General features: G+C 47.0%; 2 protein-coding genes across 4 annotated transcripts; both read left to right on the top strand.

Moving 5' to 3' along the window:
• The first annotated feature begins 13,973 nt into the window (after positions 1-13,973).
• LOC308694782 (mitochondrial coenzyme A diphosphatase NUDT8-like) lies at positions 13,974-92,355 on the top strand. 3 transcript variants are annotated; one of them, XM_081372519.1, is made up of 5 exons: positions 14,036-14,109; positions 18,644-20,842; positions 20,944-21,076; positions 91,534-91,611; positions 91,738-92,348. In XM_081372519.1, exons 3-5 carry the CDS (start codon positions 21,056-21,058, stop codon positions 91,966-91,968), a joined length of 330 nt encoding a protein of 109 aa, XP_081228645.1. In that variant the 5' UTR covers positions 14,036-14,109; positions 18,644-20,842; positions 20,944-21,055; the 3' UTR covers positions 91,969-92,348. The 3 variants fall into 3 exon arrangements, with proteins under 3 accessions (XP_081228644.1, XP_081228646.1, XP_081228645.1); XM_081372518.1 differs by lacking the exon at positions 18,644-20,842 and having other exon boundaries at positions 13,974-14,109; positions 91,738-92,355; XM_081372520.1 differs by lacking the exon at positions 18,644-20,842 and having other exon boundaries at positions 14,034-14,109; positions 20,952-21,076.
• Positions 92,356-101,237: 8,882 nt separating this feature from the next.
• On the top strand, positions 101,238-103,955 carry LOC308691739 (uncharacterized protein). Its single transcript, XM_081367271.1, has 2 exons — positions 101,238-101,546; positions 102,240-103,955. The coding sequence occupies exons 1-2, from the start codon at positions 101,262-101,264 to the stop codon at positions 103,743-103,745; spliced, it is 1,791 nt and encodes a 596-aa protein (XP_081223397.1). The 5' UTR covers positions 101,238-101,261; the 3' UTR covers positions 103,746-103,955.
• The last annotated feature ends 40,224 nt before the right edge of the window (positions 103,956-144,179 follow it).

Below are 144,179 nucleotides of genomic sequence, written 5' to 3' on the forward strand. Positions count from 1 at the left end.
GACACTATACTGTCAAAGAGCACCGTCCTTCGGATGAGACGTAAAACCGAGGTCCTGACTCTCTGTGGTCATTAAAAATCCCAGGATGTCCTTCGAAAAAGAGTAGGGGTGTAACCCCGGCATCCTGGCCAAATTTGCCCAGTGGCCTCTGTCCATCATGGCCTCCTAATCATCCCCATATACTGATTGGCTTCATCACTGTCTCCTCTCCACCAGTAAGCTGGTGTGTGGTGGGCGTTCTGGCGCAATATGGCTGCCGTCGCATCATCCAAGTGGATGCTGCACATTGGTGGTGGTTGAGGAGATTCCCCCTTCTATGTAAAGCGCTTTGAGTGCCGAGAAAAGCGCTATATAAATGTAATGAATTATTATTATTATTATTATTATATCATTATCGTCATAATCAAGTAGCTGACATCATCTGATCAATTCTTTTCTTACTGTTGTTGTCACAACAAATAGATACAGCAGCCAGAGAAAAACTAACATTAAAACATCATAATGGTGACATCAAACCAAACCATTAATTTAAATAAATCATCAACATCTAAACCTCTGTTAATCTCAATAAGGACTTTTGTCCACATATGACAGAAGTAAATCTGGCTAGTGAAGCTGGTAATGCTGTTTGTGGAGTTGTTTAATGTAGTTGGAGCCTGAGATCCGATGTTTACACGTCAACCCGATTTTCATTTTCAACCAAAATTTGATGTCTGAGTGCTGTTGGAGTCCATGTCCAATTACATTTCTAGCTGGGTTGAGTCACATTGTGGCCATAATATGAGCACACAGCGAGTGCACAGTGCGGTTACACTTTTAGCTCACTGTGAACTCACATTGTGGTCATATGGAGAGATCACTGTGAGATCAATGTGTTGACTGGGGAACCATTGAAGCGGACATGAGAAAAGAGAACGCGCTTATGAATGTCCTAACGCACACACACACACACACACACACACGCTCACACACACACTCAGAACGCACAGAACGCTTGAACGAATAATAACACACATAATTATGCCAAAATGTCCGTGTTGTTGAGTATCCCCATAAGAGCAGTCTTACATGAGTTAAAGTCTTAGATGAAAGAGTGAGAGCATGAGACAGCAGAACATCACTCACTGCTCTCGACTAAAGGACGCTTAGCTTATAAAGATTAATATTTCAGATTCAGATTCATTTTATTTAAACAGGGACAATGCACAAAATAACATTAACCTCGTATCAAAACAAGGAGAGATGCATTGTGCCAGGTTATAGCACAAGTGCTATTTTGCGCCCGTAGTCCCTTGACAGATCAATAAGACAAAATTTCATAAAAGTAAAATACAAAACATTAAAATATAAAATTTTACAACTACAGTCACACTTAATTTTCAATTAAAACTATCATATGCTCAATTGTTTCCCCTTCCTTAAACCAAAACACACACACACACACACACACACCCACACACACACACACACTTCATAAATGTGTACAATTTTGTTGTGACAATAACCATGCCTTTGTCAAACTCGAAAAGGTTAGAGGATTTGTACATGTAATAAGGTGTGTGCGGAGAGTATTCCACTGAGTTATGGCCACAAAAGAAAAAGTTGATTTGCCAAAAGAAGTTTTGGATTGGGAATATTGCACTCTCCTCTAGTGGCTGACCCAGTAGCTCTTTTTTTTTCTGAGTTGAGCGTAATAAAAAATTTTAAAGGAGGAGCGACAGCATTATTAATGATTTTAAAAAGTAAGCAAACATTTGAATGCATTATCAAATTTCCAAAATTTAAAATATTGTACTTAGTAATTATTTTGCAGTGCTGATATTGACGTGTTTTTTTATCATGGATCTTAAGTGCTGTTTTATATAATGATTCAAGTGGTCTTAAGACTGTCTTACCCGCTTGTAACCAACTTGTCATGCAATACAAAAAATGTGGAACAATCATTGCACTTAAGTAAGTATTTGATGCCTCAATGGTAAGAGAGTTTCTTATATGTCTGTAATTTATAAGATTAAATTTTAGTGTACTACTCAATCTTTTAACATGTTTTTTAAAACTAAGAGTTGGGTCCAGGGTAACACCCAAATATTTGAATTCATCCACATTTTTAATTGCATGCCCATTTACTAAAACCTCAGGACATTCCTTAAGTTTACATCTATTTTTAAAAAACATGGTTACCGTCTTTTCAGTATTCAAAGTGAGACATGAATTATGTAACCATTCAACAACCTTATGCATTACATTCGTTAATTTTAAAGCAACCTCTGTAGCATTCTTCCCATGAGTGTACAGCACAGTATCATCCGCATACATTATTATATCAATATCATTACATACTAGTGGAAGGTCATTTATATATATACTAAAAAGCAGTGGCCCTAAGATTGACCCTTGCGGGACCCCCATGGTACAGCTTTTCAAGGGGGATAATGTGTTGTTTATTCGCACGCACTGATGTCGTCCACTCAGGTAAGATTTGAACCAGTTTTGTGTATTTATTGAAATATTGTAATGTGCCAATTTGCTTAATAGTATCTCATGATTAACCGTATCGAAAGCCTTGGTTAAATCAAGAAAAACTGCTCCAACCACTCCACCTTGATCCAAATTTGTTTTAATTTGTTCAAGGAAGTAGCAGCATGCTGTTTCAGTTGAGTGTTTTTTCCTGAAACCAAATTGCATTGGGTGTAAAAAGGCATTAGAGTCAAGGTGAGCAATTAGTTGTTCTACTACCAACTTTTCAATGACTTTTGAGATGACCGGAAGGATGCTAATAGGTCGGTAATTGCTAACTTCTTGTTTGTCACCAGATTTATACACCGGGGTCACAATAGCAAGCTTTAAGGCACTAGGAAAGATGCTTTCTTTAATAGATTTATTTAATACTTTAGTTAAAGGAACGGTCAAAGATTCTTTATGAGTTTTTAAGAAAGCAGTATCAATACCATAAATGTCCTTTGCTTTGCTATTAGTTAGTGTTGAAAGTATTTTACTAACCTTTATATCGTTTGTGGGTGTCATAATAAAACCAGCATCACAGACTAAGGAATAATTAAATGTTTTTTTAGTAAAATTTTGACCCAGTGTTTCCACGGAATTAAAAAAATAATCGTTAAATTCTGTTGCAATAGCTAAGCTATCATTTTGATTATCATTATTTATTTTGAGCTGTATGCTTTCATACTTGGGATTATCCTTGCCAGTTAATTTGTCAATGGTCTTCCATAGTTGTTTACTATTCCCTTTTGCTTCTCTAATGATTTCAAGAAAAAAGGATGCTTTAGCCTTTCTAAGCTGCATTATAACCTTATTTCTCAGACTTTTATAAATTAAATGATCAGTAATTAAACCCAATTTTAAAAACCTTTTTAAAGAGGCATCTCTTTTTTTCATTAGTTGCCAGAGATTACTATTAAACCAAGGCAATCTATGTTTAGCTCTAGGTTTTCTAGTTTTTGTTTCTGTATATCTTGCTATTATATCTTTAAGGGCTGACATTATTTCATTGCATGCTTGCTCACAAGATTTATTTTCAACAGTGTCCCTCCAATTTGTTTGCTTTATTTCATTCTCAATTTGTATTAACTCTTTCTTTGGAATAAATGACATAGTGAGATTACCTTTCATTGTGATTTGGTCCCTGTACCTTGATTTAGTCAGTTTCCTAGCAGCTAAAGTAAGATTATGATCTGACAGGCCAGTAACAAGGTTATATATTTTAGTTATCCTTTCTGGTGTATTTGTAAATATTAAATCCAATAATGTTTGGGAAGATTTAGTTATTCGTGTAGGTTTATTTATCTTTTGTACCATATTAAATGTTTTTGCAACATCCTTAAGCTTTTTTCTGCGTGATTTGTCAAGCCAATTTAAATTGAAGTCACCCATAAGTATAACTTCTTTTCTTTCATGTTGTTTAAGGATTGCAGATAAACAGTTAAAAAAAATCATTATTTATTATATTTATTATATATTTATATTTATATTTATTATTTATTATTTAACTTATCACTTATGCAGTGAAGACTGTAAGTGTTCCACAACTCTATTCAGTTGCTGTGTTCCTGTTAGACAGGGCATATACTGTATGACATTACCATGGGCTTATGTGGAGATTGTTTAAGTTTACTGAAATTAAAAGTTGTCATATTTTGTGGGGCGTAAAATTGACAGCTTTCAATTACACAATGTTGAATGGTGATAATTAATGTCTAAAATTGAAAAAAATAAATAATCATGAAGACATCAGTAGCTTTCTACTTCATTCATAAAAAGATGACATTAAACAATTATTTAAAATATACTGTCTTTGTTATTTCTATAATTTGGAGACTGTGAAATTATTACATTATAACATATATTAAAAACTTAAAAAGTTATATTGTGCAATTACAACAAACTGATCTCAATATAAAAACACAAATATGAGCAAAACATTTAGGTGAGATTTGCAATGGTAATTGAGCAATGTTTAAATATGAATAAAAGCCTTAATTAAATATGCCATCATATAAAGTGATCTCTTCAGAAGAAATTACTGATTCCTAGACTTTCATTGGATAAAAAAAAAAAAAAAAGTGATAATATTAAAAATATCCATATGACATTCTTCCTGTGGGATTGAACATCGAAACATTATGAGTGAATAGACCAACTTTCAGTTGGTAAACATGGTGATGTTTTTGTGTGGGCGGAGCTTAGGTGGTGGCAGAACGATCCCTCTGGCCGCTTTACTAACGTTGGTTTGCAAGTTTTGTAAGCTTGTTTTTTTTAATAATGACTGGAGAAAATCCGATTTTATCTTAATGTGCAAGGTCACTCACTGTCCAGGGCCGCGATTGTTATTTGGAAAATTTTATTTTAACGTACATCCCAGATTGGCTGACCTGTACGCGCTCAGTCAATGAATGGACGATCTGACAGGATTAACGTCAACGCTTCCTCCGGTTGAGTGGCCTGACTTCGACACCTACCCGATAGAGAAACTGAGTGTAAAGAGAAACTGAGGGCATATAAATCTTTAGATGCCTATAACTGTAATGGTCACGTACAATTTAAGACTTGTGTGGTAACGTTAGCCTACGATCCGCAGTTCTGCCTAGCCAGCGCCACGGCCAGACACAAAGACGATGTAAGTGACATTACGGTGCAATTTTAACGATGTGATTAAATAAAAATTCCAGATACAGCATATTCATTTTTTAACTATGTATTTGATTACCCTTTTTTACCAGGTTCTTCAAAAAGTATAGTCACAATCAATCAAAACTATGTATAAAATCATATTCACAAATAATCACAATCATTTAGAAAACATTATGCGATAAAATTTCATATTAGAGCCTGTACTCCGTTGATTCTTGCACCCAACAACACAACAAGATGACATATAATAACAATAATAATAATTTAAGCTCCTTATTATGTAGCCGAATCTGTGCTGGTTTGATATTGGCCGCCTTCAGTTTTCCCTTCCTTTTGCCACCAGCTAGCGCCGTGACGTAACTGTGACGTCGGCTCGAAATTGGCCTATCCACGACTTTCCCGAACTCTGACAAAGCTTCTTGTCTGGAAAGCATCTTCACACGCTTTAATGCTGTGGACTTGCCGCGCTCTTATCGTTATTGTAAACTTGCTTCAAAGGCGCAGTTGTTTGGAGAAAATAGCAAGTCCACTGCACTCTAGGTAACAGCCAGCGAGTGTACTGGCACCTAGCGATTCGAAAATATACCAGCACCATATTGTCTCTGAAGCAAGATTTTTCCAAACTAAACGGGAGCGTTTCATTTTCAGTCTTTTCTGTAAGGGTTCAAACCTGAGAGCTCGTGCTCTCAAGAAAAAAAGAAAGAAAGTGAGCGCTCGTGCTCTCAAAGAAGGTCCCAGTGGCAATTCACTCAAACATCAATGGCGCACCGTGCAAAAAAAAAGAAAAGAAAAAGAAAAAGAAAGTGGTCTGAAGGACGGGGTGAGGAGAGGTGGTAACGTGGAGCTCAATTTCAAAACCACCCGGAAATTTTTGCCGTGACCCGGATTCGAACCGGGGTTGCTGCGGCCACAACGCAGAGTACTAACCACTATACGATCACGGCGAGCTACCGGTCTCCCCGATGTGTCACAGAGGACAAAACCGTTTCTTACCAGCCTAACTCTTTTCAAGGTAATATTCATGCTCTCATTCGTGGTAATATTCTTCGTGCTCGCATACTCATGCAATGCATTTGAAAAGACGCATGGTATTGTATGGTAACCGTTGTCCCACTGACAAAGCAGCCTATCCACGACTTTCCCGAACTCTGACCTTTCCCGTGATCGCTATGGCAACGTAGAACAAGCCGGTAACGAACTTCCGGTTTACGTTAGCCTGAAGATACAGCTATCAGAGAGAGCCTCTACAAGCCCAAACAATTTGCTTGGATAATGAGGAGTAGAGCTTAGATCGGGCCCAAAAAATCAAGCCCGACCCTACCTGAGCCCTACTGGGCTGTGTCCGACTCCGAGCCCGACCCGACATATTAACTGTAATTATGAGCCCAAGCCCAATTTAGACCCAATCATTTTTAATACATGGGCCGTTATAACCAGGGGCGGCGCCAGATAATTTTTTAACGTCTGCTGAGGGGGTGCTATATATATTATATTTATAAATACTTTTAATAAATGAGCAAAAATTGGCCACTTAATATTTAATATTCAATTATTTTAATGATCACAATTAAAGTATTAATTTTATTAAATTGAACAAGCACAACATTCAGCATTCAATCAAATATTATTAAAGATTTATTATTATTAATAATGTTATTTCAACACAATATCTCGTTATTTTTCGACATCATATGTGTGCCGAGTGTGCGTGCAATAAGCAAGATGTGCATTTGTAAATCCAGTGACACGCCTGCATTGATTTTTATTAATAAACGTACTCGGTTACTAACGTAACCTCGGTTCTCTCTAGAAGAGTACTCTCGTACTGCGTTTGAAAAAACGCATTGGGAAAAACTCTTTTTTCACGAAATACTGAAGCAAAAAATTATCCTTAATTTCTTATTATTGTAAAACGCGTTGCAGCAGCAACAGCATAGGCAAAACGACTCGCTTGCCCATTGGCTGTTCTGCGGCAACTGCATAAGCCTATCGAGCGAGGCCTGGAGTGACGTCAGGCCAATGAGAGCGCTTCGCGCTCTCCTTGCCACTTCCCGCCGAAACGGGCGTGGCTTATCCCTATATAAGGAGCTCGAAAAGGCTGATTCATTTGATTTTTATCGCCGAAGCGAACCAAGTGAACCATACACACGGCAGGGAACGCAGTACTCGTTCCCTCTTCTAGAGAGAACCGAGGTTACGTTAGTAACCGAGTACGTTCTCTTACGAGAGTACTCTCGTACTGCGTTTGAAAAAACGCATTGGGAACGCATTGTAAAACGCCGTGTGTGCTGGGTGAAAAACACCGATACTGGAAGCAAAGTCCAGATAAACAGTGCTCAACCACCATATAGACTCACAGAGAGTCTGGGAATGAAAAGGGGGGGGAATCCCTTCATTCTTATATTATTGCGTTCGTAGACGCAACACAACATCACATATAAAGGCGGATAGCCTGAATTAATGTGGGAAAAAGTGGGTCTTACACAATTCTGCCCATATGACAGCCGGTAGCGCTCTGCGCTTGAGATGTCAGTGTTCTGATGGAACAGCTGACTCCGTTACACCGACAAAAGCTTAGCCTGCAAAGCGGGGACCTCTAGGTTGTAAAACCTAATAAACGTAGACGGCGAGGCCCAGCCTGCCGCCATACATATATCCTGCAAGGAGATCCCGCTAGACCAAGCCCACGATGAGGCAACGCCTCTCGTGGAATGCGCTCTAACACCCAACGGACACTGGAGGCCCTTGGCAGAGTATGCTAGCGCTATAGCATCAACTATCCATCTGGATAAGCTTTGTTTCGAAACAGCCATTCCCTTGGAACGTCCACTGAACGAGACAAAGAGCTGCTCAGTCTGTCTGAAAACAGCAGAGCGAGACACATAAGCTCTTAAAGCCCTAATGGGGCAAAGAAAGCTTGAGTCCCCTTCCTCAGTTGACCCCGGCAGGGCAGACAGGGAGATAACCTGAGCCCGAAACGGTGTGTTGAGGGATTTCGGCACATAACCATGCCTAGGTTTGAGTATAACTTTAGAGTCGTTAGGCCCAAACTCTAAGCACGCCGCGCTCTCGCAGGTCACCTATGCGCTTCACCGAAGCGAGAGCCAGTAAAAACACTGTTTTAAAAGACAGATGTTTAAGGCTAGCGGATTGGATAGGCTCGAAAGGGGGACCTTTCATGGCCTCCAAAACCGTGGAAAGGTCCCACATAGGGACTGAAGGTGGTCTGGGAGGATTCAGCCTCCTAGCTCCCCTGAGGAAGCGGATGACTAAATCATTCCTTCCTAGTGACCGGCTTAGCGCTGTTTCAGAACACGCCGCAATAGCCGCCACATAAACCTTGAGCGTGGAAGGGGTTCTGCCCTTATCCAGCAGCTCTTGAAGGAAGGAAAGAACCTCCGTCACGTCGGTATCGAGGGGTGATCGACCCCGAGCTGTACACCAGCTGGAGAAAACCGACCACTTCGAGGCATAAAGCCGCCTAGTCGACGGTGCTCTAGCCTGCGTGATAGTATTTATCACTCCCTCTGTGAGATCAACGGATACCCGTTGAGCGCCCATACGTGAAGGGACCACAATTCTGGGTGAGGATGCCAAATCGAGCCCCTGGCCTGCGACAGGAGATCCCTCCTCAATGGCACTGGCCACGGAGCGATGTCTGCTAGTTGCATTAGGACTGAGAACCACGCTTGGTTCGTCCAAAACGGTGCTACAAGCAGTAACGAGCATCTCGTTTCCTTGACCCGCTCTATCACCTGAGGAAGGAGGGAGACGGGGGGAAACGCGTAAAGCGGGCAGCGCGGCCACGTTCGGGACAGCGCGCTCTCTTCTTTGGAAAAGAACACGGGGCAGTGAGCGTTTTCGCGGGACGCGAATAGGTCCACCTCCGCTCTGCCGAATCTCTCCCACAACAGCAGGACTGTTTGTGGGTTTAGAGACCATTCGCTCATGGGAATGTTGTTCCTGGACAGTCTGTCTGGACCCAAATTTTGGAGTCCGGGCACATGCACTGCTCTCAGCGAGCGCAAATTGTGCTGAGCCCATGACAGGAGGCGCTTTGCCAGATAGTACAGGTCTTTGGACCTGAGACCGCCTTGGCGATTTATGTAGGACACCACAGACATATTGTCCGACCGGACTAAGACGTGTTGGTCCTTGATTCGGGGACAAAAGCGTGTCAGCGCTTTGTTCACTGCCATCATTTCCAGGCAGTTGATATGTTGGAGCTTCTCTTGTTCTGACCACAGGCCGAAGCACGAGCTGCCCTCGAGCAGAGCTCCCCATCCCGAGGTGGAGGCGTCTGTCGACACCACTTTCACCCTCGAGGAAGTCCCCAGGCTTACACCTGACTGGTACCAGCCGTTCGATATCCAAGGCTTCAGAGCTGTAATACATTTCTGATCGACCTTGAGACGCCGTCGGCCGGACACCGCTCCGCGCGGTAACCGTGCTCTCAGCCAAAACTGTAGAGGACGCATGCGGAGCAAACCCAGCTGAAGGACTGATGATGCTGAGGCCATGAGACCTAGCATCCTCTGAAATTCCTTTAGTGGGGCGGTCGCGCCGCAGCGGAAAGAGCTCGCTGCGCGCTGAATGCTTAGCACGCGCTGTGGCGACAGCCGTGTCATCATAGACTGTGAGTTCAGAACTGTGCCCAGAAACAAGGTTACTTGACTGGGATTCAGTGAACTCTTCGGCCAGTCGTCCAAATAGTTCAGTACTCGCATGCCCCTGAGTCTGAGGGGGGCGAGCGCCTCATCCATGCACTTCGTAGGTGCCAGGGATAAACCGAACGGAAGGACTGTATACTGGTATGTCTGACCCTCGAAGGCGAATCTCAAGAATCGCCTGTGACATGACGCTATCTGTATCTGAAAATATGCGTCCTTTAGATCTATCAAGACGAACCAGAACCTTCTCGCTTTGAGCTTGAGATACAGGCTCTATAGCCCCTTTGCTCAACAGTTTTGATATTTCGGCGCGAAGTAGATGTGCTACTTCCGAGTTCACCGTAGATTCGACGCGCGGTGTAAAGCGGGGAGGGCGTCGGAAAAACTGTAGCGAGTAGCCTCTCTTTATAATGTTCAGCACCCAATCCGAAACCCCTGGAAGCGCTGCCCATGCTTCTGCATGGATGGCTAAGGGTTGGATGCGAAGCGCGCTCTGGTCGCCGGGCGACAGAGGCGCTTCGGTGTGCAATAGTGCAGGCGTTATGCCTGTGACATTCGAGGCAGGGAGCGCGCTTGTTACGGCGGGCAGAGCGCTCGTCCTCGACCCCACTACAGTGTTTAACCGAGCGAGGGAGGGCTGAGCGAGTTTCGTTAGACTTATGTTGTCTGTGAGCAGATGTGGGCGTGGAGCGGGCACATTTACTGCTTTGAACGCGCTGTCTGCTTGAGCAGAGCGAGCGTGCACAGGTCTCGTTTTTACAGAGAACCCGTGATCTGTGTGACATAGTGTTTGTGGGCACATCGAAGTGGGCACTTTTACTATGTTGGGCGCGCAATCGACCTGAATCGAGTTTATGTGCGCGAGCCCTGACTGGAGGGCTGTGCTTGTGTGTAGGGATGGGCACTGGGCAGCATCAGCACTACATTTATAGCACCATCGGCCGTGGCCGGGACTAGCTGTAAAAACGGCTTTTGTGTGCAGCCAAACAGGCACGGGTAGTACCACGTGATCGTCGGCTGTAAAATACATGTAAAATACAGTCGCCTCTCAAGGCACTGGCAGAGCGATGTATTCGGTGGCATAAAATTTTTTACCGTCATACCTGGGAATCGAACCCGGGTCGCCAGCGTGAAAGCCTTAGAATCTACCACTGGACCACAGTGGAAGACACATTAACTTTCAGTTAACGCGAGTATTTGTTTGCAAGCATGCGGGTAGCATAACATGCAATATCGACATTTCAGACGCACTCGACCTCGCCGCGGTGACAAACCGAGTGAGGGAGGGCTGGGCGAGTCCCGTAGGACATGTAATGTCTGTGAGTGAATGTGGGCTCGGAAGAGCGGACACATTTACTGCATTGAGCGCACTGTCTGCCTGAGCAGAGCGAATGCGGACAGGCTTCTTTTATAGAAACCCCATGAGGCATGCAGAACATAGTGTTTGTGGGCGTCAGCAACGGGCACGTTACTATGTTGTAAGCGCGATCGACCTGAGTCGATTCTATGAGTGCGGGCCATGCATGAAGGGCTGTGCTTGTGTGTATGGATGTGCACAGACAGTGGGCATCTTCTCTACACACATAGCACCATCGGCAGTGGCCGGAACACCGGAAATACATCCCAATGGGATCTTTCTGGGTAGCCGTAGAACGGCTTTCGTGTGCAGACAAGCGGGCACGGGTTGTACCACGTGCTCGTCGGCTGCAAAAATTCACATCTGCAGTCGCCTTTCAGGGAACTGATAGAGCGAATTGTATGTGACGGCATAAATTTCTCTGCCGTCGGACCTGGGAATTGAACCCGGGTCGATTGCGCGAAAGGCTATGAATCTACCACTGGACCACAGGGGGAGACAAATAGGCTTTCAGTTACCGCAAATATTAACCGCACTAGCGTTTGTTGCAGGCATGCGTGCAGCACAACATGCAGTACTGACATTTTCAGACGCCTGAAAAGTGTCAGAATGTGAGAAGAGTGGATATCGCCCGGTTTCAACGGGGCATTTCTCTTTTCGCCAGTGACGCACGGGAACCGTAGAAACGGTGTTCAGTTGCAGGCAAGCGGGTACTACGCGCTTGCTGGCTGCAAAAAATGCACCTCTGCAGTCGCCCCCGGGGGACTGACAGAGCGGAGCATTGGCGGCATAAATATATGCCGCAAGACCGGGAAACGAACTCCGATCTCCCATGCGGAAAAACCTATAATTCCACCACTGAGCCACAGGGGGATACAGGCTTTTGGTATGCGTGAGCGTCATGTATTCTTCGGCGTTTGCTGGCAGGCGTGCGCTTGCTGCAAATGACATTTCCAGTCGCCGACAGGGGACTGGGAAATGTAAGAGAAAAGAGGCTAGTAACTACGAACACACTTTTCTCCTTTCGCCGGTGAATGACGCACAGAGGCAGGGTAGTTTTTTCTTGTAACGTAAAGAAAAAACTAACCCCGACCGTCCGCTTCCAGGAGGAGCAGCCTCGGAGAAGGATGGCAGGTGAGTCCTCAGAGTCACCATAGGCCATCGGCTCGGAGTGAGGGCGGTCGCCGTCAGCGAGCGTGAGAGCTGCGAGATCCTCTAGGAAAAAGGGGGCGTCTTGAAAAAGACGCCGGCTCTTTTAGTGTAAAGGTACATAATAATACACATTATACACAGAATAAATAATATAAGGATATAGGCGCCGGACCAGCGCAGCAGGTACGGCAGCAGAAGGCGGCATTGGCCAGCGGCTTCGATGGCTCGTCCCGCTGAAAAGCTTCTCAGACGACGCTTGCTTCCTCGTGAGTCAACAATGCGAGAGCTTCGCTGAAGAGATGAAAATCAAATGAATCAGCCTTTTCGAGCTCCTTATATAGGGATAAGCCAAGCCCGTTTCGGCGGGAAGTGGCAAGGAGAGCGCGAAGCGCTCTCATTGGCCTGACGTCACTCCAGGCCTCGCTCGATAGGCTTATGCAGTTGCCGCAGAACAGCCAATGGGCAAGCGAGCCGTTTTGCCTATGCTGTTGCTGCTGCAACGCGTTTTACAATAATAAGAAATTAAGGATAATTTTTTGCTTCAGTATTTCGTGAAAAAAGAGTTTTTCCCAATGCGTTTTTTCAAACGCAGTACGAGAGTACTCTCGTAAGAGAACTAGTGTTTTCTGTCAGTGTCTGCTGCAAAGATGAAGATGATCATGGTGTTCACTTTTTAAAATCAACATAGATGGAAAAAATTACATATAATATTTGAACAAATATGAAACTAAATGCTCTTATTTAATGGCTACAACAAATATAGTAGGTCAACATACTCTCTAGGCTATTTGTACAAATTGCTGCACATTCAAGTTAATTCTCGAATTAATTTTCAAATTATTGAAAACAATAAACATACCACTTAAAATACAGTTGTACTGCAGTTTTTTCTAAGTAGCGTTACATGAAACACTCTTTCTGCGTAGAGGGTCCGTTTATGTTGGAAACAACTCCCATTCATAAAATCCTTCAGTTTTCGCTTGTTGTTTGTGCACCTGACAACGGTACACGTTGAGCCACAAGGAGCCATTGCTTATCTGTCAGCATTATTACTTGTCAGTAATCAGTTTCACCCATTTGTACCGCGACGCGAGAATCCCTTGTGTGCAAGCTTCATTGAGCGTTACGCTAAACCGGAACTGAGATACCGGCAACAGGAAGTATCGAGTGTCATCGACGCCCATTAAGACCCAGGAAAGTTGTGGATAGGGTGCCTCCATAGACAGTAAAAGTGCCACACATGTCTGACTGAGCATCTCCAGAGGGTCCGTGACAGGAAACAGGAAACACTGAACTACACACTTTAAACACGCTAAAAGCGAACAGTAATTACAAATAAAACATATGAATACATAAAAAAATGTAAATAAAAAAAGCTAAATAAATAGATTTGTATTTAAAAACCCCGATTTAAATATGTTTAAATCACAGTAAAATAAAGAACGGATTTTACTTATAAATATAATGTTATTTTCGTCATGTAAGCTTTAGCCTTAGGCTAGGCTACACAAGTCTTGCTTTATGTGAACGTTTGCTGTGAGTCAAACACTATGGTCAAACATCACAAACATGCTCTTTTGAATAATTTACCGTAATATAATTAATGAATGTGTTTGTTTATTCGCTGCGTGTGTGTGTGTGTGTGTGTGTGTGTGTGTGTGTGTGTCCACCAGGTGGCGAAATGCGCCTGTTCAGCGACATGTTAAACACACACCGAAGAAGAAGTTGTCTCTGTCACAACATCGGTTCAGCGTCCTAGTACTGATTTAGGGTTATTTTGAGGTGAGTTTTTAAATGTGTTTTATTATCATTTATTCCAGTTAAAACAGATGTTTGGTTATATCGCTGTGGATTATAATGATTCAGTTCCCACGTATATCTAAACGCATATAAATGACTGATTATTGTTCAACACTTCTCTGAGAACTGGCTTAACTTAGTGGTGTTTTCCCTCTTTATGTTCTCAACTAACGCCTTATCATAAAGGGTGTTAATCTGTGCCAATACATAAATCATTTTGAAGTATTTGGATCACATGCCTCAAGGTCTCAGTTAGGGTTTTTAAAGAGTTTTAGTCTAATAATAGTATTTGGATCACATGCCTCAAGGTCTCAGTTAGGGTTTTTAAAGAGTTTTAGTCTAATAATAATGCAGAATGGTGAATAACTCTTAAACACCTGAGGCACAGTATTGAGCTGTCTCTCCTCACCAGCATTAGTGCTCCAGTGATTAACTGTGCATCTGATGGGTTAGTTCTGGCTCTACACAGCTCGATGAAGATGAACCGGCTCATTTGTGGCTCTTCATCGGTTCAGACACACTAATAATGAATAATGACCATGAATGACTAGAGTCCATGATTTAAGCTTAACGCCTCACATCAGCTACTGTGAGGACATATCCCTGTTATCCCTGTTATTTACTGTTATCCCTGTTAATTACTGTTATCCCTTTTATTACTGGTATTACTGGTATATGGCATGAGTCACGGACCACGGTCACTTATTCAGTTTATTCAGTCAGAAAGATCAAGACTCTTGTGTCATTTATTAGTTGACTTCACATAGATATGTGTAAAGCCAATCAAACATCAAACTTACTGTCACCTTCTACTTTTTCTGAACTCTAACTAAATGGTGTATAGACATTAAATACAGATATTGTTGCAGAAGATTATTGACGTTCTCAAATAAACCCAAAGACCCAAAACACACTGTTGAACTACAGAAGGGTATTTCATTTACAAATGAACTAGTTTCACTCGCATTAATATAGATGGGTGTTTTCTTTTAAAGGAGAACTCCGGTCAATTTTAACATTGAGCTAATTTTTTTGTACATTTGGAGTGCTGTCAATACAGAGAACAACGACAAAAATCGGTGTTGCCTACACCGAGTTATTCTATTTTTAAAATGTGCACCCTGTTGACTATAGCGAATACGACTTTGGGTAAATTTGAATTAGCTCAAGAATATAGGGAATTTTGGAAATATTAATAATTATGACTCATGGTCATAATTCATAAGTCGCATGTACATTTATTTTATCAATTATAGAGATTAACTGGTTCTGTAACTGATCTAATCGTTATTCGTCCAGCGAGTAAAGGTGAGATTATCACAGTTAAGAAGGGTTATCTCTTTACAAACTCCAAGAAAGTTTAGGTTCTGGCCACGAACAGTAAACTTTATGAGTTTATTAATTAAAACTACTGAATGTAGTCTAATATCGAGCTTGTAGCTGGATCTTTTGTTTCATTGACTTTAGAATGGTGGGTTTTCAAACACAGAGACAGTGAAAAGTATAAATGGATTTTAATAAATGTGACTAAAGATTATATGAGCTACGAATAGAAACGTACGTAAAAATGCAAACAATAAACACAAACAAACATTTAAACAATAATAACATACGTGATAAGAATAAAATGAAATGAAAGAAAGAAAGAGAGAAATAGAGAGAAGGGAAAAGCTAGTAATTGTTACATACAGAAACCTAAACGACGGACCCCAGAAAAGCAGCTTTCATCAGATAAATATACTTGCACGTCTGTTCTCTGTTTGGTTGATGCTGAAAGCGCGGACGAGGTCCTGTTTCGACTGCGTCTTCCGGTGTCGCGGGAAGCTTGAAAAGGCTCACTGAAATGTAACGTTACCGAGAAAGTTCGTCTTCATCTTCCGTGAAGGAAGAGGCAAATATAACTTAGTTGCAAAGGAACGGCTGCTACGACTCGAACATGTGTTTGTCCGAGGCCTTCCGGGATGTTCCTCGGGGAAGCGTCGCGCCGGTAGAAGAGGAGGAAGGATGAGAGCGAGGAGAGAGAGAGAGAGGTGAGAGAGCCCGCTGTGTTTTGAAGGAGCTCAAGTCACGCCCCCTTGCGTGCGTGAACCAAACGCCTGGGAGGACGTATTGTGGTCATGTCCTTTCATTTGGAAAGGTACACGCCTCTTCTAACTAATGCTGGCGGAATAAACTTCGTTCATAAACATTTATAAAACTGGTATTAATCAAATAATGCATCCTCTAATATTCTGTGCTAAATATTCAACACCGTTGTGTTCTTCTGAACAAAACAATACCGCGAATGACAATTCTGTTAGTCAACAACACAAAGAAACAGGATTTCTCGTGATTACATGCATATTAAACTGATTACATATCAATAAAGCTTATAGATATCGTATTTCGGGTATAAGGATCATAAGCACAGCAAGAATTACATTTTAAACATTTTAAAAAGGTAATTTTGACCACAAGTGGTCGGGCATGATAAGGAGTCTGTGTTTTGTGTGTGTGTATGCAGAGTCGTGCACACGTGGAACCGCGTGGCGAACTTTGTCCTTCCTTTTCAGGGTGAATATCTTCTTGAGTTGATGAGATTAACTCAGGGGACCTGACCGAGCATCTGCTAACACTGTTGTTTTGTTTTGAGGGGTTAATCAGTACCTTTTGTTTGTTGATTAGATTTGATTAATCAACACAAAGGCAGACCTGATCATCTGCTTTCCGTTACATGACTTCAATAGGGCAGTATTTAAACCTGCTTTTAGCCTCTTAACATCCTTGATGTGTCATTACAAGTGCACAGGTCATGTGAGTGATTCCTTCAGAGTGAACACGAGTGAATCTGACTGCAGTAGATGTAAAAGAAATGTATAAAAATGATGTTATTTAAGCCAGCGCAAATACCTGTGTTTACATCCTGTTTTTCGGTTGAAGTCCAAAGTAGTCAATTGTCGAGTTCACGCGCGTGATCATAGGTAACTAAACCAATGCGCGTGAACTCGACAATCGACTACTTTGGACTTCAACCGAAAACAGGATGTAAACACAGGTATTTGCGCTGGCTTAAATAACATAATTTTTATACATATCTTTCACATCTACTGCAGTCAGATCCACTCGTGTTCACTCAGAAGGAATCACTCACATTTTCTGTGCACTTGTAATGACACATCAAGGATGTTAAGAGGCTAAAAGCAGGTTTAAATACTGCCCTATTAAAGTCAACAGGGTGCACATTTTAAAAATAGAATAACTCGGTGTAGGCAACACCGATTTTTGTCGTTGTTCTCTGTATTGACAGCACTCCAAATGTACAAAAAAATTAGCTCAATGTTAAAATTGACCGGAGTTCTCCTTTAATAGTCCCCTTTTGATGACAACTCTTATGTTTTTGCTGTTTAAATGTGTTTTAAATGTGGGGATTTAGAGCTGCAATGTCACAGACACATTCTGGGGACACCATAGATTTATATCACATCTCGTGAAAATGGACATGCTATGTCACCTTTAAGCTAGCTTCATGGTACGGGCCCGGGCCTCCACCGTTTAGGCTTCAGATAAAACCAGAGGAATCTGCTCTGTTGTGAAAGGGATAGTTCACCCTAAAATGAAAATTACCTCATGATTTGCATTTATGCATTTGGCAAACTCACCCTCAAGCAATCCTAGGTATACATGACATTCTTCTTTAAGACGAATACAATCGGAGTTACATTAAATAATGTCCTGGCTAATCCAGACTTTATAATAGGAGTGAATGGCAAATGAAAATTTGAAGCCCAAAACAGTGCATCTATCCATTATAATAATACTCCACACTGCTCCGGGGGGTTAATAAAGGCCTTCTGAAGAGAAGCCATACGTTTGTGTAAGACAAATACCCATATTTAACTTTATAATCTAAAATAACTATCCAGACGACCGTACGCATACTACGCAAGTCGACTCACAAGAGTAACCTGTGACACATGTATGATGTAGGAGTATCGTAAGCTTAGATGCATCTCGTGGTTTAAATAGGTCTGTGCAACAAACTGAAGCTCCTCTTCTATTATAGATATCCTCCAACATTTCTCTTCAAAATTTCTAATTTACGACCAGTGTTGTTTTGACCAGTTTCCACGATCGTCATTGCGCTGTGCGTCGGGTCAGGGGTCAGTCTTCCACCGTAAATCAATGCGTACGGTCGTCTGTTGGAAGCCAGTATTTATAGTTTATGAAGTTTTAAATATGGGTATTTTCCTTACACAAGCGCATGGCCTCACTTCAGAAGGCCTTTATTAACTCCCTGGAGCCGTATGGATTACTTTTATAATGGATGAATGCACTTTTATGGACTTCAAAACAGAAATGGCCATTCACTGCCATTATAAAGCTTGGAAGAGGCAGGACATTTGTTTTAATATAACTCCGGTTTTATTCGTCTGGAAAAAAGTGTGTCATATACACCTTGGATGGCTTTAGGGTGAGTAAATCATGGGCTAATCTTCATTTTTGGATGAACTATCCCTTTAATGTTGTGTTATCACAGGATGTTCAGGAGCCCACACATGAAGACTTGTATAAATCAGCTGAGGTTTCCCAGACTGCAGTTGATGCTCGGAGATGCTCGTGTCCAACATGAACACGTCCGCGCTTCTCATGTCCTGCGGGAAAAACACTCCCGCTGCTCCATTTCTAGAGGATTCTCTGTCGTCCTGGACTCTTCCGAACACGTGTGTCCACGTATGTGCATCAGCTCTCATGTTCTGTAACCGCACAGGGACTTTAGCAGGATTAACGGGGTACACACACCACAGACTCTTGTCCTGTGTTTACACGCCTCTCTGAATGGATCTCCATCCCAGTGCTCCACTAACCGGAGCAAGTGCCTTCTGACCTACAGCAAACTGGAGAAATGCCATATTAAAAGACCAGCATGCAGCACACACAGCACAGGCAGCTCCCGGGGGTCGGCCGACATTGGCTCAGGCCTGTGGACGAGGCGTTTTAAACCCTCGGGCCGCCCTGCAGTGCGAACGGGTCAGACCCGCGGGCTGCACAGAGACGGCCAGCAGCGCAGTGTTACGGGCCGGTGTCTGTCCGCGGGGAGCGAGGCTAGCGGTGTTACGGGCCGGTGTCTGTCCGCGGGGAGCGAGGCTGGCGGTGTTACGGGCCGGTGTCTGTTCGCGGGGAACGAGGCTAGCGGTGTTACGGGCCGGTGTCTGTCCGCGGGGAGCGAGGCTAGCGGTGTTACGGGCCGGTGTCTGTCCGCGGGGAGCGAGGCTGGCGGTGTTACGGGCCGGTGTCTGTCCGCGGGGAACGAGGCTAGCGGTGTTACGGGCCGGTGTCTGTCCGCGGGGAGCGAGGCTAGCGGTGTTACGGGCCGGTGTCTGTCCGCGGGGAGCGAGGCTGGCGGTGTTACGGGCCGGTGTCTGTCCGCGGGGAGCGAGGCTGGCGGTGTTACGGGCCGGTGTCTGTCCGCGGGGAACGAGGCTAGCGGTGTTACGGGCCGGTGTCTGTCCGCGGGGAGCGAGGCTAGCGGTGTTACGGGCCGGTGTCTGTCCGCGGGGAGCGAGGCTGGCGGTGTTACGGGCCGGTGTCTGTCCGCGGGGAGCGAGGCTGGCGGTGTTACGGGCCGGTGTCTGTCCGCGGGGAACGAGGCTAGCGGTGTTACGGGCCGGTGTCTGTCCGCGGGGAGCGAGGCTAGCGGTGTTACGGGCCGGTGTCTGTCCGCGGGGAGCGAGGCTAGCGGTGTTACGGGCCGGTGTCTGTCCGCGGGGAGCGAGGCTGGCGGTGTTACGGGCCGGTGTCTGTCCGCGGGGAACGAGGCTGGCGGTGTTACGGGCCGGTGTCTGTCCGCGGGGAGCGAGGCTGGCGGTGTTACGGGCCGGTGTCTGTCCGCGGGGAACGAGGCTAGCGGTGTTACGGGCCGGTGTCTGTCCGCGGGGAGCGAGGCTAGCGGTGTTACGGGCCGGTGTCTGTCCGCGGGGAGCGAGGCTGGCGGTGTTACGGGCCGGTGTCTGTCCGCGGGGAGCGAGGCTGGCGGTGTTACGGGCCGGTGTCTGTCCGCGGGGAGCGAGGCTAGCGGTGTTACGGGCCGGTGTCTGTCCGCGGGGAGCGAGGCTAGCGGTGTTACGGGCCGGTGTCTGTCCGCGGGGAGCGAGGCTAGCGGTGTTACGGGCCGGTGTCTGTCCGCGGGGAGCGAGGCTAGCGGTGTTACGGGCCGGTGTCTGTCCGCGGGGAGCGAGGCTAGCGGTGTTACGGGCCGGTGTCTGTCCGCGGGGAGCGAGGCTGGCGGTGTTACGGGCCGGTGTCTGTCCGCGGGGAACGAGGCTGGCGGTGTTACGGGCCGGTGTCTGTCCGCGGGGAGCGAGGCTAGCGGTGTTACGGGCCGGTGTCTGTCCGCGGGGAGCGAGGCTGGCGGTGTTACGGGCCGGTGTCTGTCCGCGGGGAACGAGGCTAGCGGTGTTACGGGCCGGTGTCTGTCCGCGGGGAGCGAGGCTAGCGGTGTTACGGGCCGGTGTCTGTCCGCGGGGAGCGAGGCTAGCGGTGTTACGGGCCGGTGTCTGTCTGCGGGGAACGAGGCCCGCTGCCGGCGCTCGCTGCAGGACAGCGCTGCATTGTACGAGCGGCAGGGGAAGAGCTGGGCAGCAGTGCTGGTGTGTCTGTGTGCTGTGAGCGGGGATCCCGCACTACTGTTCACCCTCAGATCGGCCCAGCTGAAGGGGCGGCACAAAGGGGATGTCAGGTAAAAGGTCACCGAAAGCTCGTTTCTAATGCTGAAAGCTGTATAATGTGGCTCACGTGTCGACCCTCTGCTGAATGTCCTCCTCATCCCTGTTGTGTCAGTTTTGCAGGGGGAAAGAAAGACCCTTCGGACAGATCTGTGGTAGAGACGGCTCTCAGAGAAGCTGGCGAGGAGCTGGGGATCCACGTCACAGAAGATAAAGTGTGGGGTGTGATGAAGCCTCTGCGGGATATGGTGAGTTCATAAATGTGCTGTTCAGTATAAGGTTAGATAGGACCCTATTATGCTAATGTAAAGATTCCTAATGTTGTTTTGGAGTCTCCTACAATAGATTTACATGCATCCAAGATCAAAAATCACTGTAATTTTCTCATAATATCCACTGCAGCATCAGCTCTTTCCTCACAGTGTCTGAAACGTTTTTTTTTCTCAGATTCAGTCTCTCTAAACCCCTCCTTCCCGAGAACTGCTCTGCTCTAATAGGTCAGATGGCCCAGTCTGCTGGGATTGGTCAGAAACCAAACGCTCATTATCATATCTCAATCTCATCACTTGATACACTGATACGAACGGTAACGATGGCGTGGGTTTTACCGTATCGATCTCATCAGTGGATTTGCTTTGAAATTTGCAGAATTTTTGCAGGATTTGCAGAAAACAGCGTCTCCCCGACATGAACAACACGAACCAAACTCTTCCTGTCTCAGGTAAACTACAGTGTTTGAGGGCGGGGCTAAGAGACACCGCTCAGCCAATGGTGGCTGCTAGTATGCAAATGTGTTAAAAATCTACATATCTTTGTGCAGGAAGTGAGACTGGAAATACTGACGACTTGTTTCAAGCAGTCCATAATCTATTCTTTCTTTTAGGAGACAATAACATTCACAAACTGCTATATTACACACTACATGAAAGGTCATATCTGAAAAAGCACAATAGGGATGCTTTGAATGTATAAGGTATTGGGCTAGAAACATGCTTTGTTCAGATATGTGAATACAGCACAAGTTTGGCCTGCCACCCTGTGGTCTGATTGAATATGCACTATATTGCCAAAGGTTTTGGGATGTCTGCCTTTACATGCACATGAACATTGCTCTTCTGGGAAGGCTTTCCACAAGGTTTAGAGAATTTTTTACCATTCTTCTAGAAGCGCATTTGTGAGGTCATGCATTGATGTTGGACGAGAAGCTCTGGCTCTCAGTCTCTAATTCTTCCCAGTAAAAATTCCCATAAACACACTAAGCCTTGTGGAAAGCCTTCCCAGAAGAGTGGGATGCAGTGGTGTAAAGCGCGCCACCACTGGACTCTAGAGCAGTGGAGACGTGTTCTCTGGAGTGACGAATGACACTTCTCTGTCGGGCAGTGATGGACGAGTCTTGGTTTGGCGGTTGCCAGGAGAACGGTGCTTGCCTGACTGCATTGTGCCGAGTGTAAAGTTTGGTGGAGGGGGGTTATGGTGTGGGGTTGTTTTCAGGCGTTGGGCTTGGCCCCTTAGCTCCAGTGAAAGGAACCAATACATTTTTGGACAATTCTCCAAATGCTCCCAACATTGTGGGAAGAGTTTGGGGATGTTCCTGTTCCAACATGACTGCGCACCAGTGCACAAAGCAGGACCATAAAGATATGGATGAGGAGTTTGGTGTGGAGGAACTGGACTGGCCACTGCATCCGAAGATTTGCATTGCACTTGATGATGTACTGTAAGGCTTGGATGCAGCGGCTCGGCCATTGAAACCCACTTCCATGAGGGTCTCTACGCACTGTTCTTGAGCTAATCTGAAGGCCACATGAAGTTTGTAAGTCTGTAGCTATTGACTCAGAAAAGTTGGCGACTTCTGCGCACTGTGCGCCTCAGCATCCGCTGACTGTGATTTGTACATGGCCTACCACTTCCTGGCTGAGTTGCTGTTGCTCCCAATCGCTTCCAGTTTGTTATAATAGGTTCAAGGTTCTTTATTATGTCACATACGATGCAATGTAGTGAAATAGTTTTCCCCTAGTTCCTCGTCCCACAATGCAGAAATAGTGTCCTCATTTATAGCCGGATTGCCTGACGGTAAAAACTCCTCAGTCTCTCTGTATTAGTTCTCAGGATCCGGTAACGCTTCCCTAATGGGAGCAACGGCAATAAGTTATGTCCAGCAGGATGAACGTCTTTAATAACTCTTTTGGCTCTTGTCCTGCATCCCTGAAGGTAAATGTTTTTGATGCCAGGAAGTCCTGATGGCTTTCTGTGCTGACCTTACCACTCTGGACAACGCTTTCTGATCTTGGTCCATTGTATTTCCAAACCAGAAAATAATACTTCCAGTAAGTAGACTCTACACAGCTCCTGTATAGAGAGTCCTCAGCACTTTTTGATGAGTGTAGAGGAGGTGTAGTTTCCCAGTTTAACCACCTGGGGGCGCCCCGTCAAAAAAATCCACTAGCAGTTGACCGTGGAGTATTTAGCAATGAGGACATTTCAGACTGGACTTATTGCACAGGTGGCAACCAATTACGGTACTACGCTTAAGTTCACTGAGCTCCTGAGAGCGACCCATCCTTCAGTGACTCAAATCCACTCCAAAGGGAGTTATTTTATTTAACAGAATCCACTTTCCAAGAACTACAACGAACAGCTCGTTTGGACTGCAACACAATTTTTCTCAGCTTTATGAAGTCACAATGTTACTCATTTGAATAATCCCAGCCCACTGAATACGTGGAAAAGCTGACGAGCCCTGGATAAGCTGCTGCTGTGTCAAAGAGACGCTGTTAAAATTCGTTATAAAAAGGAATAGTTCACTTAAAAATTAAAATTCTGTCATCATTTATTCACCTTCAAGTTGTTTAGTCAATGTGGTCCATTAGCTGTCTGGTTACCTACACTCTTCTTTTGTGTTCAGCAGAACGAAGAAATTCATACAGGGAGGGTGAGCAAACTATGACCACATTTTCATTTTTAAGTGAACTATTCCTTTAACTCATTTGTTTGACATTCCTAAAGCTGACAGACTTAGAATGAGTAAAATTTATTTAAAATACTGTTCATGAACATTATAATCCCAACATTTATCTGTGCTCTGCACATTTTATGGAAAACAGCTTCCAGAACCTAAGATGAGTACAATGCTTCCCACTTTGTCGGGACAATCTGTCGGGATCACAACTTGTCTTGTTGAATCACAACAAGAGCGATTACTGTTTGTATAACCATAGTTTTCTGAAAAATATCATTATTAAATGGTGGATAACATTGTACTTATAATGTAAAAGAAAAACATACCACTCTGAATCGTCCTGTGAAGTCCGTGCTTGCAAAGTCCAAGCATGAAATCCGTTCTGGATGATCCTTCTGTTTGTTAACAACAACACTGTCAGGGTCTGAATCGGGCTTGAATTGGTTTGAAATTGCCGCCATCCTTTATTTACACTAGAGCAGAACTCACGATTATGAAGGGCCGGGACATTTCCCGAACACACGCTAAGCGCTGCCAATCACAACACATTGGGCCAGCTGACCAATCACAGCACATTATATGTTTCGGAACCAGACTGGGGAGAGAGGAGCTGTAATAATATAGAATATGTCAAAAATAATGCGTTTTTTTTAACAATCAAGCATGAAAACATTCTAGTACACCCCAAAAATAAATCAAGGCTTAAAAGAGCACAGTAGGAACCCTTTAATTTACTAATGCATAAAACAGCAATAAAGTAATTAATAATTTAGCTTGTTTTGTATAGAAGCACATGGGTAGCAATATTCAATTTGAAATGTAATGTGCAAACTGACAGTGCAATATGTAAAATGGCAATGCATTTCTGTATTTAAATTGACATTTTCCATTACATTTGTGTAACGTTTAGTGCAAAATGAAAATTCACTAACATACACTAGTTTGTGTAATGTGTAACATGTTCAAGCAAAAACTGTAGCAAAATGATAATTTTAATGTTATTTTTCTTAATTGCATTTACACTCATAGTTAAGACACTTGCGATTGCATTTTCATTAAGTGTCCCGCAATGAATGTAGCAAGATTCAATGTGCATCCTGAGCCAGTCGTGCCCCCGCCCCCTCCCACCCTGTCAATCACTGCGTGGAGTTTGTTTTCTTCACATTTTTTATTTATTTTTATTAATTGATTCAATTGAAGTATGTTGTTGGTTTACATAATCAAAATTGTGTAATTATTGTCTCAGAAACATACTGACTTACAAAAACTTCCTTTATGAGTCTGTTAGCTGCTATATCTAGAGTGTTGTAGCCCAGAAGAAAAAAGTCTGATTTAATCCCTGAGCTCGTACTGACGATACTGATGTAACGAGATGGAAATGGATAGATGTTATAGTGTTCAGTTCACACAGCATACTCATGTTTGAAATAGGGTTTTTCGAATATTCCCTTTCATGCCATGTGTAATAAAGCTGTTTGTGTAAAAGTTCTGCAAAGTTGTAAAGTCGATAGTGCACGATAAATAAAGTTATTGTCTCCCAAAAGAAAGAGTCGACTCCAGATATACTGGATACTGACCCATCTTTCAAGAGAGTGTGTTTTGCATATCCTCCGTTCAACTCCAAGATTTGAAAGGCAGTCGTGAGTAAAGCCACATGTAAGGGCTGGTCCAGTCGTTCAAAGGCATTGGGCATCTTCTAGTGACGTAGACTGGAAAGCAGAAGGATTTTAAATACAAACGACTCGTAAAGGTGCTTCGGACTAAATTGCTCCTCAGAATCACAACCTGTAAGTGTGATTAATTATTGATGTACAGTACTGTGCAGAAGTCTTAGGCATGTTAATAATCAAAATACTGCATGTAGTTCTGTGTTTTATATTGTGTAGGTCTCCTGCTAACTGGCTCACTCACGTTATCACTAGCTGCGTTTACATGGACACTTCTAGTCGGATTGACGGCTCAATCGGACTAAAAAACCTTCATGTAAACACCTCAATCGATCCGATTGAGCTCGATCCGAATGAAATTTCGATCGGATTGAAAGGGGTGGTTTATCCCTTTTGTAATCCGATCGAGAGAACATGTAAACACTCGATCGGATTGAAAACCGAAAGGACTGCGCATGTGCAATGACGTTAAATAGAAACCTGTTCCTCCATAGTTTATGGTCATACGGATAAAGCAAGACATTATTCAAAACTGTAAAGCTTGTTTAAAGTACAGAAAACAAGCAGGATGCCGTTTCCTGCCGTCTGTTTCCTTTCGGTGAACTTTGGACCCCGCCACAATGAACCGAAACTCAGCGAAAAATTCCTTTCATTTTGTTAAAGCTGCAGTCGGCAAGTCTGGCAGATTGGGTCGACTTAGCCAAAATTTTGAATGTGTACAACTGACCAATCAGAGCAGAGTAGACCAATCACAGCAGACTGAGCCATCTGACCAATCAGAGCACAGTAGACCAATCACAGCAGACTGAGCCATCTGACCAATCAGAGCACAGTAGACCAACCACAGCAGACTGAGCCATCTGACCAATCAGAGCAGAGTAGACCAATCACAGCAGACTGAGCCATCTGACCAATCAGAGCAGAGTAGACCAATCACAGCAGACTGAGCCATCTGACCAATCAGAGCAGAGTAGACCAATCACAGCAGACTGAGCCATCTGACCAATCAGAGCAGAGTAGACCAATCACAGCAGACTGAGCCATCTGACCAATCAGAGCAGAGTAGACCAATCACAACAGACTGAGCCATCTGACCAATCAGAGCAGAGTAGACCAACCACAGCAGACTGAGCCATCTGACCAATCAGAGCAGAGTAGACCAACCACAGCAGACTGAGCCATCTGACCAATCAGAGCAGAGTAGACCAATCACAGCAGACTGAGCCATCTGACCAATCAGAGCAGAGTAGACCAATCACAGCAGACTGAGCCATCTGACCAATCAGAGCAGAGTAGACCAATCACAGCAGACTGAGCCATCTGACCAATCAGAGCAGAGTAGACCAATCACAGCAGACTGAGCCATCTGACCAATCAGAGCAGAGTAGACCAATCACAGCAGACTGAGCCATCTGACCAATCAGAGCAGAGTAGACCAATCACAGCAGACTGAGCCATCTGACCAATCAGAGCAGAGTAGACCAATCACAGCAGACTGAGCCATCTGACCAATCAGAGCAGAGTAGACCAATCACAGCAGACTGAGCCATCTGACCAATCAGAGCACAGTAGACCAATCACAGCAGACTGAGCCATCTGACCAATCAGAGCAGAGTAGACCAACCACAGCAGACTGAGCCATCTGACCAATCAGAGCAGAGTAGACCAACCACAGCAGACTGAGCCATCTGACCAATCAGAGCAGAGTAGACCAATCACAACAGACTGAGCCATCTGACCAATCAGAGCAGAGTAGACCAACCACAGCAGACTGAGCCATCTGACCAATCAGAGCAGAGTAGACCAACCACAACAGACTGAGCCATCTGACCCATCAGAGCACAGTAGACCAATCACAGCAGACTGAGCCATCTGACCAATCAGAGCAGAGTAGACCAACCACAACAGACTGAGCCATCTGACCAATCAGAGCAGTGTAGACCAATCACAGCAGACTGAGCCATCTGACCAATCAGAGCAGTGTAGACCAATCACAGCAGACTGAGCCATCTGACCAATCAGAGCAGAGTAGACCAATCACAGCAGACTGAGCCATCTGACCAATCAGAGCAGAGTAGACCAACCACAGCAGACTGAGCCATCTGACCAATCAGAGCACAGTAGACCAATCACAGCAGACTGAGCCATCTGACCAATCAGAGAAGAGTAGACCAATCACAGCAGACTGAGCCATCTGACCAATCAGAGCAGAGTAGACCAACCACAGCAGACTGAGCCATCTGACCAATCAGAGCACAATAGACCAATCACAGCAGACTGAGCCATCTGACCAATCAGAGCAGAGTAGACCAATCACAACAGACTGAGCCATCTGACCAATCAGAGCAGAGTAGACCAACCACAGCAGACTGAGCCATCTGACCAATCAGAGCAGAGTAGACCAATCACAGCATACTGAGCCATCTGACCAATCAGAGCAGTGTAGACCAATCCCAGCAGACTGAGCCATCTGACCAATCAGAGCAGTGTAAACCAATTACAGCAGACTGAGCCATCTGACCAATCAGAGCAGTGTAGACCAATCACAGCAGACTGAGCCATCCGACCAATCAGAGCAGTGTAGACCAATCACAGCAGACTGAGCCATCCGACCAATCAGAGCACAGTAGACCAATCACAGCAGACTGAGCCATCTGACCAATCAGAGAAGAGTAGACCAATCACAGCAGACTGAGCCATCTGACCAATCAGAGCAGAGTAGACCAACCACAGCAGACTGAGCCATCTGACCAATCAGAGCACAATAGACCAATCACAGCAGACTGAGCCATCTGACCAATCAGAGCACAGTAGACCAATCACAGCAGACTGAGCCATCTGACCAATCAGAGCAGAGTAGACCAACCACAGCAGACTGAGCCATCTGACCAATCAGAGCAGTGTAGACCAATCACAGCAGACTGAGCCATCTGACCAATCAGAGCAGAGTAGACCAACCACATCAGACTGAGCCATCTGACCAATCAGAGCACAGTAGACCAATCACAGCAGACTGAGCCATCTGACCAATCAGAGCAGAGTAGACCAACCACAACAGACTGAGCCATCTGACCAATCAGAGCACATTAGACCAATCACAGCAGACTGAGCCATCTGACCAATCAAAGCAGAGTAGACCAACCACAACAGACTGAGCCATCTGACCAATCAGAGCAGTGTAGACCAATCACAGCAGACTGAGCCATCTGACCAATCAGAGCAGTGTAGACCAATCACAGCAGACTGAGCCATCTGACCAATCAGAGCAGAGTAGACCAATCACAGCAGACTGAGCCATCTGACCAATCAGAGCAGAGTAGACCAACCACAGCAGACTGAGCCATCTGACCAATCAGAGCACAGTAGACCAATCACAGCAGACTGAGCCATCTGACCAATCAGAGAAGAGTAGACCAATCACAGCAGACTGAGCCATCTGACCAATCAGAGCAGAGTAGACCAACCACAGCAGACTGAGCCATCTGACCAATCAGAGCACAATAGACCAATCACAGCAGACTGAGCCATCTGACCAATCAGAGCAGAGTAGACCAATCACAACAGACTGAGCCATCTGACCAATCAGAGCAGAGTAGACCAATCACAGCAGACTGAGCCATCTGACCAATCAGAGCAGAGTAGACCAATCACAGCAGACTGAGCCATCTGACCAATCAGAGCAGTGTAGACCAATCACAGCAGACTGAGCCATCTGACCAATCAGAGCAGTGTAGACCAATCACAGCAGACTGGGCCATCTGACCAATCAGAGCACAGTAGACCAATCACAGCAGACTGAGCCATCTGACCAATCAGAGCAGAGTAGACCAATCACAGCAGACTGAGCCATCTGACCAATCAGAGCAGTGTAGACCAATCACAGCAGACTGAGCCATCTGACCAATCAGAGCAGTGTAGACCAATCACAGCAGACTGAGCCATCTGACTGAGCCATCTGACCAATCAGAGCACAGTAGACCAATCACAGCAGACTGAGCCATCTGACCAATCAGAGCAGAGTAGACCAACCACAACAGACTGAGCCATCTGACCAATCAGAGCACATTAGACCAATCACAGCAGACTGAGCCATCTGACCAATCAAAGCAGAGTAGACCAACCACAACAGACTGAGCCATCTGACCAATCAGAGCAGTGTAGACCAATCACAGCAGACTGAGCCATCTGACCAATCAGAGCAGTGTAGACCAATCACAGCAGACTGAGCCATCTGACCAATCAGAGCAGAGTAGACCAATCACAGCAGACTGAGCCATCTGACCAATCAGAGCAGAGTAGACCAACCACAGCAGACTGAGCCATCTGACCAATCAGAGCACAGTAGACCAATCACAGCAGACTGAGCCATCTGACCAATCAGAGAAGAGTAGACCAATCACAGCAGACTGAGCCATCTGACCAATCAGAGCAGAGTAGACCAACCACAGCAGACTGAGCCATCTGACCAATCAGAGCACAATAGACCAATCACAGCAGACTGAGCCATCTGACCAATCAGAGCAGAGTAGACCAATCACAACAGACTGAGCCATCTGACCAATCAGAGCAGAGTAGACCAATCACAGCAGACTGAGCCATCTGACCAATCAGAGCAGAGTAGACCAATCACAGCAGACTGAGCCATCTGACCAGACTGAGCCATCTGACCAATCAGAGCAGTGTAGACCAATCACAAAAGACTGAGCCATCTGACCAATCAGAGCAGAGTAGACCAATCACAACAGACTGAGCCATCTGACCAATCAGAGCAGAGTAGACCAATCACAGCAGACTGAGCCATCTGACCAATCAGAGCACAGTAGACCAATCACAGCAGACTGAGCCATCTGACCAATCAGAGCAGAGTAGACCAACCACAGCAGACTGAGCCATCTGACCAATCAGAGCAGAGTAGACCAATCACAGCAGACTGAGCCATCTGACCAATCAGAGCAGAGTAGACCAATCACAGCAGACTGAGCCATCTGACCAATCAGAGCAGAGTAGACCAATCACAGCAGACTGAGCCATCTGACCAATCAGAGCAGAGTAGACCAATCACGACAGACTGAGCCATCTGACCAATCAGAGCACAGTAGACCAATCACAGCAGACTGAGCCATCTGACCAATCAGAGCAGAGTAGACCAATCACAGCAGACTGAGCCATCTGACCAATCAGAGCACAGTAGACCAACCACAGCAGACTGAGCCATCTGACCAATCAGAGCAGAGTAGACCAATCACAGCAGACTGAGCCATCTGACCAATCAGAGCAGAGTAGACCAATCACAACAGACTGAGCTGTCTGACCAATCAGAGCAGAGTAGACCAATCACAACAGACTGAGCTGTCTGGCCAATCAGAGCAGAGTAGACCAATCACAACAGACTGAGCTGTCTGGCCAATCAGAGCAGAGTAGACCAATCACAACAGACTGAGCCGTCTGACCAATCAGAGCACAATAGACCAATCACAGCAGACTGAGCCATCTGACCAATCAGAGCAGAGTAGACCAATCACAGCAGACTGAGCCATCTGACCAATCAGAGCACAGTAGACCAACCACAGCAGACTGAGCCATCTGACCAATCAGAGCAGAGTAGACCAATCACAGCAGACTGAGCCATCTGACCAATCAGAGCAGAGTAGACCAACCACAGCAGACTGAGCCATCTGACCAATCAGAGCAGAGTAGACCAATCACAGCAGACTGAGCCATCTGACCAATCAGAGCAGAGTAGACCAATCACAGCAGACTGAGCCATCTGACCAATCAGAGCAGTGTAGACCAATCACAAAAGACTGAGCCATCTGACCAATCAGAGCAGAGTAGACCAATCACAACAGACTGAGCCATCTGACCAATCAGAGCAGAGTAGACCAATCACAGCAGACTGAGCCATCTGACCAATCAGAGCACAGTAGACCAATCACAGCAGACTGAGCCATCTGACCAATCAGAGCAGAGTAGACCAACCACAGCAGACTGAGCCATCTGACCAATCAGAGCAGAGTAGACCAATCACAGCAGACTGAGCCATCTGACCAATCAGAGCAGAGTAGACCAATCACAGCAGACTGAGCCATCTGACCAATCAGAGCAGAGTAGACCAATCACAGCAGACTGAGCCATCTGACCAATCAGAGCAGAGTAGACCAATCACGACAGACTGAGCCATCTGACCAATCAGAGCACAGTAGACCAATCACAGCAGACTGAGCCATCTGACCAATCAGAGCAGAGTAGACCAATCACAGCAGACTGAGCCATCTGACCAATCAGAGCACAGTAGACCAACCACAGCAGACTGAGCCATCTGACCAATCAGAGCACAGTAGACCAATCACAGCAGACTGAGCCATCTGACCAATCAGAGCAGAGTAGACCAATCACAGCAGACTGAGCCATCTGACCAATCAGAGCAGAGTAGACCAATCACAGCAGACTGAGCCATCTGACCAATCAGAGCAGAGTAGACCAATCACAGCAGACTGAGCCATCTGACCAATCAGAGCACAGTAGACCAATCACAGCAGACTGAGCCATCTGACCAATCAGAGCAGAGTAGACCAACCACAGCAGACTGAGCCATCTGACCAATCAGAGCACAGTAGACCAATCACAGCAGACTGAGCCATCTGACCAATCAGAGCAGAGTAGACCAATCACAGCAGACTGAGCCATCTGACCAATCAGAGCACAGTAGACCAACCACAGCAGACTGAGCCATCTGACCAATCAGAGCACAGTAGACCACTGAGCCATCTGACCAATCAGAGCAGAGTAGACCAATCACAGCAGACTGAGCCATCTGACCAATCAGAGAAGAGTAGACCAATCACAGCAGACTGAGCCATCTGACCAATCAGAGCACAGTAGACCAACCACAGCAGACTGAGCCATCTGACCAATCAGAGCACAGTAGACCAATCACAGCAGACTGAGCCATCTGACCAATCAGAGCAGAGTAGACCAATCACAGCAGACTGAGCCATCTGACCAATCAGAGCAGAGTAGACCAATCACAGCAGACTGAGCCATCTGACCAATCAGAGCAGAGTAGACCAATCACAGCAGACTGAGCCATCTGACCAATCAGAGCACAGTAGACCAATCACAGCAGACTGAGCCATCTGACCAATCAGAGCAGAGTAGACCAACCACAGCAGACTGAGCCATCTGACCAATCAGAGCACAGTAGACCAATCACAGCAGACTGAGCCATCTGACCAATCAGAGCAGAGTAGACCAATCACAGCAGACTGAGCCATCTGACCAATCAGAGCACAGTAGACCAACCACAGCAGACTGAGCCATCTGACCAATCAGAGCACAGTAGACCACTGAGCCATCTGACCAATCAGAGCAGAGTAGACCAATCACAGCAGACTGAGCCATCTGACCAATCAGAGAAGAGTAGACCAATCACAGCAGACTGAGCCATCTGACCAATCAGAGCACAGTAGACCAACCACAGCAGACTGAGCCATCTGACCAATCAGAGCAGAGTAGACCAATCACAGCAGACTGAGCCATCTGACCAATCAGAGCAGAGTAGACCAATCACAACAGACTGAGACATCTGACCAATAAGAGCACAGTAGACCAATCACAGCAGACTGAGCCATCTGACCAATCAGAGCAGAGTAGACCAATCACAACAGACTGAGCCATCTGACCAATCAGAGCAGAGTAGACCAATCACAACAGACTGAGCCATCTGACCAATCAGAGCACAGTAGACCAATCACAGCAGACTGAGCCATCTGACCAATCAGAGCAGAGTAGACCAATCACAGCAGACTGAGCCATCTGACCAATCAGAGCAGAGTAGACCAACCACAACAGACTGAGCCATCTGACCAATCAGAGCAGTGTAGACCAATCACAGCAGACTGAGCCATCTGACCAATCAGAGCAGTGTAGACCAATCACAGCAGACTGAGCCATCTGACCAATCAGAGCAGAGTAGACCAATCACAGCAGACTGAGCCATCTGACCAATCAGAGCAGAGTAGACCAACCACAGCAGACTGAGCCATCTGACCAATCAGAGCACAGTAGACCAATCACAGCAGACTGAGCCATCTGACCAATCAGAGAAGAGTAGACCAATCACAGCAGACTGAGCCATCTGACCAATCAGAGCAGAGTAGACCAACCACAGCAGACTGAGCCATCTGACCAATCAGAGCACAGTAGACCAATCACAGCAGACTGAGCCATCTGACCAATCAGAGCAGAGTAGACCAATCACAGCAGACTGAGCCATCTGACCAATCAGAGCAGAGTAGACCAACCACAACAGACTGAGCCATCTGACCAATCAGAGCAGTGTAGACCAATCACAGCAGACTGAGCCATCTGACCAATCAGAGCAGTGTAGACCAATCACAGCAGACTGAGCCATCTGACCAATCAGAGCAGAGTAGACCAATCACAGCAGACTGAGCCATCTGACCAATCAGAGCAGAGTAGACCAACCACAGCAGACTGAGCCATCTGACCAATCAGAGCACAGTAGACCAATCACAGCAGACTGAGCCATCTGACCAATCAGAGAAGAGTAGACCAATCACAGCCGACTGAGCCATCTGACCAATCAGAGCAGAGTAGACCAACCACAGCAGACTGAGCCATCTGACCAATCAGAGCACAATAGACCAATCACAGCAGACTGAGCCATCTGACCAATCAGAGCAGAGTAGACCAATCACAACAGACTGAGCCATCTGACCAATCAGAGCAGAGTAGACCAATCACAGCAGACTGAGCCATCTGACCAATCAGAGCAGAGTAGACCAATCACAGCAGACTGAGCCATCTGACCAATCAGAGCAGAGTAGACCAACCACAGCAGACTGAGCCATCTGACCAATCAGAGCAGAGTAGACCAATCACAGCATACTGAGCCATCTGACCAATCAGAGCAGTGTAGACCAATCACAGCAGACTGAGCCATCTGACCAATCAGAGCAGTGTAGACCAATCACAGCAGACTGAGCCATCTGACCAATCAGAGCACAGTAGACCAATCACAGCAGACTGAGCCATCTGACCAATCAGAGCAGAGTAGACCAACCACAGCAGACTGAGCCATCTGACCAATCAGAGCACAATAGACCAATCACAGCAGACTGAGCCATCTGACCAATCAGAGCACAGTAGACCAATCACAGCAGACTGAGCCATCTGACCAATCAGAGCAGAGTAGACCAACCACAGCAGACTGAGCCATCTGACCAATCAGAGCAGAGTAGACCAACCACAGCAGACTGAGCCATCTGACCAATCAGAGCAGAGTAGACCAATCACAGCATACTGAGCCATCTGACCAATCAGAGCAGTGTAGACCAATCCCAGCAGACTGAGCCATCTGACCAATCAGAGCAGTGTAGACCAATCACAGCAGACTGAGCCATCTGACCAATCAGAGCACAGTAGACCAATCACAGCAGACTGAGCCATCTGACCAATCAGAGCAGAGTAGACCAATCACAGCAGACTGAGCCATCTGACCAATCAGAGCAGTGTAGACCAATCACAGCAGACTGAGCCATCTGACCAATCAGAGCAGTGTAGACCAATCACAGCAGACTGAGCCATCTGACCAATCAGAGCACAGTAGACCAATCACAGCAGACTGAGCCATCTGACCAATCAGAGAAGAGTAGACCAATCACAGCAGACTGAGCCATCTGACCAATCAGAGCACAGTAGACCAATCACAGCAGACTGAGCCATCTGACCAATCAGAGCAGAGTAGACCAACCACAACAGACTGAGCCATCTGACCAATCAGAGCACAGTAGACCAATCACAGCAGACTGAGCCATCTGACCAATCAGAGCAGAGTAGACCAACCACAACAGACTGAGCCATCTGACCAATCAGAGCAGTGTAGACCAATCACAGCAGACTGAGCCATCTGACCAATCAGAGCAGTGTAGACCAATCACAGCAGACTGAGCCATCTGACCAATCAGAGCAGAGTAGACCAATCACAGCAGACTGAGCCATCTGACCAATCAGAGCAGAGTAGACCAACCACAGCAGACTGAGCCATCTGACCAATCAGAGCACAGTAGACCAATCACAGCAGACTGAGCCATCTGACCAATCAGAGAAGAGTAGACCAATCACAGCAGACTGAGCCATCTGACCAATCAGAGCAGAGTAGACCAACCACAGCAGACTGAGCCATCTGACCAATCAGAGCACAATAGACCAATCACAGCAGACTGAGCCATCTGACCAATCAGAGCAGAGTAGACCAATCACAACAGACTGAGCCATCTGACCAATCAGAGCAGAGTAGACCAATCACAGCAGACTGAGCCATCTGACCAATCAGAGCAGAGTAGACCAATCACAGCAGACTGAGCCATCTGACCAATCAGAGCAGAGTAGACCAACCACAGCAGACTGAGCCATCTGACCAATCAGAGCAGAGTAGACCAATCACAGCAGACTGAGCCATCTGACCAATCAGAGCACTGTAGACCAATCACAGCAGACTGAGCCATCTGACCAATCAGAGCAGTGTAGACCAATCACAGCAGACTGAGCCATCTGACCAATCAGAGCACAGTAGACCAATCACAGCAGACTGAGCCATCTGACCAATCAGAGCAGAGTAGACCAATCACAGCAGACTGAGCCATCTGACCAATCAGAGCAGTGTAGACCAATCACAGCAGACTGAGCCATCTGACCAATCAGAGCAGTGTAGACCAATCACAGCAGACTGAGCCATCTGACCAATCAGAGCACAGTAGACCAATCACAGCAGACTGAGCCATCTGACCAATCAGAGAAGAGTAGACCAATCACAGCAGACTGAGCCATCTGACCAATCAGAGCAGAGTAGACCAACCACAGCAGACTGAGCCATCTGACCAATCAGAGCACAATAGACCAATCACAGCAGACTGAGCCATCTGACCAATCAGAGCACAGTAGACCAATCACAGCAGACTGAGCCATCTGACCAATCAGAGCAGAGTAGACCAACCACAGCAGACTGAGCCATCTGACCAATCAGAGCAGTGTAGACCAATCACAGCAGACTGAGCCATCTGACCAATCAGAGCAGAGTAGACCAACCACAGCAGACTGAGCCATCTGACCAATCAGAGCACAGTAGACCAATCACAGCAGACTGAGCCATCTGACCAATCAGAGCACAGTAGACCAATCACAGCAGACTGAGCCATCTGACCAATCAGAGCAGAGTAGACCAATCACAGCAGACTGAGCCATCTGACCAATCAGAGCAGAGTAGACCAACCACAGCAGACTGAGCCATCTGACCAATCAGAGCAGAGTAGACCAATCACAACAGACTGAGCCATCTGACCAATCAGAGCAGTGTAGACCAACCACAGCAGACTGAGCCATCTGACCAATCAGAGCAGAGTAGACCAATCACAACAGACTGAGCCATCTGACCAATCAGAGCAGAGTAGACCAATCACAGCAGACTGAGCCATCTGACCAATCAGAGCAGAGTAGACCAATCACAACAGACTGAGCCATCTGACCAATCAGAGCAGTGTAGACCAATCACAGCAGACTGAGCCATCTGACCAATCAGAGCAGAGTAGACCAATCACAACAGACTGAGCCATCTGACCAATCAGAGCACAATAGACCAATCACAGCAGACTGAGCCATCTGACCAATCAGAGAAGAGTAGACCAATCACAGCAGACTGAGCCATCTGACCAATCAGAGCAGTGTAGACCAATCACAGCAGACTGAGCCATCTGACCAATCAGAGCAGAGTAGACCAATCACAACAGACTGAGCCATCTGACCAATCAGATCACAATAGACCAATCACAGCAGACTGAGCCATCTGACCAATCAGAGAAGAGTAGACCAATCACAGCAGACTGAGCCATCTGACCAATCAGAGCAGTGTAGACCAATGACAACAGACTGAGCCATCTGACCAATCAGAGCAGAGTAGACCAATCACAACAGACTGAGCCATCTGACCAATCAGAGAAGAGTAGACCAATCACAGCAGACTGAGCCATCTGACCAATCAGAGCAGAGTAGACCAATCACAACAGACTGAGCCATCTGACCAATCAGAGCAGAGTAGACCAATCACAGCAGACTGAGCCATCTGACCAATCAGAGCAGAGTAGACCAACCACAGCAGACTGAGCCATCTGACCAATCAGAGCAGAGTAGACCAACCACAGCAGACTGAGCCATCTGACCAATCAGAGCAGAGTAGACCAACCACAGCAGACTGAGCCATCTGACCAATCAGAGGAGAGTAGACCAATCACAACAGACTGAGCCATCTGACCAATCAGAGCAGAGTAGACCAACCACAGCAGACTGAGCCATCTGACCAATCAGAGCAGAGTAGACCAATCACAGCAGACTGAGCCATCTGACCAATCAGAGCAGAGTAGACCAATCACAGCAGACTGAGCCATCTGACCAATCAGAGCAGAGTAGACCAATCACAACAGACTGAGCTGTCTGACCAATCAGAGCAGAGTAGACCAATCACAACAGACTGAGCTGTCTGGCCAATCAGAGCAGAGTAGACCAATCACAGCAGACTGAGCCATCTGACCAATCAGAGCAGAGTAGACCAATCACAGCAGACTGAGCCATCTGACCAATCAGAGCAGAGTAGACCAACCACAGCAGACTGAGCCATCTGACCAATCAGAGCACAGTAGACCAATCACAGCAGACTGAGCCATCTGACCAATCAGAGAAGAGTAGACCAATCACAGCAGACTGAGCCATCTGACCAATCAGAGCAGAGTAGACCAACCACAGCAGACTGAGCCATCTGACCAATCAGAGCACAATAGACCAATCACAGCAGACTGAGCCATCTGACCAATCAGAGCAGAGTAGACCAATCACAACAGACTGAGCCATCTGACCAATCAGAGCAGAGTAGACCAATCACAGCAGACTGAGCCATCTGACCAATCAGAGCAGAGTAGACCAATCACAGCAGACTGAGCCATCTGACCAATCAGAGCAGAGTAGACCAACCACAGCAGACTGAGCCATCTGACCAATCAGAGCAGAGTAGACCAATCACAGCATACTGAGCCATCTGACCAATCAGAGCAGTGTAGACCAATCCCAGCAGACTGAGCCATCTGACCAATCAGAGCAGTGTAGACCAATCACAGCAGACTGAGCCATCTGACCAATCAGAGCACAGTAGACCAATCACAGCAGACTGAGCCATCTGACCAATCAGAGCAGAGTAGACCAATCACAGCAGACTGAGCCATCTGACCAATCAGAGCAGTGTAGACCAATCACAGCAGACTGAGCCATCTGACCAATCAGAGCAGTGTAGACCAATCACAGCAGACTGAGCCATCTGACCAATCAGAGCACAGTAGACCAATCACAGCAGACTGAGCCATCTGACCAATCAGAGAAGAGTAGACCAATCACAGCAGACTGAGCCATCTGACCAATCAGAGCAGAGTAGACCAACCACAGCAGACTGAGCCATCTGACCAATCAGAGCACAATAGACCAATCACAGCAGACTGAGCCATCTGACCAATCAGAGCACAGTAGACCAATCACAGCAGACTGAGCCATCTGACCAATCAGAGCAGAGTAGACCAACCACAGCAGACTGAGCCATCTGACCAATCAGAGCAGTGTAGACCAATCACAGCAGACTGAGCCATCTGACCAATCAGAGCAGAGTAGACCAACCACAGCAGACTGAGCCATCTGACCAATCAGAGCAGAGTAGACCAATCACAGCAGACTGAGCCATCTGACCAATCAGAGCACAGTAGACCAATCACAGCAGACTGAGCCATCTGACCAATCAGAGCAGAGTAGACCAACCACAACAGACTGAGCCATCTGACCAATCAGAGCACAGTAGACCAATCACAGCAGACTGAGCCATCTGACCAATCAGAGCAGAGTAGACCAACCACAACAGACTGAGCCATCTGACCAATCAGAGCAGTGTAGACCAATCACAGCAGACTGAGCCATCTGACCAATCAGAGCAGTGTAGACCAATCACAGCAGACTGAGCCATCTGACCAATCAGAGCAGAGTAGACCAATCACAGCAGACTGAGCCATCTGACCAATCAGAGCAGAGTAGACCAACCACAGCAGACTGAGCCATCTGACCAATCAGAGCACAGTAGACCAATCACAGCAGACTGAGCCATCTGACCAATCAGAGAAGAGTAGACCAATCACAGCAGACTGAGCCATCTGACCAATCAGAGCAGAGTAGACCAACCACAGCAGACTGAGCCATCTGACCAATCAGAGCACAATAGACCAATCACAGCAGACTGAGCCATCTGACCAATCAGAGCAGAGTAGACCAATCACAACAGACTGAGCCATCTGACCAATCAGAGCAGAGTAGACCAATCACAGCAGACTGAGCCATCTGACCAATCAGAGCAGAGTAGACCAATCACAGCAGACTGAGCCATCTGACCAATCAGAGCAGAGTAGACCAACCACAGCAGACTGAGCCATCTGACCAATCAGAGCAGAGTAGACCAATCACAGCAGACTGAGCCATCTGACCAATCAGAGCACTGTAGACCAATCACAGCAGACTGAGCCATCTGACCAATCAGAGCAGTGTAGACCAATCACAGCAGACTGAGCCATCTGACCAATCAGAGCACAGTAGACCAATCACAGCAGACTGAGCCATCTGACCAATCAGAGCAGAGTAGACCAATCACAGCAGACTGAGCCATCTGATCAATCAGAGCAGTGTAGACCAATCACAGCAGACTGAGCCATCTGACCAATCAGAGCAGTGTAGACCAATCACAGCAGACTGAGCCATCTGACCAATCAGAGCAGTGTAGACCAATCACAGCAGACTGAGCCATCTGACCAATCAGAGCACAGTAGACCAATCACAGCAGACTGAGCCATCTGACCAATCAGAGAAGAGTAGACCAATCACAGCAGACTGAGCCATCTGACCAATCAGAGCAGAGTAGACCAACCACAGCAGACTGAGCCATCTGACCAATCAGAGCACAATAGACCAATCACAGCAGACTGAGCCATCTGACCAATCAGAGCACAGTAGACCAATCACAGCAGACTGAGCCATCTGACCAATCAGAGCAGAGTAGACCAACCACAGCAGACTGAGCCATCTGACCAATCAGAGCAGTGTAGACCAATCACAGCAGACTGAGCCATCTGACCAATCAGAGCAGAGTAGACCAACCACAGCAGACTGAGCCATCTGACCAATCAGAGCACAGTAGACCAATCACAGCAGACTGAGCCATCTGACCAATCAGAGCACAGTAGACCAATCACAGCAGACTGAGCCATCTGACCAATCAGAGCAGAGTAGACCAATCACAGCAGACTGAGCCATCTGACCAATCAGAGCAGAGTAGACCAACCACAGCAGACTGAGCCATCTGACCAATCAGAGCAGAGTAGACCAATCACAACAGACTGAGCCATCTGACCAATCAGAGCAGTGTAGACCAACCACAGCAGACTGAGCCATCTGACCAATCAGAGCAGAGTAGACCAATCACAACAGACTGAGCCATCTGACCAATCAGAGCAGAGTAGACCAATCACAGCAGACTGAGCCATCTGACCAATCAGAGCAGAGTAGACCAATCACAACAGACTGAGCCATCTGACCAATCAGAGCAGTGTAGACCAATCACAGCAGACTGAGCCATCTGACCAATCAGAGCAGAGTAGACCAATCACAACAGACTGAGCCATCTGACCAATCAGAGCACAATAGACCAATCACAGCAGACTGAGCCATCTGACCAATCAGAGAAGAGTAGACCAATCACAGCAGACTGAGCCATCTGACCAATCAGAGCAGTGTAGACCAATCACAGCAGACTGAGCCATCTGACCAATCAGAGCAGAGTAGACCAATCACAACAGACTGAGCCATCTGACCAATCAGAGAAGAGTAGACCAATCACAGCAGACTGAGCCATCTGACCAATCAGAGCAGAGTAGACCAATCACAGCAGACTGAGCCATCTGACCAATCAGAGCACAGTAGACCAATCACAGCAGACTGAGCCATCTGACCAATCAGAGCAGAGTAGACCAATCACAGCAGACTGAGCCATCTGACCAATCAGAGCAGTGTAGACCAATCACAGCAGACTGAGCCATCTGACCAATCAGAGCAGAGTAGACCAATCACAACAGACTGAGCCATCTGACCAATCAGAGAAGAGTAGACCAATCACAGCAGACTGAGCCATCTGACCAATCAGAGCAGAGTAGACCAATCACAACAGACTGAGCCATCTGACCAATCAGAGAAGAGTAGACCAATCACAGCAGACTGAGCCATCTGACCAATCAGAGCAGAGTAGACCAATCACAGCAGACTGAGCCATCTGACCAATCAGAGCAGAGTAGACCAACCACAGCAGACTGAGCCATCTGACCAATCAGAGTAGAGTAGACCAACCACAGCAGACTGAGCCATCTGACCAATCAGAGCAGAGTAGACCAACCACAGCAGACTGAGCCATCTGACCAATCAGAGGAGAGTAGACCAATCACAACAGACTGAGCCATCTGACCAATCAGAGCAGAGTAGACCAACCACAGCAGACTGAGCCATCTGACCAATCAGAGCAGAGTAGACCAATCACAGCAGACTGAGCCATCTGACCAATCAGAGCAGAGTAGACCAATCACAGCAGACTGAGCCATCTGACCAATCAGAGCAGAGTAGACCAATCACAACAGACTGAGCTGTCTGACCAATCAGAGCAGAGTAGACCAATCACAACAGACTGAGCTGTCTGGCCAATCAGAGCAGAGTAGACCAATCACAACAGACTGAGCTGTCTGGCCAATCAGAGCAGAGTAGACCAATCACAACAGACTGAGCCATCTGACCAATCAGAGCACAATAGACCAATCACAGCAGACTGAGCCATCTGACCAATCAGAGCAGATTAGACCAATCACAGCAGACTGAGCCATCTGACCAATCAGAGCACAGTAGACCAACCACAGCAGACTGAGCCATCTGACCAATCAGAGCAGAGTAGACCAATCACAGCAGACTGAGCCATCTGACCAATCAGAGCAGAGTAGACCAACCACAGCAGACTGAGCCATCTGACCAATCAGAGCAGAGTAGACCAATCACAGCAGACTGAGCCATCTGACCAATCAGAGCAGAGTAGACCAATCACAGCAGACTGAGCCATCTGACCAATCAGAGCAGTGTAGACCAATCACAACAGACTGAGCCATCTGACCAATCAGAGCAGAGTAGACCAATCACAACAGACTGAGCCATCTGACCAATCAGAGCAGAGTAGACCAATCACAGCAGACTGAGCCATCTGACCAATCAGAGCAGAGTAGACCAACCACAGCAGACTGAGCCATCTGACCAATCAGAGCAGAGTAGACCAATCACAGCAGACTGAGCCATCTGACCAATCAGAGCAGAGTAGACCAATCACAGCAGACTGAGCCATCTGACCAATCAGAGCAGAGTAGACCAATCACAGCAGACTGAGCCATCTGACCAATCAGAGCAGAGTAGACCAATCACAACAGACTGAGCCATCTGACCAATCAGAGCTGAGTAGACCAATCACAGCAGACTGAGCCATCTGACCAATCAGAGCAGAGTAGACCAATCACAGCAGACTGAGCCATCTGACCAATCAGAGCACAGTAGACCAACCACAGCAGACTGAGCCATCTGACCAATCAGAGCACAGTAGACCAATCACAGCAGACTGAGCCATCTGACCAATCAGAGCACAGTAGACCAATCACAGCAGACTGAGCCATCTGACCAATCAGAGCAGAGTAGACCAATCACAGCAGACTGAGCCATCTGACCAATCAGAGCAGAGTAGACCAACCACAGCAGACTGAGCCATCTGACCAATCAGAGCAGAGTAGACCAATCACAACAGACTGAGCCATCTGACCAATCAGAGCAGTGTAGACCAACCACAGCAGACTGAGCCATCTGACCAATCAGAGCAGTGTAGACCAATCACAGCAGACTGAGCCATCTGACCAATCAGAGCAGTGTAGACCAATCACAGCAGACTGAGCCATCTGACTGAGCCATCTGACCAATCAGAGCACAGTAGACCAATCACAGCAGACTGAGCCATCTGACCAATCAGAGCAGAGTAGACCAACCACAACAGACTGAGCCATCTGACCAATCAGAGCACATTAGACCAATCACAGCAGACTGAGCCATCTGACCAATCAAAGCAGAGTAGACCAACCACAACAGACTGAGCCATCTGACCAATCAGAGCAGTGTAGACCAATCACAGCAGACTGAGCCATCTGACCAATCAGAGCAGTGTAGACCAATCACAGCAGACTGAGCCATCTGACCAATCAGAGCAGAGTAGACCAATCACAGCAGACTGAGCCATCTGACCAATCAGAGCAGAGTAGACCAACCACAGCAGACTGAGCCATCTGACCAATCAGAGCACAGTAGACCAATCACAGCAGACTGAGCCATCTGACCAATCAGAGAAGAGTAGACCAATCACAGCAGACTGAGCCATCTGACCAATCAGAGCAGAGTAGACCAACCACAGCAGACTGAGCCATCTGACCAATCAGAGCACAATAGACCAATCACAGCAGACTGAGCCATCTGACCAATCAGAGCAGAGTAGACCAATCACAACAGACTGAGCCATCTGACCAATCAGAGCAGAGTAGACCAATCACAGCAGACTGAGCCATCTGACCAATCAGAGCAGAGTAGACCAATCACAGCAGACTGAGCCATCTGACCAGACTGAGCCATCTGACCAATCAGAGCAGTGTAGACCAATCACAAAAGACTGAGCCATCTGACCAATCAGAGCAGAGTAGACCAATCACAACAGACTGAGCCATCTGACCAATCAGAGCAGAGTAGACCAATCACAGCAGACTGAGCCATCTGACCAATCAGAGCACAGTAGACCAATCACAGCAGACTGAGCCATCTGACCAATCAGAGCAGAGTAGACCAACCACAGCAGACTGAGCCATCTGACCAATCAGAGCAGAGTAGACCAATCACAGCAGACTGAGCCATCTGACCAATCAGAGCAGAGTAGACCAATCACAGCAGACTGAGCCATCTGACCAATCAGAGCAGAGTAGACCAATCACAGCAGACTGAGCCATCTGACCAATCAGAGCAGAGTAGACCAATCACGACAGACTGAGCCATCTGACCAATCAGAGCACAGTAGACCAATCACAGCAGACTGAGCCATCTGACCAATCAGAGCAGAGTAGACCAATCACAGCAGACTGAGCCATCTGACCAATCAGAGCACAGTAGACCAACCACAGCAGACTGAGCCATCTGACCAATCAGAGCAGAGTAGACCAATCACAGCAGACTGAGCCATCTGACCAATCAGAGCAGAGTAGACCAATCACAACAGACTGAGCTGTCTGACCAATCAGAGCAGAGTAGACCAATCACAACAGACTGAGCTGTCTGGCCAATCAGAGCAGAGTAGACCAATCACAACAGACTGAGCTGTCTGGCCAATCAGAGCAGAGTAGACCAATCACAACAGACTGAGCCGTCTGACCAATCAGAGCACAATAGACCAATCACAGCAGACTGAGCCATCTGACCAATCAGAGCAGAGTAGACCAATCACAGCAGACTGAGCCATCTGACCAATCAGAGCACAGTAGACCAACCACAGCAGACTGAGCCATCTGACCAATCAGAGCAGAGTAGACCAATCACAGCAGACTGAGCCATCTGACCAATCAGAGCAGAGTAGACCAACCACAGCAGACTGAGCCATCTGACCAATCAGAGCAGAGTAGACCAATCACAGCAGACTGAGCCATCTGACCAATCAGAGCAGAGTAGACCAATCACAGCAGACTGAGCCATCTGACCAATCAGAGCAGTGTAGACCAATCACAAAAGACTGAGCCATCTGACCAATCAGAGCAGAGTAGACCAATCACAACAGACTGAGCCATCTGACCAATCAGAGCAGAGTAGACCAATCACAGCAGACTGAGCCATCTGACCAATCAGAGCACAGTAGACCAATCACAGCAGACTGAGCCATCTGACCAATCAGAGCAGAGTAGACCAACCACAGCAGACTGAGCCATCTGACCAATCAGAGCAGAGTAGACCAATCACAGCAGACTGAGCCATCTGACCAATCAGAGCAGAGTAGACCAATCACAGCAGACTGAGCCATCTGACCAATCAGAGCAGAGTAGACCAATCACAGCAGACTGAGCCATCTGACCAATCAGAGCAGAGTAGACCAATCACGACAGACTGAGCCATCTGACCAATCAGAGCACAGTAGACCAATCACAGCAGACTGAGCCATCTGACCAATCAGAGCAGAGTAGACCAATCACAGCAGACTGAGCCATCTGACCAATCAGAGCACAGTAGACCAACCACAGCAGACTGAGCCATCTGACCAATCAGAGCACAGTAGACCAATCACAGCAGACTGAGCCATCTGACCAATCAGAGCAGAGTAGACCAATCACAGCAGACTGAGCCATCTGACCAATCAGAGCAGAGTAGACCAATCACAGCAGACTGAGCCATCTGACCAATCAGAGCAGAGTAGACCAATCACAGCAGACTGAGCCATCTGACCAATCAGAGCACAGTAGACCAATCACAGCAGACTGAGCCATCTGACCAATCAGAGCAGAGTAGACCAACCACAGCAGACTGAGCCATCTGACCAATCAGAGCACAGTAGACCAATCACAGCAGACTGAGCCATCTGACCAATCAGAGCAGAGTAGACCAATCACAGCAGACTGAGCCATCTGACCAATCAGAGCACAGTAGACCAACCACAGCAGACTGAGCCATCTGACCAATCAGAGCACAGTAGACCACTGAGCCATCTGACCAATCAGAGCAGAGTAGACCAATCACAGCAGACTGAGCCATCTGACCAATCAGAGAAGAGTAGACCAATCACAGCAGACTGAGCCATCTGACCAATCAGAGCACAGTAGACCAACCACAGCAGACTGAGCCATCTGACCAATCAGAGCACAGTAGACCAATCACAGCAGACTGAGCCATCTGACCAATCAGAGCAGAGTAGACCAATCACAGCAGACTGAGCCATCTGACCAATCAGAGCAGAGTAGACCAATCACAGCAGACTGAGCCATCTGACCAATCAGAGCAGAGTAGACCAATCACAGCAGACTGAGCCATCTGACCAATCAGAGCACAGTAGACCAATCACAGCAGACTGAGCCATCTGACCAATCAGAGCAGAGTAGACCAACCACAGCAGACTGAGCCATCTGACCAATCAGAGCACAGTAGACCAATCACAGCAGACTGAGCCATCTGACCAATCAGAGCAGAGTAGACCAATCACAGCAGACTGAGCCATCTGACCAATCAGAGCACAGTAGACCAACCACAGCAGACTGAGCCATCTGACCAATCAGAGCACAGTAGACCACTGAGCCATCTGACCAATCAGAGCAGAGTAGACCAATCACAGCAGACTGAGCCATCTGACCAATCAGAGAAGAGTAGACCAATCACAGCAGACTGAGCCATCTGACCAATCAGAGCACAGTAGACCAACCACAGCAGACTGAGCCATCTGACCAATCAGAGCAGAGTAGACCAATCACAGCAGACTGAGCCATCTGACCAATCAGAGCAGAGTAGACCAATCACAACAGACTGAGACATCTGACCAATAAGAGCACAGTAGACCAATCACAGCAGACTGAGCCATCTGACCAATCAGAGCAGAGTAGACCAATCACAACAGACTGAGCCATCTGACCAATCAGAGCAGAGTAGACCAATCACAACAGACTGAGCCATCTGACCAATCAGAGCACAGTAGACCAATCACAGCAGACTGAGCCATCTGACCAATCAGAGCAGAGTAGACCAATCACAGCAGACTGAGCCATCTGACCAATCAGAGCAGAGTAGACCAACCACAACAGACTGAGCCATCTGACCAATCAGAGCAGTGTAGACCAATCACAGCAGACTGAGCCATCTGACCAATCAGAGCAGTGTAGACCAATCACAGCAGACTGAGCCATCTGACCAATCAGAGCAGAGTAGACCAATCACAGCAGACTGAGCCATCTGACCAATCAGAGCAGAGTAGACCAACCACAGCAGACTGAGCCATCTGACCAATCAGAGCACAGTAGACCAATCACAGCAGACTGAGCCATCTGACCAATCAGAGAAGAGTAGACCAATCACAGCAGACTGAGCCATCTGACCAATCAGAGCAGAGTAGACCAACCACAGCAGACTGAGCCATCTGACCAATCAGAGCACAGTAGACCAATCACAGCAGACTGAGCCATCTGACCAATCAGAGCAGAGTAGACCAATCACAGCAGACTGAGCCATCTGACCAATCAGAGCAGAGTAGACCAACCACAACAGACTGAGCCATCTGACCAATCAGAGCAGTGTAGACCAATCACAGCAGACTGAGCCATCTGACCAATCAGAGCAGTGTAGACCAATCACAGCAGACTGAGCCATCTGACCAATCAGAGCAGAGTAGACCAATCACAGCAGACTGAGCCATCTGACCAATCAGAGCAGAGTAGACCAACCACAGCAGACTGAGCCATCTGACCAATCAGAGCACAGTAGACCAATCACAGCAGACTGAGCCATCTGACCAATCAGAGAAGAGTAGACCAATCACAGCCGACTGAGCCATCTGACCAATCAGAGCAGAGTAGACCAACCACAGCAGACTGAGCCATCTGACCAATCAGAGCACAATAGACCAATCACAGCAGACTGAGCCATCTGACCAATCAGAGCAGAGTAGACCAATCACAACAGACTGAGCCATCTGACCAATCAGAGCAGAGTAGACCAATCACAGCAGACTGAGCCATCTGACCAATCAGAGCAGAGTAGACCAATCACAGCAGACTGAGCCATCTGACCAATCAGAGCAGAGTAGACCAACCACAGCAGACTGAGCCATCTGACCAATCAGAGCAGAGTAGACCAATCACAGCATACTGAGCCATCTGACCAATCAGAGCAGTGTAGACCAATCACAGCAGACTGAGCCATCTGACCAATCAGAGCAGTGTAGACCAATCACAGCAGACTGAGCCATCTGACCAATCAGAGCACAGTAGACCAATCACAGCAGACTGAGCCATCTGACCAATCAGAGCAGAGTAGACCAACCACAGCAGACTGAGCCATCTGACCAATCAGAGCACAATAGACCAATCACAGCAGACTGAGCCATCTGACCAATCAGAGCACAGTAGACCAATCACAGCAGACTGAGCCATCTGACCAATCAGAGCAGAGTAGACCAACCACAGCAGACTGAGCCATCTGACCAATCAGAGCAGAGTAGACCAACCACAGCAGACTGAGCCATCTGACCAATCAGAGCAGAGTAGACCAATCACAGCATACTGAGCCATCTGACCAATCAGAGCAGTGTAGACCAATCCCAGCAGACTGAGCCATCTGACCAATCAGAGCAGTGTAGACCAATCACAGCAGACTGAGCCATCTGACCAATCAGAGCACAGTAGACCAATCACAGCAGACTGAGCCATCTGACCAATCAGAGCAGAGTAGACCAATCACAGCAGACTGAGCCATCTGACCAATCAGAGCAGTGTAGACCAATCACAGCAGACTGAGCCATCTGACCAATCAGAGCAGTGTAGACCAATCACAGCAGACTGAGCCATCTGACCAATCAGAGCACAGTAGACCAATCACAGCAGACTGAGCCATCTGACCAATCAGAGAAGAGTAGACCAATCACAGCAGACTGAGCCATCTGACCAATCAGAGCAGAGTAGACCAACCACAGCAGACTGAGCCATCTGACCAATCAGAGCACAATAGACCAATCACAGCAGACTGAGCCATCTGACCAATCAGAGCACAGTAGACCAATCACAGCAGACTGAGCCATCTGACCAATCAGAGCAGAGTAGACCAACCACAGCAGACTGAGCCATCTGACCAATCAGAGCAGTGTAGACCAATCACAGCAGACTGAGCCATCTGACCAATCAGAGCAGAGTAGACCAACCACAGCAGACTGAGCCATCTGACCAATCAGAGCAGAGTAGACCAATCACAGCAGACTGAGCCATCTGACCAATCAGAGCACAGTAGACCAATCACAGCAGACTGAGCCATCTGACCAATCAGAGCAGAGTAGACCAACCACAACAGACTGAGCCATCTGACCAATCAGAGCACAGTAGACCAATCACAGCAGACTGAGCCATCTGACCAATCAGAGCAGAGTAGACCAACCACAACAGACTGAGCCATCTGACCAATCAGAGCAGTGTAGACCAATCACAGCAGACTGAGCCATCTGACCAATCAGAGCAGTGTAGACCAATCACAGCAGACTGAGCCATCTGACCAATCAGAGCAGAGTAGACCAATCACAGCAGACTGAGCCATCTGACCAATCAGAGCAGAGTAGACCAACCACAGCAGACTGAGCCATCTGACCAATCAGAGCACAGTAGACCAATCACAGCAGACTGAGCCATCTGACCAATCAGAGAAGAGTAGACCAATCACAGCAGACTGAGCCATCTGACCAATCAGAGCAGAGTAGACCAACCACAGCAGACTGAGCCATCTGACCAATCAGAGCACAGTAGACCAACCACAGCAGACTGAGCCATCTGACCAATCAGAGCAGAGTAGACCAATCACAGCAGACTGAGCCATCTGACCAATCAGAGCAGAGTAGACCAATCACAACAGACTGAGACATCTGACCAATAAGAGCACAGTAGACCAATCACAGCAGACTGAGCCATCTGACCAATCAGAGCAGAGTAGACCAATCACAACAGACTGAGCCATCTGACCAATCAGAGCAGAGTAGACCAATCACAACAGACTGAGCCATCTGACCAATCAGAGCACAGTAGACCAATCACAGCAGACTGAGCCATCTGACCAATCAGAGCAGAGTAGACCAATCACAGCAGACTGAGCCATCTGACCAATCAGAGCAGAGTAGACCAACCACAACAGACTGAGCCATCTGACCAATCAGAGCAGTGTAGACCAATCACAGCAGACTGAGCCATCTGACCAATCAGAGCAGTGTAGACCAATCACAGCAGACTGAGCCATCTGACCAATCAGAGCAGAGTAGACCAATCACAGCAGACTGAGCCATCTGACCAATCAGAGCAGAGTAGACCAACCACAGCAGACTGAGCCATCTGACCAATCAGAGCACAGTAGACCAATCACAGCAGACTGAGCCATCTGACCAATCAGAGAAGAGTAGACCAATCACAGCAGACTGAGCCATCTGACCAATCAGAGCAGAGTAGACCAACCACAGCAGACTGAGCCATCTGACCAATCAGAGCACAGTAGACCAATCACAGCAGACTGAGCCATCTGACCAATCAGAGCAGAGTAGACCAATCACAGCAGACTGAGCCATCTGACCAATCAGAGCAGAGTAGACCAACCACAACAGACTGAGCCATCTGACCAATCAGAGCAGTGTAGACCAATCACAGCAGACTGAGCCATCTGACCAATCAGAGCAGTGTAGACCAATCACAGCAGACTGAGCCATCTGACCAATCAGAGCAGAGTAGACCAATCACAGCAGACTGAGCCATCTGACCAATCAGAGCAGAGTAGACCAACCACAGCAGACTGAGCCATCTGACCAATCAGAGCACAGTAGACCAATCACAGCAGACTGAGCCATCTGACCAATCAGAGAAGAGTAGACCAATCACAGCCGACTGAGCCATCTGACCAATCAGAGCAGAGTAGACCAACCACAGCAGACTGAGCCATCTGACCAATCAGAGCACAATAGACCAATCACAGCAGACTGAGCCATCTGACCAATCAGAGCAGAGTAGACCAATCACAACAGACTGAGCCATCTGACCAATCAGAGCAGAGTAGACCAATCACAGCAGACTGAGCCATCTGACCAATCAGAGCAGAGTAGACCAATCACAGCAGACTGAGCCATCTGACCAATCAGAGCAGAGTAGACCAACCACAGCAGACTGAGCCATCTGACCAATCAGAGCAGAGTAGACCAATCACAGCATACTGAGCCATCTGACCAATCAGAGCAGTGTAGACCAATCACAGCAGACTGAGCCATCTGACCAATCAGAGCAGTGTAGACCAATCACAGCAGACTGAGCCATCTGACCAATCAGAGCACAGTAGACCAATCACAGCAGACTGAGCCATCTGACCAATCAGAGCAGAGTAGACCAACCACAGCAGACTGAGCCATCTGACCAATCAGAGCACAATAGACCAATCACAGCAGACTGAGCCATCTGACCAATCAGAGCACAGTAGACCAATCACAGCAGACTGAGCCATCTGACCAATCAGAGCAGAGTAGACCAACCACAGCAGACTGAGCCATCTGACCAATCAGAGCAGAGTAGACCAACCACAGCAGACTGAGCCATCTGACCAATCAGAGCAGAGTAGACCAATCACAGCATACTGAGCCATCTGACCAATCAGAGCAGTGTAGACCAATCCCAGCAGACTGAGCCATCTGACCAATCAGAGCAGTGTAGACCAATCACAGCAGACTGAGCCATCTGACCAATCAGAGCACAGTAGACCAATCACAGCAGACTGAGCCATCTGACCAATCAGAGCAGAGTAGACCAATCACAGCAGACTGAGCCATCTGACCAATCAGAGCAGTGTAGACCAATCACAGCAGACTGAGCCATCTGACCAATCAGAGCAGTGTAGACCAATCACAGCAGACTGAGCCATCTGACCAATCAGAGCACAGTAGACCAATCACAGCAGACTGAGCCATCTGACCAATCAGAGAAGAGTAGACCAATCACAGCAGACTGAGCCATCTGACCAATCAGAGCAGAGTAGACCAACCACAGCAGACTGAGCCATCTGACCAATCAGAGCACAATAGACCAATCACAGCAGACTGAGCCATCTGACCAATCAGAGCACAGTAGACCAATCACAGCAGACTGAGCCATCTGACCAATCAGAGCAGAGTAGACCAACCACAGCAGACTGAGCCATCTGACCAATCAGAGCAGTGTAGACCAATCACAGCAGACTGAGCCATCTGACCAATCAGAGCAGAGTAGACCAACCACAGCAGACTGAGCCATCTGACCAATCAGAGCAGAGTAGACCAATCACAGCAGACTGAGCCATCTGACCAATCAGAGCACAGTAGACCAATCACAGCAGACTGAGCCATCTGACCAATCAGAGCAGAGTAGACCAACCACAACAGACTGAGCCATCTGACCAATCAGAGCACAGTAGACCAATCACAGCAGACTGAGCCATCTGACCAATCAGAGCAGAGTAGACCAACCACAACAGACTGAGCCATCTGACCAATCAGAGCAGTGTAGACCAATCACAGCAGACTGAGCCATCTGACCAATCAGAGCAGTGTAGACCAATCACAGCAGACTGAGCCATCTGACCAATCAGAGCAGAGTAGACCAATCACAGCAGACTGAGCCATCTGACCAATCAGAGCAGAGTAGACCAACCACAGCAGACTGAGCCATCTGACCAATCAGAGCACAGTAGACCAATCACAGCAGACTGAGCCATCTGACCAATCAGAGAAGAGTAGACCAATCACAGCAGACTGAGCCATCTGACCAATCAGAGCAGAGTAGACCAACCACAGCAGACTGAGCCATCTGACCAATCAGAGCACAATAGACCAATCACAGCAGACTGAGCCATCTGACCAATCAGAGCAGAGTAGACCAATCACAACAGACTGAGCCATCTGACCAATCAGAGCAGAGTAGACCAATCACAGCAGACTGAGCCATCTGACCAATCAGAGCAGAGTAGACCAATCACAGCAGACTGAGCCATCTGACCAATCAGAGCAGAGTAGACCAACCACAGCAGACTGAGCCATCTGACCAATCAGAGCAGAGTAGACCAATCACAGCAGACTGAGCCATCTGACCAATCAGAGCACTGTAGACCAATCACAGCAGACTGAGCCATCTGACCAATCAGAGCAGTGTAGACCAATCACAGCAGACTGAGCCATCTGACCAATCAGAGCACAGTAGACCAATCACAGCAGACTGAGCCATCTGACCAATCAGAGCAGAGTAGACCAATCACAGCAGACTGAGCCATCTGACCAATCAGAGCAGTGTAGACCAATCACAGCAGACTGAGCCATCTGACCAATCAGAGCAGTGTAGACCAATCACAGCAGACTGAGCCATCTGACCAATCAGAGCACAGTAGACCAATCACAGCAGACTGAGCCATCTGACCAATCAGAGAAGAGTAGACCAATCACAGCAGACTGAGCCATCTGACCAATCAGAGCAGAGTAGACCAACCACAGCAGACTGAGCCATCTGACCAATCAGAGCACAATAGACCAATCACAGCAGACTGAGCCATCTGACCAATCAGAGCACAGTAGACCAATCACAGCAGACTGAGCCATCTGGCCAATCAGAGCAGAGTAGACCAACCACAGCAGACTGAGCCATCTGACCAATCAGAGCAGTGTAGACCAATCACAGCAGACTGAGCCATCTGACCAATCAGAGCAGAGTAGACCAACCACAGCAGACTGAGCCATCTGACCAATCAGAGCACAGTAGACCAATCACAGCAGACTGAGCCATCTGACCAATCAGAGCACAGTAGACCAATCACAGCAGACTGAGCCATCTGACCAATCAGAGCAGAGTAGACCAATCACAGCAGACTGAGCCATCTGACCAATCAGAGCAGAGTAGACCAACCACAGCAGACTGAGCCATCTGACCAATCAGAGCAGAGTAGACCAATCACAACAGACTGAGCCATCTGACCAATCAGAGCAGTGTAGACCAACCACAGCAGACTGAGCCATCTGACCAATCAGAGCAGAGTAGACCAATCACAACAGACTGAGCCATCTGACCAATCAGAGCAGAGTAGACCAATCACAGCAGACTGAGCCATCTGACCAATCAGAGCAGAGTAGACCAATCACAACAGACTGAGCCATCTGACCAATCAGAGCAGTGTAGACCAATCACAGCAGACTGAGCCATCTGACCAATCAGAGCAGAGTAGACCAATCACAACAGACTGAGCCATCTGACCAATCAGAGCACAATAGACCAATCACAGCAGACTGAGCCATCTGACCAATCAGAGAAGAGTAGACCAATCACAGCAGACTGAGCCATCTGACCAATCAGAGCAGTGTAGACCAATCACAGCAGACTGAGCCATCTGACCAATCAGAGCAGAGTAGACCAATCACAACAGACTGAGCCATCTGACCAATCAGATCACAATAGACCAATCACAGCAGACTGAGCCATCTGACCAATCAGAGAAGAGTAGACCAATCACAGCAGACTGAGCCATCTGACCAATCAGAGCAGTGTAGACCAATGACAACAGACTGAGCCATCTGACCAATCAGAGCAGAGTAGACCAATCACAACAGACTGAGCCATCTGACCAATCAGAGAAGAGTAGACCAATCACAGCAGACTGAGCCATCTGACCAATCAGAGCAGAGTAGACCAATCACAACAGACTGAGCCATCTGACCAATCAGAGCAGAGTAGACCAATCACAGCAGACTGAGCCATCTGACCAATCAGAGCAGAGTAGACCAACCACAGCAGACTGAGCCATCTGACCAATCAGAGCAGAGTAGACCAACCACAGCAGACTGAGCCATCTGACCAATCAGAGCAGAGTAGACCAACCACAGCAGACTGAGCCATCTGACCAATCAGAGGAGAGTAGACCAATCACAACAGACTGAGCCATCTGACCAATCAGAGCAGAGTAGACCAACCACAGCAGACTGAGCCATCTGACCAATCAGAGCAGAGTAGACCAATCACAGCAGACTGAGCCATCTGACCAATCAGAGCAGAGTAGACCAATCACAGCAGACTGAGCCATCTGACCAATCAGAGCAGAGTAGACCAATCACAACAGACTGAGCTGTCTGACCAATCAGAGCAGAGTAGACCAATCACAACAGACTGAGCTGTCTGGCCAATCAGAGCAGAGTAGACCAATCACAGCAGACTGAGCCATCTGACCAATCAGAGCAGAGTAGACCAATCACAGCAGACTGAGCCATCTGACCAATCAGAGCAGAGTAGACCAACCACAGCAGACTGAGCCATCTGACCAATCAGAGCACAGTAGACCAATCACAGCAGACTGAGCCATCTGACCAATCAGAGAAGAGTAGACCAATCACAGCAGACTGAGCCATCTGACCAATCAGAGCAGAGTAGACCAACCACAGCAGACTGAGCCATCTGACCAATCAGAGCACAATAGACCAATCACAGCAGACTGAGCCATCTGACCAATCAGAGCAGAGTAGACCAATCACAACAGACTGAGCCATCTGACCAATCAGAGCAGAGTAGACCAATCACAGCAGACTGAGCCATCTGACCAATCAGAGCAGAGTAGACCAATCACAGCAGACTGAGCCATCTGACCAATCAGAGCAGAGTAGACCAACCACAGCAGACTGAGCCATCTGACCAATCAGAGCAGAGTAGACCAATCACAGCATACTGAGCCATCTGACCAATCAGAGCAGTGTAGACCAATCCCAGCAGACTGAGCCATCTGACCAATCAGAGCAGTGTAGACCAATCACAGCAGACTGAGCCATCTGACCAATCAGAGCACAGTAGACCAATCACAGCAGACTGAGCCATCTGACCAATCAGAGCAGAGTAGACCAATCACAGCAGACTGAGCCATCTGACCAATCAGAGCAGTGTAGACCAATCACAGCAGACTGAGCCATCTGACCAATCAGAGCAGTGTAGACCAATCACAGCAGACTGAGCCATCTGACCAATCAGAGCACAGTAGACCAATCACAGCAGACTGAGCCATCTGACCAATCAGAGAAGAGTAGACCAATCACAGCAGACTGAGCCATCTGACCAATCAGAGCAGAGTAGACCAACCACAGCAGACTGAGCCATCTGACCAATCAGAGCACAATAGACCAATCACAGCAGACTGAGCCATCTGACCAATCAGAGCACAGTAGACCAATCACAGCAGACTGAGCCATCTGACCAATCAGAGCAGAGTAGACCAACCACAGCAGACTGAGCCATCTGACCAATCAGAGCAGTGTAGACCAATCACAGCAGACTGAGCCATCTGACCAATCAGAGCAGAGTAGACCAACCACAGCAGACTGAGCCATCTGACCAATCAGAGCAGAGTAGACCAATCACAGCAGACTGAGCCATCTGACCAATCAGAGCACAGTAGACCAATCACAGCAGACTGAGCCATCTGACCAATCAGAGCAGAGTAGACCAACCACAACAGACTGAGCCATCTGACCAATCAGAGCACAGTAGACCAATCACAGCAGACTGAGCCATCTGACCAATCAGAGCAGAGTAGACCAACCACAACAGACTGAGCCATCTGACCAATCAGAGCAGTGTAGACCAATCACAGCAGACTGAGCCATCTGACCAATCAGAGCAGTGTAGACCAATCACAGCAGACTGAGCCATCTGACCAATCAGAGCAGAGTAGACCAATCACAGCAGACTGAGCCATCTGACCAATCAGAGCAGAGTAGACCAACCACAGCAGACTGAGCCATCTGACCAATCAGAGCACAGTAGACCAATCACAGCAGACTGAGCCATCTGACCAATCAGAGAAGAGTAGACCAATCACAGCAGACTGAGCCATCTGACCAATCAGAGCAGAGTAGACCAACCACAGCAGACTGAGCCATCTGACCAATCAGAGCACAATAGACCAATCACAGCAGACTGAGCCATCTGACCAATCAGAGCAGAGTAGACCAATCACAACAGACTGAGCCATCTGACCAATCAGAGCAGAGTAGACCAATCACAGCAGACTGAGCCATCTGACCAATCAGAGTAGAGTAGACCAATCACAGCAGACTGAGCCATCTGACCAATCAGAGCAGAGTAGACCAACCACAGCAGACTGAGCCATCTGACCAATCAGAGCAGAGTAGACCAATCACAGCAGACTGAGCCATCTGACCAATCAGAGCACTGTAGACCAATCACAGCAGACTGAGCCATCTGACCAATCAGAGCAGTGTAGACCAATCACAGCAGACTGAGCCATCTGACCAATCAGAGCACAGTAGACCAATCACAGCAGACTGAGCCATCTGACCAATCAGAGCAGAGTAGACCAATCACAGCAGACTGAGCCATCTGATCAATCAGAGCAGTGTAGACCAATCACAGCAGACTGAGCCATCTGACCAATCAGAGCAGTGTAGACCAATCACAGCAGACTGAGCCATCTGACCAATCAGAGCAGTGTAGACCAATCACAGCAGACTGAGCCATCTGACCAATCAGAGCACAGTAGACCAATCACAGCAGACTGAGCCATCTGACCAATCAGAGAAGAGTAGACCAATCACAGCAGACTGAGCCATCTGACCAATCAGAGCAGAGTAGACCAACCACAGCAGACTGAGCCATCTGACCAATCAGAGCACAATAGACCAATCACAGCAGACTGAGCCATCTGACCAATCAGAGCACAGTAGACCAATCACAGCAGACTGAGCCATCTGACCAATCAGAGCAGAGTAGACCAACCACAGCAGACTGAGCCATCTGACCAATCAGAGCAGTGTAGACCAATCACAGCAGACTGAGCCATCTGACCAATCAGAGCAGAGTAGACCAACCACAGCAGACTGAGCCATCTGACCAATCAGAGCACAGTAGACCAATCACAGCAGACTGAGCCATCTGACCAATCAGAGCACAGTAGACCAATCACAGCAGACTGAGCCATCTGACCAATCAGAGCAGAGTAGACCAATCACAGCAGACTGAGCCATCTGACCAATCAGAGCAGAGTAGACCAACCACAGCAGACTGAGCCATCTGACCAATCAGAGCAGAGTAGACCAATCACAACAGACTGAGCCATCTGACCAATCAGAGCAGTGTAGACCAACCACAGCAGACTGAGCCATCTGACCAATCAGAGCAGAGTAGACCAATCACAACAGACTGAGCCATCTGACCAATCAGAGCAGAGTAGACCAATCACAGCAGACTGAGCCATCTGACCAATCAGAGCAGAGTAGACCAATCACAACAGACTGAGCCATCTGACCAATCAGAGCAGTGTAGACCAATCACAGCAGACTGAGCCATCTGACCAATCAGAGCAGAGTAGACCAATCACAACAGACTGAGCCATCTGACCAATCAGAGCACAATAGACCAATCACAGCAGACTGAGCCATCTGACCAATCAGAGAAGAGTAGACCAATCACAGCAGACTGAGCCATCTGACCAATCAGAGCAGTGTAGACCAATCACAGCAGACTGAGCCATCTGACCAATCAGAGCAGAGTAGACCAATCACAACAGACTGAGCCATCTGACCAATCAGAGAAGAGTAGACCAATCACAGCAGACTGAGCCATCTGACCAATCAGAGCAGAGTAGACCAATCACAGCAGACTGAGCCATCTGACCAATCAGAGCACAGTAGACCAATCACAGCAGACTGAGCCATCTGACCAATCAGAGCAGAGTAGACCAATCACAGCAGACTGAGCCATCTGACCAATCAGAGCAGTGTAGACCAATCACAGCAGACTGAGCCATCTGACCAATCAGAGCAGAGTAGACCAATCACAACAGACTGAGCCATCTGACCAATCAGAGAAGAGTAGACCAATCACAGCAGACTGAGCCATCTGACCAATCAGAGCAGAGTAGACCAATCACAACAGACTGAGCCATCTGACCAATCAGAGAAGAGTAGACCAATCACAGCAGACTGAGCCATCTGACCAATCAGAGCAGAGTAGACCAATCACAGCAGACTGAGCCATCTGACCAATCAGAGCAGAGTAGACCAACCACAGCAGACTGAGCCATCTGACCAATCAGAGTAGAGTAGACCAACCACAGCAGACTGAGCCATCTGACCAATCAGAGCAGAGTAGACCAACCACAGCAGACTGAGCCATCTGACCAATCAGAGGAGAGTAGACCAATCACAACAGACTGAGCCATCTGACCAATCAGAGCAGAGTAGACCAACCACAGCAGACTGAGCCATCTGACCAATCAGAGCAGAGTAGACCAATCACAGCAGACTGAGCCATCTGACCAATCAGAGCAGAGTAGACCAATCACAGCAGACTGAGCCATCTGACCAATCAGAGCAGAGTAGACCAATCACAACAGACTGAGCTGTCTGACCAATCAGAGCAGAGTAGACCAATCACAACAGACTGAGCTGTCTGGCCAATCAGAGCAGAGTAGACCAATCACAACAGACTGAGCTGTCTGGCCAATCAGAGCAGAGTAGACCAATCACAACAGACTGAGCCATCTGACCAATCAGAGCACAATAGACCAATCACAGCAGACTGAGCCATCTGACCAATCAGAGCAGATTAGACCAATCACAGCAGACTGAGCCATCTGACCAATCAGAGCACAGTAGACCAACCACAGCAGACTGAGCCATCTGACCAATCAGAGCAGAGTAGACCAATCACAGCAGACTGAGCCATCTGACCAATCAGAGCAGAGTAGACCAACCACAGCAGACTGAGCCATCTGACCAATCAGAGCAGAGTAGACCAATCACAGCAGACTGAGCCATCTGACCAATCAGAGCAGAGTAGACCAATCACAGCAGACTGAGCCATCTGACCAATCAGAGCAGAGTAGACCAACCACAGCAGACTGAGCCATCTGACCAATCAGAGCACAATAGACCAATCACAGCAGACTGAGCCATCTGACCAATCAGAGCAGAGTAGACCAATCACAGCAGACTGAGCCATCTGACCAATCAGAGCAGAGTAGACCAACCACAGCAGACTGAGCCATCTGACCAATCAGAGCACAATAGACCAATCACAGCAGACTGAGCCATCTGACCAATCAGAGCACAGTAGACCAATCACAGCAGACTGAGCCATCTGACCAATCAGAGCAGAGTAGACCAACCACAGCAGACTGAGCCATCTGACCAATCAGAGCAGTGTAGACCAATCACAGCAGACTGAGCCATCTGACCAATCAGAGCAGAGTAGACCAACCACAGCAGACTGAGCCATCTGACCAATCAGAGCAGAGTAGACCAATCACAGCAGACTGAGCCATCTGACCAATCAGAGCACAGTAGACCAATCACAGCAGACTGAGCCATCTGACCAATCAGAGCAGAGTAGACCAACCACAACAGACTGAGCCATCTGACCAATCAGAGCACAGTAGACCAATCACAGCAGACTGAGCCATCTGACCAATCAGAGCAGAGTAGACCAACCACAACAGACTGAGCCATCTGACCAATCAGAGCAGTGTAGACCAATCACAGCAGACTGAGCCATCTGACCAATCAGAGCAGTGTAGACCAATCACAGCAGACTGAGCCATCTGACCAATCAGAGCAGAGTAGACCAATCACAGCAGACTGAGCCATCTGACCAATCAGAGCAGAGTAGACCAACCACAGCAGACTGAGCCATCTGACCAATCAGAGCACAGTAGACCAATCACAGCAGACTGAGCCATCTGACCAATCAGAGAAGAGTAGACCAATCACAGCAGACTGAGCCATCTGACCAATCAGAGCAGAGTAGACCAACCACAGCAGACTGAGCCATCTGACCAATCAGAGCACAATAGACCAATCACAGCAGACTGAGCCATCTGACCAATCAGAGCAGAGTAGACCAATCACAACAGACTGAGCCATCTGACCAATCAGAGCAGAGTAGACCAATCACAGCAGACTGAGCCATCTGACCAATCAGAGCAGAGTAGACCAATCACAGCAGACTGAGCCATCTGACCAATCAGAGCAGAGTAGACCAACCACAGCAGACTGAGCCATCTGACCAATCAGAGCAGAGTAGACCAATCACAGCAGACTGAGCCATCTGACCAATCAGAGCACTGTAGACCAATCACAGCAGACTGAGCCATCTGACCAATCAGAGCAGTGTAGACCAATCACAGCAGACTGAGCCATCTGACCAATCAGAGCACAGTAGACCAATCACAGCAGACTGAGCCATCTGACCAATCAGAGCAGAGTAGACCAATCACAGCAGACTGAGCCATCTGACCAATCAGAGCAGTGTAGACCAATCACAGCAGACTGAGCCATCTGACCAATCAGAGCAGTGTAGACCAATCACAGCAGACTGAGCCATCTGACCAATCAGAGCACAGTAGACCAATCACAGCAGACTGAGCCATCTGACCAATCAGAGAAGAGTAGACCAATCACAGCAGACTGAGCCATCTGACCAATCAGAGCAGAGTAGACCAACCACAGCAGACTGAGCCATCTGACCAATCAGAGCACAATAGACCAATCACAGCAGACTGAGCCATCTGACCAATCAGAGCACAGTAGACCAATCACAGCAGACTGAGCCATCTGACCAATCAGAGCAGAGTAGACCAACCACAGCAGACTGAGCCATCTGACCAATCAGAGCAGTGTAGACCAATCACAGCAGACTGAGCCATCTGACCAATCAGAGCAGAGTAGACCAACCACAGCAGACTGAGCCATCTGACCAATCAGAGCACAGTAGACCAATCACAGCAGACTGAGCCATCTGACCAATCAGAGCACAGTAGACCAATCACAGCAGACTGAGCCATCTGACCAATCAGAGCAGAGTAGACCAATCACAGCAGACTGAGCCATCTGACCAATCAGAGCAGAGTAGACCAACCACAGCAGACTGAGCCATCTGACCAATCAGAGCAGAGTAGACCAATCACAACAGACTGAGCCATCTGACCAATCAGAGCAGTGTAGACCAACCACAGCAGACTGAGCCATCTGACCAATCAGAGCAGAGTAGACCAATCACAACAGACTGAGCCATCTGACCAATCAGAGCAGAGTAGACCAATCACAGCAGACTGAGCCATCTGACCAATCAGAGCAGAGTAGACCAATCACAACAGACTGAGCCATCTGACCAATCAGAGCAGTGTAGACCAATCACAGCAGACTGAGCCATCTGACCAATCAGAGCAGAGTAGACCAATCACAACAGACTGAGCCATCTGACCAATCAGAGCACAATAGACCAATCACAGCAGACTGAGCCATCTGACCAATCAGAGAAGAGTAGACCAATCACAGCAGACTGAGCCATCTGACCAATCAGAGCAGTGTAGACCAATCACAGCAGACTGAGCCATCTGACCAATCAGAGCAGAGTAGACCAATCACAACAGACTGAGCCATCTGACCAATCAGATCACAATAGACCAATCACAGCAGACTGAGCCATCTGACCAATCAGAGAAGAGTAGACCAATCACAGCAGACTGAGCCATCTGACCAATCAGAGCAGTGTAGACCAATGACAACAGACTGAGCCATCTGACCAATCAGAGCAGAGTAGACCAATCACAACAGACTGAGCCATCTGACCAATCAGAGAAGAGTAGACCAATCACAGCAGACTGAGCCATCTGACCAATCAGAGCAGAGTAGACCAATCACAACAGACTGAGCCATCTGACCAATCAGAGCAGAGTAGACCAATCACAGCAGACTGAGCCATCTGACCAATCAGAGCAGAGTAGACCAACCACAGCAGACTGAGCCATCTGACCAATCAGAGCAGAGTAGACCAACCACAGCAGACTGAGCCATCTGACCAATCAGAGCAGAGTAGACCAACCACAGCAGACTGAGCCATCTGACCAATCAGAGGAGAGTAGACCAATCACAACAGACTGAGCCATCTGACCAATCAGAGCAGAGTAGACCAACCACAGCAGACTGAGCCATCTGACCAATCAGAGCAGAGTAGACCAATCACAGCAGACTGAGCCATCTGACCAATCAGAGCAGAGTAGACCAATCACAGCAGACTGAGCCATCTGACCAATCAGAGCAGAGTAGACCAATCACAACAGACTGAGCTGTCTGACCAATCAGAGCAGAGTAGACCAATCACAACAGACTGAGCTGTCTGGCCAATCAGAGCAGAGTAGACCAATCACAGCAGACTGAGCCATCTGACCAATCAGAGCAGAGTAGACCAATCACAGCAGACTGAGCCATCTGACCAATCAGAGCAGAGTAGACCAACCACAGCAGACTGAGCCATCTGACCAATCAGAGCACAGTAGACCAATCACAGCAGACTGAGCCATCTGACCAATCAGAGAAGAGTAGACCAATCACAGCAGACTGAGCCATCTGACCAATCAGAGCAGAGTAGACCAACCACAGCAGACTGAGCCATCTGACCAATCAGAGCACAATAGACCAATCACAGCAGACTGAGCCATCTGACCAATCAGAGCAGAGTAGACCAATCACAACAGACTGAGCCATCTGACCAATCAGAGCAGAGTAGACCAATCACAGCAGACTGAGCCATCTGACCAATCAGAGCAGAGTAGACCAATCACAGCAGACTGAGCCATCTGACCAATCAGAGCAGAGTAGACCAACCACAGCAGACTGAGCCATCTGACCAATCAGAGCAGAGTAGACCAATCACAGCATACTGAGCCATCTGACCAATCAGAGCAGTGTAGACCAATCCCAGCAGACTGAGCCATCTGACCAATCAGAGCAGTGTAGACCAATCACAGCAGACTGAGCCATCTGACCAATCAGAGCACAGTAGACCAATCACAGCAGACTGAGCCATCTGACCAATCAGAGCAGAGTAGACCAATCACAGCAGACTGAGCCATCTGACCAATCAGAGCAGTGTAGACCAATCACAGCAGACTGAGCCATCTGACCAATCAGAGCAGTGTAGACCAATCACAGCAGACTGAGCCATCTGACCAATCAGAGCACAGTAGACCAATCACAGCAGACTGAGCCATCTGACCAATCAGAGAAGAGTAGACCAATCACAGCAGACTGAGCCATCTGACCAATCAGAGCAGAGTAGACCAACCACAGCAGACTGAGCCATCTGACCAATCAGAGCACAATAGACCAATCACAGCAGACTGAGCCATCTGACCAATCAGAGCACAGTAGACCAATCACAGCAGACTGAGCCATCTGACCAATCAGAGCAGAGTAGACCAACCACAGCAGACTGAGCCATCTGACCAATCAGAGCAGTGTAGACCAATCACAGCAGACTGAGCCATCTGACCAATCAGAGCAGAGTAGACCAACCACAGCAGACTGAGCCATCTGACCAATCAGAGCAGAGTAGACCAATCACAGCAGACTGAGCCATCTGACCAATCAGAGCACAGTAGACCAATCACAGCAGACTGAGCCATCTGACCAATCAGAGCAGAGTAGACCAACCACAACAGACTGAGCCATCTGACCAATCAGAGCACAGTAGACCAATCACAGCAGACTGAGCCATCTGACCAATCAGAGCAGAGTAGACCAACCACAACAGACTGAGCCATCTGACCAATCAGAGCAGTGTAGACCAATCACAGCAGACTGAGCCATCTGACCAATCAGAGCAGTGTAGACCAATCACAGCAGACTGAGCCATCTGACCAATCAGAGCAGAGTAGACCAATCACAGCAGACTGAGCCATCTGACCAATCAGAGCAGAGTAGACCAACCACAGCAGACTGAGCCATCTGACCAATCAGAGCACAGTAGACCAATCACAGCAGACTGAGCCATCTGACCAATCAGAGAAGAGTAGACCAATCACAGCAGACTGAGCCATCTGACCAATCAGAGCAGAGTAGACCAACCACAGCAGACTGAGCCATCTGACCAATCAGAGCACAATAGACCAATCACAGCAGACTGAGCCATCTGACCAATCAGAGCAGAGTAGACCAATCACAACAGACTGAGCCATCTGACCAATCAGAGCAGAGTAGACCAATCACAGCAGACTGAGCCATCTGACCAATCAGAGCAGAGTAGACCAATCACAGCAGACTGAGCCATCTGACCAATCAGAGCAGAGTAGACCAACCACAGCAGACTGAGCCATCTGACCAATCAGAGCAGAGTAGACCAATCACAGCAGACTGAGCCATCTGACCAATCAGAGCACTGTAGACCAATCACAGCAGACTGAGCCATCTGACCAATCAGAGCAGTGTAGACCAATCACAGCAGACTGAGCCATCTGACCAATCAGAGCACAGTAGACCAATCACAGCAGACTGAGCCATCTGACCAATCAGAGCAGAGTAGACCAATCACAGCAGACTGAGCCATCTGATCAATCAGAGCAGTGTAGACCAATCACAGCAGACTGAGCCATCTGACCAATCAGAGCAGTGTAGACCAATCACAGCAGACTGAGCCATCTGACCAATCAGAGCAGTGTAGACCAATCACAGCAGACTGAGCCATCTGACCAATCAGAGCACAGTAGACCAATCACAGCAGACTGAGCCATCTGACCAATCAGAGAAGAGTAGACCAATCACAGCAGACTGAGCCATCTGACCAATCAGAGCAGAGTAGACCAACCACAGCAGACTGAGCCATCTGACCAATCAGAGCACAATAGACCAATCACAGCAGACTGAGCCATCTGACCAATCAGAGCACAGTAGACCAATCACAGCAGACTGAGCCATCTGACCAATCAGAGCAGAGTAGACCAACCACAGCAGACTGAGCCATCTGACCAATCAGAGCAGTGTAGACCAATCACAGCAGACTGAGCCATCTGACCAATCAGAGCAGAGTAGACCAACCACAGCAGACTGAGCCATCTGACCAATCAGAGCACAGTAGACCAATCACAGCAGACTGAGCCATCTGACCAATCAGAGCACAGTAGACCAATCACAGCAGACTGAGCCATCTGACCAATCAGAGCAGAGTAGACCAATCACAGCAGACTGAGCCATCTGACCAATCAGAGCAGAGTAGACCAACCACAGCAGACTGAGCCATCTGACCAATCAGAGCAGAGTAGACCAATCACAACAGACTGAGCCATCTGACCAATCAGAGCAGTGTAGACCAACCACAGCAGACTGAGCCATCTGACCAATCAGAGCAGAGTAGACCAATCACAACAGACTGAGCCATCTGACCAATCAGAGCAGAGTAGACCAATCACAGCAGACTGAGCCATCTGACCAATCAGAGCAGAGTAGACCAATCACAACAGACTGAGCCATCTGACCAATCAGAGCAGTGTAGACCAATCACAGCAGACTGAGCCATCTGACCAATCAGAGCAGAGTAGACCAATCACAACAGACTGAGCCATCTGACCAATCAGAGCACAATAGACCAATCACAGCAGACTGAGCCATCTGACCAATCAGAGAAGAGTAGACCAATCACAGCAGACTGAGCCATCTGACCAATCAGAGCAGTGTAGACCAATCACAGCAGACTGAGCCATCTGACCAATCAGAGCAGAGTAGACCAATCACAACAGACTGAGCCATCTGACCAATCAGAGAAGAGTAGACCAATCACAGCAGACTGAGCCATCTGACCAATCAGAGCAGAGTAGACCAATCACAGCAGACTGAGCCATCTGACCAATCAGAGCACAGTAGACCAATCACAGCAGACTGAGCCATCTGACCAATCAGAGCAGAGTAGACCAATCACAGCAGACTGAGCCATCTGACCAATCAGAGCAGTGTAGACCAATCACAGCAGACTGAGCCATCTGACCAATCAGAGCAGAGTAGACCAATCACAACAGACTGAGCCATCTGACCAATCAGAGAAGAGTAGACCAATCACAGCAGACTGAGCCATCTGACCAATCAGAGCAGAGTAGACCAATCACAACAGACTGAGCCATCTGACCAATCAGAGAAGAGTAGACCAATCACAGCAGACTGAGCCATCTGACCAATCAGAGCAGAGTAGACCAATCACAGCAGACTGAGCCATCTGACCAATCAGAGCAGAGTAGACCAACCACAGCAGACTGAGCCATCTGACCAATCAGAGTAGAGTAGACCAACCACAGCAGACTGAGCCATCTGACCAATCAGAGCAGAGTAGACCAACCACAGCAGACTGAGCCATCTGACCAATCAGAGGAGAGTAGACCAATCACAACAGACTGAGCCATCTGACCAATCAGAGCAGAGTAGACCAACCACAGCAGACTGAGCCATCTGACCAATCAGAGCAGAGTAGACCAATCACAGCAGACTGAGCCATCTGACCAATCAGAGCAGAGTAGACCAATCACAGCAGACTGAGCCATCTGACCAATCAGAGCAGAGTAGACCAATCACAACAGACTGAGCTGTCTGACCAATCAGAGCAGAGTAGACCAATCACAACAGACTGAGCTGTCTGGCCAATCAGAGCAGAGTAGACCAATCACAACAGACTGAGCTGTCTGGCCAATCAGAGCAGAGTAGACCAATCACAACAGACTGAGCCATCTGACCAATCAGAGCACAATAGACCAATCACAGCAGACTGAGCCATCTGACCAATCAGAGCAGATTAGACCAATCACAGCAGACTGAGCCATCTGACCAATCAGAGCACAGTAGACCAACCACAGCAGACTGAGCCATCTGACCAATCAGAGCAGAGTAGACCAATCACAGCAGACTGAGCCATCTGACCAATCAGAGCAGAGTAGACCAACCACAGTAGACTGAGCCATCTGACCAATCAGAGCAGAGTAGACCAATCACAGCAGACTGAGCCATCTGACCAATCAGAGCAGAGTAGACCAATCACAGCAGACTGAGCCATCTGACCAATCAGAGCAGTGTAGACCAATCACAACAGACTGAGCCATCTGACCAATCAGAGCAGAGTAGACCAATCACAACAGACTGAGCCATCTGACCAATCAGAGCAGAGTAGACCAATCACAGCAGACTGAGCCATCTGACCAATCAGAGCAGAGTAGACCAACCACAGCAGACTGAGCCATCTGACCAATCAGAGCAGAGTAGACCAATCACAGCAGACTGAGCCATCTGACCAATCAGAGCAGAGTAGACCAATCACAGCAGACTGAGCCATCTGACCAATCAGAGCAGAGTAGACCAATCACAGCAGACTGAGCCATCTGACCAATCAGAGCAGAGTAGACCAATCACAACAGACTGAGCCATCTGACCAATCAGAGCTGAGTAGACCAATCACAGCAGACTGAGCCATCTGACCAATCAGAGCAGAGTAGACCAATCACAGCAGACTGAGCCATCTGACCAATCAGAGCACAGTAGACCAACCACAGCAGACTGAGCCATCTGACCAATCAGAGCACAGTAGACCAATCACAGCAGACTGAGCCATCTGACCAATCAGAGCAGAGTAGACCAATCACAGCAGACTGAGCCATCTGACCAATCAGAGCAGAGTAGACCAATCACAACAGACTGAGCTGTCTGGCCAATCAGAGCAGAGTAGACCAATCACAACAGACTGAGCTGTCTGGCCAATCAGAGCAGAGTAGACCAATCACAACAGACTGAGCCATCTGACCAATCAGAGCACAATAGACCAATCACAGCAGACTGAGCCATCTGACCAATCAGAGCAGAGTAGACCAATCACAGCAGACTGAGCCATCTGACCAATCAGAGCACAGTAGACCAACCACAGCAGACTGAGCCATCTGACCAATCAGAGCAGAGTAGACCAATCACAGCAGACTGAGCCATCTGACCAATCAGAGCAGAGTAGACCAACCACAGCAGACTGAGCCATCTGACCAATCAGAGCAGAGTAGACCAATCACAGCAGACTGAGCCATCTGACCAATCAGAGCAGAGTAGACCAATCACAGCAGACTGAGCCATCTGACCAATCAGAGCAGTGTAGACCAATCACAACAGACTGAGCCATCTGACCAATCAGAGCAGAGTAGACCAATCACAACAGACTGAGCCATCTGACCAATCAGAGCAGAGTAGACCAATCACAGCAGACTGAGCCATCTGACCAATCAGAGCAGAGTAGACCAACCACAGCAGACTGAGCCATCTGACCAATCAGAGCAGAGTAGACCAATCACAGCAGACTGAGCCATCTGACCAATCAGAGCAGAGTAGACCAATCACAGCAGACTGAGCCATCTGACCAATCAGAGCAGAGTAGACCAATCACAGCAGACTGAGCCATCTGACCAATCAGAGCAGAGTAGACCAATCACAACAGACTGAGCCATCTGACCAATCAGAGCACAGTAGACCAATCACAGCAGACTGAGCCATCTGACCAATCAGAGCAGAGTAGACCAATCACAGCAGACTGAGCCATCTGACCAATCAGAGCACAGTAGACCAACCACAGCAGACTGAGCCATCTGACCAATCAGAGCACAGTAGACCAATCACAGCAGACTGAGCCATCTGACCAATCAGAGCAGAGTAGACCAATCACAGCAGACTGAGCCATCTGACCAATCAGAGCAGAGTAGACCAATCACAGCAGACTGAGCCATCTGACCAATCAGAGCACAGTAGACCAACCACAGCAGACTGAGCCATCTGACCAATCAGAGCACAGTAGACCAATCACAGCAGACTGAGCCATCTGACCAATCAGAGCAGAGTAGACCAATCACAGCAGACTGAGCCATCTGACCAATCAGAGAAGAGTAGACCAATCACAGCAGACTGAGCCATCTGACCAATCAGAGCAGAGTAGACCAACCACAGCAGACTGAGCCATCTGACCAATCAGAGCACAATAGACCAATCACAGCAGACTGAGCCATCTGACCAATCAGAGCAGAGTAGACCAATCACAACAGACTGAGCCATCTGACCAATCAGAGCAGAGTAGACCAATCACAGCAGACTGAGCCATCTGACCAATCAGAGCAGAGTAGACCAATCACAGCAGACTGAGCCATCTGACCAATCAGAGCAGAGTAGACCAACCACAGCAGACTGAGCCATCTGACCAATCAGAGCAGAGTAGACCAATCACAGCAGACTGAGCCATCTGACCAATCAGAGCACTGTAGACCAATCACAGCAGACTGAGCCATCTGACCAATCAGAGCACAGTAGACCAATCACAGCAGACTGAGCCATCTGACCAATCAGAGAAGAGTAGACCAATCACAGCAGACTGAGCCATCTGACCAATCAGAGCAGAGTAGACCAACCACAGCCGACTGAGCCATCTGACCAATCAGAGCAGAGTAGACCAATCACAGCAGACTGAGCCATCTGACCAATCAGAGCACAGTAGACCAATCACAGCAGACTGAGCCATCTGACCAATCAGAGCAGAGTAGACCAACCACAGCAGACTGAGCCATCTGACCAATCAGAGCAGTGTAGACCAATCACAGCAGACTGAGCCATCTGACCAATCAGAGCAGAGTAGACCAACCACAGCACACTGAGCCATCTGACCAATCAGAGCACAGTAGACCAATCACAGCAGACTGAGCCATCTGACCAATCAGAGCACAGTAGACCAATCACAGCAGACTGAGCCATCTGACCAATCAGAGCAGAGTAGACCAATCACAGCAGACTGAGCCATCTGACCAATCAGAGCAGAGTAGACCAACCACAGCAGACTGAGCCATCTGACCAATCAGAGCAGAGTAGACCAATCACAACAGACTGAGCCATCTGACCAATCAGAGCAGTGTAGACCAACCACAGCAGACTGAGCCATCTGACCAATCAGAGCAGAGTAGACCAATCACAACAGACTGAGCCATCTGACCAATCAGAGCAGAGTAGACCAATCACAGCAGACTGAGCCATCTGACCAATCAGAGCAGAGTAGACCAATCACAACAGACTGAGCCATCTGACCAATCAGAGCAGTGTAGACCAATCACAGCAGACTGAGCCATCTGACCAATCAGAGCAGAGTAGACCAATCACAACAGACTGAGCCATCTGACCAATCAGAGCACAATAGACCAATCACAGCAGACTGAGCCATCTGACCAATCAGAGAAGAGTAGACCAATCACAGCAGACTGAGCCATCTGACCAATCAGAGCAGTGTAGACCAATCACAGCAGACTGAGCCATCTGACCAATCAGAGCAGAGTAGACCAATCACAACAGACTGAGCCATCTGACCAATCAGATCACAATAGACCAATCACAGCAGACTGAGCCATCTGACCAATCAGAGAAGAGTAGACCAATCACAGCAGACTGAGCCATCTGACCAATCAGAGCAGTGTAGACCAATGACAACAGACTGAGCCATCTGACCAATCAGAGCAGAGTAGACCAATCACAACAGACTGAGCCATCTGACCAATCAGAGAAGAGTAGACCAATCACAGCAGACTGAGCCATCTGACCAATCAGAGCAGAGTAGACCAATCACAACAGACTGAGCCATCTGACCAATCAGAGAAGAGTAGACCAATCACAGCAGACTGAGCCATCTGACCAATCAGAGCAGAGTAGACCAATCACAGCAGACTGAGCCATCTGACCAATCACAGCAGAGTAGACCAACCACAGCAGACTGAGCCATCTGACCAATCAGAGTAGAGTAGACCAACCACAGCAGACTGAGCCATCTGACCAATCAGAGCAGAGTAGACCAACCACAGCAGACTGAGCCATCTGACCAATCAGAGGAGAGTAGACCAATCACAACAGACTGAGCCATCTGACCAATCAGAGCAGAGTAGACCAACCACAGCAGACTGAGCCATCTGACCAATCAGAGCAGAGTAGACCAATCACAGCAGACTGAGCCATCTGACCAATCAGAGCAGAGTAGACCAATCACAGCAGACTGAGCCATCTGACCAATCAGAGCAGAGTAGACCAATCACAACAGACTGAGCTGTCTGACCAATCAGAGCAGAGTAGACCAATCACAACAGACTGAGCTGTCTGGCCAATCAGAGCAGAGTAGACCAATCACAACAGACTGAGCTGTCTGGCCAATCAGAGCAGAGTAGACCAATCACAACAGACTGAGCCATCTGACCAATCAGAGCACAATAGACCAATCACAGCAGACTGAGCCATCTGACCAATCAGAGCAGAGTAGACCAATCACAGCAGACTGAGCCATCTGACCAATCAGAGCACAGTAGACCAACCACAGCAGACTGAGCCATCTGACCAATCAGAGCAGAGTAGACCAATCACAGCAGACTGAGCCATCTGACCAATCAGAGCAGAGTAGACCAACCACAGCAGACTGAGCCATCTGACCAATCAGAGCAGAGTAGACCAATCACAGCAGACTGAGCCATCTGACCAATCAGAGCAGAGTAGACCAATCACAGCAGACTGAGCCATCTGACCAATCAGAGCAGTGTAGACCAATCACAACAGACTGAGCCATCTGACCAATCAGAGCAGAGTAGACCAATCACAACAGACTGAGCCATCTGACCAATCAGAGCAGAGTAGACCAATCACAGCAGACTGAGCCATCTGACCAATCAGAGCAGAGTAGACCAACCACAGCAGACTGAGCCATCTGACCAATCAGAGCAGAGTAGACCAATCACAGCAGACTGAGCCATCTGACCAATCAGAGCAGAGTAGACCAATCACAGCAGACTGAGCCATCTGACCAATCAGAGCAGAGTAGACCAATCACAGCAGACTGAGCCATCTGACCAATCAGAGCAGAGTAGACCAATCACAACAGACTGAGCCATCTGACCAATCAGAGCACAGTAGACCAATCACAGCAGACTGAGCCATCTGACCAATCAGAGCAGAGTAGACCAATCACAGCAGACTGAGCCATCTGACCAATCAGAGCACAGTAGACCAACCACAGCAGACTGAGCCATCTGACCAATCAGAGCACAGTAGACCAATCACAGCAGACTGAGCCATCTGACCAATCAGAGCAGAGTAGACCAATCACAGCAGACTGAGCCATCTGACCAATCAGAGCAGAGTAGACCAATCACAGCAGACTGAGCCATCTGACCAATCAGAGCACAGTAGACCAACCACAGCAGACTGAGCCATCTGACCAATCAGAGCACAGTAGACCAATCACAGCAGACTGAGCCATCTGACCAATCAGAGCAGAGTAGACCAATCACAGCAGACTGAGCCATCTGACCAATCAGAGCAGAGTAGACCAATCACAACAGACTGAGCTGTCTGGCCAATCAGAGCAGAGTAGACCAATCACAGCAGACTGAGCCATCTGACCAATCAGAGCAGAGTAGACCAATCACAACAGACTGAGCCATCTGACCAATCAGAGAAGAGTAGACCAATCACAGCAGACTGAGCCATCTGACCAATCAGAGCAGAGTAGACCAATCACAGCAGACTGAGCCATCTGACCAATCAGAGCAGAGTAGACCAACCACAGCAGACTGAGCCATCTGACCAATCAGAGTAGAGTAGACCAACCACAGCAGACTGAGCCATCTGACCAATCAGAGCAGAGTAGACCAACCACAGCAGACTGAGCCATCTGACCAATCAGAGGAGAGTAGACCAATCACAACAGACTGAGCCATCTGACCAATCAGAGCAGAGTAGACCAACCACAGCAGACTGAGCCATCTGACCAATCAGAGCAGAGTAGACCAATCACAGCAGACTGAGCCATCTGACCAATCAGAGCAGAGTAGACCAATCACAGCAGACTGAGCCATCTGACCAATCAGAGCAGAGTAGACCAATCACAACAGACTGAGCTGTCTGACCAATCAGAGCAGAGTAGACCAATCACAACAGACTGAGCTGTCTGGCCAATCAGAGCAGAGTAGACCAATCACAACAGACTGAGCTGTCTGGCCAATCAGAGCAGAGTAGACCAATCACAACAGACTGAGCCATCTGACCAATCAGAGCACAATAGACCAATCACAGCAGACTGAGCCATCTGACCAATCAGAGCAGAGTAGACCAATCACAGCAGACTGAGCCATCTGACCAATCAGAGCAGAGTAGACCAACCACAGCAGACTGAGCCATCTGACCAATCAGAGCACAATAGACCAATCACAGCAGACTGAGCCATCTGACCAATCAGAGCACAGTAGACCAATCACAGCAGACTGAGCCATCTGACCAATCAGAGCAGAGTAGACCAACCACAGCAGACTGAGCCATCTGACCAATCAGAGCAGTGTAGACCAATCACAGCAGACTGAGCCATCTGACCAATCAGAGCAGAGTAGACCAACCACAGCAGACTGAGCCATCTGACCAATCAGAGCACAGTAGACCAATCACAGCAGACTGAGCCATCTGACCAATCAGAGCACAGTAGACCAATCACAGCAGACTGAGCCATCTGACCAATCAGAGCAGAGTAGACCAATCACAGCAGACTGAGCCATCTGACCAATCAGAGCAGAGTAGACCAACCACAGCAGACTGAGCCATCTGACCAATCAGAGCAGAGTAGACCAATCACAACAGACTGAGCCATCTGACCAATCAGAGCAGTGTAGACCAACCACAGCAGACTGAGCCATCTGACCAATCAGAGCAGAGTAGACCAATCACAACAGACTGAGCCATCTGACCAATCAGAGCAGAGTAGACCAATCACAGCAGACTGAGCCATCTGACCAATCAGAGCAGAGTAGACCAATCACAACAGACTGAGCCATCTGACCAATCAGAGCAGTGTAGACCAATCACAGCAGACTGAGCCATCTGACCAATCAGAGCAGAGTAGACCAATCACAACAGACTGAGCCATCTGACCAATCAGAGCACAATAGACCAATCACAGCAGACTGAGCCATCTGACCAATCAGAGAAGAGTAGACCAATCACAGCAGACTGAGCCATCTGACCAATCAGAGCAGTGTAGACCAATCACAGCAGACTGAGCCATCTGACCAATCAGAGCAGAGTAGACCAATCACAACAGACTGAGCCATCTGACCAATCAGATCACAATAGACCAATCACAGCAGACTGAGCCATCTGACCAATCAGAGAAGAGTAGACCAATCACAGCAGACTGAGCCATCTGACCAATCAGAGCAGTGTAGACCAATGACAACAGACTGAGCCATCTGACCAATCAGAGCAGAGTAGACCAATCACAACAGACTGAGCCATCTGACCAATCAGAGAAGAGTAGACCAATCACAGCAGACTGAGCCATCTGACCAATCAGAGCAGAGTAGACCAATCACAACAGACTGAGCCATCTGACCAATCAGAGAAGAGTAGACCAATCACAGCAGACTGAGCCATCTGACCAATCAGAGCAGAGTAGACCAATCACAGCAGACTGAGCCATCTGACCAATCAGAGCAGAGTAGACCAACCACAGCAGACTGAGCCATCTGACCAATCAGAGTAGAGTAGACCAACCACAGCAGACTGAGCCATCTGACCAATCAGAGCAGAGTAGACCAACCACAGCAGACTGAGCCATCTGACCAATCAGAGGAGAGTAGACCAATCACAACAGACTGAGCCATCTGACCAATCAGAGCAGAGTAGACCAACCACAGCAGACTGAGCCATCTGACCAATCAGAGCAGAGTAGACCAATCACAGCAGACTGAGCCATCTGACCAATCAGAGCAGAGTAGACCAATCACAGCAGACTGAGCCATCTGACCAATCAGAGCAGAGTAGACCAATCACAACAGACTGAGCTGTCTGACCAATCAGAGCAGAGTAGACCAATCACAACAGACTGAGCTGTCTGGCCAATCAGAGCAGAGTAGACCAATCACAACAGACTGAGCTGTCTGGCCAATCAGAGCAGAGTAGACCAATCACAACAGACTGAGCCATCTGACCAATCAGAGCACAATAGACCAATCACAGCAGACTGAGCCATCTGACCAATCAGAGCAGAGTAGACCAATCACAGCAGACTGAGCCATCTGACCAATCAGAGCACAGTAGACCAACCACAGCAGACTGAGCCATCTGACCAATCAGAGCAGAGTAGACCAATCACAGCAGACTGAGCCATCTGACCAATCAGAGCAGAGTAGACCAACCACAGCAGACTGAGCCATCTGACCAATCAGAGCAGAGTAGACCAATCACAGCAGACTGAGCCATCTGACCAATCAGAGCAGAGTAGACCAATCACAGCAGACTGAGCCATCTGACCAATCAGAGCAGTGTAGACCAATCACAACAGACTGAGCCATCTGACCAATCAGAGCAGAGTAGACCAATCACAACAGACTGAGCCATCTGACCAATCACAGCAGAGTAGACCAATCACAGCAGACTGAGCCATCTGACCAATCAGAGCAGAGTAGACCAACCACAGCAGACTGAGCCATCTGACCAATCAGAGCAGAGTAGACCAATCACAGCAGACTGAGCCATCTGACCAATCAGAGCAGAGTAGACCAATCACAGCAGACTGAGCCATCTGACCAATCAGAGCAGAGTAGACCAATCACAGCAGACTGAGCCATCTGACCAATCAGAGCAGAGTAGACCAATCACAACAGACTGAGCCATCTGACCAATCAGAGCACAGTAGACCAATCACAGCAGACTGAGCCATCTGACCAATCAGAGCAGAGTAGACCAATCACAGCAGACTGAGCCATCTGACCAATCAGAGCACAGTAGACCAACCACAGCAGACTGAGCCATCTGACCAATCAGAGCACAGTAGACCAATCACAGCAGACTGAGCCATCTGACCAATCAGAGCAGAGTAGACCAATCACAGCAGACTGAGCCATCTGACCAATCAGAGCAGAGTAGACCAATCACAGCAGACTGAGCCATCTGACCAATCAGAGCACAGTAGACCAACCACAGCAGACTGAGCCATCTGACCAATCAGAGCACAGTAGACCAATCACAGCAGACTGAGCCATCTGACCAATCAGAGCAGAGTAGACCAATCACAGCAGACTGAGCCATCTGACCAATCAGAGCAGAGTAGACCAATCACAACAGACTGAGCTGTCTGGCCAATCAGAGCAGAGTAGACCAATCACAGCAGACTGAGCCATCTGACCAATCAGAGCAGAGTAGACCAATCACAACAGACTGAGCCATCTGACCAATCAGAGAAGAGTAGACCAATCACAGCAGACTGAGCCATCTGACCAATCAGAGCAGAGTAGACCAATCACAGCAGACTGAGCCATCTGACCAATCAGAGCAGAGTAGACCAACCACAGCAGACTGAGCCATCTGACCAATCAGAGTAGAGTAGACCAACCACAGCAGACTGAGCCATCTGACCAATCAGAGCAGAGTAGACCAACCACAGCAGACTGAGCCATCTGACCAATCAGAGGAGAGTAGACCAATCACAACAGACTGAGCCATCTGACCAATCAGAGAAGAGTAGACCAATCACAGCAGACTGAGCCATCTGACCAATCAGAGCAGAGTAGACCAATCACAGCAGACTGAGCCATCTGACCAATCAGAGCAGAGTAGACCAACCACAGCAGACTGAGCCATCTGACCAATCAGAGTAGACCAACCACAGCAGACTGAGCCATCTGACCAATCAGAGCAGAGTAGACCAACCACAGCAGACTGAGCCATCTGACCAATCAGAGCACAATAGACCAATCACAGCAGACTGAGCCATCTGACCAATCAGAGTAGACCAATCACAACAGACTGAGCCATCTGACCAATCAGAGCAGAGTAGACCAACCACAGCAGACTGAGCCATCTGACCAATCAGAGCAGAGTAGACCAATCACAGCAGACTGAGCCATCTGACCAATCAGAGCAGAGTAGACCAATCACAGCAGACTGAGCCATCTGACCAATCAGAGCAGAGTAGACCAATCACAACAGACTGAGCTGTCTGACCAATCAGAGCAGAGTAGACCAATCACAACAGACTGAGCTGTCTGGCCAATCAGAGCAGAGTAGACCAATCACAACAGACTGAGCTGTCTGGCCAATCAGAGCAGAGTAGACCAATCACAACAGACTGAGCCATCTGACCAATCAGAGCACAATAGACCAATCACAGCAGACTGAGCCATCTGACCAATCAGAGCAGAGTAGACCAATCACAGCAGACTGAGCCATCTGACCAATCAGAGCACAGTAGACCAACCACAGCAGACTGAGCCATCTGACCAATCAGAGCAGAGTAGACCAATCACAGCAGACTGAGCCATCTGACCAATCAGAGCAGAGTAGACCAACCACAGCAGACTGAGCCATCTGACCAATCAGAGCAGAGTAGACCAATCACAGCAGACTGAGCCATCTGACCAATCAGAGCAGAGTAGACCAATCACAGCAGACTGAGCCATCTGACCAATCAGAGCAGTGTAGACCAATCACAACAGACTGAGCCATCTGACCAATCAGAGCAGAGTAGACCAATCACAACAGACTGAGCCATCTGACCAATCAGAGCAGAGTAGACCAATCACAGCAGACTGAGCCATCTGACCAATCAGAGCAGAGTAGACCAACCACAGCAGACTGAGCCATCTGACCAATCAGAGCAGAGTAGACCAATCACAGCAGACTGAGCCATCTGACCAATCAGAGCAGAGTAGACCAATCACAGCAGACTGAGCCATCTGACCAATCAGAGCAGAGTAGACCAATCACAGCAGACTGAGCCATCTGACCAATCAGAGCAGAGTAGACCAATCACAACAGACTGAGCCATCTGACCAATCAGAGCACAGTAGACCAATCACAGCAGACTGAGCCATCTGACCAATCAGAGCAGAGTAGACCAATCACAGCAGACTGAGCCATCTGACCAATCAGAGCACAGTAGACCAACCACAGCAGACTGAGCCATCTGACCAATCAGAGCACAGTAGACCAATCACAGCAGACTGAGCCATCTGACCAATCAGAGCAGAGTAGACCAATCACAGCAGACTGAGCCATCTGACCAATCAGAGCAGAGTAGACCAATCACAGCAGACTGAGCCATCTGACCAATCAGAGCACAGTAGACCAACCACAGCAGACTGAGCCATCTGACCAATCAGAGCACAGTAGACCAATCACAGCAGACTGAGCCATCTGACCAATCAGAGCAGAGTAGACCAATCACAGCAGACTGAGCCATCTGACCAATCAGAGCAGAGTAGACCAATCACAACAGACTGAGCTGTCTGGCCAATCAGAGCAGAGTAGACCAATCACAGCAGACTGAGCCATCTGACCAATCAGAGCAGAGTAGACCAATCACAACAGACTGAGCCATCTGACCAATCAGAGAAGAGTAGACCAATCACAGCAGACTGAGCCATCTGACCAATCAGAGCAGAGTAGACCAATCACAGCAGACTGAGCCATCTGACCAATCAGAGCAGAGTAGACCAACCACAGCAGACTGAGCCATCTGACCAATCAGAGTAGAGTAGACCAACCACAGCAGACTGAGCCATCTGACCAATCAGAGCAGAGTAGACCAACCACAGCAGACTGAGCCATCTGACCAATCAGAGGAGAGTAGACCAATCACAACAGACTGAGCCATCTGACCAATCAGAGCAGAGTAGACCAATCACAACAGACTGAGCTGTCTGGCCAATCAGAGCAGAGTAGACCAATCACAACAGACTGAGCTGTCTGGCCAATCAGAGCAGAGTAGACCAATCACAACAGACTGAGCCATCTGACCAATCAGAGCACAATAGACCAATCACAGCAGACTGAGCCATCTGACCAATCAGAGCAGAGTAGACCAATCACAGCAGACTGAGCCATCTGACCAATCAGAGCACAGTAGACCAACCACAGCAGACTGAGCCATCTGACCAATCAGAGCAGAGTAGACCAATCACAGCAGACTGAGCCATCTGACCAATCAGAGCAGAGTAGACCAACCACAGCAGACTGAGCCATCTGACCAATCAGAGCAGAGTAGACCAATCACAGCAGACTGAGCCATCTGACCAATCAGAGCAGAGTAGACCAATCACAGCAGACTGAGCCATCTGACCAATCAGAGCAGTGTAGACCAATCACAACAGACTGAGCCATCTGACCAATCAGAGCAGAGTAGACCAATCACAACAGACTGAGCCATCTGACCAATCAGAGCAGAGTAGACCAATCACAGCAGACTGAGCCATCTGACCAATCAGAGCAGAGTAGACCAACCACAGCAGACTGAGCCATCTGACCAATCAGAGCAGAGTAGACCAATCACAGCAGACTGAGCCATCTGACCAATCAGAGCAGAGTAGACCAATCACAGCAGACTGAGCCATCTGACCAATCAGAGCAGAGTAGACCAATCACAGCAGACTGAGCCATCTGACCAATCAGAGCAGAGTAGACCAATCACAACAGACTGAGCCATCTGACCAATCAGAGCACAGTAGACCAATCACAGCAGACTGAGCCATCTGACCAATCAGAGCAGAGTAGACCAATCACAGCAGACTGAGCCATCTGACCAATCAGAGCACAGTAGACCAACCACAGCAGACTGAGCCATCTGACCAATCAGAGCACAGTAGACCAATCACAGCAGACTGAGCCATCTGACCAATCAGAGCAGAGTAGACCAATCACAGCAGACTGAGCCATCTGACCAATCAGAGCAGAGTAGACCAATCACAGCAGACTGAGCCATCTGACCAATCAGAGCACAGTAGACCAACCACAGCAGACTGAGCCATCTGACCAATCAGAGCACAGTAGACCAATCACAGCAGACTGAGCCATCTGACCAATCAGAGCAGAGTAGACCAATCACAGCAGACTGAGCCATCTGACCAATCAGAGCAGAGTAGACCAATCACAACAGACTGAGCTGTCTGGCCAATCAGAGCAGAGTAGACCAATCACAGCAGACTGAGCCATCTGACCAATCAGAGCAGAGTAGACCAATCACAACAGACTGAGCCATCTGACCAATCAGAGAAGAGTAGACCAATCACAGCAGACTGAGCCATCTGACCAATCAGAGCAGAGTAGACCAATCACAGCAGACTGAGCCATCTGACCAATCAGAGCAGAGTAGACCAACCACAGCAGACTGAGCCATCTGACCAATCAGAGTAGAGTAGACCAACCACAGCAGACTGAGCCATCTGACCAATCAGAGCAGAGTAGACCAACCACAGCAGACTGAGCCATCTGACCAATCAGAGGAGAGTAGACCAATCACAACAGACTGAGCCATCTGACCAATCAGAGAAGAGTAGACCAATCACAGCAGACTGAGCCATCTGACCAATCAGAGCAGAGTAGACCAATCACAGCAGACTGAGCCATCTGACCAATCAGAGCAGAGTAGACCAACCACAGCAGACTGAGCCATCTGACCAATCAGAGTAGAGTAGACCAACCACAGCAGACTGAGCCATCTGACCAATCAGAGCAGAGTAGACCAACCACAGCAGACTGAGCCATCTGACCAATCAGAGGAGAGTAGACCAATCACAACAGACTGAGCCATCTGACCAATCAGAGCAGAGTAGACCAACCACAGCAGACTGAGCCATCTGACCAATCAGAGCAGAGTAGACCAATCACAGCAGACTGAGCCATCTGACCAATCAGAGCAGAGTAGACCAATCACAGCAGACTGAGCCATCTGACCAATCAGAGCAGAGTAGACCAATCACAACAGACTGAGCTGTCTGACCAATCAGAGCAGAGTAGACCAATCACAACAGACTGAGCTGTCTGGCCAATCAGAGCAGAGTAGACCAATCACAACAGACTGAGCTGTCTGGCCAATCAGAGCAGAGTAGACCAATCACAACAGACTGAGCCATCTGACCAATCAGAGCACAATAGACCAATCACAGCAGACTGAGCCATCTGACCAATCAGAGCAGAGTAGACCAATCACAGCAGACTGAGCCATCTGACCAATCAGAGCACAGTAGACCAACCACAGCAGACTGAGCCATCTGACCAATCAGAGCAGAGTAGACCAATCACAGCAGACTGAGCCATCTGACCAATCAGAGCAGAGTAGACCAACCACAGCAGACTGAGCCATCTGACCAATCAGAGCAGAGTAGACCAATCACAGCAGACTGAGCCATCTGACCAATCAGAGCAGAGTAGACCAATCACAGCAGACTGAGCCATCTGACCAATCAGAGCAGTGTAGACCAATCACAACAGACTGAGCCATCTGACCAATCAGAGCAGAGTAGACCAATCACAACAGACTGAGCCATCTGACCAATCAGAGCAGAGTAGACCAATCACAGCAGACTGAGCCATCTGACCAATCAGAGCAGAGTAGACCAACCACAGCAGACTGAGCCATCTGACCAATCAGAGCAGAGTAGACCAATCACAGCAGACTGAGCCATCTGACCAATCAGAGCAGAGTAGACCAATCACAGCAGACTGAGCCATCTGACCAATCAGAGCAGAGTAGACCAATCACAGCAGACTGAGCCATCTGACCAATCAGAGCAGAGTAGACCAATCACAACAGACTGAGCCATCTGACCAATCAGAGCACAGTAGACCAATCACAGCAGACTGAGCCATCTGACCAATCAGAGCAGAGTAGACCAATCACAGCAGACTGAGCCATCTGACCAATCAGAGCACAGTAGACCAACCACAGCAGACTGAGCCATCTGACCAATCAGAGCACAGTAGACCAATCACAGCAGACTGAGCCATCTGACCAATCAGAGCAGAGTAGACCAATCACAACAGACTGAGCTGTCTGGCCAATCAGAGCAGAGTAGACCAATCACAGCAGACTGAGCCATCTGACCAATCAGAGCAGAGTAGACCAATCACAACAGACTGAGCCATCTGACCAATCAGAGAAGAGTAGACCAATCACAGCAGACTGAGCCATCTGACCAATCAGAGCAGAGTAGACCAATCACAGCAGACTGAGCCATCTGACCAATCAGAGCAGAGTAGACCAACCACAGCAGACTGAGCCATCTGACCAATCAGAGTAGAGTAGACCAACCACAGCAGACTGAGCCATCTGACCAATCAGAGCAGAGTAGACCAACCACAGCAGACTGAGCCATCTGACCAATCAGAGGAGAGTAGACCAATCACAACAGACTGAGCCATCTGACCAATCAGAGAAGAGTAGACCAATCACAGCAGACTGAGCCATCTGACCAATCAGAGCAGAGTAGACCAATCACAGCAGACTGAGCCATCTGACCAATCAGAGCAGAGTAGACCAACCACAGCAGACTGAGCCATCTGACCAATCAGAGTAGAGTAGACCAACCACAGCAGACTGAGCCATCTGACCAATCAGAGCAGAGTAGACCAACCACAGCAGACTGAGCCATCTGACCAATCAGAGGAGAGTAGACCAATCACAACAGACTGAGCCATCTGACCAATCAGAGCAGAGTAGACCAACCACAGCAGACTGAGCCATCTGACCAATCAGAGCAGAGTAGACCAATCACAGCAGACTGAGCCATCTGACCAATCAGAGCAGAGTAGACCAATCACAGCAGACTGAGCCATCTGACCAATCAGAGCAGAGTAGACCAATCACAACAGACTGAGCTGTCTGACCAATCAGAGCAGAGTAGACCAATCACAACAGACTGAGCTGTCTGGCCAATCAGAGCAGAGTAGACCAATCACAACAGACTGAGCTGTCTGGCCAATCAGAGCAGAGTAGACCAATCACAACAGACTGAGCCATCTGACCAATCAGAGCACAATAGACCAATCACAGCAGACTGAGCCATCTGACCAATCAGAGCAGAGTAGACCAATCACAGCAGACTGAGCCATCTGACCAATCAGAGCACAGTAGACCAACCACAGCAGACTGAGCCATCTGACCAATCAGAGCAGAGTAGACCAATCACAGCAGACTGAGCCATCTGACCAATCAGAGCAGAGTAGACCAACCACAGCAGACTGAGCCATCTGACCAATCAGAGCAGAGTAGACCAATCACAGCAGACTGAGCCATCTGACCAATCAGAGCAGAGTAGACCAATCACAGCAGACTGAGCCATCTGACCAATCAGAGCAGTGTAGACCAATCACAACAGACTGAGCCATCTGACCAATCAGAGCAGAGTAGACCAATCACAACAGACTGAGCCATCTGACCAATCAGAGCAGAGTAGACCAATCACAGCAGACTGAGCCATCTGACCAATCAGAGCAGAGTAGACCAACCACAGCAGACTGAGCCATCTGACCAATCAGAGCAGAGTAGACCAATCACAGCAGACTGAGCCATCTGACCAATCAGAGCAGAGTAGACCAATCACAGCAGACTGAGCCATCTGACCAATCAGAGCAGAGTAGACCAATCACAGCAGACTGAGCCATCTGACCAATCAGAGCAGAGTAGACCAATCACAACAGACTGAGCCATCTGACCAATCAGAGCACAGTAGACCAATCACAGCAGACTGAGCCATCTGACCAATCAGAGCAGAGTAGACCAATCACAGCAGACTGAGCCATCTGACCAATCAGAGCACAGTAGACCAACCACAGCAGACTGAGCCATCTGACCAATCAGAGCACAGTAGACCAATCACAGCAGACTGAGCCATCTGACCAATCAGAGCAGAGTAGACCAATCACAGCAGACTGAGCCATCTGACCAATCAGAGCAGAGTAGACCAATCACAGCAGACTGAGCCATCTGACCAATCAGAGCACAGTAGACCAACCACAGCAGACTGAGCCATCTGACCAATCAGAGCACAGTAGACCAATCACAGCAGACTGAGCCATCTGACCAATCAGAGCAGAGTAGACCAATCACAGCAGACTGAGCCATCTGACCAATCAGAGCAGAGTAGACCAATCACAACAGACTGAGCTGTCTGGCCAATCAGAGCAGAGTAGACCAATCACAGCAGACTGAGCCATCTGACCAATCAGAGCAGAGTAGACCAATCACAACAGACTGAGCCATCTGACCAATCAGAGAAGAGTAGACCAATCACAGCAGACTGAGCCATCTGACCAATCAGAGCAGAGTAGACCAATCACAGCAGACTGAGCCATCTGACCAATCAGAGCAGAGTAGACCAACCACAGCAGACTGAGCCATCTGACCAATCAGAGTAGAGTAGACCAACCACAGCAGACTGAGCCATCTGACCAATCAGAGCAGAGTAGACCAACCACAGCAGACTGAGCCATCTGACCAATCAGAGGAGAGTAGACCAATCACAACAGACTGAGCCATCTGACCAATCAGAGCAGAGTAGACCAACCACAGCAGACTGAGCCATCTGACCAATCAGAGCAGAGTAGACCAATCACAGCAGACTGAGCCATCTGACCAATCAGAGCAGAGTAGACCAATCACAGCAGACTGAGCCATCTGACCAATCAGAGCAGAGTAGACCAATCACAACAGACTGAGCTGTCTGACCAATCAGAGCAGAGTAGACCAATCACAACAGACTGAGCTGTCTGGCCAATCAGAGCAGAGTAGACCAATCACAACAGACTGAGCTGTCTGGCCAATCAGAGCAGAGTAGACCAATCACAACAGACTGAGCCATCTGACCAATCAGAGCACAATAGACCAATCACAGCAGATTGAGCCATCTGACCAATCAGAGCAGAGTAGACCAATCACAGCAGACTGAGCCATCTGACCAATCAGAGCACAGTAGACCAACCACAGCAGACTGAGCCATCTGACCAATCAGAGCAGAGTAGACCAATCACAGCAGACTGAGCCATCTGACCAATCAGAGCAGAGTAGACCAACCACAGCAGACTGAGCCATCTGACCAATCAGAGCAGAGTAGACCAATCACAGCAGACTGAGCCATCTGACCAATCAGAGCAGAGTAGACCAATCACAGCAGACTGAGCCATCTGACCAATCAGAGCAGTGTAGACCAATCACAACAGACTGAGCCATCTGACCAATCAGAGCAGAGTAGACCAATCACAACAGACTGAGCCATCTGACCAATCAGAGCAGAGTAGACCAATCACAGCAGACTGAGCCATCAGACCAATCAGAGCAGAGTAGACCAACCACAGCAGACTGAGCCATCTGACCAATCAGAGCAGAGTAGACCAATCACAGCAGACTGAGCCATCTGACCAATCAGAGCAGAGTAGACCAATCACAGCAGACTGAGCCATCTGACCAATCAGAGCAGAGTAGACCAATCACAGCAGACTGAGCCATCTGACCAATCAGAGCAGAGTAGACCAATCACAACAGACTGAGCCATCTGACCAATCAGAGCACAGTAGACCAATCACAGCAGACTGAGCCATCTGACCAATCAGAGCAGAGTAGACCAATCACAGCAGACTGAGCCATCTGACCAATCAGAGCACAGTAGACCAACCACAGCAGACTGAGCCATCTGACCAATCAGAGCACAGTAGACCAATCACAGCAGACTGAGCCATCTGACCAATCAGAGCAGAGTAGACCAATCACAGCAGACTGAGCCATCTGACCAATCAGAGCAGAGTAGACCAATCACAGCAGACTGAGCCATCTGACCAATCAGAGCACAGTAGACCAACCACAGCAGACTGAGCCATCTGACCAATCAGAGCACAGTAGACCAATCACAGCAGACTGAGCCATCTGACCAATCAGAGCAGAGTAGACCAATCACAGCAGACTGAGCCATCTGACCAATCAGAGCAGAGTAGACCAATCACAACAGACTGAGCTGTCTGGCCAATCAGAGCGGAGTAGACCAATCACAACAGACTGAGCTGTCTGGCCAATCAGAGCAGAGTAGACCAATCACAACAGACTGAGCCATCTGACCAATCAGAGCACAATAGACCAATCACAGCAGACTGAGCCATCTGACCAATCAGAGCAGAGTAGACCAATCACAGCAGACTGAGCCATCTGACCAATCAGAGCACAGTAGACCAACCACAGCAGACTGAGCCATCTGACCAATCAGAGCAGAGTAGACCAATCACAGCAGACTGAGCCATCTGACCAATCAGAGCAGAGTAGACCAACCACAGCAGACTGAGCCATCTGACCAATCAGAGAAGAGTAGACCAATCACAGCAGACTGAGCCATCTGACCAATCAGAGCACAGTAGACCAACCACAGCAGACTGAGCCATCTGACCAATCAGAGCAGTGTAGACCAATCACAACAGACTGAGCCATCTGACCAATCAGAGCAGAGTAGACCAATCACAACAGACTGAGCCATCTGACCAATCAGAGCACAGTAGACCAATCACAGCAGACTGAGCCATCTGACCAATCAGAGCACAGTAGACCAATCACAGCAGACTGAGCCATCTGACCAATCAGAGCAGAGTAGACCAATCACAGCAGACTGAGCCATCTGACCAATCAGAGCAGAGTAGACCAATCACAGCAGACTGAGCCATCTGACCAATCAGAGCAGAGTAGACCAATCACAGCAGACTGAGCCATCTGACCAATCAGAGCAGAGTAGACCAATCACAACAGACTGAGCCATCTGACCAATCAGAGCAGAGTAGACCAATCACAACAGACTGAGCCATCTGACCAATCAGAGCACAGTAGACCAATCACAGCAGACTGAGCCATCTGACCAATCAGAGCAGAGTAGACCAACCACAGCAGACTGAGCCATCTGACCAATCAGAGCACAATAGACCAATCACAGCAGACTGAGCCATCTGACCAATCAGAGCAGAGTAGACCAACCACAGCAGACTGAGCCATCTGACCAATCAGAGCAGAGTAGACCAACCACAGCAGACTGAGCCATCTGACCAATCAGAGCACAATAGACCAATCACAGCAGACTGAGCCATCTGACCAATCAGAGCAGAGTAGACCAACCACAGCAGACTGAGCCATCTGACCAATCAGAGCACAGTAGACCAATCACAGCAGACTGAGCCATCTGACCAATCAGAGCAGAGTAGACCATTTACGGCAGTCTGAGCCATCTGACCAATCAGAGCACAATAGACCAATCACAGCAGACTGAGCCATCTGACCAATCAGAGCAGAGTAGACCAATCACAGCAGACTGAGCCATCTGACCAATCAGAGCAGAGTAGACCAACCACAGCAGACTGAGCCATCTGACCAATCAGAGCAGAGTAGACCAATCACAACAGACTGAGCCATCTGACCAATCAGAGCACAGTAGACCAATCACAGCAGACTGAGCCATCTGACCAATCAGAGCAGAGTAGACCAATCACAACAGACTGAGCCATCTGACCAATCAGAGCAGAGTAGACCAATCACAGCAGACTGAGCCATCTGACCAATCAGAGCACAGTAGACCAATCACAGCAGACTGAGCCATCTGACCAATCATAGCAGAGTAGACCAATCACAGCAGACTGAGCCATCTGACCAATCAGAGCAGAGTAGACCAATCACAACAGACTGAGCCATCTGACCAATCAGAGCAGAGTAGACCAATCACAGCAGACTGAGCCATCTGACCAATCAGAGCAGAGTAGACCAATCACAGCAGACTGAGCCATCTGACCAATCAGAGCACAGTAGACCAATCACAGCAGACTGAGCCATCTGACCAATCAGAGCAGAGTAGACCAATCACAGCAGACTGAGCCATCTGACCAATCAGAGCAGAGTAGACCAATCACAACAGACTCAGCCATCTGACCAATCAGAGCAGAGTAGACCAATCACAACAGACTGAGCCATCTGACCAATCAGAGCACAGTAGACCAATCACAGCAGACTGAGCCATCTGACCAATCAGAGCAGAGTAGACCAACCACAGCAGACTGAGCCATCTGACCAATCAGAGCACAATAGACCAATCACAGCAGACTGAGCCATCTGACCAATCAGAGCAGAGTAGACCAACCACAGCAGACTGAGCCATCTGACCAATCAGAGCAGAGTAGACCAACCACAGCAGACTGAGCCATCTGACCAATCAGAGCACAATAGACCAATCACAGCAGACTGAGCCATCTGACCAATCAGAGCAGAGTAGACCAACCACAGCAGACTGAGCCATCTGACCAATCAGAGCACAGTAGACCAATCACAGCAGACTGAGCCATCTGACCAATCAGAGCAGAGTAGACCATTCACAGCAGTCTGAGCCATCTGACCAATCAGAGCACAATAGACCAATCACAGCAGACTGAGCCATCTGACCAATCAGAGCAGAGTAGACCAATCACAGCAGACTGAGCCATCTGACCAATCAGAGCAGAGTAGACCAACCACAGCAGACTGAGCCATCTGACCAATCAGAGCAGAGTAGACCAATCACAGCAGACTGAGCCATCTGACCAATCAGAGCAGTGTAGACCAATCACAGCAGACTGAGCCATCTGACCAATCAGAGCACAGTAGACCAATCACAGCAGACTGAGCCATCTGACCAATCAGAGCAGAGTAGACCAATCACAGCAGACTGAGCCATCTGACCAATCAGAGCAGAGTAGACCAATCACAGCAGACTGAGCCATCTGACCAATCAGAGCACAGTAGACCAATCACAGCAGACTGAGCCATCTGACCAATCAGAGCAGAGTAGACCAATCACAGCAGACTGAGCCATCTGACCAATCAGAGCACAGTAGACCAATCACAGCAGACTGAGCCATCTGACCAATCAGAGCAGAGTAGACCAATCACAGCAGACGGAGCCATCTGACCAATCAGAGCAGAGTAGACCAATCACAACAGACTGAGCCATCTGACCAATCAGAGCAGAGTAGACCAATCACAACAGACTGAGCCATCTGACCAATCAGAGCACAGTAGACCAATCACAGCAGACTGAGCCATCTGACCAATCAGAGCAGAGTAGACCAATCACAACAGACTGAGCCATCTGACCAATCAGAGCACAGTAGACCAATCACAGCAGACTGAGCCATCTGACCAATCAGAGCAGAGTAGACCAACCACAGCAGACTGAGCCATCTGACCAATCAGAGCAGTGTAGACCAATCACAGCAGACTGAGCCATCTGACCAATCAGAGCAGAGTAGACCAACCACAGCAGACTGAGCCATCTGACCAATCAGAGCAGAGTAGACCAACCACAGCAGACTGAGCCATCTGACCAATCAGAGCACAATAGACCAATCACAGCAGACTGAGCCATCTGACCAATCAGAGCAGAGTAGACCAACCACAGCAGACTGAGCCATCTGACCAATCAGAGCAGAGTAGACCAATCACAGCAGACTGAGCCATCTGACCAATCAGAGCAGAGTAGACCAATCACAGCAGACTGAGCCATCTGACCAATCAGAGCACAGTAGACCAATCACAGCAGACTGAGCCACCTGACCAATCAGAGCAGAGTAGACCAATCACAGCAGTCTGAGCCATCTGACCAATCAGAGCACAATAGACCAACCACAGCAGACTGAGCCATCTGACCAATCAGAGCAGAGTAGACCAACCACAGCAGACTGAGCCATCTGACCAATCAGAGCACAATAGACCAATCACAGCAGACTGAGCCATCTGACCAATCAGAGCAGAGTAGACCAACCACAGCAGACTGAGCCACCTGACCAATCAGAGCAGAGTAGACCTATCACAGCAGACTGAGCCATCTGACCAATCAGAGCAGAGTAGACCAACCACAGCAGACTGAGCCATCTGACCAATCAGAGCAGAGTAGACCAATCACAGCAGACTGAGCCATCTGACCAATCAGAGCAGTGTAGACCAATCACAGCAGACTGAGCCATCTGACCAATCAGAGCACAGTAGACCAATCACAGCAGACTGAGCCATCTGACCAATCAGAGCAGAGTAGACCAATCACAGCAGACTGAGCCATCTGACCAATCAGAGCAGAGTAGACCAATCACAGCAGACTGAGCCATCTGACCAATCAGAGCAGAGTAGACCAATCACAGCAGACTGAGCCATCTGACCAATCAGAGCAGAGTAGACTCATGGAAAGGAGGGATTTAGAGAGACTGATTCATCCTTCAAGTTGTTTGAGAATCAATGAAAAATGTGGTGATGTGCAATGTATATTATGAGAAAATGAAAGTGCTTTTTACCTTCGCTGTATGTAAACCTGTTGTAGGAGACTCCAAAACAAAATGAAGAAACTTTAAAACAGCACAATAGGGGCACTTTAAGGGTATGAGTGTCAGAAAGCTTCGAACTATTTCTGAAGTAAAGATCAGTGCAATTCTTCATCTAATGTTGTGTTTCCTAATTTGCAGTCTGGAATGATGATTGCGCCTGTAATAGCCAATCTTGGACCATTGGAGACGCTCTCTTTCCGACCCAATCCAGGCGAGGTACAGGCTGACCACTGCACACTTCCCCAATTTACATCATCACAGTCTACTCAGTTTGACCACATCACTGCAGAGTGTGTGTCCTCGGGAAAGGGTTGAGTAACACTGCACTTCTTTGATTGACAGGTGGAAGAGATTTTTACCCTGACACTTGAGCATTTATGTCAAGCCCAAAACAGAGGCTACACACACTTCCGTACCGGTGACCGTTATGGGTACACACTCCCTGTGTTCCACAGTCCGAAGTATCGCATCTGGGGTCTGACGGCAGTGGCCTTAGATCAAGCACTCAAGCTCATTGTGCCGCCAGAGCATCTGTCGGACCACAGCACCTCCACCACTGAGGCTTCCTGCTGAACACCATCACATTACAGATCTGGATTTAGGAGGAATCCCATGGAAAACTATCAAGAAAAGTCTGGGTCTTAATTCATATTTTGGTCTTTAAAATGGGTTTTGTTTCCTGCATCCAAAAGGTCTTGAGGGTCAATATGTCCTGGCCATTTGCTGTGTTCAGGCTTCAGGGTTCATGCCTACTGCAACTAAATGAGTGTTTGACATCATGCCTTCAGTGAAATGAAGAGTGTTCATTTACACAACACACATTGAATGTATTTTTGGGGTTTAGCATTATGAGATTTGTTTTCATCATCTTAACCTGGATGGTTGTTTTAAATGTGAGTGTCCATTTATTTAACCAATGCTTATAATAAAAGTGTTAAAATGCTTTAAAGATTCAAGGTATCTGTAGTGAATGTTTATTTTTTGACAGCAGGGATTTTCAGTCCTGCACATGGACCACCATTTTCCTGAAGTTGAACTTTCCTGAACCTGTTCGTCCAGCAAACACTCAGTGTTGATCGTCTGTCAACTCTCAGAAAGGATATTTGTCATGGCCACAGATAAACAACTCTTTCACACTTTAGATTAGGGGATAATTCTCACCTTTAACTGACATTTGCCTCAATAAACTCTTAATTACGGCTTATTAATAGTTAGTAATTAGGGGTGTCAGAAGTCACGGTTCGGTTCAGACATCACGGTTCGGTACAATGGAGGGAAAGGCACAACAGAAATGCAGAAGGCTTGTGCATGACTTGCGCCTTGTATTTTTTAAATACGTTTTATTAATAAAGGAAAGGCATAGAACAAGTTTATTTTTTAGTGCACTGACAATAGTTTTATATAATTAATTAATTAATTAAATTAATAAAAAGCCAAAAAGACCTTGAGATATGTTTTGGTAACTGTACCTGAATGAATTGAAAATTAATTTGCTACATTTCAGATTAATATATTTGTTTTCCTTAAAATTGTAATTAACAGTAACTTAAACACTTTGCTGTTTGAATGAAGTCCTGTATAAGCAAAATGACGGAGTATGTTTTAATGTTTACACTATTCGATCGTGCCCGCAAATTTTTCTGCGGTAAATCAGACATAATATCATGTCGTTCAGTTGATGTTTTAGTATTTTAACACAATAAATGGAAAAAATAATAAAATATTTCTTTCAAAATGAACAGAAACCTTCTCCTGACGGTGTTAAATACCTCGGTGTGTGAATGTGTGAGTGAATGTGTGAATGTGAGGCTTATATGTAAAGTGCTTTGGTGGCCATAGGTCTGTGAAAGCGCTATATAAATGCAGTCCATTTACCATTTAAGGGAATCGACAAAGGTCCAACTGAGGTTACAACAAATGATTGAAAAGACAACAAATTTAGACAAATTTTTAAAATAATATTTAATTAAACAATTCTTCCAGTGGTTTGTTTTTTCTTTTTTTAGCGGTACAGTGCGTCTCATTCTGGGTCTCCAGCAGCTCACAGAACACAAGAAGAGCATGCTAGGTTGAGTGTAATGGTGAGCATTATTATGTGCTGCCCCGTATCAGCAACAGAAATATTCCCAGTGTGAATCCAAAGGATCTGTAGCCTGTCTTTAAACTGCATCAGTTACGTGCATTTATTTGTGTTGACATGTATGACTGTCATGACAGATCTCTGCCTTTAAATTTAAATGCATATTTTTTAATTTGTTGCATTTTAAACACATTATTTGGCAATTTCACATTGTGACCTCATGCTGAGGACAGGTTAAATTACAAGTATTTTCCAAGAATAAAGCATGTTTTTAAAATAAAATTTAAATAATTATTTAAAAAGCAATGAATGTCCCGAGTATCCAGATTTCCTTTAGATGTAACTTTTTAAGTATTTTTATTGTGATGAATTTCTTTATTTCTAACATAAACAGGGCTTTTGTGTGTAGGACATGTTTTGTCCCTTATCTCTAGAATCAGTGAGAAGTGAAGCAGCACTAAAACGGGTGTGCCTCGCTACCCTGAGACATATTTCCTAACAGTTTCAGTTGCACAAAGACACTGTGGTCAGTTCAACTAAAGTCCACTGTCAGTGTTGGGGAGTAACGGAATACATGTACCGGCGTTACGTATTCAGAATACAAATTATGAGTAACTGTATTCCGTTACAGTTACAGTTTAAATAGTTGGTATTTAGAATACAGTTACATTTTTGAAATCAATGGATTACATGACGATACTTCTCTGTTTCACGAGTTTATTCACTTTCTAAATAAATTAAGGAAACTCCATGCATTTCCCAGAAGCCCCAATATGAAAACGAAAAAATGCGTGGTTTGCGTGATCAGTCACAAAGGAGTCGAAGAGCGAAGAGGAGCGGCGGGAGCTAGAGATGGAGCCGGAACAACAGAGCCAGGGCAAGAATGTGTTTATATCTTGGAAATTCAAACAGTATTTCACATTAGCATTTCACAAAGGGAGATATTACGAAATGTTCAGTGCAACCTCTGCTTGCCAGCAACCAACCTCGAACAGCGTCCAAAGACTCCACCTCAAACCTGAAGAAGCATCTTAAAGTACGTCCCCCCCCCCCCCCCCCCCCCCAAATACGTAGACCTACACCACAAAACTAGTTGAAGATATATATATTTTTTAAATGGGTCAATTCCAGCGTTATGGCCGTGACATTTGCATGCATTAGTGAAACGTCTGTTTGTATACTTCCTTAATAAAGGAGTCGAGATATTAGAAAAATATCGGTCTACAAATCTACATGCGCTTTGAATAGGGAAATAAACATGCGTGACACACACACACAAAAAAATCTTTAACTTTTACATGTAGGTGGCAAAATATGTTTTAAGTGAATTATGCAAACCAAAAGTAATACTACTCACCGGATGAAGAAGGGTTGGCTCTCCATAGAACAAAATATTAAATAACAGAAAGCACAAAGCCTTTCTTTAAAGTGAATTTCGTTTTGTATTAATTGTATCTTAATTTTAATCAATGTTTCATCAACCACTTGCCTTGCTGGATTTAATAATAAGTATAGCAGAAAATAAATAATCAGGACACGAAGGCGCCGGCGAGTGAACTGGAGCTGGTCTCATAAATGAACGCCCGTTTCACACATACTCCGTTTGCAGTGCGTATGCGGTGTGTATTTTTTCCGTACCCATGTTAACAGGTTAGAGCTTTCACACTGCACGCGGTTGCAGTCCGTCGAACCGTCCCAGTTGCAGTGCAGCAGTGCAGAGATCGTTTCCGCACCGAGTCTATTTCTGCTGTGCTGCAAACTCTTAATTAAAGAGCGCATGTTTCGTGGTCAAAATGAACAGATTGAGCTGAAAATGTAGTAATTTCACAATAAATGCATTTAATTAAATAAAATGTAGTAATACCACAATAAATTTAATTAAATACTTATTTTTTTCACAGTAAAAAAATTTTACTTTACTTTTTTACTTTATGACCGGGGTAAAGCAATGAAAACTGCTCTCTGCATAATCCGTATGAAATGTGCATTTCTCTCTGGCGTGTTCACTGCGGTCGCGAGTCAGCATTGTCAACTTAATCTTTGTAGCCGACACTGACAAAGAAAACACTTGTTTATTAATAAACAATTAAAAATATCTCCTTTCTATGTTTGACATATTCATAATTTTATTACTTTTGCCGGTTCTTTGTGACATCTTAGGTGCTTTATTGGCATACGCGTCACCACCGCATCACTGCACCCCCACCCCACAAGAATAGGCCTGTTTATTAAGCAGGATTTGATGGCCGACACTTATAAAATGCAATTCAATGTGGAAGTAATCCAAGTATTCAGAATACGATACTCAGATTGAGTAACGTAACGGAATACGTTACAAATTACATTTTTGGGCATGTATTCTGTAATCTGTAACGGAATACAATTTGAAAGTATCCTTCCAAACACTGTCCACTGTCCCCGGGGAGGAGAACTACACCTGAATGAAAGTCATTTGTACAATCGCAGTGTGTAAGAATATTGTTTGTACCATCGATCGATAAGGATGTAAAGCATCAAACACATTCTTATGAAAAGTAGAAGCATGTACAAATCAAACCTGCCATAGGGTCATTATGCAAAACTGGATGCTATTAACAACAGATCATGAACCATGGGGAAAGTGCAATCCATACCAATCTGTATCATGTATCAGTGTGTATATAAATTGGAATCAAATGATCATGCGAACAACTATTTTCCACACAATAGTTATGGATTTTTGAAAATGACCTCTAAGTTAATGAAAACATCCTGCAAAGTTTAAAATCTGAAAGTGCACTGTATATAAAGTTTTTGTCTTTCAAAAGACAAGAGTTGACTCTGAGTCAATGAAATGAATAGTTTTTCAAACAAGTCATAAGCCGTTTCGTTGTGACGTCAAGACGAAACATTAGCATATTGCCCGTGCAGACACCAGGGAAAACTGCAAACACTGCAGATGATTCCTGTGGACACTGGAGAGCATCATGTCCAGGAGACGCTGTGCTCTACAATGTGAAGGTAAAACCCGTTTCTGTTCACTGCCCAAGGACGAGCATGTGAAGAATCAGTGGTTAAAGTTCATCTTTACCATGATATTACAGCAGTATAATCCTAAACTTTTGCTTTGTTCCCATTTTACTGACGACTGCTTCTCAAATCTCGGAGTTCAATACAGGATCCACAAACTAATCATATGCTAATCAATCATATGCTAACCATTTGTGGGCCGCTATTACCTAAAACTGTGTCTATTATTAATGCAGATCGTCTGTCGATCTCACTACTTAGAGGAAAGATTAAGCATGGAGCAAGATTTGTTTTACCAACGTTTATGTTACATCAGTCATTCATGCTAGAGCTCGGCTAATGTACTGTACACATGCACTGTTAATGATACAGTTTCCACGTGTTCACCGCAATACGGCGCCCGGTAGACGGAGCTCTAGCCTCAGTGATGGTATTCAAGACATTCTCAGAGAGGTCCCTGGGTACCTGTTGAGGAGCCACACGTGGAGGGCCCGAGTCGGGGCGAGGGTGCCAAGTTGTCCCGTTCGCTTGTGTGAGGAGATCTTTCCTCACTGGGACAGGCCAAGGGACGTCGTTCATCATCTGAGCCAGCTCTGGAAATCACGCCCGGGATTTCCAGAGGGGGGCTACTAGGAGGACTGGGCATCCACTCTCTCTGACTAGTTTCATGACCTGAGGGATCATGAAGACAGGGGGAAATGCATAAAGAGGGCGACTGGGCCTGAAATGGAGCACCGCGTCCTTGTTCTTCGAAAAGAACACTGCGCAGTGAGTGTTGTTTCTTGAGGCGAAGAGGTCGACCTCTGCCTCGCCGAACACACTCCATATCAGACGAACTGTCTGTGGGTTGAGAGACCACACGCCTAGGGGAGTGTTGTCTCGAGATAACATGTCCTCACCCAGATTCTGGATGCCGGGGACGTGCGCCGTTCTCAGAGAGCTCAGATTGGCTTGCGTCCAGAGAAGGAGGTCTCTCACCATGGTCTACAGGTTGCCCGACCTGAGACCACCTTGACAATTTATTTAGGACACCACTGACATGTTGTCCATGTGGACTAAGACGTGGTGTCCCCTGAGGTTTGGCAGAAATGCATTCAGGGCTAAACAGACTGCTCTAATTTCTAGGCAGTTGATGTGTAAGCTCTTCTCTGGGCTTGACCAGAGGCCAGAGACAGGCTTACCCTCGAGCAGTGCCCCCCAACCTTGGTTGGAGGCAGCTGTAAAAAACACTTTCCTCCTTGAGGCCACACCCAGGGTCATGCCCGCCTGGTACCAGTCCTGGGCCTGCCAGGGAACCAGGGCCATTAAACAGCCATGATTCACCATAATGTGCAGGCTCCTCAACTGCCATCCATGGGCTGGCACACGGCGCTTGAGCAAGTGTTGGAGCGGTCACATGTGCAGTAATCCCAGACAGAGTACTGGTGATGTAGCTGCCATGAGACCTAGAAGTTTCTGAAACTTCCTGAGGGGTGTGTGCGCGCCTGCCCTGAAGGAGGCTATCAGCTGTTGTATAGAGAGAGGGCACTCTGGTGTGAGCCACGCTCTCATAGTTTACGATAACTGTGCCCAGAAAGATTACATTCTGGCTGGGTAACAGTTTGCTCTTGGGTAAATTGATTCTGAGCCCCAGACATTCCAAATGGCTGAGGAGCAAAGATCTGTGTGCCATTAGTTTGGTCCTCGACTGCGCCAGAATGAGCCAGTCGTCGAGATAATTCAGCACTCGCACTCCCTGATGCCTTCATAAATGTACAAGGTGTCAGAGACAGACCGAACGGTAGGACTGTGTATAGATAAGCCTGCCCCTCAAAGGCGAATCTCAAGAATGGCCTGTGATGGGGCGCTATATGAATTTGAAAGTAGGCATCTTTCAGATCCACCGTAAAAAAAAATAAAAAATACCCCGGACAAACTAGCGTGAGGATATGTCTGGTTGTTAGCATTCTGAATGGTCGTCTCATGAGGGCTTTGTTCAGATGTCTCAAGTCTAAAATGGGTCTGATGCCGCCGTCTTTTTTCGGAACTAGAAAATAGCGGCTTTAAAACCCCAAATGACTCAGCGCAGGGGGTAATAATTCTATCGCCCCCTTTGCTAGTAGATTTTGTATTTCGGTGCGAAGCACGTGAGCCACGCTGTTTCTCACCAAAGTCTCAACGACTGCCTGAAACTTTGGGGGTCTGCGAGCGAATTGGAGCAAATAACCTTGTTTTATTGTGTTCATGACCCAACTCAACACACCGGGGATGGCTTTCCAGGCCTGGGCCTTTGTGGCTAGGGTTTGACACATTTTTGGGGATTGGCCACCTAACACAGGGGGATCTGATACCATTATGTTGTGATTTGTGCACATATTTAATATGGGGCTGACTGGACAGGCTTGCACCTTGGGCAAAGTCAGAGTGACAACTGGGAAAGGGCCACCTAATGGAGGGGGACCGGGAACCCGCGTGTTGTGTGCTTGAAACATAATCTTTATGTGCTTTATTTGGATCGCTGTGAAAACAGTGTTTATTTCTAGGGGTGCGCGCAGCGCAGCAGACCCAGTTTCTACAATATAGAAATCTCCAGCCGCCTGAGCTAAACAGGGAGCTGTGAGATTTATAAGAGCTTTCTTTGATTGTGGTCCGACTAGCGCGAGACTCGAGCCCTCTCTTCTTTTCCCTGTTGCTAGGAGGTCTTCGGAGGCCTAGGGTCCAACACAATGCTGGGTCGGGGGCAGTGGGTAGCGCTTAGCTGGCCGTGAGTGGTGGTGGGTATCAGCCACAGGGTGGGGCTTAGAGATCCACGTCGCTGGCTGAGGGGGCGGCGTGGTCTTGGGCCTACTCGAGACGGAGCTGGAGCACTTAGGCAGGAAGTGTCGCATGGCTTGGGACGACTTCTGCGTTTTGGTGTACCTTTCTGAGAATCCCTTCACCGCCGGGTCAAAGAGACCGTTACTGGAGATGGGAGCGTCGAGGAAGACTGTCCTGTCCGCTTCCTTGATGTCTGTGAGGTTAAACCAGAGTTGGCGCTCAAGCACAACTAGGTTGGCCATGGCCCCTAACAATAACCTGCGCGGTTGCCTTAATAGCACAAAGTGCTAGATCCGTGGAGCTTCGAAGATCGCGGAAGGCCTCAGAGTCTCGTCCATGGACTGGAGAAGCTTGGCCTTAAAGACCTGCAACACACCCAGGCATGTGACGCACTTCGTGTTGGCATCCGCACAAGGTGCATGAAGAGCGAGGCATTTGGAACAATGCTCGCGAAATTTTTCTTTTAGACTGAGTGTCGCAGCAGCGAGCACACAGTAGCAGAAAAGCAGAAACGGCTATGACGGATGGCCACAGGAGAATGGCGACAGAAGAGAAATGGCTTCTGGTCGAGTGAAGGTGCTGTCCGCTGTTCACAGATGGCTCGTTCTAGCTGCAAAAGGAGACAGAGGCATGAAGTGTCACTGAAGGAGAGAATATCTGCTATAATGGCGAATTACAGGCTCTTTTATAGGCATAGCCATGCCCATTTTGGCATCTCTGATTGGCGCGTACATCAGAGGCGCCTCGCCATTGGGTGTGCAGTTGCTGCAGCACAGCCAATGAGTGAGCTTGACACTCTCTGCGTCTTACATATAGGCTTCAATAGTCTGAAGAGAGGAGTTCCCCACTGCTTATAGCTACACAATACGAAGTGACCGTTCTCGAAAGGGAACTAGATCTTCCAGTGTTTCATCATTGGACTCGCGCTCGGATTGATATGGTAAAATCGACGTCATTGTTCGTTACTGTCTTTAGTTTACGGTGTAGGAAGCCTCAGGACAGCTGACGTTCTTATGGCAATGGGCGTTTTTGTTTTCAACGCGAGCTGTACGTGGTAAACCGATCACAACAGACTGAGCTGTCTGGCCAACCAGAGCAGAGTAGCTCGCGGAAGGAGGAATTTAGAGAGTGATTCATCAGACGAGTCGTTTGAGAATCATTGACAATGTGATGATGTGCAAATGTATATTATGAGAAAATTAAACAGTCTTTTCACCTTTGATGCATGTAAACCTGTTGTAGGAGACTCCAAAACAACATTAGGAAACTTTAAAATGGCATAATAGGGGCACTTTAACACAGTCTCAGTGTCTCAATTCAGGACATTTCATTTATGTTAGATTGCAGTGAAAAGGTAGAAAAGATTTTTAAAAAGCCTAAACAGGCTGCATTTTTGTGAGGCTGATCTAGTAATATTCAATAGTTTTTTCGCAAGCTGGGCTGGGGTGTGTTCCCAAAAGCATCGTTAGCCAACTAAGCAAGTTCCGTCTTTATCAGCATAGTTCAATGAGTCAGTGTTTCTCGAAACCATGTTAACACTTTACAGTAAGGATTCATTAGTTGACATTAGTGAACTAGATTAGTTAACATGAACTAAGAATAAAAAATTTTCTACAGCATTTATTCATTTTAGTTACTGTTAATTTCAACATTTACTAATACATTATTAAAATATCAAAGGTTGTCTTTGTTAACATTAGTTGCAATGTGAACTAACATGAACAAACAATAAACAGTTGTATTTTAACTAATATTAACAAAGATTCATTTCATTGTTAGTTCATGTTAGTTATAACTAATGTTAATGTGACCGCTCTAAAATCAGTCCCATACGCATGATGAAGCAAATGTCCCATCATATTCCTCATTTCTTCTCATTTGTTAATTTCAGTCACACCCAAAACAACAACACTGACTCTGACGGTGTACTTAAAGCAGCTGTGCTTCTGGTGTCTCCATAACACGAGACCAGCGTTAAACCATGTCTGTTCTGGGCCTGCTCATCTGTATTGTGCTACGGGCATTCAGTGCTCAGGCAAAAGTAGCCGATGACTTTGAGTGTAAAGAGTTTTTCTACCAAAATGAAGAACCAACAGGAATGGATCAGAATGCCAAGAAGATCTGTCAGCTTACGTCACTCCAAATTTCTTATTACGCTACACTGTACTCTGTTTATCACAGGATTCCTCTCTACAGCGCCTACATATTTGACCCGGCTTGCGGGAGCGACAGTGGAAGGTCCAACAGATGGCATTTAGAGCCACAGGTAACTGTGTGCTTCACTGTCTAACAGAAGGCGTTCATTAGCAGTTGAAGCTCTGCATTTCATTCTGTTTTGTCATTACAAATAATATATAAAATACATTAGATGGATGGTGCTTGTTCTTTTACTGTACTATAAACATTAAATATGTCCACTGAGAGACAGTATTGAAAGTAAGGACAGAACCTTTTTCCACACAACATTTGAAGAAATAAAAACGGTAGCACTTTACAATAATGTCTCATTAGTTCACATTAGTAAATGAATTAAGTAACATGAACTAACCATGAGCAATACATTAGTTTCTGTATTTGTTGTTAACATTAATTCATAAAAATACAGCTGTTCATTGTTTGTTCATGTTACTTCACAGAACTAATGTTAACACATTCAACTTTTGATTCTAATAATGTATTAGTAAATGTAAAAATTAACATTATTAAATGAATGAATAAAGTTGACATTAATAAATGCAGTTGATTATTAGTTTCATTACATTCATGCATTTGGCAGACGCTTTTATCCAAAGCAACTTACGTTGTATTCCAAGGTACACGTTTACATTCTTATCAGGTCTTGCTTTCCCTGGGAATCAAACCCATGACCTGGTGTTGCAAGCACCAACACTCTACTGTTTGAGCTACAGGAAAGCCTGCCTATTCAAACTAACCATCTAACATAATATTTCTTCTGTAGATCTCCAACCCTGATGATCTAATTCTACGTATGGTTCCTGAGACTCAGCGTAATAAAAACGCTTATAAAGCGAATCAAGCCACCAGCGACGACTACAGCGACACCGGATATGATCGTGGACACCTGAACCCCAACAGCTTCCAATGCGGTGATGGCCGCACGGCAACGTTTACCCTGACCAACGCCGCACCTATGGACCCGTGTTTCAACCGTAACCACTGGGCGAAGTGGGAGAAAAGTTTGAGGAGATTTTTAGGAGAAATGCTTCAAACTCACAGTAATTTAGCAACAGCCTTCATTGTCACAGGTACAGTACCTCAAGCAAATCTGCGGATACCACAGAGGGAAATCTCTGAAGACTATGAAAGAGTGACGGTGCCCTCTCACATCTGGACGGCTGTGTGTTATGAACACCACAACGATGACACAAAGTCTTTCTCCTTCAGCTATATGGGGGAAAACAAGCCAGAAGAGGCTGGCATAAGCCTGATGAGTGTGTCGGAGCTGAACGATCGGCTCAGCGAACTCTATAGTGAGCTCTCAAATACACAAAGGTCAATTAAGATTTTTACGGATGACTGTTTTGGTGACAATAATCAACTAAACAAGGAAGCATTTAAGAAATTAGTTAATCAGCCAGGAGTCCAGATGACCTCAGATGCGCAGAACACATTTGGTGCCGTGAAAAGGGCCATCAGCAGCGACATCACCTCATCTGACCATAAACTCAAGGTGAGCAAGCTGACGGCAGAATTAGCCTTTGAAAGCATGGACAGTTACTATCCTATGACAGAGTATCTGAAGGCTTTTGCTGGAAGTGCTTGTCTTATTAATTATATAATTATTGCCACACAACAAAAAATGACTTCTGGGCGTTCTGAGCTCAGAAGAAGGGCTGTATCTGTGGGGTCGGATGCTGTTGAATGCCTGTTGGTCCCAGAGCATCAGATGACTGCAGCTGATGGGTCGCAGTGCTCAAGCGTGTCCACGTCTGTTTCCAGCTGTCAGTGCATGACAAGAGGCCAAGCCAAGCCCTGCTGCTCCTCTCCCTGCCTGTACCAGCACAAACTCAAGGGCTACAGGTGTAACTCAGGGAAGACACAGATACGGTGCTCACCGCGGTACTCTCTCATCACGGCTCACGGAGAGCGGTGCAAGGAGGATCACCCCTGCGGCACATACGGCTACGACTTCTACTGGTGTTACCTCGTCTCAGGCGGCTGGGATTACTGCAGCCCTCCGCTCTGGAGAAGTAAAGCTGCGAGCGGGAAGCACTGCCGCACCAACCATGCCTGTGCCAACTATGGTTATGGTTATATGTGGTGCTACACGGATGAGAAAGGCAACTATGATGATTGCTGTACTTCTGATGACTGCTTCTCTGCTGTGAACGGCCAAACCTGCAGGTCTGATCACCCCTGTGGCTACCACACTTACAAGTACCTGTGGTGCTACACGGATGATAACAACAACTGGGCTAAATGCTGCAAAAAGTGCAGCCAGTAGATGGTTTGCAATGTTTATTACAATTAATACTAAAGTATGACTTTGCAAATATGATTGTATTTGGAGCTCTTACTAACCTACAAACTATCTAACATAAAAAATAAACTCTCTCATATGTGCTTCTGAAATTAACAGCAGCTTAAAATGTATTTTTACTTGAGTAAATGTATGCAAAAACAAAAAGCTTAATAAAAACATCTGTGAATATATAATACGTTTGCAAATTCTTGTGCATACTAGCATAATTTGTTTTCAGTTAGTACTGTAGACTCTCATTAATGCACATCTACACAAACCTCGAAGAACAACGATGTGGATTTTCATGAAGAACAATTCAAACTCTATCCACGCTCATGTGCCCATAGACATCAATAAAGCGAATGCACAGACACTCGATAGATGCCCTACGCTTGACATTCAGCCCAAGAATCAATGTTAATTCAAGTCACATTTCACATTTATCTGTATAGCCTCAATGCATCACATTTTAGTTGAGATACATATGCTCCTTAAAAAGAAAACTTAAAAACACACACACAGGGTAAGTGTGACTTGTGTGTTGGCCTGGCCTATGCCCTGGGCTGGTTCTACATTGCACATCCCACTTTCATAATGCATCATATACTTGTTGACACACACATGCATATCTACACATCAAAATGAAAAGGGGAAGCTTGGCATGCGAGCGGCGTCGTGGGGTGGGGAGATGTGGTGGTGGCCCTGCAACTGGGTGTTAGCCTTTGCTGTAGCAATGGGGGGATCAGAGGCACCATTATAATAATGTAATATTGTTGCGGCGATCTGCCGGGAGGTGTGTCTGCGCACGGGCGCATATGACAGCAGCCTTGATTCTACATGCGCGTAACAGCGAGCGTGCAGCTCCGCAGCGCGCCTCAGCAGGTGAGCGAAATTAGGTTAATTAGTAGCACACGCCAGAAACCTTCAGATAATAGAAGTGGCGTGAGTTTGTTCAGATTTGCAACGCAGCTAAGAACAGCAGAGGAAAGAAGTCGCTAAAGAATCACGGATTTAAAACTTATGGGAAAAGGAAAAGATCAAAAGGGCTACCGGTTTTTCACCTTCCTTGTTTACTGGTCAAATAAATTGAAGAACGAGTGAAATCCTGAGTCTGATCAAGTCCTTCCTTTTTCAAGTGTGGGAAGCCATGATGTTTTGAATACACTTGACAATGAAAAACCGCCGTGACCAGTGACCATCGGAGATTCGCGAAGATTCTGCTTGCGGCCACAACCGAGAGGGAAGACACTCCACTTGGGGCCTGAAGGATAAAGCTGCTGTTCGTCAATTGAAGAGAGCAAAATGGCAAAGTCACTTGATGATTTGAAAGTGGAGAGGACCACAGCTAAGAGACTTTTCTCCCGTCTTGCCAATAGCATTACGAGGACCCACACAAGGATGTCTATAGAGGAGTTAAAGGAGAACTTCAAGAAGCTTACACTAGAGAGCTCCAGAGTCATGGAGGCAAACGAAGAGATCGAGGCCGCTTACATGGCAGAGTCCAATGCAGCTGCTGCAGAGGAGCTGAGTGACTTACTGAGAGCCGACGTAGAAAAGACGGAGGAATATTGTAAGCAAAAGACTAAAGAAGTTAAACTCCTAATTCGAGAGAAACTCTGGGTTGTATATGGAGAAAAAGAACTGTCCCTAGCTCTACATGTTGCAGAGAGTGAGTGCAAAAATGTCTCCTCCACCCAGCTAGACGTAACTCTGGAGGCTTATGAGTTCATGCTGGCCCACTTAGAGAAGTTGGTGCTCAAGGCAAAGGAAGCGCACCAAAACTGGAACCGCTGGGCTTCGCCAGCCGAGCAAGGAGACGCTGATGGCCGCCTAAGAGCACTTGAGGTGCACTTTCCCCAGCTGGTGTCGCGGAAGGCCGCCTTCATCAAAGCAGCAAGAATAAAACCAGACACTGAAGAACCCCCAGGCCGCCGTTTAGCTCCAGTGGCAGCGATAAAGCTGAAAGCCACAGCTCTACCAAAGTTTGCTGGTAACCAGCGAGGCTACTACAGATGGAGGCAAGAATGGGAGGCTCTGCAGAGACAAGGCGAACCAACCGGCTCCAAAGAGGTAAAGAAATTTCAACTGCTTGATAGCCTTGATGAGAAGGTGGCCAGGGATCTATGCCTGTCAACATACAACTCATCAGACGAGATCTTCCGAATCCTGGAGAACCGGTTTGGGAACCAAGTCACCATCGCTCTCGAGATCATCGAGGAGCTACAAGCAACTCCACCAGTAAGGAGTGGCCAGCCAAGAAAAGTCATAGAGCTCATCCAAACTGTGGAAAAGGCCCTTTATGATTTAGGGGAACTGGATAATGTAGATGCCATAAAGAACCCGATAGTGACTAAATCCATCGAGGGCAAGCTCCCAGAAACACTGAAGAAGGACTGGCTCACCTATGCTGCTGATGAGAGAAACGCTGTTAACCGTCAGAACCGTTTCGACAAGCTTATCACGTACCTGAAATCACAAGAATCCATATATGAACAACTAGATCAGCTGAAAGACGTCGTCGAACCCACCAAGGAGAAGACCAAGTCTCTTAAGTATGCCAGAACAAAGACAACCAAGACCAGCAGTGAAACAGCAGGCTGCATCATTTGTGGTGACCCAAAGCACAGAAAGAAACTATATTTCTGCAGAAAGTTTAGGGCTAACCTAAAGCCAGCGGAGAAGAGGGACGCAGCGCAACAAATCGGTGCCTGCAAGAGATGCCTTGAAGTCCACAACGACGACTACTGCAGGAAAACTACTTACCTGTGCGGGAATCCAGAGTGTAAAGAACAACACCACTTTCTTCTTTGTCCAGTTTCCAGATCCCAGCCTCAAAGAACACCCAAGTCCAGTCCCGTGGCAACTGAGGGCAAAAGATATACTGAAATTCAGGAGAAGTTCCTCTCCAAACTTACACCGGAGCTGGCGCAGCAATGTCAAGATGCCTTCTGCAACGTAGCATCCAGGGCATACAACTCCACTGTAGCTGAAAGAGGTCTTCTGGAGGACAACTGCTTAAAGGAGTACCCAGTGATCCTAATGCTCCTTGACGTCACTGCCAACGATGGAAAAAGAATTGGGACACTCATTGATTTGGCATCAGACACGAACTACATAACACACAGAGCTGCGAGCAAGTTGAACCTGAGAAGTGAAGATGTGACTCTGGTGGTTTACGGGGTTGGAGGGATGAAAGTGTCTGTCGCAACCAAGCGTTACCTCCTTAGGATACGTGTTGGCACTCCCAGAGGGACCCTCAGGTCACACCAATTGATCTGCTATGGACTTGATAAAATTGCAGAAGTTCACAGGCATGTTCCAGCTGTTAAGTTACAGAAGATATTCCCAGATATTTCCCTCAAAGACCTCGCGAGACCGAGGGAAATACAACTCCTGATCAGCCACAAAGAAGGGCAGCTGGTACCCCAGAAAGTTCGTTCCGTCTGTGACCTGGTGCTCTGGGACGGCCCGCTTGGCAAGACCATCGGAGGCACGCACCCGGACCTCTTTGAAGAAGTCACATTAATGGCCCATACGTCGGAGACGCACTTCGCAAGATCCATGAGAACCGCAGCAGTCAATTACACTGAACTCACCTGTAAAAATCCAGTCTTTTGCCAGTCTCCCGACCAATCCAGCACCCAGTCCAATACAGCCACTAGCAGCAGAGACTTTTTAAAGTGGTGGAAATGGGAAAGCATCGGAGCCGCTTGTGAGCCGAGATGTGGAGGATGTCGCTGCGGGAATTGCCAACCTGGGGGGAAAGAAATGACGCTGGCTGAAGAACGAGAGATGGAGAGGGTGAGAGATGGCTTGACGTATGTGAAAAGAGATCACCACAGCCCTGAACCACACTGGCATGCCAAGTATCCATGGACAGAGGATCCAGCATTGCTCCCCAACAACAGGAGAGCAGTTGAAGCCACATTTCACAGAACGGAGAAGCAGCTGGCAAAAGAACCCGAGTGGAAAATGGCCTATGCTTCACAAGTCCATGAAATGGTTAATCGCGAAGCTGCAGTGAAGCTGTCCAAAGAAGATCTGCAGAGCTGGACGGGGCCAGCGTGGTACATAAGTCATCTGATTGCACTAAATCCACATTCAGTCTCTACCCCAGTGAGGCTAGTGTGGAATAGCAGCCAGAGGTACAGAGGCCTAAGCTTGAACGATATACTGATCAAAGGTCCTGACGTCCTGAATCCGATCAGAGCCGTCCTGCTGAGGTTCCGAGCTGGTGTCTTTGCTGCCCTTGGTGACATCCGCAAGATGTACAACTCTGTCTGGCTGGAGGAAAGAGAGGTCCACCTGCACAGGTTCCTGTGGCGCGACACTGAAGATGCAGAGATAGAGGATTTCGCCATAACAAGAGTCAGATTCGGAGACAAACCTGCTGGTTGCATAGCTCAAGTCGCCATGCGAGAGACCGCCAACTTACCTCTATTCAGCCACTTCAAAGAGGAGAAACGTGTGCTGGAGGAAGATGTATATGTTGATGACATCCTAACTTCTCACAACAACCTTGACCACCTGAAACTCCTCACGTCCAACATCGAGCAGATCCTTAAAGCAGGAGGATTCTTTATGAAGCCCTGGGTCTACTCCGATCAAAGTGGGAGGAAAGGGCAGAGAGGTGAGAAGATGGAGTCAAAGACCGTGATCCTGCCAAACCAGTTAACTGAAGAGGATAACAAAGCCCTTGGCCTCGGTTACACCATTGAAGACGACAAGTTACACATCATGATTGCAGTGAACTTCTCCAAGAAAAAGAGAAAAATGCGCCTTGGCCAGGACTTACTGAGGGAAGAAGTAAGAAGCCAAACCCCAGACCCACTCACCAGAAGAGAACTGTTAAGCCAAGTCTCTGGTCTTTATGATCCCCTCGGCCTTGTGGCTCCAGCAAAACAGAAGGGAGCCATCCTGATCCGAAAAGCTTTTCAAGAAGCGAAAGTGATGCACTGCATAGAAGACACCTGGGATGCCGCCTTGTCCAAAGAACTCAGAGAAGACGCAGTAAAGCTCCTCGAAGAGTATGCTGACCTGAGGCTACTCAGATTCACCAGAGCCCTCACACCGCCAGATCCAGGTGGACGACCATGTGGCATCACCTTCTCTGATGGTAGTGAGCACGCATATGGCGCCGTGCTGTACCTTCGTTGGAGCTGCAGCCATGGTGTCGTTGTGAGGCTAGTCGAATCTAAGGCCAAGCTGACCCCTCTAGACCACAAGGGTGACCCTGTGAAAGCCGAGTTGTGCGGAGCAGTCTTTGCAGCTCGGCTGAAAAACTACTTCCAGAAACACTGCAGAATCGATGTCGAGAGGTGGTACCATCTCGTCGACAGTCAGACCATCTTGGGCGCAATACAGCGTGAAAGTTATGGTTATCAGACCTTCTTTGCGAATCGAGTTGGCGAGATCCAGAGCAGTACTGACATCCGAGATTGGTTGTGGATTCCAGGGTCGGCGAACATTGCAGATATCATCACCAGAGGGGCCAGTCCTGATAATCTAACTGAGGAATCCGAGTGGCAGTCGGGTCCACAGTTCCTTCAGCTTCCTGAGAGTGAGTGGCCGAAAAAATCAGCCAAAGATATTGCTGCACAGGCAGGAGACAATATCACAAAAATGCAGAAGAAAACATTTGTTGCAGTACTCACCCGAAGTCAACAGAAAGCGAAAGATCCAATCAGAGTCCAGGAGACAGAGTCCAAGTCCAGAAGACCACCGGCAGTAGCAGCAGTCCAAAAGCTATTGGACGAAAGGCGCTTCAGCAGTCTAAGACGGCTGGTCGGGGCGGTAGCATGGACTTGGAGAGCAGCTAAGAAGTTCCTGTGTACTAAGATTGGAGAGAAAGAAAAGTGGGAGGTAGTAGAGTCATCTGGTGTAATCACGGTCAATGAAAGAGAAGAAGTGTTCCGGAACCTATGCCTGGCAGCACAAGAGGGCGTACACTTTCCGAACACAACAACGGACAGACTGGTTGTTTACAAGGATCAAACAAGTGGACTCCTGATGTGTGGTGGCAGGATCCAGACCTTCAAAGAGGACCAGAAAGCTGTTCCCCTGCTACCTTTCCAGACCTGGATCTCCACCCTCCTAGCCCGAGAAGCACACAGTGAGGGACATGATGGAGTGGCAGGGACTTTGCTGCGGATGCGAAAGAAAGCATGGGTCATCAGGGGAAGAATTATCGCCCAAAAAGTCGTTGACAAGTGTGTCATTTGCAAGAAGGCAAAAGCAAAAACCTGTCAGCAAATAATGGGAAACTTACCTGAGGAGAGGTCAAGCCCGGCTGCACCATTTCAATTCACGTCTGTTGACCTGTTCGGACCGTACCAAGTGAAGGATGATGTCAAAAGGAGAGCGAGCATGAAGGTATGGGGTGTACTCTTTTGCTGCATGTCGAGCCGAGCCATCCATGTCGAACTGGCAAGCGCGCTAACAACAGAGAGCTTTCTACTTGCTTACCAGAGGTTTACTTCTGTCCGAGGCCATCCTCAGAAGATCTGGTCCGATCCAGGTACGAATTTTATTGGAGCAAAACTTGCTCTAGAAGAGATGTACACTTACCTGAGACAACAAAGCAAAGGGTCACTTGAAGAATATGCTGCCAAGAATGGGACTTACTGGGCATGGAAAATCCTTCCAGCCAACTCACCTCACCGAAATGGCGCTGCCGAAGCTGCTGTCAAGATCACCAAAAAAGCTCTCCAAAGTCTTGGTAAAGGAGGAGGCCTTACCTACGGCGAGTTCCTGACGGTGCTCAAGCTAGCTGCCAACCTTGCCAATGAAAGGCCTATCGACGCCAGGGTCCAGAGCCGTGAAGACCGCATCCAATACATCAGTCCGAACACCCTGTTGCTTGGTCGAGCCACACAAAGTGGAGATTTCAAAGCATTCGACTACACTACTTACCCCTTCAAAAGGTTACAAGAGATGCAAACTCAAGTTAACTACTTTTGGAAGTCGTGGAGCCAGCTTGCAGGTCCAAACCTGTTCATCCGCAGCAAGTGGCATACTGCCGAAAGAAATGTTGCCATTGGAGACATAGTTTGGCTCTGCGACCAAAATGCACTAAGGGGGCAGTTCAAGCTGGCAAGAGTCATCAGTGTGAATGCAGATTCCAAAGGCATCGTCCGGGATGTCCACGTGAAAGTCTCTCCAAGTGGGTGTGTTCAGGCGAAGACTCCAAAACCTCTTACCAAAGAGTCTGGGTCTAAGGAGAAGGATTTCCAGGGTACCATACTGCATCGGGACGTGCGGCGCCTCGTCGTCCTCGTCCCAGCAGAGGATCGATTCGACGGGGATCAGCTCGCCTGAGAGGTGCGATCTTTCCGGTCACACCGCGCAAAGATCGAGTGGGAGGTGTTGCGGCGATCTGCCGGGAGGTGTGTCTGCGCACGGGCGCATATGACAGCAGCCTTGATTCTACATGCGCGTAACAGCGAGCGTGCAGCTCCGCAGCGCGCCTCAGCAGGTGAGCGAAATTAGGTTAATTAGTAGCACACGCCAGAAACCTTCAGATAATAGAAGTGGCGTGAGTTTGTTCAGATTTGCAACGCAGCTAAGAACAGCAGAGGAAAGAAGTCGCTAAAGAATCACGGATTTAAAACTTATGGGAAAAGGAAAAGATCAAAAGGGCTACCGGTTTTTCACCTTCCTTGTTTACTGGTCAAATAAATTGAAGAACGAGTGAAATCCTGAGTCTGATCAAGTCCTTCCTTTTTCAAGTGTGGGAAGCCATGATGTTTTGAATACACTTGACAAATATAAATATAATTTTTATTAGAATTAGAATCAAAACCATTTCCAATACTACCACTGTGTGTATTTGCCTCCTTCCTCGTCCTTCCCTGTGCTGGCCACCCTGAGCCTCCACTGACTGCTGGTCCTGTTACTTCCCGTGAATCCTGACAGTTTCATTAATACTTCACGCAAAAAACACGATGCACACATGCGTAGCCAATTTCACATACACGAAACCAAATTCATGTGCGTGTAAAAAAGCAATTCACGTGTGCAAAAAGAAATTCATTAAATACATTTCATTATTCAATTATTAGATATACAACTGTACATAAAACTGTACAAGTTTTTAAATGTACGAGTTGATTCTTGAATGTGCAAATCGTCGCTTTTCGTGAGAATCGCCTTGGATCTGTGTGTGTTACTGTGTCTGAAATCGCCCCCTATGCCCTCATTCACTATCCCCTACATTACACCACTACTAGAGTCCGCTGAAGGAGTTGAGGAAAGCCAGAGAATTCAGACACTGAGAGCTGGAAGGGCTGCTGTTTCTGCTTAGATTGTGCCGTTTAACCCCCTGAGGTCGGCTATCGCGCCGGCGCGATAGGCTCGTTTTTTTCACTATCAGTAAAAAAAAAAAAAAAAAAAAAAAATAATTTTTATTTTATATGCTAGTGTTTTACATCAATCGATCCTGTTAAGTGTGTATTATTTTTGTGTATACTCACAATAAAAACAAAGTGTTGTGCTTTTCGACAAATAAAGAAAAACAAACGTGATGCGAGTTCTGCCTCCTCTCTGTCATTCTGAAACGCGTCCGAAAATGATCTGTAACTCAGCGAATACTTTTCACACAGACACGTGAAATATGTCTTTATGAAGCTGGCATTCTCTTCTTTTAAGTGAAGTAATTAATATAAAAAACAAATGTTTTCAACTCATGTAATCCGTTTGAAAGCAAGGAGAGGTGCCGTTTTTTTCCTTCACCTTCATTATCTCTAATAAGCTGAGGCCGCCCCGCCCCCGGCGCGATTCACATGGTAAATAGTTTAGGTAATCTCTGCTTCGCACACGCCCCCCCCGATCAATGCCTTGAAAACACGAAGTTTCATCAGCTCAGATTCACTGATAATTCATCGTGTTTAGAGAGGATCGATGGCTCGTTTCTCCGGCAAAGACGCTCTTCAGATGATTCTGGACAGCGAGGAAGAATTCACCTTTTCCTCAGAGGAAGATTGTAATTCAGACGAAGAACGGCAGCATTCTCAAGAGCGAATTGATCCCGCAGAGGATACAAGTTCAGAGTAAGTTGTTTACTGTTATATAATTCCTTTTCTGATAATATAGAACTTTATATATATTTAATTTCTGAAATTTTAGACTATATTTTCCCTAGTTTTGGCTAGCTTTTGACAACTTACAGGAACGATTGACTTACAATATCCCTAACATCCGTGGAACTTATATGCTCAAGTGTAAACTTTTTTTTTTTTAAATGTGATATTGCTCTTTAAACATATTTGTATATTAAATATATTTCACTCAGTTTTGATTAGCTTATGACACTGATTCATGCTAAAATACTGCATTATGCATAATGTAGGCTAGATTGTTTGCGAATATCTGCTTATAGGTTATATGTGGTTTAGTGCAACTATATTTCAGCCTCCGGTAAAATATGTGATACTGTCTAAATACATTATATTTTTATATAAATGTTCTGGTTTTGGTTGGCCTATGACAGTATTTATCATGCTGCAGATGTTTTTGAATACAGACTGTGTAAATGTTTTAGTGATGTGTCGTTCGCGAACGATCCGTTTATTGCGTGCTTCACTAAATGCGTGCGGTCTATATGGCCCATCAATGGTCCATAACCATCAATTGCTCACCAGTTTACTTTGAATAATGTATGCTAACAGTTGTATTTTTTTTTTTTTTTTTTTAGGAATGTGTCTGCTTCAAGCTCTCCTTCTCCAGCACCTCGCAGAGGGGCATGCAGGTGTCGTTCAGTTCTCAGTGCGATCGAGAATCATACTGAGTAAGTACATAGACGTAATATTTTACAGATGAAATGTAGCCTAATTGTGTTTACATCATAATAATATAAAAGTAGCCTACCTATTCTTGTGTGAAATGACAAAAACAGTTGTCTTTTTTTATCCATGGCCATTAGTGATTGATAATGATAATACAAGTTCTTTTATCGTGTTATCAGCATGCTCACGTGTTTTTGTTTATTTTTTATTTTTTTATTTTTTTACAGATGTGACAATGAACATGTCCAAGCACCTGTCCCGAAGAGAGCCTCCACAGAGGAATTACAATAAAACAGATTGAAAAACAAAACCTTTGAATCTCCTCTTCTTTGTTCAGGCACTTGATGGCCCATTAGCCACTGAAAGAGTGTATGTCACACCCCTGGTCTGAATCTCATTAATATTGATGGCCATTGGCCCATTAATATTGATGGGCCACCCCTCCCATGCATAAACCTCTTCTGACAAAAAAACTGTTTTAGAAAGTTCAAATCAATGTACTGTTTTATGAGAACGATGAGGCAGGATGATTTTCACACCATTTTGAAGCCAAAACTCAAAGCTACACAATTAATTAGTAAAAAGTCTTATTCACACATATTTAGTATGTGTTTTGAGGTCTTATTTCTGCAACTTTCATTTTTATTTTTTCCAATAACCACGCATAAACATTATTCTCTTAAAAATTCAAACATATACATGCATGTTGATCAGATATTTTGGTAGCCCTGTTTGTGCTATATAGAGTGAATTTACACCTTTGCCATTAATATGTTTATAAATAACTGAAAAAAGCTCAATTGTCAGAGCATGTCAGAACACCTCCAGGGCCCCGAAAACAGCTCAGACTCCAGAGGGTTAATAATAAGGGTGAATTCAGGTTGAGTTGGGACGCTGGGACTGCCACTGAGATGACTGGAATAAAGTGTCCCAACCAACCTGAATTCACCCTATTTGAAACTTGGAAAAATGGCAGCTCCAGTAGTAATGAAAATATTTATCCTGAACTCTTCTATGGAAACTTGCATATAAACCTTAATTAAATAATTTATTAATCAATTTAAAAGGAATTTATTCCTGTATGATATTACGCTGGACCAGCGCGGTTTGGAAAATGGATGGATAGATGATTCAGCTACGGCGCCATCTTCTGGCCAGACACGGGAATTCATTCAGCAAGCGGCTCTCACAATGCATTATGGGTATTCTTTAGCCGTTAAGCGTACATCAATTATACACTTGTTATAGCGGAGCATTGTGAAATTGAATGAGTGCACTTAATAACGTCCACTATGCTTTCGGACACCATTACAAATGGCTGATCACTCAAATAATGCCCTATTTAAGGCTTAGCCGAGACTTTCCTGGCAGCGCTCTCCTCCCACCCGAATCAGTCGTACTCTTGAGCCAATCAGATTTAAGCTTATCAATCGACCGATCATCAATTGAGGGCGTGCCTACCTGGATGTTACGTCATCAGCTTTCGACCACAGTTCATGTTATGGCTCAGCCGGAGTATGTGCAGTCTGATCGGTTCGTTTAGGCAAGCACTGGCCTCATCGAGATCGTTCTTTAAATAGTAGACCTATGAGCACCCATTGCGATTACACTCCTTTGGCGTGACATCTGGATAGCAGTCACAAACATCTTAATTCAGGTTGTTTCTTTATTCTCTTTTATACTTTCTGTATTAATGTCGCAAATTAATATATCCAATATTCATGTACTTTGTCCTGTGACATTAAAAACCCTGACATGACAATACAGCACAGAACATATATTGTGAAGCATTCATTTTACTGTGCCTGGTAAAAAATAAAAAATAAAGTTTTTATGCTGATCAGACAAAGGCGTACTTCAACAAAGAGATGCAATTAACATCATGCAACTAAGATTACTCTGTAAACTCTATTCAATTATTTTACCATCACTTAATCTTAAAGGGTAACTAAACCCCTAAAACAACTTTTTTTAGTTAATGATCTGTAAGACTGGGGCTTTATTAGTACTGTTCGTTGATTCAAGTAATTTTTTTTTAAAGAGTTTTAATTCTACTATATATGGTGTAAAAACATTTGAGTGCTGCCCTCTTCAGGTTGAACAGTGGCTACTGCAGTTGAATTTTCCTATTGGAAGTTGTGGAGGCCTGTGACGTCAGAGGGAACCAGTTAACCACGCCCCTGCCTACAGAGAGATGCGTCTCAGATGCACGCCCCCTCTCCGCTGGGCTCTGCCTACTTTTCCAGCATTTTTCAAATATTGCCAGTGGGTGGAGTCAGGCTCTGACCAGGGGTTTAGTTACCCTTTAAGCGTCCTCTGTATGCACCTCTTGTACTAGATCCTGACTGCTTTAAATATCAGACTAAAATCTTGTATGTCCTGACAGAGAGAGGTCTAATGATGACTGGATCTACTTTGATTTTATTCCCAATGGATTCATAAACTTTAAAATGAATAAATCATTTACATCCACTGTAGCAAATATCTTTGAACCTTTTCAATTCTAACACAAAACCAAAATATGGAAGTAAAATAATGCCAAATGTTTTTTAAACAAAAAACAAAAAAAGCTAGCTGAATTGCACTAATTCAGTTTTAGTGAAATTAAAATTTCTTTGGAAAAATTTTGGGGGAAAATTTTCATTTTTCTTTGAAATAAGAAATGCATTGCATTAACCATGCTTGCATTTTAATGCATTGTATTTTTAGGGCTTGCATTTCTATGGGCTGAAATTCAACATGGTTTAATATTTAAGCTGTGAATAATTCAATTCAAAACATTTCACACACATTTTAATTATTAAAAATCCAATTATCCATATTCACCTTTCAGATTTCACTTCCAAAAAAAGGTGTTCCCGGTCAAAAATGACTGGCCTACAAAAAAATAGTGTGTAAATCTCTCATTATGCTATATTATCACCCAATATTGGATTAAATCTTTTTGTAAACTTGTTGTCTTTCAATTAGTACTAGTTAGGGCCCGAGCACCGATGGTGAGAGGACCCTATTGTTTCTGCTCCGTTTCTTCTTCTTCTTCTTCTTCTTCTTCTCCAAAGTGAATCGGTTTTTTGAGGGCCTAAACATGCTTGAAAACTCATGAAATTTTGCACACGCTTCAGAAGTGGTGAAGATTTACATGTGATATGGATTTCAGAATTGGGTGGGGCAAAATGGCTCAATTGCCCCCCCTACATTATTGCTCACGTACAAGTGTCATTATTCACGTACAAGTATGAAATTTGGTACATACATGTAATGACCCAATACCTACAAAAAAGCCTCTTGGAGGGTAGCCCTAAACACAACAGGAAGTCAGCTATTTTTAACTTTTTGTGCAGTTTTTGCCATTTTCAGACGTTGTACTTTAACAAACTTCTCCTACAGTCTTGATCTGATCCTCTTCAAATTTTGTGAGTGTAATCTTAAGGCCTTTGAGTCGTTAAATTGTGAAGATCTTGAGTTTTCGTCAAAGGGTGTGCTCTCGGCGGCCTGACAAATGTGTGGGGCAAAATGGCTCAATATCGCCCCCTACATTATTGCCCCGGCTCTACGTTTCACGAACAGGTATGAAATTCGGTACATACATGTAATGACCCTACAAAAAAGAAAATACCTACAAAAAAGAAAATACCTACAAAAAAGTCTCTTGGAGCGTAGCCCTAAACACAACAGGAAGTCAGCTATTTTGAACTTCCTCTCAGATTTTGTGCAGTTTTTGCCATTTCCAGACGTAGTACTTTAACAAACTCCTCCTACAGCTTCACATCATTAAAGGGACTTTGATTTGCAAGCAGTGACTGGAATCAAAACTCGCATGAATGTGCACAAAAGATTTATTGACCCAACCCCTGTGAAGAGATGACCCAACACCTGCGAGGAGGCGACCCAACACCTATGAAGTGTAGCGTCTGGACCAATCACACACAAATTATTCATTTATTTAATGAATAATCCAGCAAACTCACTGTGAAACTTTCACCAAAAACTAACATCCCAAATGAAGCTAACACACTGGCAAGACGGTGTCTTGTTACAGAGAACACAGAGAGTTTTTACGATCAAAAGGAATGTGGCTGCATGTGCAAGAGAGAGACAATGGGAAGAATCAATCTTCCATGCAGACTTCGCTGCATTAATCAGAGACGAACTGAGCTAGAAATGAACGTGCATCCCAGAAACTGTGTGAATGAGTGTGATGTTTTGTGTCCTATTATGTATACACCATGGTATGTATTTTATTATACAACCAACGGTCAATGTAACCTTACCTGTTTCATGTCTCCTATCTAATTAATCCGCATTTGATGACTCACGCTTTGATGTACATCACCTTCTCTTAGAATGCAGTGTGGATTTGTTATATCTATCTGAGTATTAATTAACAGAAAAGAGGTAAGGCAGATTTGAGATAGTATCATAAATCTCCACCACAGAGGAAACTCCCGCCAGACAGTCCACCCTTCTCATTGGTACAGCAAACCCAGAGAGGGGTGGCCATTCTCAGGCTTTATTAGAGACGGACCACAGTGACCGCCCTCTCTTCTCAGCGCTTCTCATCCGACAACAACACAGTTTCGGCTGTTACTGGGGGAGGGGGGGCCCAGGGGGAGCCAACAGCTCCCACTGGGGCCCAGCTCCCTGGATCCAACAGGCCTAAGCACTGCCTGCCATGCTTTCATGCTACCAAAAAGGGAGATTGTAAAACTGCAAACCTACCATCACCGCATCGTCCAACAATCAACTCCTTGCCTTCTCGGCACTTCAGGAGGCTTCGAAGCATCCAGGACATGTGCTCACTCCAGCATCAAGGACAACCTCAGGAGTTCACAACTGTGTTCCTTTCTTGAAAGAAATGATATCTGCGAGGATTTCCAGTCAGGATTTAGACCGTACCATAGTACCGAGACAGCTCTCATCAGAGTCACAAATGATTTGCTCTTATCATCCGATCGTGGTTGTGTCTCTCTATTAGTGTTACTCGATCTTAGTGCTGTATTTGACACCATTGACCACAACGTTCTTTTAAATAGATTAGAACATTATGTTGGCATTACGGGAAATGCACTAGCATGGTTTAAATCATACTTATCTGACCGTTATCAGTTTGTAGCAGTAAATGATGAGATGTCTCATCGATCACAAGTTCAGTATGGCGTACCACAAGGCTCAGTACTAGGACCGCTGCTGTTCACTCTGTACATGCTACCATTAGGAGATATCATTAGGAAACATGGCATTAGCTTTCACTGTTATGCCGATGATACTCAGCTCTATATTTCTTCAAAACCTAACGAAACTTATCAATTCACAAAATTAACGGAATGCATAGCGGATATAAAAAATTGGATGACTCGTAATTTCCTACTTCTAAATTCTGAAAAAACAGAGTTTCTAATTATTGGACAAAAAACTTCCTCATGTAATAATCTAGAATACTGTCTAACACTCAATGGCTGCTCTGTTAAGTCTTCGTCGTCGGTTAGGAACCTGGGTGTGCTCTTTGATACCAATCTTTCATTTGAAAGTCACGTGTCTAGTATCTGTAAAACCGCATTTTTCCATCTTAAAAATATATCTAAATTACGTCATATGCTCTCATTGACAAATGCGGAACAATTAGTTCATGCGTTCATGACCTCAAGGCTAGATTACTGTAATGCCCTACTGGGTGGTTGCCCTGCACGCTTAATAAACAAACTACAGCTAGTTCAAAACGCAGCAGCTCGAGTTCTTACCAGAACCAGGAAGTATGACCATATTAGCCTGGTTCTGTCAAAACTGCATTGGCTCCCTATTAAACATCGCATAAATTTTAAAATATTGCTGATTACTTACAAAGCACTAAATGGTTTAGCTCCGCAGTACTTGAGCGAGCTCTTAACGCATTATAGTCCTTCACGTCTATTGCGATCTCAAAATTCCGGCCAGTTGATAATACCTAGAATATCAAACTCGACTGCTGGCAGTAGATCCTTTTCCCATTTAGCACCAAAACTCTGGAACAGTCTTCCTACCATTGTCCGGGAAGCAGACACACTCTGTCAGTTCAAAGTTAGATTAAAGACACATCTCTTTGACCTAGCATTCACATAATACATTATAGACTTCTATAATTTAATGTTAGGCTGCATAGATTAGGTCAGCCGGAACCGGGAACACTTCCCATAAATCCTGATGTACTATTTAAATCATGAGAAGAATGGCATCTACGCTAATTTTAGTGTCTGTGTTTATCCCGAGGTTTTCCTGCAGCCTGCCGGATCCAGGCCGTATCCAGATCTGATGAAGGACCTTCGCCTGGGCCGATGACAACGCAGTGCTGAAGTGCCAACTAGTCTCTCCCTATGGAGGATCCCTCTACCACTATACAGAAGGCGTTGTCGGGAAATTTCGTTTCGCGTTCCTACCCCAAAGCAACAAAATAAAATAAAATTCTTTATCAAAATCTATAAGGAAAGACAAGTACTTTGTTTAGGCTTGGCTTGTAGGGAATTCCAACCCTGCGTATATTCAAACGCACATAACTATAGAACCCATTCTAAATGCGCATGTGAACGCCATCAGCATTTCTCACAGGTTCGCGTTTAAAGTCTGTGTAGAGGGAATGGTGTCGTCTTAGCGGCCCCTAATTTAATAACAAATGATCGTTGCGACGGAAGCAAATCAATCAAAACTAACTTTAGATTGAAAATAACTTAACTCTGCTATAAAGCCAAAACAATCTCTGTTACCTTACATTATACGCTTATCTCTGTAAAGCTGCTTTGAAACAATCTACATTGTTAAAAGCGCTATATAAATGAAGATGACTTGACTTGAGTTCAGTGACTTCATTCAACACGGACGAAGTCCCTCGCAACTCTCACCATGTGCTCTTTGTGTCCTGCCAGCCCAGAGCGTGTAGGCCACAATCTGCACTCCAGCCATGAGAACAGTGACAATAATTATTTTTCAGTGACCATGAAAAATACACTTTTCTTAGAATAAATTATTAATAAAAGAATTTGTTAGAACTGATTAATTGATTGTAATATCAATTGGCTTACCTCAGCTTGAGCTGATATCGTTACATAAGAGACAATCCGATACCTGTGAAGAGATGACCCAACACCTGTGAAGAGATGACTCTAACTCCTGTGAATAGATGACCCAACACCTGTGAAGAGATGACCCAACACCTGTGACGAGATGACCCAACACCTGTGACGAGATGACCCAACACCTGCGAAGAGATGACCCAACACCTGCGAAGAGATGACCCAACACCTGCGAAGAGGCGACCCAACACCTGTGAAGAGACGACTCAACACCTGTGAAGAGATGACCCAACACTTGTGAAGAGGTGACCCAACACCTGTGAAGAGATGACCAAACATTTGTGAAGAGATGACCCAACAACTGTGAAGAGATGACTCTAACTCCTGTGAAGAGATGACCCAACACCTGTGAAGAGACAACCCAACACCTGTGAAGAGATGACTCTAACTCATGTGAAGAGATGACCCAACACCTGTGAAGAGATGACCCAACACCTGTGAAGAGATGACTCTAACTCATGCGAAGAGATGACCCAACACCTGTGAAGAGACGACCCAACACCTGTGACGAGATGACCCAACACCTGTGAAGACACGACCCAACACCTGTGACAAGATGACCCAACACTTGCGAAGAGGCGACCCAACACCTGTGAAGAGACAATCTGATACCTGTGAAGAGGCGACCCAACACCTGTGAAGAGACGACCCAACACCTGTGACGAGATGACCCAACACCTGTGAAGAGATGGCCCAACACCTGTGACGAGATGACCCAACACCTGCGAAGAGATGACCCAACATCTGCGAAGAGGTGACCCAACACCTGTGAAGAGACGACCCAACACCTGTGAAGAGATAACCCAACACTTGTGAAGGGGTGACCCAACACCGGTGAAGAGACAATCTGATACCTGTGAAGAGATGACCCAACACCTGTGAAGAGATGACCCAACACTTGTGAAGAGACGACCCAACACCTGTGACGAGATGACCCAACACCTGCGAAGAGATGACCCAACACCTGCGAAGAGGCGACCCAACACCTGTGAAGAGACGACCCAACACCTGTGAAGAAATGACCCAACACTTGTGAAGAGGTGACCCAACACCTGTGAAGAGACAATCTGATACCTGTGAAGAGATGACCCAACACCTGTGAAGAGATGACCCAACACATGTTAAGAGATGACCCAACACCTGTGAAGAGGTGACCCAACACCTGTGAAGAGACAATCTGATACCTGTGAAGAGATGACCCAACACCTGTGAAGAAACGACCCAACACCTGTGACTAGATGACCCAACACCTGTGAAGAGACGACCCAAGACCTTTGACGAGATGACCCAACACCTGCGAATAGATGATCCAACATCTGCAAAGAGATGACCCAACACCTGTGAAAAGACGACCCAACACCTGTGACGAGATGACCCAACACCTGCGAAGAGATGACCCAACACCTGCGAAGAGGCGACCCAACACCTGTGAAGAAATGAACCAAAACACCTTTGAAGAGGCAACCCAACACCTGTGAAGAGATGACCCAACACCTGTGAAGAGATGACCCAACACATGTTAAGAGATGACCCAACACCTGTGAAGAGACGACCCAACACCTGTGACGAGATGACCCAACACCTGCGAAGAGATGACCCAACACCTGCGAAGAGGCGACCCAACACCTGTGAAGAAATGAACCAAAACACCTGTGAAGAGGCAACCCAACACCTGTGAAGAGATGACCCAACACCTGTGAAGAGATGACCCAACACATGTTAAGAGATGACCCAACACCTGTGAAGAGGTGACCCAACACCTGTGAAGAGACAATCTGATACCTGTGAAGAGATGACCCAACACCTGTGAAGAGACGACCCAACAACTGTGACTAGATGACCCAACACCTGTGAAGAGACGACCCAAGACCTTTGACGAGATGACCCAACACCTGCGAATAGATGACCCAACATCTGCAAAGAGATGACCCAACACCTGTGAAGAGACGACCCAACACCTGTGACGAGATGACCCAACACCTGCGAAGAGATGACCCAACACCTGCGAAGAGGCGACCCAACACCTGTGAAGAAATGAACCAAAACACCTGTGAAGAGGCAACCCAACACCTGTGAAGAGATGACCCAACACCTGTGAAGAGATGACCCAACACCTGTGAAGAGATGACCCAAAACCTGTGAAGAGCCGACCCAACACCTGTGAAGAGACAATCTGATACCTGTGAAGAGATGACCCCCAACACCTGTGAAGAGATGACCCCCAACACCTGTGAAGAGGAGACCCAACACCTGTGAAGAGATGACCCAACACCTGTGAAGAGATGACTCTAACTCCTGTGAAGAGATGACCCAACACCTGCGAAGAGGCGACCCAACAGACCCCTGTGAAGAGATGACCCAACACCTGTGAAGAGATGACCCAACACCTGTGAAGAGATGACCCAACACCTGCGAAGAGGCGACCCAACACCTGTGAAGAGACGACCCAACACCTGTGAAGAGATGACCCAACACTTGTGAAGAGGTGACCCAACATCTGTGAAGAGACAATCTGATACCTGTGAAGAGATGACCCAACACCTGTGAAGAGATGACCCAACACCTGTGAAGAGGCGACCCAACACCTGTGAAGAGACAATCTAATACCTGTGAAGAGACGACCCAACACCTATGACGAGATGACCCAACACCTGTGAAGAGACGACCCAACACCTGTGACGAGATGACCCAACACCTGCGAAGAGATGACCAAACACCTGCGAAGAGACGACCCAACACCTGTGACGAGATGACCCAACACCTGTGAAGAGACAACCCAACACCTGTGACGAGATGACCCAACACCTGCGAAGAGATGACCCAACACCTGCGAAGAGGCGACCCAACACCTGTGAAGAGACGACCCAACACCTGTGAAGAGATTAACCAAAACACTTGTGAAGAGGCGACCCAACACCTGTGAAGAGACAATCTGATACCTGGGAAGAGGCGACCCAACACCTGTGAAGAGATGACCCAACACCTGTGAAGAGATGACCCAACATCTGTGAAGAGATGACCCCCAACACCTGTGAAGAGGTGACCCAACACCTGTGAAGAGATGACCCAACACCTGTGAAGAGATGACCCAACACCTGTGAAGAGACAATCTGATACCTGTGAAGAGGCGACCCAACACCTGTGAAGAGATGACCCAACACCTGTGAAGAGACAATCTGATACCTGTGAAGAGGCGACCCAACACCTGTGAAGAGATGACCCAACACCTGTGAAGAGACAATCTGATACCTGTGAAGAGGCGACCCAACACCTGTGAAGAGATGACCCAACACCTGTGAAGAGACAATCTGATACCTGTGAAGAGGCGACCCAACACCTGTGAAGAGATGACCCAACACCTGTGAAGAGATGACCCAACATCTGTGAAGAGATGACCCCCAACACCTGTGAAGAGGTGACCCAACTCCTGTGAAGAGGCGACTCTAACTCCTGTGAAGAGATGACCCAACACCTGTGAAGAGACAACCCAACACCTGTGAAGAGATGACTCTAACTCATGTGAAGAGATGACCCAACACCTGTGAAGAGATGACCCAACACCTGTGAAGAGATGACTCTAACTCATGCGAAGAGATGACCCAACACCTGTGAAGAGACGACCCAACACCTGTGACGAGATGACCCAACACCTGTGAAGACACGACCCAACACCTGTGACGAGATGACCCAACACTTGCGAAGAGGCAACCCAACACCTGTGAAGAGACAATCTGATACCTGTGAAGAGGCGACCCAACACCTGTGAAGAGACGACCCAACACCTGTGACGAGATGACCCAACACCTGTGAAGAGACGACCCAACACCTGTGACGAGACAATCTGATACCTGTGAAGAGATGACCCAACACCTGTGAAGAGACGACCCAACACCTGTGACGAGATGACCCAACACCTGTGAAGAGACGACCCAACACCTGTGACGAGATGACCCAACACCTGCGAAGAGATGACCCAACACCTGCAAAGAGATGACCCAACACCTGTGAAGAGACGACCCAACACCTGCAAAGAGATGACCCAACACCTGTGAAGAGACGACCCAACACCTGTGACGAGATGACCAACACCTGCGAAGAGATGACCCAACACCTGTGAAGAGACGACCCAACACCTGTGAAGAGATGAACCAAAACACCTGTGAAGAGGCAACCCAACACCTGTGAAGAGATGACCCAACACCTGTGAAGAGATGACCCAAAACCTGTGAAGAGGCGACCCAACACCTGTGAAGAGACAATCTGATACCTGTGAAGAGATGACCCCCAACACTTGTGAAGAGGAGACCCAACACCTGTGAAGAGATGACCCAACACCTGTGAAGAGATGACTCTAACTCCTGTGAAGAGATGACCCAACACCTGCGAAGAGGCGACCCAACAGACCCCTGTGAAGAGATGACCCAACACCTGTGAAGAGATGACCCAACACCTGCGAAGAGGCGACCCAACACCTGTGAAGAGACGACCCAACACTTGTGAAGAGGTGACCCAACACCTGTGAAGAGATGACCCAACACCTGTGAAGAGATGACCCAACACCTGCGAAGAGGCGACCCAACACCTGTGAAGAGACGACCCAACACTTGTGAAGAGGTGACCCAACACCTGTGAAGAGATGACCCAACACCTGTGAAGAGATGACCCAACACCTGCGAAGAGGCGACCCAACACCTGTGAAGAGACGACCCAACACTTGTGAAGAGGTGACCCAACACCTGTGAAGAGATGACCCAACACCTGCGAAGAGGCGACCCAACACCTGTGAAGAGACGACCCAACACCTGTGAAGAGATGACCCAACACTTGTGAAGAGGTGACCCAACATCTGTGAAGAGACAATCTGATACCTGTGAAGAGATGACCCTACACCTGTGAAGAGATGACCCAACACCTGTGAAGAGATGACCCAACACCTGTGAAGAGGCGACCCAACACCTGTGAAGAGACAATCTGATACCTGTGAAGAGATGACCCAACACCTGTGAAGAGATGACCCAACACCTGTGAAGAGACGACCCAACACCTGTGACGAGATGACCCAACACCTGTGAAGAGACGACCCAACACCTGTGACGAGATGACCCAACACCTGCGAAGAGATGACCCAACACCTGCGAAGAGACGACCCAACACCTGTAACGAGATGATCCAACACCTGTGAAGAGACGACCCAACACCTGTGACGAGATGACCCAACACCTGCGAAGAGATGACCCAACACCTGCAAAGAGATGACCCAACACCTGTGAAGAGACGACCCAACACCTGTGACGAGATGACCCAACACCTGCGAAGAGATGACCCAACACCTGCGAAGAGACGACCCAACACCTGTAACGAGATGATCCAACACCTGTGAAGAGACGACCCAACACCTGTGACGAGATGACCCAACACCTGCGAAGAGATGACCCAACACCTGCAAAGAGATGACCCAACACCTGTGAAGAGACGACCCAACACCTGTGACGAGATGACCCAACACCTGCAAAGAGATGACCCAACACCTGTGAAGAGACGACCCAACACCTGTGACGAGATGACCCAACACCTGCGAAGAGATGACCCAACACCTGTGAAGAGACGACCCAACACCTGTGACGAGATGACCCAACACCTGCGAAGAGGCGACCCAACACCTGTGAAGAGACGACCCAACACCTGTGAAGAGATGAACCAAAACACCTGTGAAGAGGCAACCCAACACCTGTGAATAGATGACCCAACACCTGTGAAGAGATGACCCAAAACCTGTGAAGAGGCGACCCAACACCTGTGAAGAGACAATCTGATACCTGTGAAGAGATGACCCCCAACACCTGTGAAGAGATGACCCCCAACACCTGTGAAGAGGAGACCCAACACCTGTGAAGAGATGACCCAACACCTGTGAAGAGATGACTCTAACTCCTGTGAAGAGATGACCCAACACCTGCGAAGAGGCGACCCAACAGACCCCTGTGAAGAGATGACCCAACACCTGTGAAGAGATGACCCAACACCTGCGAAGAGGCGACCCAACACCTGTGAAGAGACGACCCAACACCTGTGAAGAGATGACCCAACACTTGTGAAGAGGTGACCCAACATCTGTGAAGAGACAATCTGATACCTGTGAAGAGATGACCCAACACCTGTGAAGAGATGACCCAACACCTGTGAAGAGATGACCCAACACCTGTGAAGAGATGGCCCAACACCTGTGAAGAGATGACCCAACACCTGTGACGAGATGACCCAACACCTGTGAAGAGACGACCCAACACCTGTGACGAGATGACCCAACACCTGCGAAGAGATGACCCAACACCTGCGAAGAGACGACCCAACACCTGTAACGAGATGACCCAACACCTGTGAAGAGACGACCCAACACCTGTGACGAGATGACCCCCAACACCTGTGAAGAGGTGACCCAACACCTGTGAAGAGATGACCCAACACCTGTGAAGAGATTAACCAAAACACTTGTGAAGAGGCGACCCAACACCTGTGAAGAGACAATCTGATACCTGGGAAGAGGCGACCCAACACCTGTGAAGAGATGACCCAACACCTGTGAAGAGATGACCCAACATCTGTGAAGAGATGACCCCCAACACCTGTGAAGAGGTGACCCAACACCTGTGAAGAGATGACCCAACACCTGTGAAGAGGCGACCCAACACCTGTGAAGAGATGACCCAACACCTGTGAAGAGACAATCTGATACCTGTGAAGAGGCGACCCAACACCTGTGAAGAGATGACCCAACACCTGTGAAGAGATGACCCAACACCTGTGAAGAGACAATCTGATACCTGTGAAGAGGCGACCCAACACCTGTGAAGAGATGACCCAACACCTGTGAAGAGACAATCTGATACCTGTGAAGAGGCGACCCAACACCTGTGAAGAGATGACCCAACAGACCCCTGTGAAGAGATGACCCAACACCTGTGAAGAGATGACCCAACACCTGCGAAGAGGCGACCCAACACCTGTGAAGAGATGACCCAACACCTGTGAAGAGATGACCCAACACCTGTGAAGAGATGACCCAACACCTGTGAAGAGATGACCCAACACCTGTGAAGAGGCGACCCAACACCTGTGAAGAGATGACCCAACACCTGCGAAGAGATGACCCAACACCTGTGAAGAGATGACCCCACACCTGTGAAAAGATGACAAGTAATATATTGTAAAAAGATGTAAGATCAGTTATTCCCATCTTGGATCAAACTCAGAACAGAACACTGATTCTTGAGATAAGGGACGAAACATGTTTTAGAAGTTAGTTTTTACTATTTAATACTACATTATTATAAACTGATACATTTGTAGATAAAGGTCTCAGCTAATGAACCATGCAAGGGAACATGTTTTTCTAGAAAATATTTTTGTTCTAAAAACGTACTTCGTCAGACACATTAAAAAGCATGCTATTTTAATTTGATCCATCCAACAACGGTGTAACGTCTTCAATTATTTAGTAATGGTGTTTAGTAAAGTAGCTAAGTGAAAAAAATACATTCTCTAAAAAAAGATTTCCTGGTATTACACCCCGACTCTAGGGGAATATAAAACACTAAAGAGGCATAATAAATAACTAGTTGGGTTGTGGAAGTGGAATCCTAGCACGCATCACTCTGGTCGATAATCAAAAACAAATGCACAAAACTGAAGCAAAAAGTAATACATTTATTAAAGAATAACAAGTGAAATAAAGAGCTCTTCAGGGTGCCCAAAAGGCCAAAATCACAAACAAAACGAATATAGAAAGAAAAGAGGGGGAAATTAATAACCTAATCAAAATAACAAAAGAAAATACATTTAGCTTACCTAACTCCCTGCCCAAAAACAAAGATCAAACAATTTTAAAATACACAAAGCAGGACACCCCTACGCTCCACACTGTTAAGGTGGTTTAGACATAGGGCTCTTACAGAGGCAACACATCGATACACATATGCGCCTGCAAGGCTACGCATCGCTACGCTTCGGCCACCATTATGTGTCTATGCGTAGCAAAATGTGTCGTCCCAATTTTTTGATACGCGACGCACCGTTGCATGCAATACTACGCGTTGTTGGTGGGGGCGATACTGCAAGTATTGTACATTATTTCATATTTAAAGAAGAAGAAGGTTTGAATACAATGGCGGGCGAAGAGGAAAAACTATGTGAGCTTGTGCGAATACGTCCGCATTTGTATGATAGTTCGTCTCAGTTACATGCAAATAAAATAGCGTTGGATGCCTGGAGGGAGATTGCAACCGCAATGGGAAAAAGTGTAGATAAAGTGAAAGCGGACTGGAAAAGTGCCCGTAACAAATTCACACGGGCGCACAAGAAGTGGAAGGTGGCATGCAGAAGTGGTGCGGGCAGCTCAGTTTCGGCTACCCCAAAATACTGACAGCTCTAAGCTGAACGAGTTTGTGAAGCATAGGATTACCGAGTCAAATTTTTCGGTAGGCAAGAATAATCAACGTCATATGTGTGTGAAGTCACAGAGAGAGAGAGAGAGATTATTATCCAATGTATAACAATATCAGTGGTGTTGATGAGTGTAGCCTACATATTGTGAAAAGATAATAGTGTGATTTCTGAATTTTAAAAGTTGCATTTGGTGAATAAACTCCTTTGAGACTTGGATAAACTCTAGGCCTGTTTCTGAAATCTCAGTGGTGGATAAACTGTTAAGGTTACTTGCGTTTAGCCTCCACTAAAACCCTGATTGTAGTATTAAGCACTTTGCGAATACTGAGAATGGTAGGCTACTGACTTGGTCAGGACGTTTGAAACAAATGTAGGCCTACATTTTCTTTCTGTGTAAGCAGGAGAGGGAGATGATGAGTGCGGCGACGATGATGATGATGAGGAGGAGGAGGAAAGTATTATGCAGGGAGATCAGGCACCTCCCCCAACCCCGTCTCATCCCTACCCCAGATTCCATCTCACCGTCCCACCACCCCGACACTAGTGGCTACGACAGTTTCTGCAGTTACCCCACCATCTCATCCCCCTAGTACCACCCCGACATCGTCAGCCTCCCGTGGTGGTAAAAGGAAGCGTAAAAGCGTCAGGCCGATTATGGATCCGTTTGAGACTACCCTCCTCGATAGACTGCAGGAAATAAATACAGCAGGAGAGGGAGAGGGAGAGAGAGAGAGAGGGGGGAGCGACATACACACCACTTTTTGTAATTACCTGTGTCATTTTCTACAAAATCTCCCACAGGAACAAAGCGCTATTTTGATGCGCGACATCAAGCAGCTCATGCAGAAATATGAGCCCTTTTAATTTGTCTCCCGATATTGTAGGCGACATGCTGTTACAGGCATTATTTGTTATTGACATTTGTTATATCATGTTCTTTGAGAAACATGTTGATATGTAGAAACACTGTAGATGACAAGCGACATGCTACTGGCATTATTTGTTACTGACATTTCATAGTGTTCTGTGTGTTCACAAAGTTCATAGCTTTCATATGAAAATTAATTATTCCACTGTCACAATTTCAATGTTTCAATGTTGCCTGGGCTGTTCAGCAGGCCTATTTTTTTATGTATATGTGTATGGTGGGTAGGGATGGGTATCGTTAAGGTTTTAACGGTATTACTACTCTTACAGATACTGCTTATCGGTCCGGTACTTTAACGGTATTCTTATCGGTACTTTGTGTTGTGTTTTTTTTTTTTTAAGGAACAAACTGAGAACAGAATTAACATTGCTTTATTTTTTCAAATGTAAAATTAATAAAACAATTATTTATAGTGAAAGAAACAGTCATGTTTGAACAACAAACAAATGAATGTAAAACCAATTAAATAAACTATATTTTTCTGTAAAAGAACATACAGTGGTCCAAAGCAATACGGGTGGGGCATGCAAGTAGGCTGCAAAAGGACTCAGAGTTTTTAACCATTCTTCTGAAGAAAGATTAACATATTTGCCTTTTCTGGCAAAAGACGGGACCTCTCCTGGCTTAATGTGTTCCCTGCAGTTGAAAACACCCTTTCACTTGGGGTGGAGGAGGCTTGAGCACAGAGGTAGCTTGTTGCAACGTTTGTGAGGAGGGGCAGAATAGCTCTCTTCTCCCACCACCACAGCACAGGATCTTCAGCCATAGGAACGAGAGGAAGGCTTTTGTAGAGCTCAACCTCTAGGTCAACACGTTCGCTAAGGGTGAGGGCCAAGGTATCCTGTTGGATGGTCAACCTCAATTTCCTGTCCTCCTCTGAGAACAGCTCCTCCAAGGCACTCCTAGTTTTGTGCAATGGAGGAATTGTCTCCTCCATTTCCTCATCTTCTCCTTCAGATGACTCCTCCTTTTGCTGGTGCTCTGTGTCTGTCTGTTCCAGCCCTGTTGTTGGTCCTCCTGTCACAGTGTCACCGTCAACAGCTTTCTTCCTCAGTCTGTCCCAGGTTGCATCACTGACTGACCTGCCTTTGAATCTGGGGTCCATTGCTGTGGCCTCATGCAGGAAGGCTTGAATGTCATCCTTCTGATATCGCTGGGAGAGGTTCTCCCACACCTTCTCTTTGATTGATGCCACAAACATGGTATCCTCATCCTTCACAGTAAAATGTTCTTCCAGTTTTTGAAGGATATGTAAGATCTGTCCACAGGTGGCATTCTTTTCACATGACACACACAATGTGGATGTATAAAGGATTCTCATGAGCTGGACAAACTCCTCAGCCTTATGGAAGTCCTCATCTTTCAGACGGTCCAGGTTGTCCTTAGACAATGCTTTTCGCAGTCGTAGGTCCAAGGCTGCTGCTTGGATAGCTGGATATTGCTCCATAAATCTCTCTATCATTAGATATAGAGAGTTCCACCTGGTCTTGACATCCAGGATGAGTGAGTGTTGTGGAAGGCCTGCAGCAACAACAACAACAAAATAACACACATTTAATGACCACACACTTGAATATTGAATTGTATTGTTAGATGTGTGAATTTCAAAATATCACTTATAATAATAGATTCAACTGACTTACCAAGGAGCTGTTGCTTTTCTGTCAACACTGTTTTGGACATGGAGGATCTCTTGAACCACACGACCACTGCTCTGATTCGGGCTGCCCATTTATCAATGGATGCAATTTTGTAAATTTTCTGTGCAGCCAGATTCAATGTATGTGCAAAACATCCTATTTTTAGGATCTGTAGCTTCTTGATAGCAATATCCATATTGCAAGCATTATCAACAGTCACAGCTACAATCTTGCTCAGATCTATCTCAAACTCTTCCAGGATGTCTGAGATCTCCTCGGCCACTACTTCGCCAGTTTGTGATTTGTACACTGCCCTGGTGTGGAGGACCTTCTGTTTTACACTGCCCTGGCTTGTGTAGTGCACTGTAACTGTGAGATAGTGATCCTGCCGGAGGCTGGTCCACCCATCTGATGTGATGGCCAGCTTTGGCACATCCTTCAGCTCACTGATCACATTGGCCTTTTCAACAACATACCAGGAAGGAATTAATGTGTCGCTAAGATAACTTCTGGAAGGTGGGGTATATTTAGGGTTGAGTGCCCTGCACATTTCCCTACAGTAAAAAGAATTATTGTTTTCATTTGTTATGTTATCATTATTAAATTGGTGTGTTGTTGTTTATTGTATTGTTGCATGATGGGGCTAAAAATACAACCCTTTTTATAATACATCTATATCCTAAAAATGTATATACTGTGTATACTGACAGACTGTTACCTAAAACAGTTGGACTCCACTGTTGCAAAGGGGTGTAGGCCTTTCACTATGAACTTGGTCAAGGCTAAGTGGCAGTCGTTCACCCTCTCCTCAGGCATCCTCCCACTAGCTGCAAGGGTGAAGGGGCTTTGGGCTTGTCTTGGACCAAAGGTATTAGGAGGAGTGGGTTGGTTCATAGTAGCTGCAGCTTTTAAAATATATATATAATAAAAAGTTGCAAAATGTGGCCAATGTTTACATTTGATCATGAACCCATGTTCCCTTTCGAAAGCTACAATCGATGCTGCGCTGCTCAGCGCATTGGGAACGTCTTTAGTCGTGACCAGCTGTGAATATTGTGTGTAACACGTCGATAGAATTGACCCGGAGGTAATATAGCCTCGGTCGATGACGTCATCGGCGCGCACCCGCAACACGAGGCTATAAATAGATGAGCCACAGGTACATCGTCAGGTCTTTTGTCTTCAGACCATTTCTGTGCATGTGTGAACGTCAAAACTCTCTCTCTACCTTTTATCTGCTACAGATCTTTGCTAGGAGTTAGTTTATTCAGGCAGTGTGCAGAAAATTTCTCATTTCTCAAGCCTTTTTTCTCTCTCGTACATCAATGAGTTTAAAAAAAAAAGAGGAGAAATGAGCCAACAAAACAATAGTGTTGTGTTCTTCCATGCTCCCATCCCATGTCAGAACTGGATACACACACTTACTGCTTTGTTTGTTTGGGGAAAGAACATGCTGCCCTTTGCATTTGAGCATGGTGATTGCGAGCACTGTGGAATGTTCACAGTTAAAGTGCTTTGCGTTCGCTTTGCTTATTTCAAAGGGGGTAGCGCCCATAATGATTGTGGGGCTCGCGTGCGATCTGGCTGAGAAGCGAGAGACGGTGCTTCCCCTTACGAAAAAAAAGTATACTTCAAGTTCATTTAATGAAGTATACTTGAGTAATGTTCAAGTATATTTTTAAGTATACTTTATGTAGTAAGTATACTAATGTCAATATGTACTAGTAGTAAACTTGTAAGTGTACTATTTTAATACCGCTTGGGACTAAATTGGCCCACTTGAAGTATATAAAAGTATATGTTTAAGTGTACTATAAGTGTAACAGTAGTAAATTTTAAGTGCACAACTAGTTTTCTTTTAATGTACTCTCAGTAAACTACTAGTTTAGTAGTTTTATACTACAAGTTTACTTAGAGTACACTAAAAGAGCAAAAATAATATATAAATGGTAAACTATAAGCATGATGTTAAGTTCACTTAAAGATAACTTGTAGTATAAAACTACTAAACTAGTAGTTTACTGAGAGTCCATTAAAAGAAAACTTGTAGTATAAAACTACTAAACTAGTAGTTTACTGATAGTACATTAGAAGAAAACTTGTAGTATTAAACTACTAAACTAGTAGTATTCTTTAAGTGAACTTAACCATTACTTATAGTTTACCATATATATAGCCTGAGAAAACGTACTTGGTTACTTACGTAACCTCGGTTCCCTTAGAGATAAGGGAACGAGTACTGCGTTGCAAACGCTGTGGGAAAACTCCTTTTCTCGAGAATATTGAAGCCTTTATTTTAAAACGCATTGCTGCAGCATAAGCGAGAGCATCAAGCTCGCGCGAGCTAGCTGATAGGCTGTGCTGCAGGCAACTGCACGAACCAATGGCGAGAGAGCAGAGGCGCGCGAACCAATCAGAGAGCTTGGCGCCCTGCCATACTCGAGCGCGCCAAATAGGGCGTGGCAGGAGAGTATAAATACAGAGAAATCTCGCCATAAAACAGGTCTAATCGACTGAACGAAAATACCTGATGTTCGAGAATAGCACGGCAGGGCAACGCAGTACTCATTCCCTTATCTCTAAGGGAACCGAGGTTACGTAAGTAACCAAGTACGTTCCCTTACGAGAACGTTCTCTCGTACTACGTTGCAAACGCTGTGGGAACACTTTTTAAAACGCCGTGCTAAGTCTCGTGACTACTCTAATCCAGGGATCCCGGGATAGAAAGAGTAGCCAGAATACCACAGACCAGAACATCGGGTCTAAAGATATATAGCGTGTACATAGACTAGGGCAAAAAGGCCAGCCTATGTAAAGTTCCCTTACAACTTAGAGAACTAACCTGGATCCAGAGAGCCAGGGTTAGATGGAGAGAACTCGTGCTTGTAAAGCCGGGATCTCTAAGTTATAAAATCTTGCAAATGTGGACGGAGCTGACCAGCCTGCCGCCGCACAAATGTCTTCAATAGGGACACCACTAGTCCAAGCCCACGAGGAGGCGATGCCTCTCGTAGAGTGAGCCCTGACACCTATGGGGCAGGAGAGGCCCAGTGAGGTGTATGCTAGAGCAATAGCATCAACTATCCATCTGGATAGCGTGAGTTTCGTGACCGGCAACCCTTTGGTTCGGCCCCCGAAACAGACAAAGAGCTGTTCAGACTGTCTAAATGAGGCTGAACGCTCCAAGTAAATTCTCAACGCTCTAACAGGGCAGAGCGTGTGAGCATCACTGTCTTCCCCCGAAGCTGGGAGAGCTGACAGCGAAATTACCTGTGCTCTGAACGGAGTAGAGAGCACTTTAGGCACATAACCGTGTCTTGGCTTTAAAAGGACTTTAGAGTCGTTAGGGCCAAACTCAAGACAGGAAGCGCTTATGGAAAGCGCATGTAAGTCCCCTACTCTTTTGACTGACGTCAGTGCCAGTAAAAGAGCGGTTTTCAGGGAAAGGGATTTTAGGTCCGTTGACCTTAAAGGTTCAAAGGGAGGTCCCTTCAGGGCCCGTAGAACCAGTGAAAGATCCCAGGCCGGCACTGAGGGCGGCCGAGGCGGGTGGAGCCTCCTAGCTCCTTTAAGGAAGCGAACAATAAGGTCGCATTTTCCCAAAGAAGAGCCAGCCACCAGAACGTGAAAAGCCGCAATGGCTGCCACGTATACTTTGAGTGTGGACGGGGAACGTCCCGCATCCAGCATCTCTTGGAGAAAGGAAAGAACCATTGGCACTTCACAAGTGTACGGGTCGAGGTTTCGAGCCTGACACCAGCTGGAAAACACTGACCATTTAAGGTGGTAGAGACGTCTAGTAGACGGAGCTCTAGCCTCCAGAATAGTATTCAGGACGCCCTCTGGGAGGTCCTGGGGTAGCCGTTGAGTGGCCAAGCATGAAGGGCCCACAAGTCGGGACGGGGGTGCCAGATCCTTCTGTTCGCTTGAGCCAATAAGTCGCTCCTCAGAGGAATTGGCCAAGGGTCTGAAACAGACAGCTGCATCAACTCTGGGAACCAAGATTGGGACCGCCAGAGAGGAGCTATCAAGAGGATTGCACACCCCGTGTTCCTGATCCGTTCGATGACCTGAGGTAACATCGAGACCGGAGGAAACGCGTAAAGGGGACGATTGGGCCAGTCGTGGGCCAGCGCGTCCCTTTTCTTCGAAAAGAAGATTGGGCAGTGACAGTTGTCTTCTGAGGCGAAGAGGTCTACCTCTGCCTGCCCGAAGACTTCCCATAATAGGAGAACTGTCTGGGGCTGGAGTGACCATTCCTCTGGGGGAACGTTGCCCCAAGAGAGCATGTCTGCTCCTTATTCAACGTGCCCGGCACGTGAGCTGCTCTGAGCGAGCGCAGATTGGTCTGAGCCCATAGTAGCAGCTGAGTCGCTAAGGCGAACAGATTGCGGGATCTGAGGCCGCCCTGGCGATTTATGTAGGACACCACCGACATGTTGTCCGTCCGGACCAAGACATGGTGTCCTGCCAGGTGTGGAAGGAAGGTTTTTAGGGCTAGAAAAACTGCTCTCATCTCGAGGCAGTTTATGTGTAGGCGTTTCTCCGAGCTCGACCAGAGGCCGGAGGCAGGCCTGCCCTCGTACAGGGCTCCCCAACCTGAGTTGGAGGCGTCTGTCGAAATGACCCTCCTTTCTGAGACCACTCCCATGCTTACGCCCTGCTGATACCAGCTGGCGTTCATCCAGGGGGCCAGTGCTAGAATGCAATGCTGGTCCACCCTGATACTCAAGATACCTGAACGCCAAGCGTGAGGGGGTACCCGAGGTGCTAGCCACAGCTGAAGAGGACGCATGCGCAGTAGGCCTAGTTGGAGTACTGAAGCTGCCGAAGCCACAAGGCCCAAAATCCTCTGATACGTTCAAAGGGGTACATAAGCGCCCTTCGTGAACGACGCGGCGAGCCGCTGGATCGAGAGAGCACGGGTTGATGTGGGCCATGCTCTCATAAGTACGGAGTCTAGAACTGTTCCCAGGAACGTGATACGTTGACTGGGCGACAGAATACTCTTGGAGAAGTTTACTCTGAGCCCCAGGCATTCCAGATGACTGAGAAGCCAGGCTTTGTGAGTATTGGACTCCGCCTCTGACTGAGTCAAAATGAGCCAGTCGTCGAGGTAGTTCAGGATGCGCATTCCCCGCTGTCTTAGGGGGGAGAGAGCCGCATCCATGCATTTCGTGAACGTACGAGGTGCCAGTGCCAGTCCAAAAGGTAGAACTGTGTACTGGTATGTCTGCCCCTCGAAGGCGAATCTCAAGAATGGCCTGTGGTGGGGGTTCACTTGGATGTGAAAGTACGCGTCTTTTAGATCCACTGAGAAGAACCAATCGCCTGGGCGAATTTGCGCCAGGATGTGTTTGGTTGTAAGCATTCTGAACGGCCGTGTCATGAGGGCTTTGTTCAGATGTCTGAGATCTAAAATGGGTCTTAAGCCGCCGTCCTTCTTCGGAACGAGGAAGTAACGGCTGTAAAACCCTGACTCGCTTAGTGCGGCGGGAACTCTCTCGATAGCCCCTTTTGCCAGCAGACCCTGTACTTCGGTGCGGAGGACGTGAGACAATGTGCTCCTTACCGAAGTTTGAATAACAGCTCGAAAGCGTGGTGGTCTGCGGGCGAACTGAAGCGAGTAACCGCGCATTATAATGTTCATTACCCACTCTGAGACTCCGGGTATGGCCTGCCATGCCATAGCCCGATGAACCAGCGGTATGATCATATCTGAGGACTGAGCGCCTGGAGACGGGGGCTCGACTAGACATGAAAGAGAAATTTTGCTCGATTTGTGCTTTTTGTGGGTCGCTGTTAAAACAGCGTTTGTGTGCAGAGGTGCATGAAGAATAACAGGCCCTATTTCTGCATTTAAAACCACTCCAGCCGCCTGAGCTGAAGAGGGGGCTGTGAGAAGCGTTCGAGCGATCTTCGGGGCTGGTCCGGCCACGGCGGGACATGAACCCCTCTTCCTGTCGGTTAGGACGGCTTCTTAGGCTCGTGGTCGAGCGTGAGCTTCGGCCTGGGCCCCTGGCGCTTGGGGAACGGGTACCGTTTCGCCGGCTTTAGGTGCTGACCGGTTTCAGCCGCTGGGCGGGGCTGGTGAACCTGAGGCACTGACTTTTCTGGCCGCGGCGCGCTCTTGGGACGCCGTGAAGCCGAGCTGGAGCGTTTGGGGAGAAAGTGCTTCATAGCACTTGAAGCCTTCTGTGCTTCAGTGAAACGCTCCGCGAAGCCGTTAACAGATGGGCCGAAGAGACCAGAAGTGGAGATCGGAGAATCCAAGAAGGCGGTTCTATCTGCGTCCTTGATCTCCGTCAAGTTGAGCCACAGGTGGCGCTCAAGCACAATCAAACTGGCCATGCTGCGGCCGAGGGCTTGTGCGGTGGTCTTCGTGGCCCGAAGCGCCAAATCTGAAGCACTACGGAGGTCTTTCAGGGTGTCCGGGAAAGGGCTTGACTCATCCAAAGAGCGGAGGAGTTTTGCTTGGAACGCCTGAAGTGTAGCCATGGCGTGAATCCCCGAAGCAGCTTGGCCAGCGGCGGTATAGGCGCGGGCGGCCAAAGCTGAGGTAGCCCTGCAGGGCTTAGAAGGCAGCGCCATTTTAGACCTCCAACTGCCTGCAGTGGGAGGGCACAAATGAACGGCGACCGCTTCCTCGATGGGGGGAAGAGACACGTAGCCCTTCTCATCAGCGCCGTCGACAGAGGAGAGAGTATGAGAAGCTGAAGAGCGCGTTCGCGCTGAAAAGGGCGCGCGCCAGCTTTTAGTGAGCTCCTCGTGAACCTCCGGCAGAAAGGAGGCGGCGCGCTGACGGGGGGCCTGTTGGCGGCCCGGCAGGTACCACTCGTCGAGGCGGCCTCTCGTAGGTTCAGCTGGGGAAAGCCAGTTGAGTCCTAGTTCGTCGACAGCGCGAGACATGACACGGAAAAGTTCGGCGTCAATGCTCGCACGTGCGTCAGGACGATCACACAGAGAGGAGGGGGTGGGGTCCGCAGAGCCCGACCATTCCTCGCTCTCAGATGCCGCCACAGAAACTGCGTCATCATCCTCCGCGGATCCGCCAAAGGAAACGAGTCCCGCCGCTTCGAGAGAGGGGCGTTGATCGCTCCTCGCGAACAGAACCGGAGATGGGGGGGAGGGCGAAGCACGCGGGGAGAGACCCGGCGTGAGCTTCTTCAACCTCACCGCTTTCGGGGATCCTCTGATCTCGTCGCTTCTTCCTACGGGGCTCGTGGGGCGCCGAAGACGGAAGTGAAGCGGGTTCACCCTCTGAAGTAGCGAGGGTGAGACGTGACCGGAGAACCGCCATGGTCATGCTGTCACAGTGTGGACAGCCGCCTTTAGTGAGCGCTGACTCGGTGTGCTCAGGACCGAGGCAGACAGCACACAGTGTGTGTCTATCAGACACATGCAGGGAAACCCCGCAGGAATCACAAACAGGCATTTGAATCAACGCCGTTTGCGCGCTGTGAAAACAGCGATTTGCTCTTTGTGAGATAGCAAAAAAGGATACTCGTCGGATGCCACAGGGAAACGCTCAGCCGGCGATGCAATGAAGATCTGCCAAGACGCGAAGCTGTTCCGCTGAAGGGCTTTTCCACGACGAGCGGCTTCTCTCTGGAGATTTCAGCGAAGAGGTGAGTCTCGAAGCTGAAGGAGATTAGATCTGTTTTATGGCGAGATTTCTCTGTATTTATACTCTCCTGCCACTCCCTATTTGGCGCGCTCGAGTATGGCAGGGCGCCAAGCTCTCTGATTGGTTCGCGCGCCTCTGCTCTCTCGCCATTGGTTCGTGCAGTTGCCTGCAGCACAGCCTATCAGCTAGCTCGCGCGAGCTTGATGCTCTCGCTTATGCTGCAGCAATGCGTTTTAAAATAAAGGCTTCAATATTCTCGAGAAAAGGAGTTTTCCCACAGCGTTTGCAACGCAGTACGAGAGAACGTTCTCGTAAGGGAACCCAGACTACTTCCAGCATGTCACCAATCATAAACGTTTGAGGAGAAATTTACATAATGCCGACTACACAGCGACACTGAAGGAGAGTTATAGATCACATTATTCTTAGCTTTTTGCTATAACTATTGTGCTTTTTAACTCACAGATATAGCAGCCAGAGAAAGTATAATGATTAAATGTCAAAGGCTAGACACCAGCTAAAGCCAACACCTTTCACCCTCATGGTGACTACAAATGAAACAATAAATAATCAACATCTAAACCTCTGTTTATTCTCAACAAGATATTTTGTAGACGTCTGATAGAAATAAAGTCAGTCTGTTTAGTAATAAGTTAAGCTGGTAATGTTTGAATTCGGTTCAAACTTGCAATGGCACACTCTGCGCACTGTCACCTGTTTAAATAGGCCACGCCCCCTCCCTTACAGAAACTTAACATTATCTCAGCTTAACATGATTAGTGCAATGAATTTTTCAGCTAAATAGTACAAACAACTAATGTTGTCTAGTAATGATAGCAGGTTTTTACTAAACATAAAAGAATAAGTAATGATTACTCCTAAGTTTAATTAGAAACAAAATCTGGGTTTACAGTGCTTCATCGTTCTGATTGGTTTTAAGACTATCCAATTGCGCTCAGAGGAATTTGAGCTCCGTCGGTTGGTGACGCCCCTTTGGAAATGATTGGTCTACATAGCTTCTCCAGACCCTACACTCAGTTTCAACTGAGAAGGATCTGGTGTTAACCAGGCTACCATATATATATTATTTTTACTCTTTTAGTGTACTCTCAGTAAACTACTAGTTTAGTAGTTTTATTCTACAAGTTTTCTTTTAATGTACTCTCAGTAAACTACTAGTTAAGTAGTTTTATTCTACAAGTTTTCTTTAAGTGAACTTAACATTATACTTACAGTTTACTATTTATATACAATTTTTGCAGTTGCAGTAGGCCTACAGTACACTACTATGTTCAAATGTTATTTTTTATACTTGAAAAATACCTTTAATTCTACTTTAATATTAAAAACATTTTATTAGCTTCATCCATTTTAATCAACACTTGAATGTCAGTAAGTTTCATAAAGAAAGGCAACATTTTGTTAAAATGTTGAGAAAATAGTTGAGAAAAATCACATTTTTGTCAAAGACTACGCCTTGATCAGATCCAGAACGATGATCAAAACACAGGTGGAGCAGATCGAGTCCAACACCCCCAAAGCTTCACAGTTGTTTTCTCTTAGGCCTACGCTTAATTTCATTTGGAAACATTGATTAAGCAGTTTTGATTTACAAGCTGTTTAATGTTTGATGTCACATTATTTTACATTTGAGTGAGCAATCTTCTATCACATGTTTCAGCTTCTTCTTCTCCTGTGTTTTGATCCAGAGATTCTGTACTATGTGTCTGTCAGGATAATAACCAGGAGATCAGAGGTAAGTGATACAAATGAAGCTTTATTCATAGACGGTCAGAGTGCAAGGTGAGTCTTAATTCAAATCAAGTGCAGATTTCGTGATGAGTCGAAGTGAGGCAGATACCAGGTAAGCACGTTCACATTAGATAAGCTGATGTCAAGTAGTCACTTGTTCAATAACTTTGTCTCTTCTCTTTCAGATGCAGATAGCAGTAAGCAGATTCTGAGGACATACACTGGATTCTCGAAGGAGCATAGGATTTCTGACAGCATGGAATCGGGCAAGGATTCTGAAGACGGAACAACAGGATACAGAGGTTAGTATGTCAGGTAAGTATACATTACATCTTGGAGTCTGGAAGTATCAGCGGCAACAGAGACAACGACATGTGAACTGTTCCTGTTGGAGACTTGACAAAGACTGATACCATTGTGAGGGTTTTATGGGTTGGTTGATGAGGTAATTGATGATGAACAGGTGTGTGGGATTAATATTCTGGAGAGAGTGATCTTTGAGTGGTGGACTGAAACGAGCTTGATTGATTTCTGACAGTGTCATAGCGCTCCCTACCGTATACCAGTGAAAACATGGATAGCTGGAAAATTCAGTCAATGGTGGGGAAAAGTTTAATTAAAGTAAATATGTACACTACCAGTGGACTAGCCTACACAAAAATTCAGATATGCAGAATAAGAAACATATCTGTTTTATAGCAACATTTTAATCAATATTTTCAAACAAAGTTTCATAAGACTGTATATGAAAAACGATGTAAAAAAAAGTATATTTAATAGGCTACTCGATCAAAAGAGTTAACACAACTACAAGCCAAGTATACTTTGAATAATTAAAATTTTAAGTATATCTCGATCAAAAGATTGAGTACAAGTATAGGCTAAATATACTTGGACTTTTCTCTCAGTATAAGTCAAGTACACTTAAGTGTAATTAAGTATATTTTTGAGAAGTATGTAAAATGTAGACTGAAAGTATGCTTTCTTCTTTTTAGTTTAAAAGAAGTAAACTAACACTTGAATAAACTTATTTTCCATGATTATTTTATTTACTCTATAAGCTATTCCACCCAAAACTTTGTTACTATAAGCTGAACATGTGCAATTTGAAGTATATTTCTGAGAAGTATATAAAAAGTAGACTGAAAGTATACTTTCTTATTTTTAGTTTAAAAGAAGTATACTAATAGAACACTTGAATAAACTTCTTTTTCGTAAGGGTCCCTATCGCTCGCTCTCTCTCCAGATCGCGATGTCCTTTTGCTTGACTACCGAAGCGTGCCCCGGCGCTTCTTCGGCTCGGGCAGAGAACATTAAGAGTTTGCCGCCTCCGAGCGTTTCTCCCGTGATGATAAAATGAGATCGCTCGTGGCGATCGCTCGTGCAGTGGCCAGATTGATCTGATCACAACAAAAAGAGTCCCATAAAACACAGTCTATAAATAATAAAGATTGTAAATATTCTTGTGTCCTCGACATCGAGCCATTCTACTATCGCGGGTGCGAGGGCACGTGATTATATGATATTGCCTCAGTTTGGAGAGACGCTCGCGGGCTATCTCTCCCCTGGGATCACATTATCAGATGCATTTTCAGCGGTTAGGCTGGTACTGCGTTGTACATCATGTCCGTGTTAAAGGCATACCAGGTTGATCTTATCAAAGATTTAAACACAGCCTATCATCCAGACCGTGTTTGCTTGTCTGATTGGGATGTGTTTATTGCTGAGGAACTGATATTTATATTTATATATACAATATTTATATAATATAATTATATATATTTATGTATGTATAATATATAATATTATATTGTCTGGCTGTTCTCTGGCCACATTTAATTCTGAGGAATTAAAGCTGCCTCCGAACACATCTCTCGTTATGTTAAAACGTTTGAGAGGTTCTCGAGGTGGTGACTTGTGTGATGATCGGATTACAGCTAGACTGCCCTCCTTGAGGATCTCCATGACGTTAACTCGGTCATGGGAAAACCTTATTCTTCATGCATCTTTGTGCCCTTGACGTATTAAGACTATCATGGGTGCGGGGGTGTGTGGTTATATGATGATGGGCCAGTCTGAAGAGACATTTTCTTCTCTTCTTTTTGCTCATCATCATTTTAGGAGGGTTCAAAAGCAGAGTGTAACGAGTTGCGCTCCCCCTCGTGATAACTGGGGACCGGCTCGTTGTACTCAGCAGTTGCATAATAGACCTAAGACAAAATCCTGAGGGTTGTTTTGTCCCAGGTCTGTGGGGGTGTGCCCCTACGGGACGAGACATGTAAATCAAACAGCTCCTACCTGACACCCTCACGAAACCACTGTACTTCCTCGCCACCTCTGGTGATTCGGGGAGCAGCGGTTTCCAGCGAAATGTTAGATGTTCTGTTGCTTTTCTGCTGTCATCCAGGACACGGAACATCTAACATCCCCTCAAAAGGAAGTGTTTAGTTGATACCACTCTCAGAGAGTCTGGCAGTGTGGAAACCTCTGCCAGGTTTTTCTATTTGGGTATTAAGTACAGTACAAATAGGATGGAATCCAATTTATTAATCGTCCTCCGCGTTTCAACGGCGTGGTATTCACTTCCGTGAGACCGGAACTGGCGCATGTACTGTCACAAGAGCTACAATCTCTGCTGAACAAAGAGGCCATAGAACATGTTCCTCTTCCAGAGAGAGAGTCAGGCTATTACAGCAGATACTTCCTGGTCCCCAAAAAGGATGGGGGTTTGCGTCCAATCTTCGATCTTTGAGGCTTAAACCGTACAGTTAAAGCACTCAAGTTCAAGATGTTAACTGTAAAGACGATCGTGTCATAAATTCAACATCACGTTTGGTTTGTCATGATCGATCTGAGGGACGTATATTTTCATATAGAATATTGCCACAACACAGGAGGTTCCCAAGTTTGCTTTTGGGGGCAAAGCTTACCAATATTGGGTCCTTCCATTCGACCTACTCATGTTATCTCTAGGGGGCTGAGGTCAATGCCAAGGGTGTACTCTCTCCCACCCTGAGGGTAACATGTTTGGGGTTAAGTGGGATTCTGTCACCATCGGGCATTATTGTCTCCCGCTCGTGTCAGGACCAATTAACACCCTAAGCAACATCTAGCTAGGTCAGGACATTACATAGGTCTCATGGCA

Source organism: Scardinius erythrophthalmus (genome assembly GCF_964197995.2).
Source record: "Scardinius erythrophthalmus genome assembly, chromosome: 1".
NCBI lineage: Eukaryota > Metazoa > Chordata > Actinopteri > Cypriniformes > Leuciscidae > Scardinius > Scardinius erythrophthalmus.

Coding starts and splice junctions, on each gene's coding strand:
- LOC308694782 (XM_081372518.1), top strand. CDS start 21,056: ATGAAGCCTCTGCGGGATATG. Junction 21,077..91,533: donor TGAAGCCTCTGCGGGATATG/GTGAGTTCATAA, acceptor CCTAATTTGCAG/TCTGGAATGATGATTGCGCC. Junction 91,612..91,737: donor TCCGACCCAATCCAGGCGAG/GTACAGGCTGAC, acceptor TTTGATTGACAG/GTGGAAGAGATTTTTACCCT.
- LOC308691739 (XM_081367271.1), top strand. CDS start 101,262: ATGTCTGTTCTGGGCCTGCTCATCTGTATTGTGCTACGGGCATTCAGT. Junction 101,547..102,239: donor GATGGCATTTAGAGCCACAG/GTAACTGTGTGC, acceptor TTTCTTCTGTAG/ATCTCCAACCCTGATGATCT.